Source organism: Esox lucius, chromosome 13, assembly GCF_011004845.1.
Source record: "Esox lucius isolate fEsoLuc1 chromosome 13, fEsoLuc1.pri, whole genome shotgun sequence".
NCBI lineage: Eukaryota > Metazoa > Chordata > Actinopteri > Esociformes > Esocidae > Esox > Esox lucius.
Window position 1 is genome coordinate 10,532,584 of NC_047581.1, and position 144,179 is coordinate 10,676,762.

Genomic DNA, 144,179 nt, shown 5'->3' on the forward strand with positions numbered 1-144,179 from the left:
CATGGCACCCATCAACTTCATAGTTAGAGTTAAAGAAGAGTATATAAGCAAAAATATAGCTAGACTGAAAATAGTAATAAAATAAAGCAACAATATACATAACACTGTAAACTAGCAGCAATCTGGATAGTATTATTGATATAGCAGCAATCTGGGTACTATTATCGATATAGCAGCAATCTGGGTGGTATTGTTCAACATTCAGATATGGCAAGTATGTCAGTAATATACATAACTATTAGCAATTGGTAGATTTATCGAATATTATACATACATATGAGTGTTATAAGCTTATGGATGGTGGCATAGCACACTACAAATATATAGTGAGAATTAAGAAGAAAAAAAATTACAGCGAAAAATATATCAAGAGGATAAAGCAATAACATACATAACACTGTACATAGCAGCAGTTCAAAAAGAGTACTGTAAACTAGCAGCAATATTGGTAATCATATTGAATATTGTAGCAAACTGCTGTGTTTGCTGGATGTACCTCATTAAAGTAGATGTTTCTCTGAGTTGTGGGTTTGTGGAATAGCCGACTATTTACAAAATGTTGTTTTGTTCGGTTGTGGTTCAAAACCAAGTTCTGTTTATTCATTGTGTCAAAGTAGAATTCCAAAAGCTTTTGGCGGGTCACAGCTCAGAAACGCTGGTGAGCTTCGCATGCGGAACAGTCAAACAAATCTCCTCCCCACTTGAGCTGTGGTTTACAGGCCCTAATAGTCTGAAAGCAAGCAACCCTCACATACCATCAGTTATCTGATGATTGATCACAAATCTAAAAAAGGATGGACAGGTTAAGATGTCGATCTACCGGGCACCTATCTTCCTTTAGCTTTAGCCAGAGACAAAAAGGAAACCGTTTGGAAGTATTGAGATGCAACCCTTGGCCCAGGCAAGGGTACAGAATGCTACTCCGGTTCTCCGTGGTTATTTTCCTCTGAGGTCAGCATTGGCACGCTGAAATGAATTTATATCTGTCTTACAGGGGGTGTGGGGAATGTTCCAGTTTCCACCACCAGGGACAGGCCTATCCCAGCTTCTCAAGGCCAGGGGAAGCTGTAAGCTGTATTGCACACCAGTTGCCAACTTGGTCCACAGCGTTTTTAGGGTGGGGGTTGCTCACAACCCATGTAGAAAAAACAGATGTGTGTGTGTGTGTGTGAAATGAAAGCATGTTTTTATACACAATCAAAACTGAAATATTTACCGTCGATACGGCGCAGATGTTTTTCCTGATGCAGAACGTTAACTTCAGCCTCAGAAGCCTCAGGATAACCAAAGGGAAACGCACCAGAGTCTCACTGAGGAACTATGCGTTGATACGTCGCCGTGTGGCAGTGGAACCTTTGCTCTAACCTCCCTATTCTCCTCAGGTTTGTGCGGACAGGAAACCGAGGGCCTTGTACCACTGTTTTTGCATTCATGTCCTTGTGGACATGAGCAGCCTATCTGTGTGTTCTATTCGATTTTGGTACCTCCTTGACTGTCAGCTGTTACAGGGTAATGTATCTAAGTCAATCCAGCGCCAGTGTACTTATCCAGTCCCCTAGGCAACAAAGTGGAGAATCGTCTCCCTGGCCATCTCTTTTCTGCGACCCCCGCCTTACAATATCCCTGAATTGTAAAAATCACCCGCACGGAAATACAGATTTAGAATGCAGTCCTAATTGGTGCAATTTGTGCACATTACGTCAGGTGCGAACGGTGGAGGGAGTTCGCAGCACGGTAGCGTGGACTGGATGGTAACGTCAGAATGGCGGAAGTGGAGCAAAACCGAGGACTTTGCTTTGACACAACGACCCTGTTCACCCAGCAGGCTGCGAACAGGATGCATCTCTATAAACACACACAAGCATCTGGCCGTTTTGTGGGATGGATTTTGTTGTTGTTTTTTGAAATGCATAAAAAATACATAAAAGCATTGTGTTTGCACCCCCCCAGATAATAGTAAGAATGGCAGTTAATCCTTCAATAATGTGAAAAAAAAAAGAAAAACTCTGTGGGAGGCTCACCAATCCAAACTCTGTGTGTGTGTGCGCGTGTGTGTGCATGCATGCGTATGCACGTGTGTGTGCATACTCCTGTGTGTGAGTTCCCGTCTAGCGTGGGAACCCCCCATATGAGCAGGTATGCAGGGAATAACAATGACAAATCCTTTGTTATTACTCCCTGGCTCTCTGCTGGGGCCCAGTAGGGGCAGGGACGTCTGCTCGGCCTCTACCCATGGAGAGGCAACCAGAGATGGGCTTGGGCTTCGCAGGGAAGGGGGTTAGGGAGTGGTGGTTGGAGGTTGGGTAGAATCCGCATCTGGGGTTAAATTTGACTGAGTTCATGGACAGATAAATTAGTTGGACTGCTTTACTGAATTTATTTTGTAGTAAACCTTTATCCAAGTAGTCTTACTGAGATACAATCTCTTTTTTATTAAGAGAGAATTGGTCCAAACAGCATCTGCAAAACCTTTCAATGTACTGTACAATACAAAACTAATTTACAGACACACACTGATTACAAGTACGTACAGAACATCAAAAATAATCAAAAAATACAACAAATGATGTACCACCACATTAACTCCTAATGACAATCACACTACTCAGTAAACCCATCAAGTTTTACTCCTCAAAAATGACATTTCCTTGTATTCTTAAATTTGAAATGGTCAGGCGAGATTTCAAAGACCTTGTAGCTGAGTAAATAAAACACATTTTGTCATGAACATGATCTGTTTGGATTTTTTTGAACTGTTAAAAGCCACTGGCAGTGAGATAGTCACCCTACCTGGTGTTTATTCAATAACTGTATAAACGAACAACAGATAAGCCACAGTTTTGCCAAAATGGCAGATCAGAGTATTAGCCTACTTTGAGCCAATAAAGACCAGCCAACAAGTGGCAGTTTGAGCCAGCTGGAGAATTTACAAAACACAGTCCCTGGGCAGGTTAAGGTTGAGGAGGACAAGGCAACAAGCTATGACAAGAAAAACTCACCTAGCACACACAAGCAGTAGCATGTGAAGCAATGAGGCAAAATTGTAGCCAAATAACAAACTGCACTAATTTCCAGCTACGGATATCAGGGAAAGTGACTAAACACAGCTGGAGATGGTGTTCACCCTAATGCTTGTCCTTTAGCCATGTGTTTAGGGCACTGTCTGTGTACTTGGGTTCATTTCTGGCCTAAATAAAAACAAAAGCCATATTTTACCAGGCATGTTAAGTGAGAACACATTCTAATTTACAGGCATAACCTGGGAGCAATTAAGATGAACTTCCTTGCTCACAGACTGGACAACAGTTTTTCACCATGCTGACTCAAGGGTTGAATTTGTCAACCTTCCAGTTTCCAGTCTAAAACACTACGGCTAAATGCTAGGCTCTTGACATTCAAGATGTTTGAAGTGATCAGGATGGCCCAGGGATTGGTGGCATGGGACGGCTCAGCGTTCATGTTCTAGGGGGTGTGGTTACAGGGCAACGACTGAGCCTTACAGCTGCTGGCATCAGTGCTGTGTGTGTATGCGCGTGTGCCAGTTCCCTGCCTTATGCCTGCATTTCCACGGGTGGGAAAAGTCGATAGAACACCCAGTTAATTATTCATGCCATAGTCAGCTGTTACACGTACAGAAAGAGGTTCTTAGTTTGCCCGTCCAGGAAAATAATCCTTCAGTAACTAGACATTTCAATGTATTCTAGGGATGTAACTAATGGACATTTAGAGGTTGATATATATTCAGCAGGAAAAGTAGAAGTGACCTTTTATTTCAAGCTTTTTAATTTCCCCACCCATCCCATCTGACCCTACTGAACTGAGGAACAACCAGGAAACAACTAAACCAATTACATCCATATCGTTCACAAGTTTATAACTTTCATTTTACCCCATTTTTCTCTCCCTCCAATTTTCTTTATGTCCAATTCACAATTAAGGCCATGCATAATCTCAACAATTTTATCATTCCCCTTCTTATCAAACTGCTTTCTTACCCAGGAAGTGTTGTCGGCACTGGAGTTGAGTGCATTCCCCAGCCAACAATCAGCATACAGGCACGCAGCCTAATTGTCACATTAGTTTTAACACAGAGAAACTCTCTCATTTTAAATGCCTTTTTTCAAAAGAATGTGTCAAACATAAATGTCCCTATACTAAAGTGAATTGGCCTTCCTCAACTCTTCTAAGAGACAAATACATTTTTATGTCTTCATTTCTAAAGCCATTGTGAGACAGCTTTCGTTTGCCCTGTATACCTGGATTGTAGAGCAGACAAATGTCAACAATCACCTACAATCTCCTGACCAGTTTGGCGGACTGTGCCTAAGGCACATATACAGCCAAGTAAAAAAGCTTTCCAGTTCTCTGGCTCTCCCACTTGGAACCAGATGTGAAAGGGCATGAAATTGCAGGAGCTTGTCTCTCTGAATCAGAATCACTAAAATCGTTAAGCATGTCACATATACTCACTTGCTGGAATGGTGCTGCTAGTGGTAGAGAACAGAGTACACCAAACCTACACAATGCTGCCAAACTGTTGTACACAATAGGTGGTGAGTCTGCATGATGCAGTATAGTGTTAACAGTTTACAGTCACTAGGTGGCTTGATGTGGTGGCGAGGGTAGTATTTGTCTTTGTGGGACAGATGGCTCTGGGCTACAGTGTGGCCCAGAGTTCCTGATTGACCTATACTTCCCTCCTGCCCTCTGTCTGCAAGATAAAAAATTGCTTTGGAACAGTCGATGACCACAGTGGAAGAGGTGAGCAATGATCTTGGCTGCATGCTTTCTTGCCCTGGACTCATTCAGGACCTTAAGGGAGCAGCCAATGACAATTTGTGTCTACCATTAATACTTTTATAGCCAAAGATAAAAGTATACTGCGTACTTTCCGAAAGGATGAAGGTTTTAAAAACAACATACCCACTGGACGTCAATGTTTCAACCGCTACCCACACAGAAAACTCATGCAAAACATATGTACATATATGTAGAGGATTTCTCAACATGTTTTTACATATGTGCCCTGAATATGTTTATGAAATATACAACTTGCACTTCTCACAATATCATAATACAATGCATGTCATATATTTTAACGTTGAATATTATGTGTTAAAATAATGAAATGAATACGCAGTGTATTAAGCATTTCTCATCAACACATCATGGAATTAACCTTCAAGACATTATTTTCCAGAGAATCTCCTTGTTATGGTGAGTTTAACTTATTATCGTTGGCAAAATTGGGAGCAACCAACATTACCACCAATCTAGGCCATATTGCATTACATTAATTATTGTGAAAAAGACAATTATTATCTTTTACAAACGAGTCGATTTGTAAATTGTACAGTATGTATTTACCACATTTTCTATTAATTACATTGGCAATGCAAGTAAAGAAACAACTGGTTAGAGTCAGTCCTCTTAATTTAATAAGGACCTTTATTCACAGAATCATACAACTGCCATTGTGTCAAAATATACTGATACATGTTTAGTAAATATGCCAAAGTTTTGACTTCAGTCACTGTAAAACAGCATATAGCACCTTTTTCTGTTTCAATATAATGAACCACTTTGTACCCCAAGTTTACATTTCAAAAGAGACTCATTCTGAAAACAATATGCATACATTTTAACACAGTATCAAGAATTCTATTCCTTTATGTAAAAGTACTTCAAAAAAACAACTAGATAACATAAACACATGACAGGAAACAATACAAAAATGGAAATATATCACAAATGCTAAATGCATATTACCAACTATATTTTTGTCATTTATGTATTTCAGACATATTTGACAACGACCAAAATAAAATATGTAAATATATGTATTAAATATATGGCCATACATTAATAATACTATAGGCACATTAAAAATATATGTTTTCGAAAGATATGTCAATATATAATACTATATAAAAAATGTACACAGTCATGCTTTGAACTCAGACAAAAGGAGGAGCCTTATAATTTAATTTAAACACATCTCAAACAAAAAGCATTTTATAAGATTGTTTCTACAAAACATTGTTATTGACATCCCTACAATCAATATTTCGTGATGCCTCACAGGGAGTGGATAACAGCCCTACATAGTGAGGGAAAGTTTGTGTTTTATTGGTGGATGTGGATTTTTTCACTTCATCCTCTCTGTTTAAAAAAGTCGCAAAAACCTTCCCCTTGAAATTACGACCACAGTAAGCATTCTGTAGGCATACCTCATGAAAAGTTTGCCAGATTGTATTACCAGTTTATTGAAATTCACAGCAGAACTCCCAACAACTACGTAAAAAAAAAAAAGCCTTTCCAACCAAATCTATAAATCAATCCACCCAAGACAATTTTTGAACTCACACTTCATTAAAAACAGTCCAATTGAGTGGGAAACCTCCCCATTTGGCAAAACTGCCTGATGAAACAGACGTCAACATGCTACTGCTAACAGAACAGCTTCTGACAGCCCGCCTGCACACACTGTGATCCTCTGCTTTAGTTCTTGACCCAAATATTCAGCAATCAAAACTGAAAGAGTGCGTAGTTCCGAAAGGGTGAAGGATTTAAAAACAACACACCAAGTAGACAACAAGAAGGATGACATTTGGATGGGCTAAATCTTTGTGCTAGTAGGAGTCAAAATCCTGAAAAACTGGCTCTGTGCGTTCATACACCTTTACAAGTTTTCGATCCACTTCAAAAGGGCCTGTGTTTTGAGAAGGATTATGCACAAAGATTGTGTAAATATCTATATGACAAGTTGACATCAGTATTGGATAAATGTAAGTAAATACATTCTTTATAGTTAATTGAAGCAAATATGTTGACAAACCTCACCTTGTTCTTGCAAGATTAATCTGGTTATCAGAGCGCTTTGCCAGGGTAGGCCTAAAAGAAACTGACCTTATTTGAAGGCATTTGAAAATTCCTTATGGAATAAATAAATGGTGAAATGCGTAAGGTTTTAAACAGATTATGACCCGTCAACTATTTCAGTCATTTGTTATGGTGCTTACTGTACATCCAAATATGGAGTAGCCTTCACACTGAGACATCTCACAGAGCTTAGAGTATAGTTATTTAGGATTTAGTCAGCCAGCTAGCAAGAATTCACTTTACCATATAATTATACTGAACTTGATAAATGTCAAAAGTTAATACATTACTGTCATAGGGACACAGGCCAATGTTTTTCATATACTTAGTTTGGTCACTATTTACAGTGGTGCAACAACCAATGATTTCAACAAAACAAATACATTATAACAAGCTCTAACAAGATGGATCACTTTTTTGGGTGAGTCAGGGAGGAAGGTTCAGTAGCACAACGTTCTCAAATGTTGCAGATAGAAATTCCAAGAAGAGAGACGTGATTCCTGTTCAGCTTTTATGTGAAGTATGCTTGTACTACCTACCATATTTTTACCTACATTTTCATAAAAAACACAATATACTCAATGCAGATCAGATTCTTCTATTATAGATAATTATTCTAAAATAAGCTAGAAGAGGAGCTTTACCCCTCAAAAAACCCAGCCCTATACCCAGATCACATTCAATGTATACTTACACGGATACATGTAGATGTGTGCTGGTATTAAACGTGCACACAAACCAGACTTGCACATTTTCAGGTGCAGAAAGTTTCAGGAAATGTGTAGGTTACTCATTATAGGCTGTCACACACACACACACTCTTCCCCTGTGTGGAAAACAAACAACACCCAGGTGTGTCTGTGCACACTATATATCAGAGAGGTATATACATCCACAAGCATTGTTCATTACATACATTTAGGATTCAGAAGATGTGTATGTAAGCTACATTCTAACACACACTTCAGAAACATTATTTGCTGTATACCTGTTCATCTTGCAATATTATTCTGTTTCTAGAGCTTTTCCAACAAAAGAATAAAACGTAAAGGTTATTTATGACGGAGATATTTGTGCACACAGCATAGCATGATATACAACTGTACCATATCTAATGAATCAGAGAGTTCTATGTTGCTTTGAGAAAATAAAAAGAGACAGTGCTCTGTACTTTTTATTTCCTTAGTAGAGGGACAGAGGGCTTGGAGAATGTGATGTCCTTACAGTTCTCTTTGCAGTTTCTGAACTTCTCAAAGAGGTACCACTGGTTGTTGAGGTCCGGTCCTGGTTGATACTGTTCAGAAGGATTTGTGACTAAGTCCATGGTCTTTCCTAGATAGCACATAGTGATTCTCGGGTGTGTTCTTGTACTCCTTGTGACTCGAATCTGGGTGTCAGGAAGCTGTGCCAGTAATAGGAAGATTCTCACGAGACTCCCAGCCAACAACTTGAAGGATGTCGACCCTTCTGAAAGTGCTTTCTTTCAGTTTTCTTGCTTAGGTAACGGAGTTCATGCCCATCCATGTTATTTTCCGATCAATCATGTTTTATTATTATTAATAGAATTAGATTAACCTATTAATTACAAGTAGTAATCTAGAACTTCAAGGAACACACACACTATAGGCAAACACCCATAAAACACACACATTCTCATAGACACACAATGTTACAACCCCTTTACCCCTAGGGGCACAACAAGGCTATTATCCATCACACACACACACTCCTTTGCTGAAACATCTTGACTGGAGTTAGATTCCTGTTTTGAATCTGCCTTAATTACACATACCCTTCACTCACTGACCCTGGCATTCCAAACAATACAATAGTTAGTTAAATAACAACACACACCATGGACTAACACATGCATCAGAAACAGAGTTAGGGTTAGTTAAATAACAACACACACCATGGACTAACACATGCATCAGAATCATAGTTAGGGTTAGTTAAATAACAACACACACCATGGACTAACACATGCATCAGAAACAGAGTTAGGGTTAGTTAAATAACAACACACACCATGGACTAACACATGCATCAGAAACAGAGTTAGGGTTAGTTAAATAACAACACACACCATGGACTAACACATGCATCAGAAACAGAGTTAGGGTTAGTTAAATAACAACACACACCATGGACTAACACATGCATCAGAAACAGAGTTAGGGTTAGTTAAATAACAACACACACCATGGACTAACACATCCATCAGAAACAGAGTTAGGGTTAGTTAAATGACAACACACACCATGGACTAACACATGCATCAGAAACAGAGTTAGGGTTAGTTAAATAACAACACACACCATGGACTAACACATCCATCAGAAACAGAGTTAGGGTTAGTTAAATGACAACACACACTACGGACTAACACATCCATCAGAAACAGAGTTAGGGTTAGTTAAATGGCAACACACACCATGGACTAACACATCCATCAGAAACAGAGTTAGGGTTAGTTAAATAACAACACACACCATGGACTAACACATCCATCAGAAACAGAGTTAGGGTTAGTTAAATAACAACACACACCATGGACTAACACATCCATCAGAAACAGAGTTAGGGTTAGTTAAATAACAACACACACCATGGACTAACACATCCATCAGAAACAGAGTTAGGGTTAGTTAAATAACAACACACACCATGGACTAACACATCCATCAGAAACAGAGTTAGGGTTAGTTAAATGGCAACACTTACCTCTCATGTCTTTTGACTCATGGACTTCAGAGCCAGCAGCAGAGAGGTCCATTACACATTTTGCAGGGACACCTGTACTCCCGAATGGAGGAAATGTTGACTGATATGCTTGTTTCCTATTGCTTTTAGTATAGCACTGACTCCATGTTACGGTCTTCTTAACATTTTCGATGAGTGAATTATTTGTGTTGTCCGCTTGGATCTTTTTGTCAACTGCTGGTGATAACCTGATAATGTATAAGCTGTTTCTAAGAAACACCAACAACTATTCACCTTTAAGTTTGCCGTTTAAACGTCAGTTTTTCAGTATTTTTTACAAACAATTATTTTTTACAAAGTCATTATCCTCTTATGTGTGGTTGTGAAAAGTGACAATAAAATGATTCAAATTGTTGACCAGAGCCCCCACCCCAATAATAATTGACAATTTCCTAATTATTTGTATGGGAAATTACATTTTCAAGTTCAATATTTGCTGAAATGTTAGTTCAAATTAAGTGAAATTATAATTTATATGTATACAATACCCAATATAATAATACTTTATATGTATACAATACCCAATATAATAATACTTTATATGTATACAATACCCAATATAATGATAAATATAGCTGCACGCAGCGATTAAGGGGGCCAAGCAGGGCACTCACTGCATGCTCTCACTAGAGAAATGTTTTGCTATTTAAAAATGCCCAATGCCGCTAGTAGGCAGGATGTCAATCGAAGAAGAGGAAATCAAAACAAAACAAAAAGACCTTGAAACCAGAAAAGGAACCAGGCAATCCTAGTTCAGGCGATTAGGAGGGATGATTATTGTTGTCGCTGGCAGGTTTCAATCCCTAGTTTTCTATGTGGCAAACTGTCTTTAATCATTATGTTATTTAAACAGTAGAATGCAACTTTCACCTCAGCCATTAAAATGTTTGCTGAAATAACGTGGACAACAGAACATTTATTAACGGAACTAAAATGTAGTCTTGTACAAAGATTGCTGTAGATGGCTAGCTAATAGCTAAGTGGATATACATTTCTGAAATACAAAATTTGGAACATCTCAGAGGGGAATCAAACCAGGGTCAGGATATTGAAGAACAGGGAGGACAAAACTGCACCACAGTGGCTACTGGTGGTCCATACAGCTCTCTATCCTCTCCAAATGTAAATTTTACCCCAGCCATAAAAATGTTGCTTGGATAAAGTGGGCATTTGTTAAAGGAACTAAAGTTTACTGATGTACAAAGATTAATATAGATGGCTAGCTAATAGCTATACAGCCTAATTATAACGAAATCAATTACTCCAATCATTGCATGGCTGGTTCCTTTCTTTGGAAAACAATAACAGTATAACAGGGTCACGTAATACAATTATTCTCTCAAATACACTCACCTAAAGGATTATTATGAACACCAGACTAATACTGTGTTTGACCCCCTTTCGCCTTCAGAACTGCCTTAATTCTATGTGGCATTGATTCAACAAGGTGCTGAAAGCATTCTTTAGAAATGTTGGCCCATATTGATAGGATAGCATCTTGCAGTTGATGGAGATTTGTGGGATGCACATCCAGGGCACGAAGCTCCCGTTCCACCACATCCCAAACATGCTCTATTGGGTTGAGATCTGGTGACTGTGGGGACTCAGACTCATCAGACCAGGCAATATTCTTCCAGTCTTCAACTGTCCAATTTTGGTGAGCTCGTGCAAATTGTAGCCTCTTTATCCTATTTGTAGTGGAGATGAGTGGTACCCGGTGGGGTCTTCTGCTGTTGTAGCCCATCGGCCTCAATGTTGTGCGTGTTGTGGCTTCACAAATGCTTTGCTGCATACCTCGGTTGTAACGAGTGGTTATTTCAGTCAAAGTTGCTCTTCTATCAGCTTGAATCAGTCGGCCCATTCTCCTATGACCTCTAGCATCAACAAGGCTGATAGAAGAGCTGCCGCATACTGGATGTCTTTCCCTTTTCACACCATTTTATGTAAACCCTAGAAAGGGTTGTGCGTGAAAATCCCAGTAACTGAGCAGATTGTGAAATACTCAGAACGGCCCGTCTGGCACCAACAACCATGCCACGCTCAAAATTGCTTAAATCACCTTTCTTTCCCATTCTGACATTCAGTTTGGAGTTCAGGAGATTGTCTTGACCAAGACCACACCCCTAAATGCATTGAAGCAACTGCCATGTGATTGGTTGATTAGATAATTGCATTAATGAGAAATTGAACAGGTGTTCCTAATAATCCTTTAGGTGAGTGTATATGAAAATCATGGTATTACAGATATGTATTGTTGTGTGAAGGCTGAAAAGCACCTAGTGGATAAACATTCATGAGTTACAGAATTTGGGAATTGAACTGGGGTCACAATATTGAAGGACCGGGATGTTCCCACTACACCACATGTCCTGTAAGCTGTCCGAATAGTCTAAATGGGTTGCGATCTATAATAACCCAAACACAGACACATATTTTGAAAATCCACCATAAACATTTACAATATAACCGTAAAAAGCTTTGTTTTAGGGATACTATAACACAGCTACTGAAGGTTGCAGCCAGCAAAGTTTTTGTCTATTCTTAACAAATCCTAATATTTAATTGGTTTTGTGTGCAGCGAGGCTGGAACAGAGGTCGGCTGCATGGCAGTCTGTGTCTCTAACCCCTACGCTATTTAACAAGGGATAGTCCAGGACTCCCTCACTTACTCAGGAAGAGACATTCGCTCTTCTTGGCCAGCTTCGCTTATGCGGAATTGAGTATAGAGTATTGAGTGGAGAATGTGTGTATGTGTTATGTGTAGAGATATGGGACATTGTGCTTGTGGGGGAGGAGTCCGGTTTCTTGGATGAAAATAGGAATGTCTGTATGCTGAGTGACAGGAGAATGTGTGTGTCATTTTATGTGGAGATATAAGAGAGTGTGTAAAGAGAGACAGGAGAAAGTGTATTTGGAGGGAGGGAGTAGAGGGTTAGGGTAGGAATGTGTGTGTGGAGCAAAGAATGTGTCTTGGTGAGGAGTGGGGGGAGGAGAGTGTGTATTGTGTGTGAAGAGAAAATATAATGTGTGTGTGATAGTGTGTGTTGCTTATATTAGCCATCTTATGTTAGTAACCCTGCGTTAGCCACACAGTTGAGTGACAGCTAATATCCTCTTCCTCTAACATCACATGCACACGCGGTAGCCAAAATGATATGTCACCCTGGTTGAATTCCTAATACCATTGACTTTGAAAGGGAAAGGGTTTAGCTTGTTAAGCTGAAGAATGTTTCGCTCAGTTACCTCATTTAGTGATTAACATCTCCAGAAAGTTATGTCTCTGACATATTTGGCAGATTTTGTTGAATTTCTTAAAATCATTGAGGTTTGTAGCACCACCATGAAAGCTAAATGTTCATACCTATCAGGGTATATTCCTGGCCTTGGTGTTTATCTGTAAAGCAAGTAGCATCTTTCTTGGATAATCCTTTTAGGATTTATAACCTTATATAAGATTTGCCGCAGTAATTCAGACAAAATGTGCCCCAACTAAGTATTGAGTGCTGTACATGCTCATACTTTTCATGTTCATACTTTTCAGTTGGCCAACATTTCTAAAAATTATTTTTTTGTATTGGTCTTAAGTAATATTGTAATTTTCAGAGATCCTGAATTTGGGATTTTCATTAGTTGTCAGTTATAATCATCACAATTAAAAGAAATAAACATTTGAAATATATCAGTCTGTGTGTAATGAATGAATGTAATATACAAGTTTCACTTTGAATGGAATTACTGAAATAAATAAACTTTTTGATGATATTCAAATTTTATGACCAGCACCTGTATAGTCATTGACACGCCCACATCAATTTCAGTCGCTGATTTCAGCAATATTGTTTGAGATATAAACTTTCCTTATATAACTTGAATAGATAATGTTTCAAAGGTCCATCACACCTAATAGCATGCAAATCTGTTCAGCAGTCTCAGAGGAGATGTCGTTTATGAGTTTTTCACAGATGTCAAAATGGAGGCCATATTGTTTGAGATATCAACTTTTCTTATATAACTTTTAAAGACAATGGTCCAGTGGTCCTTCAAACCAATTGTCATCCAAATCCATTTAGCTGTTTTGGAGGAAATATCGTTTAAGTGTGTTTTTATATACAGCAAAATCGTGAGAAACATTTGTGGTGTTTATAGCACCCCCAAGCAGTATTTTTGTATGGGAGTTTTCCTGTCCATTCTTGACAGACACATTTACGAGTATGTTTCTTTTCGTGGTTGGTTGATGTTCCATTTGGATTAATGGATATCTAAAGTCATAGACCTGCCCAGCTCAATTTTATTCGCTGATTTTGGCCATATTGTTTGAGTTAAACTTATATAACATTTAAAGATAATGGTTCAAAGGTCCTTCACCTCAAGCGGCATGCAAATCCGTTCAGCAGTCTCGGAGGAGATGTCGTTAACGTGTTTTTCACCAAATTCAAAATGAAGGAAAGTTCATGAGATCTGAGCTTCACTTTTTCAATTTTCGACTATGCTACAGCGCCACCATGAGGAGTATGTCTACAATCAGGCAAAGTTTGGAGCGTTTTGAACCAGAGGGGACCGAGCTATGGACCTCTGAAAATGACCCTGGAGAAGAATAATAATAAATATAGCTGCAAGCAGCGAATAAGGGGTCCAAGTAATGACAAAAGGAAGCCCTTTGGAATGTACATGTTACTGTAACTAAGCAATTGTCTTTACATTTCCAACTTCAATTAAAGCTGCAAGCAGCATTTAGTGGGTTTCAGCATTTAGTTAGCATGAAAATTATGCAATATGGTATGTAGGGTAAAAGACAAACTGCACACGTGTACAAACATTGACCCAATGTTGGATGTTTTTTCCTGTCCAATGGTGATCCCATATAGTTTTTTTTACATACTGGTCTGATTTATTCAACACTTGAAGATCTTCATACATAGATACCAAATGTCAAACTACATCAAGATTGGTTATTTGCTGCCATATGAGTATTGTTTTAGTGTTTTTCAAAATAACTTAGATGGCTGAAAATCCATGATGGTGATTTTTTGGGTCTCAGTGGTAAACATTTTCATAGTGAGGAGAACACCTATGGACTGATTTCCAAGATTAGGTCAAAAGGAATGGGTGTGGTGACCCTTTAAAATGTCCAACTTCACAGGCTTGTGCCACCATGAGGCATTTTTGATTAGCATGTCTACTGCACCAGAAGTTGCGTTTCTTGATGCTTTACTATATTCATTTGGGGACCTTTACACCATTTTAACTCACAGGAACTTGCAAAAAGAACAATTGTTTGCCAGAAGAATAATTAGTGAACTGGAACAAACATAATAGGATTTTGGCATACTGTTGAAACCCTAATGACACACATTGTCAATTGAATTTGATTGTGGAATAGCTTAGATTATTACAAAAAACATTCTCAGCATCAGTGTATTAAAAGGAGATAGTTGATGAATGTCACTCACAGAACATCTTGTATAGTGAAAAGCTAGTGAATTTTTCTAAGCTACCCAATGAAAATGGAAATTATTATTGGAAAGTCTAAGTAAAAAAAAATAATGAACTAGCCAGGCTAGATAATAAATCAGAAGTTACTTCTGTACATTAATAACAATCACACCATTACTAGAATTGAGTAGTTATGTCAAATCATTTTTTTTGCTAGATAAAATTGTGATAAAATAGCTTCCGCATCTATCTATGACTGACCGGAAGTGACATAACGCGAGGGAGTCTAGTCAAGTTCATGCTCAAATTACAGTGGGCGTGGATGAAGAAACCGAGCTCTCCAACTTCGGCGAGCATGCCTATGATGGCCCACAGGCCTATAAATATGAGCCTCCTAGGCGAGATAGAGGTCAGGGGGAGATTAGGGGGGAGAAACAATGGGTAGAGGAGAGAAGTAGAGTTGTGGTGTCAACAAAACCAGTGGCAAATAGGGCAAGTGACTTGGTGAGTTACTGTGTAGCACGGTGGCTAACGCTGGATCGTCTAGGCTAGTACATTGGTGTTATACAATAAATCTGCTTCAGCAAACATACTTTCGACCTTGTTTTATGTTAAACATACATGTAGATGTGGGTGTTGGGTTAGCTGCCTGCCAACAGCTCATAGCTATAACTTTGTGCAAACTGCATTGATGTCAAGGCAGACAATTGCGAAAACCTGTTATAAAGCTCAGTCTCTCCCTCTCTCTCTGTATACTGAAGCCCTGATGCTAGGAACTTGCAGTCAGCGCATTTTTAATCCAGATGAGGGAATGGTTTCAGACGCAATATTAGCTACTCCTGTCATCAAAGCAACAGCTACCAAATGTTTGCTAATGCAATAGCCAAGCTAACATGTAGCTAGGTTACTAGTTAGATGGTGGATTGTCCAATACATACACACTCAAATCACTTCTTTATTCTGAAATTATTAGACTAAAACATTATGAAATCAGCCAAATTAAGAGTTAAAAGAATTAAAAGTAACACTTACTCTGCTAAGAGCTCTTTTTCAGTGCATGGAATTTCTGCAAGTGCTAGCACTTGGTCCTCCAGTCCTGCCCGTGCCAGGTTCAGGTGAAAGCTTTGATGGTGGTGGACTTGATTCCTTCGAGTGCACCGAGGGAACAGCATCGGTAATCAGCCTCACATGGTCCTTACTCCGAAATCTCCAGGTCTATAACTCTCCGGAGTGAAATGAGTGCCACAAACGACCAAGTGTGTGGTGACAGACGCGGCAGTGAAGTCTGCTCTCTTCACCTGCACAAAACGCACCCAAAAACGAAAGACCTTGCTTTTCCTAGAAGGAAAATGATGTACACGATTTCCAGACAGGCTGGAATTTGTGCAACCAGCACAAACACAATAATTTACCATTATGACTTGACTTCTCTAAAACTTTCTCTATATCTCGCTCTCTCTCACCACTGTAGAGTGAGAAGCAGAGCGGGAGCAAAACCTATTGTTTGCCTCTGCCTACGTCATATGACGCGTTGTAAGCAGGAAAGGCGTATTTCAGAGCCTAGCTTAAAATGGGCACTCTTTCATCAAAATTTCTGCTTTAGGGTTTGTGTAACATAGCAATTTCTACTTATGTGTTTTTAAATGACCTCTTCAGACAACATTAATTATTAATTCAGTTATGAATTCAACCGGCACATTGCTCTTTAACAGTTTCCACTTCCAGTGTACAGGCTACTTTAGGTCACTTTTGACAGGAAATGTTGCAACAATTAGGCCTATTATATCTATAAACGTTTCCAAAATATACAACAACAATTTACCAAATAGGCTAATATCCCCATTATTTGAAAGTTATTTCATTTTTTATTCCATTACAATACCTAGCTTCATTTGAAACGTACCCACAATTCCAACAGGCCTACTTACGATTTCTTCTTCTGTGGGGTTTAACGACAGTTGGCATTCACTACTTACAATTTGAAGACACAGTGTTGTGTAATCTTGGAAAGCTCATAATCTTCCAAAATACTACCACCTTGTAAACGGGTGCAGGTGTGACCTAACGAAAAATGTAAACTGTCGATGGGATTGGACGTGACAAGGTCATTGATTATTAATTGACAGGAAGTCACATGGCATAAAACCTTACCTGCTGCAAAATGTAAGGCTTACCAAGGGAAATTTGTTAGAAAAAACATATATCTATGTGTACAATAATATAGATTTGAGTAACATTTAACAAGAAACTAACCGCACTGGACACACATACTCTAGAATAATATTATTTTTTAAACACAAAAAAAATAATGCTTTAGTGAAACATATTACCTGGTATACCCTAAAATATTATACAATTTTTTTTTTTACAAGAAATGTGACGAATATTAAAATAAAGGTCTTCTTTACAAGGGGAAAATAAAATGATAAAATTGACTTATTTTGAATAATAATTTCAATAGGGTTAGAATTTACACAAGCATTTATCAAACATAGCCTAGATGGTTTGCACTGGAATCTAGCTTATGGCAGCAGCAATTTCAACTGCCAAGACCAACTTACTGTTCAAGGAGATTTACAAACACTTAACATTTGCTCTTCCTAAAATAAGGAAAAATAATAGTCCAATATAAACACAAAAATAACACAAAAAATAGGACTGAATGCTGCAATTTTCCCAACAACCCACCCATTCCCTATTGACTCACAGGCACTGCCATGGCTCCTCCCATAGCTTCAAAAATAGCCCTCCGTAACTGCTAATAGAACCACCAACTCCAACTCAACATTCACACACCCATTACACCAGCTCATCCTTCAAAATAAGAGTTCCTTTAAAATAATAGTCCATAATAGTTAAAGAGAATAACACAAAACTTTGGGGACTGAATGCTGCCATATTTTTTGAGATATACATTTTTCATATAGAACATTTAAATATCATGGTCCAAAGATCCTTCACAAGCAAACAGCATGCCAATCTGTTCAATGATATCAGAGTAGATGGTGTTTAGGTGATTTTACTTCATTCATTTATTGCGGTCAAATTGTTTGAGATATAAAAATTCCGAATAATTCAATTGAAGATACTGGTCCCAGGGTCCTTCTCAGTAAACGGCGGGCAAAACCATTCAGCGGTCTCCGAAGAGTGTGTATTTTACAGTTCTTAAAATACACACCCAAATACACAACCAAATAGACCCCTTAAGGTCTATTTGGTTGATACTGCACAGGTCCATCCATGGACCTGATGTTTAGTGCTATGTTAAAGGGCGTAAGTCTCGGATATTCCTGACGGGAAATATAGCCTGACAAAGTGCCACACCCATGTAAAAGTAATTAGCCTATTACGCGCACATTGTTTGAGATATCAAAAGTAAAAAAAGAGAATTGAAGATACTGGTCCCAGGGTCCATCCCAGCGAACGGCGTGCAAATCTGTTCAGCGGTTTCTGAGGAGATGTCGTTAACAAGTTTTTCACAAAAGATAAAATGGAGGCCATATTGTTTGCGATATCAACTTTTCTTATATAACTTTTAAAGACAATGGTCTAGTGGTCCTTTACACCGATTATCAACCAACTCTGTTCAGCGGTTTCGGAAGAAATGTTGTTTTAAGTGTATTTTTATTAACGGCAAAATCGTGAGAAACATCTGTGATGTTTATAGCGCCCCCAAGAAGTATTTCTGTATGAGACTTCTTCTGTCCATTCCTGACAGACACATTTACGAGTATATTTCATTTCATAGCTGTTTGATGTTCCATTTGGGATTAATGGACTTCTAAAGTCATGTTTGAGATAGCAACTTTTCTTATATATCTTTTAAAGATAATGGTTCAAAGGTCCTTCACACCAAACGGCATGCAAATCCGTTCAGCGGTCTCGGAAGAGATGTCGTTAACGAGTTTTTCACCAAATTCAAAATGGAGGAAAATCCAAGGGGCGAATTTGAAAGACCCCAGAGACTTATTTGGTCAGCATGAGAAGGGGCATGTATGGAACTTGGCTGCATGACTCTATGACATTTGGTTCATGAGATATGCATGCTCAAACCTTCAACATTTGACTAAGTGCTACAGCGCCACCATGGGGTGTATAGGTATAGTAATGACCGAGGCCCTTCTGGCCTCGCGTGGCAACAGGTATGAAAAGTTTCATGCAAATTGACCCACATATTGTCGAGTTACAGGCCTCTGAAAATGGGCCCGGAAAAAAGAATACTAATAATAATAAAACCAACAAAAAAAACATAGGGTTGCCGTACCTACGGTACTTGGTCCCCTAATAACAATAAAACGTCCAAACATAAGTGGGTTCCAGCAACTTCGTTGCCTGGCCCCCTAATTTATATGTTTATTATACCCAATAAAATAATAATTTATATGCACTGGGTATTGGTGCAATGCCCCAGCTAGGATGCTTTTGCCACATAACTGCAAAAGACATTTTGATCTTTTCAGTATGAAGCTAAAGCCAAAGCTGTCCTTGACTAAATTCTATGTTTCTACTTTACTCTTTGGGTAAATTTGTAATTTGTATGTAATGTATAAAATATAATGGACAAATATGAATAGTCTTTTCCCAAGGGTAAAATGACCCTTGGATTAGTTTAGATGGTTTTATCCAGTATGATCAGGTTTTCTCAATGTTAGTCGCGAATACATACATACTGATAGGTCAATAATGTTTGGCTTCATTCATATTAAAAGGCACAATTTATCAAAACCCAAAATGGTCAAAACACAACATTTGAATTTAGTAACTCACGCACAAACACAAAAAAACGCACTTAAACACACACTTCCCGAAGGCTCTTATCTAAGCCTCTGGAGTAACGTGTCTTTTTCAACAGAAAAACTAAATGAATGGCTCTTACCTTGGGAGAAAGCATGTTTAAATATGTTGTTTGTTGTTATGTGACTATCTCACACAGTTTTGCCTTAATGGGACCAAATTATTTTTTAATATGTAGATTGTATCCATTTCATTCTATGTGTAATAGGAGGATTATGTCAGCCATGCCATTCAATTGAATAATAAAAATGACATTTATTCATGTCATCATAGCAAAGCAGGGGGAATAGCAATATAAATGAAATTATATTTTCTTTTGACAATATATATTTTCTTTCGACTGATTCTGAATGTTCCTTCCTGTGCTCACTCCCCACCATTAGAGTTAAGTCCCTGCTTTTTGTTAAGTTTCTGATTTGTATTCTGCCATAACAGCCCACATTAAAATACAAGCAGCCTCTTATAAACAACATTTGCATGATGCATTCATTGATTAGGGCGTGCATCCGTTTTAATTGCCTTGTTTTGCCCCTTACAGGGTCTCTCGCTCTGCTCTCCCAAAATGCACCCGTTCTCTCATGTTTCCTGTGCATCCATTCGTGACTTCCGCGTGGGATTTGATGCATTCGACTAGGTAAGGAGTCATGAGCTGTTAAAGCTGCTTTTTGTAAATGCTGGATGAGAGCCAGCGTCAGGCCCAGTGAGGTGCTGGTGAATTGGTGTAGATGTGTGCGCTCAGATACTCTCTGTCCTGGTTTAGTCGTCCATTTGACCAGACCTGGCTGCTCGTAGGGTTCACCTCATTCTGATTTACGTCATTTCATACGCTAAACTTTTGGTTGTGCTTCGATTATTCTCATTCGCGCACATGTACGCATGCGCACACACCGACGCTCACACTTCACACATACGTAAACACGCGCGCACACTTCCGTTCTTCCCAGTGACACCATCTGCATGTGTAAAGTGGGAGTGTCAGTTTGAAGTGATTTGTGTCTATGTGAAGTCTGATCCTGTGTGTGTGTGTGTGTGTGTGTGTGTGTGTGTGTGTGTGTGTGTGTGTGTGTGTGTGTGTGTGTGTGTGTGTGTGTGTGTCGGTCTGTGCGCGCGCGCATTTATTTGTGTGTAAAGGCCGCGGGTCGTTCATCCTCTGCCATCCTAATTCAATACCGAGCAGGTTGCTGACAGCGGTGGTGAATGGCTATTCTCTCGATGTGAACCCGTACTAAATGTGTTATGGGGACCAAGGCAGGGGCTATAGCAAAGGCCACTCTCCTACTGAGTAAAGAACAGGAGGAGCAGTCCTGTTAGCGCTAAATAAACTGAATTAAAGATGTCCTTTCTGGCACATACAATGTCAACAGGAAGAGTCAGCAGCAGAAGACATCTCATTTGTTGTCGGTATTTACCATGAAGCCCTCAGTTCAAATCTATTTGTATTATTCTCAGCCAACCAGCCATCATGCAATGCCCTTAAACTTGGAGCAATTGTAATTATTTAGCTCAAGGAAATGCATAGGACAGACTGACAGCATACAGGGGTCCTAATAATTACAGGCTAAAGACTGGGATCCGTTCAACCTTGCAATGATGAATGATGCAATGCTGAAACTCCCCTACACCTGTTTACACATGGACAGGGACTGCACAGAGATACTGTATATATTAAGGTGAATAGAAACATGTATGTGATGCTGGGTTCATGTTCTCTGGTGTCCGAGTCCTTATTAGATATACGTACCCATAAAAGCACACAGACAAGGCTATATACGTCAATAGTCCACAGCCACTCTGAGTGTAGGAAGAATATTTATCAACAGGACAGCTTATTGCTATAGCAAGGTAGATAGATATTTTTAATTGGCCTCATTTTCCTTCGACTGACCGCAGTAACAGAGATTGATGAACACTGTGTGACATTTTCAAAGCGTTGTCGATTTATTTTATTTACAGTAATCCTCAGGTCTGATCGGGTCCGGACACGGTTAGGATAAGTGGGAACGGAGATTCAAGTGTTGAAGTACACTCACCTAAAGGATTATTAGGAACACCATACTAATATTGTGTTTGACCCCCTTTCGCCTACAGAACTGCCTTAATTCTACGTGGCATTGATTCAACAAGGTGCTGAAAGCATTCTTTAGAAATGTTGGCCCATATTGATAGGATAGCATCTTGCAGTTGATGGAGATTTGTGGGATGCACATCCAGGGCACGAAGCTCCCATTCCATCATATCCCAAAGATGCTCTATTGGGTTGAGATCTGGTGACTGTGGGGGCCATTTCAGTACAGTGAACTCATTGTCATGTTCAAGAAACCAATTTGAAATGATTCAAGCTTTATGACATGGTGCATTATCCTGCTGGAAGTAGCCATCAGAGGATGGGTACATGGTGGTCATAAAGGGATGGACATGGTCAGAAGCAATGCTCAGGTAGGCCGTGGCATTTAAACGATGCCCAATTGGCACTAAGGGGCCTAAAGTGTGCCAAGAAAACATCCCCCACACCATTACACCACCACCACCAGCCTGCACAGTGGTAAGAAGGCATGATGGATCCATGTTCTCATTCTGTTTACGCCAAATTCTGACTCTACCATCTGAATGTCTCAACAGAAATCAAGACTCATCAGACCAGGCAACATTCTTCCAGTCTTCAACTGTCCAATTTTGTTGAGCTCGTGCAAATTGTAGCCTCTTTTTCCTATTTGTAGTGGAGATGAGTGGTACACGGTGGGGTCTTCTGCTGTTGTAGCCCATCCGCCTCAAGGTTGTGCGTGTTGTGGCTTCACAAATGCTTTGCTGCATACCTTGGTTGTAACAAGTGGTTATTTCAGTCAAAGTTTTTCTTCTATCAGCTTGAATCAGTCTGCCCATTCTCCTCTGACCTCGAGCATCAACAAGGCATTTTCGCCCACAGGACTGCCGCATACTGGATGTTTTACCCTTTTCACACCATTCTTTGTAAACCCTAGAAATGGTTGTGCATGAAAATCCCAGTAACTGAGCAGATTGTGAAATACTCAGACCGGCCCGTCTGGCACCAACAACCATGCCACGCTCAAAATTGCTTAAATCACCTTTCTTTCCCATTCTGACATTCAGTTTGGAGTTCAGGAGATAGTCTTGACCAGGACCACACCCCTAAATGCATTGAATTAGTGATTACTTGATTAGATAATTGCATTAATGAGAAATTGAACAGGTGTTCCTAATAATCCTTTAGGTGAGTGTAGGTAAATGTGAGGTAATTGATGGTTGACCTAGAACGAAACGGGGTTGATAAGAAAATAATATAATTTTTTCTCCATTCAGTCCCTGTGCATTATTGAGCTGTGTGTCCAAAGACTTTCCTTTCAATGCCACCACATTAGCCTTTCCAGCAGCGGGGCCAACAACAGTAATTTGGCTCTGTTGTACGGTTGGGTAACACAATGCGGTTTTGTGCAGTTGTGTTAATTAACAACATCAAATGTTGGCCAAATTTTCTATGTAAAACTGCTGCAGGAACTAATGGACAAAAGCTATGGGGGAATTGCCTAGGTCCAGACCTGCTCTTCAGCTAAACAGCCCTTATGGTCTGAGGCCATGTAGGTCAACTATATTGTTCTCATGTCACATTCAATTTACATTCATGTTGCTTTTTCTTCTTTTCTTCATGTGATCCTTCAGATGCGAAGTGAAAAGGAACAAAGCAACAAAAGAATGTGTTATTTTAACTTTCTTATGTGAATTGAATAGAGTGGCTCTTCTGGTCAATGCTCTGAATTATTCCAACAATGCTTTTGCCAAATACAATAATTGCAAAGAGGGTCATTCCAAACACACTATGTCCCAGAAGAATAAACATATTGCTTCAGTTTAAACAAACCAATCGATGTATTGTGGATTACACAGCAATACCAGGGTATTGCTGGAAAAATCTGGTAACTTTCCCCAAATTCTCTGATTTTTAATTTCCTGCTTATTTACTCCTGATTCTAGTAGGAATTATGCAACTATGTATATATATACAGTGTAGATGATGTTCTTTGTCAAATAACAAATAAAATAACATACTCAAAGCAAATATCACATGGAGCCGAAATCTCTAGATTAGAACACAATAACAGATGCCTCGGAAGTCCTTCCCCTTTAACTTTCATCCCATTTGATCTACGGTTTGTTTACCTCAGATCCATCCCAGACGGTTTTTATGCACGGTGCAGAGAGAAGAGCCAGGGAAGCCATAACTTCTGAGACCTATAAATGAGGATGGGACCAGGGAGTATAAATATGGGACCCAGCCACGCTCAGTACAGACAGGGCAATCCCATTTATCCTCCTGCAGCACAATTTATATCAACGGAACCTTCTGGAGGTGAGAAATGGCTTGCGGCCAAAAAAATGAGCTGCTGCCCTCGGCTGCTGAGCACTTAGTGTATTACGGGAACTTGTTACAAGCCACAGCTGTCCAGACCGCTGTATGCATGCAAAATGCAGCAGGGCAGATTTCACACACACCCAACCGAAGGCCTAAATTGTTAAACGAATGAGAGAACGTAAATGCGTGCATGTGGTGACATATGATAATTCAATTTCATGTGGATATTTGGAAGAGGGAGAATGAGAGGGCTGCAGTATGATTTGCTGTTCTTTCGTTAATGTCGACTGTTGTGCCTGCTGTGTTTTGTACGGTACAGAGGGTAAAGCAGCATGTAGGCTTAATTGAGGCATACGCCATACTGCTGTGCTTATGTGGACGGTTGGGAACTATGAGCTCTTCAAGGAGGCCTGTGTGCAAACAACTGACACATTTGTTTCCCCTCACGCGTGGAGGCAGGGCATGAACACATGGGTCTGCATGACCAGGGGCCACCTACTTGGTGGTTCTAGTGGTCAGAGGTGATGTTTCGTCGACAGCTAAAATTCAGGGACCACAAACGTCCTGTGTAAACCGCTTTGGGCTTGAGGCAAAAAGGTTCTATCTGCCGCTCCATCCCATAATGCTGGGAGATAGTATATCAGTGTATTGGTAGGTGATGTACACAGGCATTAAAAGGGAAGACATTTCAAAAAAAGACACCAAACCATTTAAACATATGATCCAAATTCTTATGTCATATATTATAGGTTGGTGTCAATTTGGTGTCAATTTTTTAAATACATTTGATTTTTGTACTTGAATATACTGTACATTCCAGGGTTTTTGGCCACTGGTTGTCGAAATAGTGCTCTCGAGCAAAAACAGGTCCCCAAAAATGTAATATATCACGTGTTGATATGTGGCCCATGTTATCCTAACTTTCAATCTTGGAATTTTACAGCTAAGTGAGGTGTTTTAGTGATTCTGTTTAGATTATTTTGAGTCCATTGAACCTTATTCTGTGCTGATAGAACTGAATTGCAGAATCCATAGTGATATTTCAGAACTTTACAAATCTGAGATTGCAGCCTCTTTAAAACAGATTTACAAATGACTCAGGATATTCAGACTTCTACTGTGTAGAATCCTGCCTCTAACATTTACAAGACTGATTTTTAACAATAACACGACTCCTCCTTACGGAAAACAAGACCGGAATTGTATTAGTTAGTCCAGGATGGTTTAAGGTGGGGGATAGATAGTACTGTGAGTGTCTAAAGCACGTAAAAGGAGACTACAGTTCAATGCAAACTGATGAACAGACCAGAGACTAATTTGTAATGGGGAATATCTCAGGCAATCTGAACAATTATGTAGATGTTTTTTTTTTACACATTACCTAACTTAACTTAAAATTAAGTGCTGATGTATTTTGATCATTTTTGCTTGTATTTATGTATTTAGTAGAATAAAAAAAATCTTATTTGACCCATTTCAATGAGAACCTTATTGGTTAGAATTCTCCACAAAATAAAAGTTCTAACGTCCAGAAATATTTGATGCTCAATATCTCAGATCTATGCTTTGTGCAAATAACGTAATTAATATCTCCATTAGCCTACATTACGTATTAATTCATTGGTAGGTATTTAAAAGCACTTGAAATTGCTGTTATTACTCAAACTCTCAGCATAAAACTGCCTCAAAAACTCGGGAGAGGTTTAAAAATACTATTCTTGTGTTACAAAACACTTGTTGTGCAATATATAAGAAGATATTCTTCAAGAATCAATGGTTATATAGGCAAAAGTACAATGCTATTGTTCAGTTAAATCGCTCTTTAATTAGGCCTATCATTGTAGCTTTTAATTGCAAATAGTCTCATCAGACGGACGCAAATCGAGGCGTTGCAAGAAAATGTTCTTTCCATTCTTCAGCAGCAGCTGGAATTTAAGGAGTTCGGTCATACAATCACAGTGTGAATCTCGCCTTCGATTTCGAGGAGTATTATGGTGAATATTTGCCAGACGGGGGCGCCTATACACTCAGTCTGTTGAGAGACTGTTATGAGTCCCGAGCAGTAAAAGGGGCACTCAATGTACCTCTTCGAATCCTTCTGTCGCACTTAATCCAAGACGAAATCATCTAAAAATAGATTTAGTTTGCTCAAATAGAGACATGAATCAAAATAATCTCTCTTATTTGAGGTAACTGTTAATTTAAGCATTGAGATTTTCTTGGATTTTGAATAATTTACATCGTACGTAGGCCACTTCGTGGAGTTAAAAGGCGGACCACTAGTGTCTGTCCTGTTTCTGTCAATGGACAAGTCCTAGGAGTCGACACTACTCGCGCATTTCTCCAGCTGACAACTTTGTGTTAGGTGAGTGTATTAATAGAGTAAAACTATGCATGCAACTGTGTGCCTATTCTTAAAATATAATTAATCTGTGATGTTTAATCAATGCTTGTAGCGGGGTTGCATCTCGCAGACCGGGACTGGCAAAAACTTTTGATTAGTTGCTATTTACCCAATCCCCAACCACCGTTGTTGCTATATTTTTTTTGATGTGCAATTATATTCCGTTTGTTTTATTGATTAAGGGACTTTATTTATTTTTGCTTAATACATTTAAAAGTGAGTTTATTATTTTATATAATCTGGATCGGAAGAGATAATGTGGCGCGTGGGTTGCGAGTTTGAATTAGCTTTGTTTCTTTGGTCGTTTTTTGTTTTTTTTGCGTGGCAGATGTGTACAGATGGAAGTTCTAGATGCGTTTTCGGTTTCTATAACACATTCAGTAGTTTTAAGGAGGACGTCACGCACCTGGAATTGCCCAAGTCAATACTAAAAAACATCCCTAAAACCATTCGCGAATACTGCATGACAACGTTTGTTCTCTAATGATCTCAGAGGACTCCCTGAGGGAACAAAAATATCTGTAGATATATTACCTCTCCAGTACAAGGTGCTATTCTTTTCTGATTTAACATTGAATGTCTGATGTTTCCAGGGTACAAATGTAACGTATTTTATATGGTTTGTCTGTGTTAAAGGGTTTACGTGTTGAAAATGGTTTACCTATTTAACGAGGTCTTCAACTCTCTCCTAAGGGACCACCAGTCATTCCATGTATTTATTTTATTCCAGAGCTAGCACACATGATTAGACTTGTCAGCTAATGATCGAGCCCTTGATCTGTGAATCAGGTGTGCCTCTTCAGAGCTACAACACAATTGTGTTGGTCCCTGGAGAGGGAATTAAAGACCTAGGTGTTTACATATAATACCGTGTTGGTTAAGTTTTCAAATCTAGTGCATTTTTCACATAGATTCGACAACCCAATATGTTGAATAGTCAATGAAACAGCATTGATTCAAACAGTTTGTCTCCTATCTTTTTTTTATGAGGGACATTGTGTGACCCGGCAGGACCTGCAGAGTGATTATGAGCAAGTGTTTACTTACCTCAATTATTCTATTTATTCTCCATCTTCTCACAGAACACTTCTTTTCACTACAGCATAACCTTTAGCCCCATTGTCCTATAGTACAACCTACTAGGCTGTACTCTTCCTTTGTTAGAAGAACAATGATATTATTTACTAAATGTCATAATTGGGGAGTGTGGCTATTTTAAAAGTGAAATAGTCATTAAAATCAATGTCATTAGAAGCCCATGTTGAAACCATCTAAACAAGAGAACATCATGCCTGTATGGGAACGACCCATGATCAGTTGAGCTGCATCAGGGAAGAAAAGGGGAAGGGGGGGGGGGGGTTATCTCTTGCTGAATCTGTCCAGAATAAGCCCAATGCATTTTAGTTGGCTTAAGGGGTCCAAAGCTTGTCGGGATGACTTTCATGGTTAGGCCGGAGACATGATAATCTCATTATTTTACAGGTCTTTGACTGCACCATCGGGGTGCAGCAGAGAGGAGAAAAGGACAAATTTGTGCTTTACTTTGAGAACCGTACAGCTTCCGACCCACAATATAATTGGTTTAAAATGCAAACCGACCCACGTGTTCAAGAAATAGATTAACCACTGGGAATTCAACCTGTTTAACATCTACCTCAGGACAATTGTTTATTGTTTTGATTGTCTTTTCCTCAGTGGTTGTTCGGTTAGTAGTGTTGTAGTTAGCATAGCGTTTAGCATTGGGAAAAGTGAAAGATGACTACTTTGGATCATAGAGCTAACAAGGTAAAAAGATCCAACCTTGGGATATGTAAATTGTCCAGATTAATTGTTAGTAATGGATAATGTGCATCTATACACGTTTGTGTGTGTAATTATGACAAAAGAAGTACTTGCCTGAGTGTAGTGATGGTTTTGTTAGTATGGTTGTATTATCATATTCTCAACAATGCTGAAAAAGACTTGTGTTGACTGTTAACTCCCATTACAGGAAAATCTAGACATTACACAAAGGGAGCCAATAAATTGCTGTATCGTTTTGCAAAATGGCAGTCTCCTTGATTGCTCCTATGCAGAAGTGTGTCCGTGTCCTGGACGTTTGTAATGCGATGTATGATTTCTTAGAATTTCTTGGCGAAGCTGTGTGGGCAGTATTGTCCCTTAATTCTTGATCTACAGTATAGTCTGGGCAATTCATGAAGTAGCTTATTTTGCATTAATAACTTAAAATATTATTGAATCAAAAAATAAACTAAACAACATAGTAGCCTTATCACATAAGCATGTGGGAAGCTTAAAATACTAACAATAATGGCTAGGTTTCTATTAACAACAAAAAGATGTCTTTGAAGATAAATACATTTTGTGTTTGAGATGTGCTGTTCGTAGTTAGAGCTAACCAAAACCAATACAGATATTAATGCTTTAAACAAAATTGTTAAGTTAATCCTTTTGTTTGTAGGCTTCGTTTTGTAGCAATGATTTCAACTTTGGCAAAATGCGTCAGTAAAAAAAGGATTGCTCCTTGTGAAACCTTTGATGTTAATACATGCAGCATTTCAATTTCTAACCGTGTTAATCAGGAAATGGCAAGTTCACTTTCTCATCACTGCCTAAAAATGCATCTCAAGTGCAAGTGTGCTGTTCACATCAGCATGTAGGATGTCTAGTTTAGCCTACTACTGTGGATTTAATGAAAACAGATGCTTAATTTTGAGAGCCAACATGAGATGCAGTATATATTCAAAAGTAGAATTAATGATAACATTGCCAAAGTTACAGATTTATACTAGTCCCAGTCCCACTGCAATGTAACTTTAGACTGCCTTTTTTCATTTCCAAGTGCTAACCAGTGACATTTGTGTGGACAGCTCTATCCGGGGAAAAGGACGGCAAATATGTGAACTGTCGTTAGAAAATGGTTTGTGTGTCTGTTCACCTCAAACAAAGAACATGACCCAAGTCAATAATTCTCATGGGTTAGTAAAAAAAGGCTTGAGGTATAACCTTGAACCTTCACAAGAATGGACTGAGGGGTAGTGGCATATAGACTGGTGCATTCTACCAGCATGCAATATGCCTCCACACGTGAGCGTACTGGGGGGCGTTCTTTAGTTGAGACGGCTTTCGTGACTCTGTTCACCCAAACAGCTAATTGTTTTCTCAATAAGGTTTACCTGAATCCTGAAGAAAATGTAAATCGCTTCATGTAATGTCCCAACTTTGACCATTATGTCAGATTGTGAAATGCTTGTTTAAATAGGCTGCAGTTTTACCATGTCTAATAATTACAAAGGGTCATTGAGGTCACCTCTATGAGGTGAGGGAAGAAAATGTCATTTATCTTCCTGAAATTATTTGGCTTTTGTAGCCAAATGTTGTTTTGCCTTATGTAGTCTATGAAAAGACGCCTGGACAGTGGATGCTGGGGCTAGTTAAGTTGAGGCATGTCCCTCAGTTAGGGCCCACAACCCTCTTGGCTTATCATCCGGTACATGGCTATATAAACTCAAACGTCATGTAAATCATTACTTTTCTTCCTCTCCATATCAACAGCTCCAGATAAAATTACAGTGAAGAGGAGAACCTCTGTTTTCACTCAGCCAAATGCATGGCTTAGACCTGTGCCTTCAACAGCAAGAACTTGCCAACTTACCAGACAGGGAAAGTTTATATTCCAAGGACTCAAATAGGAAACATAGCTTTTAGGCAAAGCCTACCTACCCGAGGACATCATTTGGGGTGAAGAGCTATATTACACTGCCTCAGTGGAGATGAAATGATGACTGATACTAGTCCACTTAACCAGATAACCTTCTTCAAGGAAAGAAGGAGATGACAACCTTATACAAGCCAAGAGCCAAAAGTTAACTAAACCCCCAAAACAGACCACCAGAGGAGGAAAGCAACAGAGAAATGACAAGTAAACACACAGAGTTATCTCTCCTATCAGTAAGCAACGAGTACCAGGGCTCAACTCTGATCCAGAAGACACGTTTCTTTCCACGCAGCCAAGCCAAGGATCAAATACTTCACCCACAGACTGAGTACAAGTCTCCTAGTATTTTGATGTATCCAGGTTTGTCTTTTATAATTTCCTGTTGTAAATATTGATTCATTGTTAAATGTTGATTGTGTGCAGAAATCTTGTGTCTTATTGTTCTGCCCAAGAGCCCCAATCGATTCTCAAAAGTATTTCCTTGAGATGAATCAATAATCGCCATTGTTCTAATTTCTGTCTTATATGAATTACTAAATCTATTCAGAATTCAGATTTTACTAACAGGGCAAAAGACCTGTGCCCTGTTAGTAAGTTCAGTAGTAATTGTACACACTACTTAATAGGGTTTCACGGGACCTTTGACCAAATATGATGGTGCGGTACAGATCAAGGTATAGATACTAAATAGGTGAACTGTTGGAATCATGGAAATAGAAGACTTCTACTGACTGTGAGAGTCGGATCGTATGACCCAGCAGCAGCACCCGACTGGCGCGAGAGTATGGGGAGCACCTGGGGGATCTGCTCTCATCTGCTCTCTCCCTGTCCTTCATAAAACAGGTGCAGGCGAACAGCGAAGGGAGAGAGAACTCACACAGAATGGAAACTAAAACGCTGCACAAGGCAGCAGCTACTAGCAATGATTTCCATGGCGCCGAACAATCCTGTTTTTGCTTAATGTTGGGTTAGAATAACATTCCCTGTTTGTGCATTAGTAAAGCCCCCTGGTATTACTTTACTCACTTCAGTTTATAATGCAAGTGCCCTCCTGTCTGTTACAATAGAAAACAGCATTAGAAGTGCTTTGTTTAGCTATTTTTCCCCGCTTGGACATAAGATCCGCTTGGACATGCTTTTTTCGGTTCATTGGATTAATGTACGTTTTTGCTTTTGCCTGGTGTTTATTTGAAAAGAACATTCAACAGTCAAAAGAAAAAAATAAACTGTCAATATAAACAACACCTGAGGACCCTTTCTGCCTGTAACTTGTTTTATTCCACCGTCCCCCAACATTTTACAGTTCCGGCAAGCCGGTCCAGTTACTTGACAAGCAGAGTGGAAAGCGGCATCATTCTTGTTTGAAATAATTGCTTTACTTTATTTGACCTAACAGAACCACCCGTAGGATAATAGGGAATTTAACAGCGAGGAAGTGGAAGGGGACAGAGCTTGGTGTGGAAGCAGGAAGCAGCAGCAAGTAAATAGAATAAACTACATAAACAGACTTTACTCCTGGCTGAAAAGGGTTTCAAAATATTCCATGCACTTAGGAAATGAATATTGCACATGTCAATAGAGAATTTGATTTGCATCTTTATATTTTAAAGTAAATAAAGAGGAAAGATGAGGAGAGTGTTGAATTAGCAGTTGGCCAGATTCCAGCTCGTGCTGCTGCAGTGTATGTGATTCAATGTCAGTTAGACCAACCATTTGCACCCTTTTTCCGTTTTGGGCCTATACCACACGTGTGTTTTCCTCATGTTTTGCCTCAACCCTGTGTGTGACTGGGGGTAGTCCTGCATGTGTGTAATTCACGTGTGTTTTCCTCATGTTTTGCCTCAACCCTATGTGTGACTGGGGGTAGTCCTGCATGTGTGTAATTCACGTGTGTTTTCCTCATGTTTTGCCTCAACCCTGTGTGTGACTGCCGACTAAAGTTCTGAAAATGTGTCATGGCCAGTATGGACTTGTTTTACTATTGGCTGAGAGATTCCGTGAATGCTGATCAGTATTTTTGTTTAGCCTTTTTTCATCAGAACAAGACTACAACATAGGACACATTTTGGAAAAGAGACAAAATATGCACAGGTTTGCTCTCTTTTTTTTTTTTTACCCCAATCCATCTGTTTTAAATTAGCCATTTGGAGAGATGAGAAAAGCGCTTCCATTATCTCTCCGTTGTTGTTGGATGGAAGTGTAGCGCGTGGTGATCACTACTCTGAATCCGGTACAGTTCAAGAAGAGGTGGTCTGAATAGAATATGGTGGAGGCTTTACAGTCATCATTACTTGTTTCTTTTCCCCCTAACTAGATACTTAATGTACATTCTCAGGCCCACTTCATCAACTTGGCTGAGTGCTCTCTCTCCTCTCTCTCTCTCCTCTCTCTCTCTACCTCTCTCTCTCCTATCTCTCTTTCTCCCTCACTCCCTTTCTCTCTCTACCTCTCTCTCTCTCTCTCTCTCCACCTTTCTCTCTCCCTCTCTCTCAATTCAGTTCAGTTCAATTCAAATGGCTTTATACAGACTGTGTCACTACATACATTGCCAAAGCAACCAAAAATATATATTAAAAGCAAAACAAACAAAAAAAAACAGTGAACAACATCAGAGTAACATATGAATAGTGGAAAGGTCACAGATACAGGTATTCATTCATAATCCTGAATCACTATTGAGCGGATTGTCACTGTGGGTTTGGCAGGAAGCTACATATTTTGCAGATAAAATGGCACAACTGGGTTTTTCTCCTAGAATAGCTTTTCTTTTGTTTAGAGTTTTTTGTGGTGTTTTTCAAATAAGTTATATACTTTTCTTTTTGTTTTGTAATAATTTGATTGGACCAGATTGTCTGAGTGCTGTTCTGATGTTTTATTGGGTTGGTATTGGTTTGTGATCTTCAAGATCAGCTGGCCGAGGGGGCTGTTCTCTGTGGTTTCCTCTTGGCATTGGAGGGCTTTGTAGTGGTAGGAGTGGGGGTTCTCTCTCTCTCCACTCTTCCTGTATTGGACAGGAGTACAGGCGTGACAGGCTGATGTTCAGCGTCTAGCTAAAAACAGAGTTTTATAGAAGAGTACAGAAGCTTTTAATGAGACCAGTTCCATCAGCTCTAGTTGTTGTGTTCATCCGCCCACGTTGGCCATTACATCTACCTTCTACAAATCCAGTTCTCTAAAAACCCTTAAATGCGCAATATCTTTTTTTATATATATATATATATACACACGCGCGCGCACACAATGGGCCTGTCACTCCCAGTGTGTGTGGGAACAGCGGTCAGGATTGAGATGAGAGCTTCTCTCAGCATTATGTTCCATTAACACCAGCCTGATTTCTGTCAGTCTGAATGGTCCCCAGGATATAGATGGCTGGACGAAGGCTTTTTATTCACATTATAACACTTCAAACATGCATTGGTTGGATCTCTAACCCAACAACTCTTACAGAGGGTATAGGGAGGGAGAGTATATAGGGAGGTGTAGCAGTTTGAATGTTGTAGGTATGTAAAAACAGTGGCTCATTAAAGTATTCCCTCCCTCTGGAGTTTTCCACATTTCATTACATTTTGAATGTTTATATCCAAATGGATTTAATCAGGAGTTTTTGTCCACTGATCCACTCAATACGATTAATGTCAAAGTGAAAAATGTAATCTAGAGATTATTTTAAATTAACTACAAAGATAAAACTGAATGTTTGATTGCATAGGTATTCACCCTGTTTAGTCAGTATTTGGTAGAGACTCCGTAAGCTGAAGGATCTGGAGAAGGTCTGTATGGAGGAGTGGGCTAAAATCCCTGCTGCAGTGTGTGCAAATCTGGTCAAGAACTACAGGAAACTTATGATCTCTGTAATTGCAAACAAAGGTTTCTGTACCAAATATTAAGTTCTGCTTTTCTGATGTATCAAAAACTTAGGTCATGCAATAAAATGCAAATTAATTACTTAAAAATCATACAATGTGATTTCCTGGATTTTTGTTTTAGATTCCTTCACTCACAGTTGAAGAGTACCTATGATAAAAATGACAGACTCCTACATGCTGTGTAAATGGGAAAACCTGCAAAATCAGCAGTGTATCAAATACTTGTTCACCCCACTGTATTTGGATACGTTTTATACAGTAGAATTTCTGCCCATTCTTTGCTAAATATCTCAAGCTGTAAAGATGGATGGGGACATTTGTTGAACATACATTTTCAGCTTTCTCCTCATATTCTGTAATGGATTGAGGTCCAGGCTTTGACTGGACCACTACAGAACATTGAACCTTTTGGTTTTTATGTCACTCCAGTGTGGTTTTAGCTGTATGTTCGGGGTCATTGTCCTGCTGGGAGATAAATCGTCGACCCCGGTCCTGGTCTCTTGAAAGTTTAGTTCAAGGATTTCTCTGCACTTTACTACATCCATCTTGCCCTCGATCTTCACAAGCTTTTCCGTGCTTCACACAAAGAAGCATTCACACAGCATGATGCTGCCACCACAATGCTTCATGGTGTTCTCATGATTGTGTACAGTGTTAGGCTTGCTCAAAACATAGCTCTTAGTGTTGAGCCAAAAAAGCGTTATTTTATCTCATCAGACCATAGAATCTTCTTCATCTTGGTCTTATAAATTCTTCTTGGCAAACTATAGCTGAGGTTTGATGAGAGTTGTCTTCTTGCCACTCTCCCATAAAGACCAATTTTGTGAAGCACTCAGGCTGTTGTTGCAACTTGCACAATTATTCCAAGCTCAGCAGTAAAATAATGGTAAAAGACTCCTTTAGATTTGCCTAGTGGCCTGCGCTCCCAGATACCCAGGGCTTATTTACAATAAGAGAGAGAGAATATGACGTTCCATAGCGTTTGAACTTTTCTCTATACACTGGCGTGTTCGAGATGTACCATGCAGTATTGTATCCGTCAATTGTGGAAAAATCTAGTGAAATGTGTGGCACAGAAACTGACGCAATTGTCTTCACACTTGCAAACCTGCATTGGGGGTTTATGGAGAATGTGGTGCACGCTTCCTTGGAAGGTGGCATCTCAAGCTATCGATTTCTGAAAATCCCTTGTATAGTGAAGGTAGTGATTATTTTATTTTATACAGTTTTATAAATGTAATTACTTTTTTTTCATCAGTGGCAAAAAAAACCTAATTAAATGCATTTTCAACACAACAAAATGAAGAGACGTCCAAGGGGGTAAATACTTTTGATAGCCACTGTGTATTTGAATCGATTCTGACCCCATATCTTTCTCCACCTTTTGTTTTTATAGACTGAATTTTGTTATTCAGTCTATAATTCAGTGTAATTCAGTCTTGTACAAACCCGATTTCAAAAAAGTTGGGACATTGTACAGTTGTGAATAAAAACAGAATGCAATGATGTGGAAGTTTCAAATTTCAAAATTTTATTCAGAATACAACATAGATGACATGTCAAATGTTTAAACTGAGAAAATGTTTCACTTTAAGGGAAAAATAAGTTGATAAGTTGGCATCAACACATCTCAAAAAAGTTGGGACAAGGCCATGTTTACCACTGTGTGGCATCCCCTCTTCTTTTTATAACAGACTGACAACGTCTGGATAGGAGCATATGTTGTTCTAGAACTTGAATATAACTGTCAGCATTGATGGTGCCTTTCCAGATGTGTAGGCTGCCCATGCCACACGCACTCATGCAACCCCGTACCATCAGAGATGCAGGCTTCTGAACTGAGCGCTGATAACAACTTGGGTTGTCCTTGTCCTCTTTAGTCTGGATGACATGGTGTCCCAGTTTCCCAAAATGAACTTTTGATTCGTCTGACCACAGAACACTTTTCCACTTTGCCACAGTCCATTTTAAATTATCCTTGGCCCAGAGAAAACGCCTGCGCTTCTGGATCCTGTTTAGGTACGGCTTGTTTTTTTACCTATAGAGTTTTAGCCGGCAACGGCGAATGGCACGGTGGATTGTGTTCACCGACAATGTTTTCTGGAAGTATTCCAGAGCCCATGTTGTGATTGCCATTACAGTATCATTCCTGTATGTGATGCAGTGCCGTCTGAGGGCCCGAAGATCACGGGCATCCAGTATGGTTTTCCGGCCTTGACCCTTACGCACAGAGATTGTTCCATATTCTCTGAATCTTTGGATGATATTATGCACATGATGATAACTTCAAACTCTTTGCAGTTTTTCTCTGAGAAACTCCTTTCTGATATTGCTCCACTATTTCTCGCCGCAGCATTGGGGAAATTGGTGATCCTCTGCCCATCTTGACTTCTGAGAGACACTGCCACTCTGAGAGGCTCTTTTTATACCCAATCATGTTGCCAATTGACATAATAAGTTGCAAATTGGTCCTCCAGCTGTTCCTTATCTGTAAATGTAACTTTTCCGGCCTCTTATTGCTACCTGTCCCAACTTTTTTGGAATGTGTAACTCTCATGAAATCCAAAATGAGCCAATATTTGCTATGACATTACAAAATGTCTCACTTTCAACATTCAATATGTTATCTATATTCTATTGTGAATTAAATATAAGTATGAGATTTGTAAATTATTCCATTCCTTTTTTACTCACAATTTGTACAGTGTCCCAACTTTTTTGGAATCGGGTTTGTAATTTTGTAAAGTGCCATCAATCTACACACAGATCCCCATAAGTAAATATAGGTTTTCAGGAATTTCTGACAATTCTTTTGAAAATACAAAACTGAAATCTCTCCAAATGGAGCTCAGATGAATCGTGTGTCCTTTCTTCATCCTGGAGATAATCTCCTAATAAAATCTATTGGTGAGAGAGCAGTTCACCAAGGCTCCCAATCCAGTCTGACAGAACTTGATAAGCTTTAAAAGGAAGAATGGGAGAAACTGCCCAAATCTAAGCTGCAAAAGCTGGTAGGGGCATATGCCAAGAACACCCAAAGCTGGTAGGGGCATATGCCAAGAACACTCTAAACTGGTAGGGGCACATGCCAAGAACACTCTAAACTGGTAGGGGCACATGCCAAGAACACTCAAAGCTGCTTCTCAAGTATACATGACAACAATGTCTATATCGCAACAATATATGAAGAAAGTGAAAAGGGTCTGTATGCTTTCTGAAGGTACAAAGAAGCAGCAATACAACGTTATGTGGGTGTTACTTAAAATGTAGAGCAATCAAGTCATATTTTATAGAATTGTATTTCCCACTGCTATACCTGGCCCTGTCTTCCTCCAGTGCAAATGGTTCGGCCTAGCCAGACTTCAGTATTATTTTAAAGTTTGTATTCATTTTTTCAGTTAGCTGCGGCCTTGACCAGGATTTCTAGATTGTACACATTGTTAAGATATAGTGAGAAGTCATAGCGATGTGTTTCAGATGCCTGTTAGAATGTGAAGGGGGAATTTCTGTACTGCCAATACTTTCCCAGCAGGTATCCATTTACAGATGTGCAGGGATCCACTATGAAATATTTTACTCTCCATGTCTCTCTCTCACATGGGTTGTGAAAAAACAAAAATGAACACACAAGCACACCCGCATTCTATTGGAATCTCTCCGAAGCACTCGCGCATACTCCAAAAAACAAACAAAAGACGTCCATTTATTTCTATGCAGACACGGACAGCCATTGCAGATGTGTGTACTAATCTCCTTCCAGAGACTCGTCCAGGCGCAGAGTGCTGACGGGGAGTTTTCCACTCTTCTTATGAAATAAGATCAGGAGACATAAGCGCCATCTAAATAACAGGCCTGCATGCCTTCTCACACACACACACACACACACACACACACACACACACACACACAAGGCGTGTCCTACTGGCATAAAAGGGGGACTGGCATATAACCCAAGTCCTACCCTCTGAATTTAGTGTAAAAATACAGCCCTTACAACAGGACCCCATGTAATTTAACTGTCTCTGGCTTTAAGATTCCTGACAATTTGGTTTGCACTTCATGCACGCACACACGCACACCAATGATTCTTCTTAACTGGCACATTTGCAAGACATAAAGGCTTATGTCTTAGGCGGTGTTGTGTTCCCAATAATTTGTGTTTATTTTACCGCAACAAAAAAAACGTAAAACCTATTTGCGAATTGTGCAACATTAGGGGCACTAGTGGACCTTGGACTTGGCATATCTATGTCTAACTGCTTCTAAATTTACTGTCCTAGGATTGTAGCCACATGAAAATCCAAAATAGTCTACCTGTGTAACGTGTAGCTTCAGAGGTTATTTATTTATGTTCCATGTTTTCTGTCTCTGAATACGGTGTATGATAACTTAAACATTATGAAATGGAAGAATGTCAATTAATTCACATTCTAAATCCTTAATGTTTAAATCACATCAGGAAACAACTTTTGAGGTCTGGGAAAAATAAAATAAATGTAGTTTTTTGTTTGTCTAGTTACCCTTTAATTTAGGTGCTTTTGTAATGCAAATTAGATTTTCAAAACAAATGGCCATTTTGTTTAAATAAAAAATTATTAAATTAGGTTATAAGGTTAGGACATTTTACTTGTTTCAACTTAGCCAAGCCAAATGATCCCTGTAGATATTGCAAGAAATATATCGATTCTTTCATTGTCTAGCAGAAATGGCATTATCCTAGTTGTTTTAGCAACCCCATTATATCTGTGGTTGCATCTTCAGTTCTCCTCTCTTTCTGAATTTCTGACCAATAATTCTATGAAACAATCACAAAACCGCTCATGCATTACAACTGTTTTGCTTGAAAATTACATTTAGATGTTTTTGCAAGTATGCCTCCCCAAATGAACATCTTGCTTCTAAAATGTTTATAATTTTTTTAAGCTAAACATGATAATTTCTTATCCATTCACTGCACTGTATTTATGAGTTACATATGGAGAATACCTCCAGTACACTTCCAGTGTACTCCAGTACACTCCAGTACACTTCTTTCATCCACATCTTTGTGAATTAGGAGGAGACGCATAGACCACAGGAAAGTAACACTGCATAAACATTACCGTGCGTAGTAAAGGGATAGACATTGGTTGTCATTGGTAAGGAGTCTAGACAGGGTATAACATTTTGGGCACAAATCCCATCCTATTCACTGTTATTAACATGTGTCCTGTTTATCCTGTTTACATTAGTGACTTTGACTTATACACTTAGACAAAAAAAATATGAACTCTAATATCTACTACTATAACTTGACTATGATTTGTTCTACAAATGCCAAAACGCTACTATTCATTTGAATTACAACCCTTTGTATTGTAAATCCAGTTAAGTCAATATGATTAATGTGGATAAACGATTAGATGATGAGGGCCAGATAGTGGTTGACCTGGGTGTTGCAGGTTGTTATTTCCAGAAAGCAGGATCACCCTTAATAGACACTGAAAATCAGCAAGAAATCTCTGGTGGACAACAGCGACCTGACAAAAAATGCTGTCAGCGACCCAACAGCATCAAAAAAGAATTTCAAGTAAATAACAAATACTTCAAAAAAAAGAATTGCTGCAATTACATCAGATGTCCTTAAAACAAACTTTTTAACTGACTTCAGTAGGAGATTCTCTATCCGAGGGGACAGCACTGAGCTTGCCTGCAATATCACCCCCTGGTGTAGCTCAAAATGACCTGGTATCGTTGTGAGTCAGAACAGTCTTCCCACACTTTAAATACGACATTAACTGTTCTTTGGAATTATTGGTGTGACATCAGCTATGGATTTATCCATTCAATTATACAGTCTCTAATTCCACACTTGAGCTTTTGGTGACATTGAGCGCTACTGAGTCATGTTTTTATATGAGGTCGCTGTGGTCAATGTGTTTGTAGATTCCTCTTGACAGGCACAGTGTTTCCACGTGTTTTGATTTGGGTACTAAACTGGTAATATAAGATACAGGTCTGGTGTATGGCTACAGGTGGTGGAGGAGCAAACAAACAAGCCTGAGGTTTAAAAAGTTAGAAACTACTGGTCTGTTAATAACAGTGTAACACACTTGTAGGTACATGTCCTTGCCATTCTCCCCCTCTCACTTTATACCCCCACCTTCTCAATCTTGTTCACTCGTTCATCTCTTTGCCCTATGCCACTTTCCTTCTCTCAATCTCTTCATAATTTTCTATCCCTGTCCGAACCACTCCCCCTGCCTGTCACTGCCAATCGAAAGAGAGGGAGGTTATGTGAGCCAATAAGATGGTAGGGAGGCTCTGCTATGCTTATCCCTGGCGTATCTGGGTGAACAATAACATCTTGTTGTGGTGCTGTGGCCCCTTAGTAGCCCCCACAACCCCCCTAATCACCTTCCCAATCGCTTCCCCCACTCTCCCTAAACCCTTCTCTGTCACCCCGGGAAGCTGATGTTGGGGGTCAGGGGGAGGTGAAGCGGGGGTGAGGGGAGACTGGTGGAAACGGGAGGTCTGAGGAAAAGAGAGAGGGAGAGGGATGGGGTAAGGTAGAGTAGGGAGAGCACTAGAGAAAGTGACCCTTTTAGACCCATTTAGAGAATGAGGATTTGTTTTGTTGTAGGATGTTGAGGAGAACCTTCTTCTGGCCTCTTAAAAGCATGCATACATGCAGGCGTGTCCAAATGCACATACAATAACAACATATTAACATTGATTCCCTTCAAAGTCCCTTTTAACTCTAAAACCCTAGTCTTAACGATAAACTTTACCCTAAGTTCTAAACCAAAAGAAATTGCATTTTGGGACATGGTGGCTACAGTAGCACACACACACAGCGCAAACCAAAATACATTGCAATACACAACATAGGAGGGATGAGCTAGATCCATGTCAGACTTTCAACAATGCTTTGCGCACACACATTTTGTGTTCTGTGTAGTGCATTTTTCAGAGCGTCTGCATGCATTGGCTGAATGAGAGGGGTTGAGTGAAACGCACTGAAATGAGAGGGAGAGTGAGAAGGAGTGAGGGTTGGCTGGAGGTTTGTCTGTTAGGTGTCAGCTGATGAATCCAGTCACCCTCAAGTAAGAACAGAAACCCAAAAATGTCAGATTATTCGAATACCCCCTGATTTGTGATGTTCTGACTGATGTATTTAACTGTGGGATTTTGTGTGAATCTCCCAACATATGACCCAGAGGAACATGTCGACTTAAGCAACAGACAAGGGTTAGCTGATCCATGACTGCAATGGTAGCCTGGAGTTGAAGCACTGGGTAGCAAACTGAATTCATAAAAATGAGAGGCAAGTTAGACTTCAACACTTGTCCGTAGCTAGACCTGCCATGGAAATATTTTGAAGCACCACAGGCACATTGGAGGACTAGCAAGGGCTTGTTACCTGGCTGTAGGCGACGCTCCTCAAGTGTTGAACCAAGCTCTGCTTCTGTCTGGGCCATCCCATGCCTGAACACCGTTGACGAACCAGGGATTCTGGTCATACCAGCTCTCGAAGGGAAACATTTTAGTTGTATCTTTTTCTTTCCTGTCACAAGCTATGCCTTGAGGGTCTTGGTCTCAGAATAACGGGTGGTCCATGTGCTAAATGGGTTCACAACTGGATCCTGCAGAACCATAGCCCCTAGAATGTCTTGGGCAGGAGAGAGGCGTCTGGTTATAGAAATAAACGTACAAAGGTTGTAAAAGTATGCGCTCACTAAGGCACTGTCTGTTAAATGACTATAATGTGAATGTGAAATGAATGACCAAGTGCATGACAACGTATTTCGCTGCTCGCTCCTGGAAGAAGAGATTGTAGACAACACCCTGACTGTGGGACCCAATTACAGTGGTAAATAGGAAAGGAGGAGCACATAGGACCAACCAAGTTATTCAAAGAAAGAGGGAAGGCCAAATTCTTGTACTGAAGTATCTTTCCATGGCTTAGTATATAAAAATGTAACCCTTTTAAACTTTTGCCCTCACAACTCATGTGAAATAAGTCTCAAAGCGTTTGGACCTATCGATCTGCTCTCAGTGTGGCTGAGTTAATTGCTGCCTATGCTGCACTTCAGGCCCTTGACTTTTTGGCACTGATGGCAAAATTGATTATCCAAGAAAACAGTAACCCTCTTGAGGATCTCTTTGTCTACACATTTTCCCATATTCCGAGAACATGTGGCTTCAGTTCATGAAAAACAGGTCTTATTTCTGGGGGATTTTCTCTCTTCCCCCTTGGTCACCTGTCTGTGTCCTCTTTTGACTTTTTAAGCTAATTTCCTGACGTTGGCTCACCACTTGCTGTGCAACTTGATGTCAATCTCCCTTGGATTCGTTTCTATCTACTCCTTTCCTCTTTTGACTTCAGCCTTTCCCAGTCCCCTCCCTCTCACAAGGGAAGCAAATCTCTTGACTTCATCTAGATGCTGTGTGTCAATTGAACTCCATTCCTTGTCTCTAATCACCATTTTGTCTCCTTTTTTTTTCTTTCTCCTCCAACTCTCCCTGAATACCCAGATCATTGCTGACAAAGTCTTTGTTTGCTCTAACTCTCTCCCATTTGCAAAATTCTTCTCAAAATTCTTCTCCCTTTTGACTTCTAAAAATTATTTAGTCAGCCACCAAATGTGCAAGTTCTCCCACTTAAAAAGATGAGAGGCCTGTAATTTTCATCATAGGTACACTTCAACTATGACAGACAAAATGAGGATAAAAAAAATCAGAAAATCACATTGTAGGATTTTTTATGAATTTATTGGTAAATCCCTCTGTAAAATAAGTATTTGGTCACCTACAAACAAGCAAGATTTATGGCTCTCACAGACCAGTAACTTCTTCTTTAAGAGGCTCCTCTGTCCTCCACTCGTTACCTGTATTAATGGCACCTGTTTGAACTTGTTATCAGTATAAAAGACAACTGTCCACAACCTCAAACAGTAACACTCCAAACTCCACTATGGCCAAGACCAAAGAGCTGTCAAAGGACACCAGAAACAAAATTGTAGACCTGCACCAGGCTGGGAAGACTGAATCTGCAATAGGTTAGCAGCTTGGTGTGAAGAAATCAACTGTGGGAGCAATTATAAAAAAATGGAAGACATACTAATAATCTCCCTCGATCCGGGGCTTCACGCAAGATTTCACCCCGTGGGGTCAAAATTATCACAAGAAGAGCTGGGACCAAAGTAACAAAGGCTACCATCAGTAACACACTACGCTGCCAGGGACTCAAATCCTGCAGTGCCAGACGTGTCCCCCTGCTTAAGCTAGTACATGTCCAGGCCCTTTTGAGGTTTGCTAGAGAGCATTTGGATGGTCCAGAAGAGGATTGGGAGAATGTCATACGGTCAGACTCAACTTGTTGTGTTTGGAGGAGAAAGAATGTTGAGTTGCATCCAAAGAACACCATACCTACTGTGAAGCATGGTGGTGGAAACATCATGCTTTGGGGCTGTTTTTCTGCAAAGGGACCAGGACGACTGATCTGTGTAAAGGAAAGAATGAATGGGGCCATGTATTGTGAGATTTTCAGTGAAAACCTCCTTCCATCAGCAAGGGCATTGAAGATTAAACGTGGCTGGGTCTTTCAGCATGACAATGATCCCAAACACACCGCCCGGGCAACGAAGGAGTGGCTTCGTAAGAAGCATTTCAAGGTCCTGGAGTGGCCTAGCCAGTCACCAGATCTCAACCCCATAGAAAATCTTTGGAGGGAGTTGAAAGTCTGTGTTGCCCAGCGACAGCCCCAAAACATCACTGCTCTAGAGGAGATCTGCATGGAGGAATGGGCCAAAATACCAGCAACAGTGTGTGAAAACCTTGTGAAGACTTACAGAAAACGTTTGACCTCTGTCATTGCCAACAAAGGGTATATAACAAAGTTTAGAGATGAACTTTTGTTATTGACCAAATACTTAATTTCCACCATAATTTACCAATAAATTCATTAAAAATCCTACAATGTGATTTTCTGGATTTTTTTTCCTCATTTTGTCTCTCATGGTTGAAGTGTACCTATGATGAAAATTACAGGCCTCTCTCATCTTTTTAAGTGGGGGAACTTTAAGTACTTTTTTGCCCCACTGTACCTATCATCCTTGTTACCGTTTTCGATTCACTGATAAAGGCACTTTTTATCATGCCATATTCCAAGCTACTTCCTCTAACCCCCAGGAAACTCGTTTCCGCCAGCTCCACACTCCTCTACCCCCGATTGTACGGTCTCTTCATCTGTGCTGTCTCTTCATCTGTGCTGTCTCTTCATCTGTGCTGTCTCTTCATCTGTGCTGTCTCTTCATCTGTGCTGTCTCTATATCTTTTCCGATCCGCAAAGGCAGATGGTCACTTAATATGGAGTATGGCAGTGGACTGTTTCTAGATATTAACAAATCCAAATTCCACACAAGTAACTTGTCAGTTTGCCCAATTTTCCTTGTTCACTTTCACATAGGAATGTGAAACACACCACCACAGAATACCTATAGCTAGAAATTGCTTTTACTTTTAGAACTTTATGAGCTGGATTTGCTGTCTGTTGCATTTTTTTTAGGAACATTACCTGTACATTTGGTAATATTGTTAGCTTATTGGTATCAGTATTGTAAGTAGAACTGCCTGGTTAGCTTGCCTTGTTGTGACCTAACAACATTAGCTTGAGCCTTGCAGCATTGGCAAACTAAGTCACAGTAATTAGTGGTGACAGTACGTAACAAGGTATGTGAGTAAACAAATGTATTTGTACCTAAGCAACAGTGAAATTGTGTGGCTAGTTTGCCTCGTAGCGAGCTAGCCAAGTAAGTTTGAGTGTGGCATTTTCAGGCCTAAACGAGTCCAGAGATGTGGTGAAGCTATATAGCAAATAAAGGTGACTGAAAAGTAGAAAAGTCCAATTCTATATAATTAACATTGTTACTAAAACAACAGCATCTGATGCCCTATGTTTGGCAACGCTATTCTTCCGGGACGTTTCCAAACCATTAAGTAGGTTTAACGGGGAAAAGCCTGATAAGGACAGCCAGATATATTGTCTTTAATGAGGAGACATTTTAATTGTCAGAAAGTAGAAGAAGGGTTTTCTCAAGGGAGATACACTTGATCCGCTGCTCTACCGTTCTGCTACATACAGTTGGGATTGCTTTTATGAGGTCAGTTTTAGGATTACAGACATTTTGGTACTCAATTTCTGCTCCTAACCCGGAAGACATTAGAACCAAGGCAAAATATCCAAAACATTCTCCACTCAGGCTCACTAGCTAGATGAAAGCCCCAATCAATAAATGGAACATTTCCTTTCAGGTTTCAGTTAAGGTAGTGCTGTTGTGTAATTCTTGCTTTTGGGCTTCAACAACAAAGTATGATGCTTTTTGGTTGATTAGAGCATGGGGTAAATAAAGTTACATTTTAATATAGCTAAGTTGTACGTTATGACATCCTTGCTTCATTATTGTAAATCACATTGTGGAATATTTGCTGAAAAATATAATACTAAAGCTCTCCTAAAACATTCTGTAGGTTATGTTTATAAATCTGTCATGAATCAACAGTTTTTTGTTGGTGGGTTATGAGACAAGACGTCTCGGGGGCTTTTTTTCTCTGGAGAGGCTGTTGGACAGCTGAATTCAGAGTGTTTGTGTCCGTAAATCCGATGTCAGCATGCTATCTTGAAGAGTTTAGCTTCTTTCAATGACAGTTCTCCTGCCCCACACTGGGCAATAACTCTCAGTCCTCTGCTTTGCAATGCACATCACTGCCCTCCTTGACTATGTTCCAACCATTTGTGTTTGTATCAAAAATGCCCAGTTTGTGACATCTCAAGTGAGCTGTTGCGCTAAACTTGATGCACATGCCCATTCTCTCAGCCCTATCCCTTAGACCAAGCTGTTTGGTCTTTTATGGAGAAAAGAGGGAGACATTAAACAGCAACATTATTGGAAAGCATAAAAATATTTCAGCTAAATTTTGAATCGAGCCACTCGAATGGAGATTTTTGAGAAAGGAAAAAGGATAGAAGAATGGGAGAAAGAGAGACAGAATAGGGAAAGACCGAGAATGGATGGTTTGATTTTGTTTACAGTTTTGCTCTAGTGGTTTGGTTTCCCAGATTAAATAGAATTCTGTTTGGAAATGAGGTGACGGAAGAGAGAGAATGATCTACAGTACATAGAGGGTGAGACCGAGAGAGTGGGGATATATGGTAGGGGAGGGGTGTAATTGATTTCAGACTGAACCATATTCTAAGGCCAAAGAAGAATCCCTCTTGTCAGACTCTTTATTTTAGAATCCCTGACATTTATATGTTGGCCTGCTGGCCTGTAAAACACACACACACACACACACAGAGACTTATACTACGACAGGTATATGCTTTGCTTTATAGGAAATTGTGTTTCGACAGATATAATTGAGCCCGTATGCTGCTCTTTGGAAATAACCTGTGAAATATCATGCAAGTGCACGGTTTGACACTTCATGTCACATATCCAAGACATTAAAACAGTACATCAAATTGATATCTCATGCAATCAGATCTGCACTACAGTATCTATATCAGTTGATCTCCAATCGGTTGGAATTTCTAGTCCTTGCTGCTTCGACTGGACTGCCTCGACTGGAATTGTTTGTCACGAGTCGTTTTGTCATGAAATAAAGAACTCTTGGCCAGGTCATTTTTGAACCGGATAATACTGACACAAATACCATCTTGCATAGCTCGAGTCACATAGTTGGTGGGTAAATAGTGAGTCCCAGAGATATATAGCGGAGAACGATGGACAGACACAGAGAGGTTGGCCTATTTATAGACACTGGACTGGACACATAATCTTTCACCCTAACTTGGTGACCTGTTACTGTGTTTCTTTGTCACCAACAGTGCTATTTTAGTCTTAGGAGGTCTGCACGGGATTACCGGAAACTTATTGAGGTTACCTTCAGAATGTGCTGCGGTCATACTGAATGTACTTATTGTCTCTAAGGATATGCCTTTTGTGCTCCGCTCAATTGTCCCCTTCAAGTATGGATCAGCCTGTATCCCTGTGTTGGGGTTCCACTCAGACGCCACTGGTTCAATTTGAGTAGAGCTGGAATGTTCCGTGCTTCCCCAGTGACCCAGCATATTACGAAATTACAATGATTGGCACTACTGACGGCAGCCAGTGACTGCTCTAGCCTTTTGGGGGCCCTAAGCAAAATTTTATTTGGGGCCCGCTCTTCCCTAGCAATCGGGGCCCTAAGTGGCCGTTAATGCCTTGAACCGGTCCTGGTGGCGGCTGTAGTAATCAGCTTAAATTCATCAGGCGCATGCAGTATCGACCTAATGGGTGCGCTGCGTAACTCGTGGGGGATGAGATGTTTGCTGTAGCTCTGCGATGGAGTGAGATTGAAACATGAAATGTATTGTTTTGATGTTTGCGTAGGCGTGCCACGACGTATCAAAATATCCCAGTCAGACTGAGAGCAGAACAATCCTTACCATGATGAAAGTGTAATGTCCCAATAATTTACCCCAGTATCACCTTTGACCAGTTTCAGTTACCTGGCTGACAGCCATGTAGCCTGGCATATAGCCTGGCATATAGTCTGGCATTAAGGCTGACGGGCTTAAAGCTTGGGAACATATATCTTGTGCACGATAGTGTGAAGAGTCTTCGGTGCGGTTAGGTTGTTAATTATGCGCTGTCCGGGGTTAGGTTTCACATCGGCCAGCTGAAAATAAACTGCAGTTACAGTTTGTCCTACCAGGGCAGAGAAGTGGGGGATGTGGAAAGCGAGATAGAGATGGGTAGGGACAGCATGAAAGTGTGTGCAGGGTAGAGCTATTGGCTCAGTTTTTCCCACTGAGATGACATTGGGTCACATCGCTCATGCACTCTCTCCCTCTCCCCCCCTCCAGCAAAGGGAAGCCCCCGTCATGGCCTGTTCATCCTTCCTCCTCCTCCTCTTCCCGTCCCTGGGTTGGCTGTCGGCTGTGAGATCAGCCTCACTGATGGATCCTGGCTTCATGATGTCATCAGGTATGCTTTATGACATCATCAGGCTTCCTTCACTCTCCTGTTGGTCTCAGGTCACTGTTACTGCTTTAGAGCGCGAGGTGATACTCATGCTGTATTTCACTTCATGAAGCCGACTTCATCTCACGTGGACGTAGGTCTGTTTTTTCTCAGTCAGACATACTGCTCTTTTTGGCTTTAAAATGTGCACACGTAAATCAATGCATTTTCTTGTTTGATTCAATATTCATGGTATGGGGCATTGACATTTGGTGTCAAATGTTACATCAGACATCAGTTGGAGTGTACTGCATTTGCACAAATGGGAAAAGTGGGTGGTTAAGCAAACAGCAGTCTTTCCCTTTCCAGAGGGTCAAACAGCTCCAGATCGATATTGAAGGTGAAGGTACATACAGTGTATTGGACTAGGCTTTGACAAAGTCCATGGATAGATGGATGGAAAGAGAGACCGAGAAACACAGGGAGGAACAGACAGACATGCAGGGCTACATGGGGGAGCATGGGAAGACATTCATTCAATATCTGTTCAATAACATGTGATGCATGTTAAACAGGACAACAGGAAAGTTAGAGAGCTTAGTTTGGATACGTAGTCAGATGCATATTTTCTGACTGACCCTTGTCTCCCACACATAAACTAATGCAACATAAACATCTGGGATTAAAACACAACAGACTGACCCAAGTCCCAGTGCACAATACTATAGCAGCATGAAACTTGGGCCTGGGACATGGTGGGTCAGGAGACAGACAGCTGGTGGAGAGAATGCCAAGAGTGTCAAAAGCTGTCATCAAGGCAAAAGGTGGCTACTTTTAATAATCTAAAATATATACTTATTTTTATTTGTTCAACACTTAGAAGGAGTAGGTGTGTCTAAACCTTTGACTGGTACTTTACATGTAGATTCAGTAACTACTGTAAAATAATAAATAATGATATGTAAAAACATGGTATACTAAATATGACTACGAAGAGGAGAACCAGAGCCGCAACTGTTCTGGTATAATTAATCTGGTGCTGCAATCTAAGGGACCGCATTGTTTGTGAAACTGTGCTCCCAGTCTCGGAGTTCAGAACACAGAGTTACAGAGAGGCATGACCCAGAGTGGAGCCATGTCCTTGCAATTCACTGGCTGCTACTCAAGTGGACTGGAATTGGGTTAAAGTGAGCAGCTCTGACCTGGCCTCTGGTGTGGAAATGTGTTTCCTTACACAATGTTTGGTCAGTCCGTATTGAGTGATCCAGAATATTTGGTCACTTTCCATGAGTCTGTCCTCCAATATCCTAGATTGTTCGGTGTTCTGGTCGGGAGCGCTCTGGTACGACGTCTCTCTCTGTGACGCTGTCTGCTTGTGGATTGGCTGCTCTCTACGGAGGGAGGCTTTCAACTTTCGTTGCTTCCTTTTTCCTCATCTCTCCTTCTCCTTCCGTCCTCCTCCCCCTCTACCCGGAGTGTCGATGGATTGTGAGAGCATAAACCTGGAGCGCTCCCATATGGATTCAGCTGTAAAGGTTAGGGGTCTCTGCTGACCTGTTGATGACTATTAAACGGGTGTAGCATTTTTTTTTTTAAAGGAGAGGAAAGCACTATCAACGCCTCTCAAACGGTAGTTAATCTGGATAACCTGACCCTAGGCAACAGTGAAACCAGAGCCTAGTCAATGACCATCTGTTTTGGCACAGAGAGAAACATCACTTCCTACACAATTATCTTAAGTAGGACAAAAAAGTAGCTAGCGTGATAAAGATCATGGAGTGTTTTATTTGAATGAGAGCATTGGACAATTGGACAGTTTGCGTCAGCTACCTTTGGTAAATCAATAGCAGAGGTTTAGCCTTCGAAATACAACATTCTGACATGTTTGACTACCTTTTGATCTGTTAAGAGTGGTGTTTATAGAAAGGATGCACCAATTAACACATTTCTAACTTGAGGATGTTGCCAGAAGAGTCCATAATTAAAACCTGACCCTAGTTTTTGTCCAGTCATGGCAAGAATTATCACAATCACAATTAATATATGCTCACGCTTAAGAATATACTCACACTTAATATATACTCACGCTTAAGAATATACTCAAACTTAATTCAAATAGTACAGTTCTTGAAAAACTGTAAATATGTTGGTATCCACATCTGTATTTCTTTGGTTTGTAGTTAAATAACACCAATAAATCTAAATGATGTACTAACTTATTCCCCAAAGAAATCCTAAAATGGCACAGACATTTTGTTGGCACCATCTAGGAGTTAGAAGTAATTAAAAAAGTAATTTCATTGTCACGTATCTTTAAAAGGTTAAGAAAATCATATAAAAAAAGACTTTGAAGACTTTCTCTTCAGAACTTGATGGAATTCTTATGGAATACGATATGGAAATCACTCATTCAAACAATTTGAATAGATAAGAGGACACATTCTCCTGGTTTCTCACTGTGTGCTGCAATCATAATGGAGAAAAAAAGAAACAGAATGGTCTGAGGTAGTCAGACACAAGGTTATAACCAAACAAGGACAATTGCAATGCTACAGGTCAAGATGTTCCTGTTTTCTAATCTATAAGTATGTTATGTTATCCAGAGGTTTAAGGCCCATGTCACTGTAGCCAATCTCCCTAGCTACCATGAGGTTGGCCACACTGGATGTGGTCACAAGAGAACTTAATGGAAGATCACAGTGAAGAATGGTGATAAAACACCTTGATTAACTGACAATGCTGACGTTTACTGAGCTGATCTGTCCCTAACTCAATGATATGGGGCTTGTATAGTAGGAGACCCGTGAGGTCCCCACTGTTGATAGACATGTCAGACTGCAATTTGTCAAAACACACTTGAGCATAACCATCAAATTATACATTTTGGAAAAGAACAAAATGTTTATTCACAGAAAACATTATTTATCATTCAAAGAAAAGTACACCTTCTCCATAGTTAAATGTTGAGGAGGTTCAGGGTTGTTTTGGAGCTGCTTTACTGCCTCTGGGGTGTCTTGAACTTGTGCATGGCATCATGAAATCTGGAGAATAGCAAGATGTAAGATGTAAGTAAGCAGGCTCTGTGTCAAAGGTCATGGGTCTTCCAGCGGGACAGTGACTCCAAATACACGTCCAAAAGCACCCAGGAACGGTTGATACAGAACGCCAGACTGTTCTGAAATGATCTGCAATGAGTCCAGGTGTAAATACTATTATATTGAAAACCTGTGGATGCAAAAGAGCCATTGAACATGACAGTGGAAGCAGTACTGTACATAGTGTGAGTAAAAATTCCTCCCAGTCAATGTAGGAGACTGTTTCGAGAAACAGGTTCATGACGTTTTTCAGCCCAAAGGGGCCACAAGGAAAACTTAAAACATGAAACCGAGCGCAAATGTAGGCGTTTGACAGGTGAGGGGTGAGATAGGCGTTGGTGTCTGCAGTCTGCCACAGGGGGAGTGTCAGTAAAAATAGCTAAACCCCATGCTAGTCCTGTGCTTCCTCTCTCCACCTTTTGTACCCTGCCCCATTACCGTTGACGGGAGGCAGGTGTGGAAGGCTGGGGCGGGTCGGTCTCTAATGTGCTGGAAAGCAGACATGCCCGCCTCTCATGCCCACCTCTCGTGCCTGCACCAGGCACACTCTGTCCAAGGTCCTGAACCTCAGTAGATGGCACGTCCTAGATCTGGGCTGGCGAGGCCAGGCCAGGATTGCGAAGCCACCATTGATTCCAAATTCCCCTAAAACAGTCTTGGGTTTCTAATTTGTTTGCTACAATTGGTAACACAGCCATGCTTGCTCTTTTTATCTGGCCCAATCTGCCTTTTTCTAGCCCTGAGGCATCACCTTGATGACAGTGATTTAGTGACTATATTACTTGATATTTGGCGCCATCTAGGCAATACCTGAAATAGTGAACTACGTTCAAGAATACATGGTGGCTCAGCCTTTCCTTGCAACACCCTAAAGCAGAGGTCTCAAAACGGTTACACGGAGGGCCGAGTGTCTGCAGGTTTTTGCTCTCACCTTGTACTTAATTGACTAATTAGGTCACCAATTGGTTCGTTTCTACCCCCACCTGGTTGTTTAGGTCTGAACTGGGAACCAATTTAAAGGAAAACCCAAAAATCTGCAGACTCATGGCCCTCCGTGGAAAGTGATCCATTAACGCTACTGTAAAAGTAATGTGATGAAGTCCCTAGTATCTCAGTATGCAATCAGAGCACTAGGCATAGTAGATATCTGAAAAGCTTAATTTTAACAATAAACCTTTTAACCACTTAAATGTTATCACAAGTTTTAACAAAATTTATAACAATGTCCCGGCATTGATGGATACACATGCTGAATATGGTCTTTTTGAACTATTTTCACCATAAGAATTAAAAGATTTAAGCTGATACTTCAATTTTGTCACCACAGGGAGCATTCTGTGGTACGGAGTACTTTGGAACTGCAGGTATCATAAATAATTTGGTTACAGTGACTGTTTTAATCACTCTTTATCTTACTTAGGCTGGTAGCAGGCTGCCAACAGTTTTATCGCAATCAATTTGTGTTTCTTCCAGTTTACAGGAACTTCTGATTAGTATCTTCAGTAGATTACAACTGGCCATTAAACATAGGTTAATATGGTTTTAGGATTCAAAAATTAGGATTCATTCCATACATAGTGCACTACTTTTGATCCAAGCCCTATGTAGAATTGGGCACCATTTGGGATGCAGACACCAAGTGTATTTGTTTGATTGGTTGCCCAAACAAGGCCATGTTACAGCCAGCTGGCTCAGTGCTCCGCATCAACCGTGAAACATCTGTACACAGAGAACAGCTGCTGATAGTGAAAGCAAACAACCTTTTCATCAGCCTCTCTCTGCCTCCGTCCTAACTCTGTGCCTCAATCCTAGCTCTCTTCCTCAGTCCTAGCTCGCAGCCTCCGTTATAGCTCTCAGGAGTTCTCAATCTGTTCTTGGTTGTTTAGTCTTCTCTACCCGTTAAATGTATTCACCAGACGTGTCTTTTAGCTGCAAGATCTTTTTGGGTTTTCCTGGAAATCAAGGGTTTTCTCCTGTAAAACGTATTGTTACTAGTTAGCAGACTGCATAATAAGCAGATAGGACGCTTTTGGAGATGTTTCCTTGTGTTTTAAGGCCCGACCAGGGTAATTAGAGAGAGAGCGAGAGAGAGTGTCTATTTGTGTGCGGATGCGTGTTTGTGTTTGTGTGTGTGTATTCATGTGAATGTCTGGGCTATGTCTATTGATCCTGCTGTTTTAGAGCTCTTGCACTTTAGCCATGGAGTCTATAACAGACTTCACAGGGTATGGGAAGTCTTAGTGTACACACACACACACACACACACACACACACACACACGATACTGTATACTGGACTGTAAACACACTACCATTTCAGAGCCCTCAGAGTAAGCCCTCCAAAGACCATCACTGGGGTATGTTTACAGTTTCCAATTCCAGGAGAGGCAGACCCTGAAGATACAGACAATATGTTATGGGGAGCAACAACAATTAAAACATGGAAGAATTGAAAGCCTTCTGGGATGTAATGGTGGGTAGCTGAACATGCTGTTGAACTAGCATAATGAAATGTTGGGAAAAAACTGCTAGTCAATAACACACGTTCAATCTGCAATGTCAGGTTGGCACAACATGAAGGCACATAGGAATCTAGTACGTTGTCGATCGTTTATCAGGCCTGTATGAAAGCAAACATAAACATTCAGTGCTATTTATTCCAGATAATCTGCAAGTCCGCCAGACTGGACAGAATGTTGTGAAAAGTGTCTTGTCTCAAGATTACAAAGTAAAGTAACCTATAATGTTTAGAGCCACCCTATACTGTCATTCTGAGAGTCCGACTGAGAATATCAACAGTGCAATCCAATGCCAAAGCTGTATGTTGTGTCTGTGCATGAGCGTGCGTGCGCGTGTGTGTGTGTGCGTGCACATGCGTGTGTGTACGTTTGTATAAACACGCGCCTGTAAGTGAGAGCACGGTGCGTTTTGTGTGTTTGTGTGAATGTCTGGGAGGTGTACCTATTGACCCCGCTGTTTGGAGCTCTTGCTCTCTAGCCCGTGCGGACTGTAACAGGCAATGGCCACACAGGGTCTGAGGAATCTTAGTGTACACACACATACAAGATGCTGTATACTGGACTGTAAACACACCATTTCAGAGCCCTCAGTGGAAACCCTTCAAAGACCATCACTGGGGTATGTTTACAGTTTGTAGCAAGGCTGGGCTAATTCCAGGAGAGGCAGACCCTGAAGATGCAGACAATATGTTATGGGGAGCAACAACCATTAAAACATGGAAGAATTTAGAGACGTCTTCTGGGATGTATGGTGGCATTAGAACTGGCAGTTGAACCAGCCCCACAACAAATACAGGACCATCCAGACTTATTTACTCCCTTGGAAAAAGGCCATGAATAATTTTCTAATAATAAATAAACTTGATCATACAAATTTCACAGAACCAGTGTATTTCTAACGTTATGTAATGCTTTGAGGAGCATGTATCCATTGCCCAGATAAATACATTTTAATGATTGTAAAGGTTGGTTTTACCCACAACAAAAATGTAACAGGAATGTTGAAATGGAGACCTAAGGTAAGAATTAAGCTTTTCCCCAAACGGGCACAATCCAAAACTAAACAATTAGTGACAGTGTAGGTAGAGATGTGAAACAATAGTAAATAGTAACATAAAACAAACCCTGGCGAATAACCAGTGGTTGTTTCCCAACCTTTCTGTGACTCAACAACGGGGGAGAGAGGAGATCCTAAGGCTATTGCTAAGGCAATGCATTTCAAAACCATTCGTTTTCTGGTGAGGGTCATTTCGTCCTCTCTCCATAGCAGGTTGTTTGACCATCCAGCCATAGAACAGAAAGGGATTAAGGACAACAGGTGAATGGAATTATCTTTCCCCTACTCACCCCTCAGTCCCCAGGATGCCGTTCCCTCTCACAATTTTCTCAGTTGATGGGGAAGCACCGCTTGTTGCTTAGTGACCATAGACATACAGTATAATCCAGGGGTATTGAACCTTGAACCCCATAATCAGAGACATTTTCAAACTCGGGACGCAATTAGTGATGTGATCAGAAAAACAGCAGGCTCTGCCCCTCGTAGTGTAAGAATCGAATAACCCTGATATCATCCATGGAAGGGTTGGTCTTAAGGAGACATCATGGCTCCCTACAGCCCACTGCCTCTGACGATAAGCACTGTGGATGCTGGTCAATTCCTGGATGAAAGACCAGATGCTGTTGTATTTCTATTGTCGGTTTTGGCTGTCAGGTTTTTCTTTCCCACATTTCTAAATGTAATTACAGGGAAAACCTTGGGAAAGCAAAAGCCTACTGCTGAATAGAGAAGCCTAATCTGTTTCCAGAATAGTTTTTTCCCCTTCTCAACAAATACAACAAGTAGTGTGCATGTTTTACCTGCGGTCCTCAACTAAAGTAACCCAGTTTTAGATTTACGGTGAGATATAGATTTAAGGTCTGGTTTAGATTTAAGGTCTGGTTTAGATTTAAGGTCTGGTTTAGATTTAAGGTTAGGACAATATTTGGTGGTGTTACGTCAATTTGTTTGTGCTAAGCTTTTTTATTTTTAAATGGAAATCAGTTATTCTTGAGAAGTATAGTGATACCATCGTCCATGTGTGTCTTTGGCTTGGGAGGGGTAACTGAAACCCAACCAAGTCATCTATATTTACTCTCAGCCAATCCTAATCTGACATGACTAACAGCTGATGCTGTGGTTGTGAGGGTATTACAGGAGATTAGCATCATTAGCCTGAGGTAATAAACGACTGGATCCTGGCTAATCTGGTTGAGACTGAGAGTCGACCTCAGGCAGAGAACGGCTATCACACTTCAAAGGAGAATAGGTCGGGATAATGTTCTTAAGGCTCCATTTAATCAAACCTGCATAGAGGTTTTAACTGAGCATCATTTTCCCATGGACAGTGTATTCACTAAAAGGTTTGGGTACTATAAACCCTATTACTATTGACTGAATTCTTGTTTGCCTGAATGTTGTTTTTTTGTGAACAGATTGTGGACATAGAGGTGCATGTTGTAAAGACTGTCAGATTTTCTACCTTAGATGAAGCACTATCTTGTTTTATAGTGGTTGGATCAAGTTGTCTTTTTAGATCAGTCTGTGTGTTTTAACAGGGGTTTAACAGACGTCTGGGTAACTAGAGAGAACCCCCCACCAACATAGTATAACCTGGTCCCCTGAAAGAAAATGCTTTATCCGCCATTGCATTTGAAACTGTAAGCAACACCTTTTCCTGCCACTAATTTAGTGAAAAGCTGTGGGATAGGGCTGGGAAAATTTAGCCACTGTCAAACTCATAGAAGGAGCAATGGACGCAAGGACTATCCATTACATAATAATGTTAGTTTGAATGATGCTTTGTGTTTTTACTGTTTTTACATTTACTTCTATAAGCTTATTTTGTTTTCATATGGGAGACCTCATGCTCATGAGGCATGTTAAATTGTTCCAGAATCAGTATGTGCATATCATTTATTTATTATAAAAAAAGGATGTTGCGGATCAGGATTGGCCCTTTATGAGTGGGTGCTAACTAATGTATCGAATTCCAATATGTCCAATGTCCTGAACCAAGCCATATGAATTAGTGTGTGCAGTTATTTTTAACACCTGTTTACATTCCCTTGAACATATCTGGTGTTTAGATGGTCTGGTTTTCTCTCTGTCTCTCTTTTCATAAGCATGTCAGTTTCTCTGTCTCTCTTCTCATATCTGTCTGTCTTTCTTCTCATATCTGTCTGTCTCTTCTCATATCTGTCTGTCTTTCTTCTCATATCTGTCTGTCTCTTCTCATATCTGTCTGTCTTTCTTCTCATATCTGTCTGTCTCTCTTATATCTATGTCTCTCTTATTATATCTGTCTGTCTCATATGTCATATCTGTCTGTCTCTCATATCTGTCTATCTTTTCATATCTCTCTGTTTCTTCTCAAATCTGTCATTCATTCTCCTCATATCTGTCTCTCTCTCTTCTCATATCTCTCTGTCTCTCTTATCATATCTCTCTGTCTCTCTTATCATATCTCTCTGTCTCTCTTCTCATATATGTCTGTCTCTCTTCTCTTATCTGTCTGTCTCTCTTCTCATATATGTCTGTCTCTCTTATCATATCATGTCTATCTTTCTGCTCATATCTGTCTCTGCATCGCCCAGAAGAACACGGTGTCCATTCCACCCTCAGCCTGTCCTCCTTAAGGCATTTACCTTTTACTGACCTTTGACCTTTAGCTTGATGATATGCAGTGCATAGTCAAATGTCACTATAGCTTCCTCTATTTACCCATACATTTTCTATACACTAACCCTTCCTCATCCTCAGCTTTTTGTGAAAACCAGTATATAAAGAGTTCAGCAAACACTGCTTCAGATATAGCACTTTAATTGTCTGCTACTCCATTTGATTGTAGGGTCAGAGTTTTTCAGATCAGATTTCCGCTCTACCAAGGCTCTTCACTAGGGCAGTTCTTATTTTGTGAAAGTCTGATTTCACAATGGTGAACTTATATTCCTACTTATGGACAAACAATTCAGAAAACATTTTAAGATTATATGACATTTAGGGATTGCTACTACATGAGAGAATTTAAGCCTATGGGCCTATGGGACTTACTGTTAAATAGCATAGTGGTTGACTACCCATTGTTGAATAACTTGAGCCAAAGTAGACATTAGGATTTTTCCAGGATAGGTTAAAACTTTGCTGGCTACAAGCTTCAGTAGCTACATTATAGAAAGCCTAAAGTAAAACTGTTAACAGTTTTATTGCGATGGATGAACTGCACCGACAAGGACCGTTTCAGAGTCCACAATGATCCACCATGTGGGGAGCAGAGGGGAAACATTTAAACACATACAAACGATACAAATTGGGACCTGGTGTGAAAGATTGGAGACATGTGACAGTCTGGGATGTGTTCGTGTGATATGGGAACTTGAGAATATATGGCACGGTGGCGCTGCTGCTCACCGCACCATGACAAGTGGACATTGGTCACTTTAACGTATTGTGAATAGTTAGACTGCCCATGTGGGCAGTCAGGTAATCTCAAAGTCTAATTTCCCAACAACAAATGTCTGAACATATTATCAAATTTGTTTTGCGTGGTGACAAACTGTGTTTGTTCAGTAATAACCTGTTCTTTAATTGGCTGTTAAGTCAATAATGGATATGGGTAATGTACAAAAAGCTGCATTTAAAAACAACCCAGTCAGAAGAGACCTTTCCCCGTCATCAGACATTACTGTGGTAGTTATCAGCCATTATCATTTTTTTTTGCCCTTTATATGCACTGACTAAATTACTTATGTAATTTTTGGTGGGGTTAATTAACTGCGTCCGTAGGAAATTTTACACGGGCAGTCCAGTGTCCTTCCTCTTACAGTGGACTAGTGCTTGAGAGAAGCCAGTTTGTCTGGGAGTGGGTGGCATTGATTTAGCACCGTTTTTCCAGTAGAGGAAACATATCCCAATCCACATCAACAGGGATGCAGTAGAGGGAGCGAGGGAGAGCAGTTTCTTTTAGTTCCTTTATCTTCACTTAGCTTCATGTAATGGAACATCCACACCAGCATTCTTGTCAAGAAGGGTTCAACAGCGACTTTTAATACATTTGTCAATCCTTCCAGTGGATGATGAAGACAGCCCAGCGCATCACGGTGGCCAGGACACAAACCATCCCACTGTTAGTCTACCAATTCTGTCAACAAGTCATGTTCCATATGGCATTGGATTTGACATCTATCAGAAACCGAGCCTGAAGCATAATCAAGGAGCCCTCATTCATCTCACCTGCGTGGACTGAATGGACCCTTAAGGTCTCATTCTATATGAGGATTCTGTCTGAAAGCTGTCAGATTTCAGGTAACAGGACCGGTTCTCAACACCTTTACTAATTCTGCTGTTCATCATGGAGTCACTGAAATACCCAACCATACCAACACACAGACAAGCATGCATGAGCGCACACACACACACACACTTTAAAAGTGCTTAAAAAATACTTTAAAATTGTTTATTTGTATTGGTACTGCGTTCTGTGGTTATTCAAATTAATGATTATTATAATTTATGAATAGCTACGGGTATTATTCTGTAAATATTTTGCGTGGTCGAGCAGGAACCTGCGAGTAAGAATTTTGTTGTGTGCTTTGCTATGTGTGTCCTGTGTGCGTGTGATCAATAATAAATCTAAAACAACCTTAAGACACATATAATCAGTGTTATAGAAACAGTTTTATAACCCTCTCTCCATCTCCCATCAGCGTAATATAATAAAACTCCTTTGTCCTTTAGTTACAGAGAACATCGGAAATGTTTCTTCTGTTTTACCCTTGAAGAAAGCACGCCCACGTGAACAGCCACTACAGGCTCAGGCTTGAGCCGCAGTAAAGGGCCACAGAACAGACAAAATGTGATGGGGTTAAAATGCTCAGGAGCCTGATGGTAGGTGAACGACTAGATGGGAATCTGTCAGCCCATTACCAGATGAAATGAAACCGGATGCGTTTCGGCCACAGGTCCAACTCCTTACAGTCAAGGGTATTCCTTGGATTTAATGGCTCATACCCAAGCAATCACACGTATGGTGTCCTTGCTGCCGTGAAAAAGCATCAGGTTGCATTGAATTCTGTTTGTGCCAAGTGACAGCCAGGCTAAAAGATAATTTATTGCCTGCCTTTCCCCGCCTGGGAGGCAAGTAAGAAACCACTGCTTTCGCTTACTTGTGGGTTGAGAGAGAGTGTGTGTGTGTAGGTGTGTGTAGGTGTGTGTAGGTGTGTGTAGGTGTGTGTAGGTGTGTGTAGGTGTGTGTAGGTGTGTGTGTGTGTGTGTGTGCACGTGTAGAAATCCAAATCCTTTGTTACGTAATGTCAGGTTGTCAGGTTCTGAATGAATGTAACTTAATTGGCACTGAAATCATTCATTCCCAGCGATTTGGACACTTAGGCGGAAATAGCAACATGGCTGGTAAAAGGCTGTGCGTTTCAATGGACAGGATGTCCAATACAGCAGGGATATTACAGTGGTACGTGGCACTTAATAGCAAAAAACAAACCTAGATTCAGAGCTACAAATTCTGGCATAGCAACAGGTACAGTTGATCTAATGACAGGAAACATTTAAGGCAAAGCGCAGACCATAGCTCGTTTATTCGAATGTCCTTTTGAAAAGAACAGCAGAAAATGTCACCAACACACCATGTCCTGATTGGCCTGTCGGTTTAATGACAGTGGAAGGTTTACATTATTGTTAATGTCCTCTATATGCATGTATAAATTTGACACACAAGAAAAGGTCACTGAATGGAACACTGCCGTTTCTTCAGGTGACACATGGTTGATGACACGTTAGAAAGGTCATTGCTTTTAGGTTAGATGATGTTTGAATCCCCTGATAATTGAACACCGTGGATGTGAGTCTTGCCAGGTCCGAGTCGGGATCCAGTGAAATTGAAACCGATTGGTCGTTATCTGGGCGTAATGTCAACATGATTATGACATTGACCCAACACATTCTGGGATGATATTATGTTATTGGTACACTTGCTCACTGACCTAGACAGCACACACACACGCACATAAACTTGTATCTTTCCACCTGCATCCTTTTCTGCGCTGTTAACCCGGCTTTAGCTAACACTCTTATATTGCCAAATGAGTTGGAAAAGGTGCTGATTCTAAACGTCAGCTCCACGTCTCCCAGGCTCTTCAGGGCAATTGGCTAACAATTCAGCAATATAACCACTGAGGAATCCCTAACGCACTGATGCTCTTTTCACATTGCTAGTCACCATGCCACTCGCTACAGAAAGTCATAGGCCCTATTAGTATTTTTGTAATTATTTTTTTAAATGTTCATTTGTGAGGGATTGTTTTAAGCCTAATGACCAAAACTGAGATGCGGGCAGTGAGTCGGGCTCTGTTTCCTAGCTACGCTGTGTGGAAGGGATAAGTGCCGGAAGACAGACAGACCGACCGTGTGGTTCAGCCAGGCAGATAGAAGACTGAGTGTATACAAGCAGTACGCGCAACACGTTTGAGTTTCCTTTGCTTTAGGAGCAAACTGGTTCTGGAAAAGCAAGGCCATTCTCCTGCTGAAAGGATCTTATCATCGGATGAATGAATGAACTCTTTGCAGTTCTTCTTATTTTTCTCCTTTTGTGTCTCCCAGAAAGCCTTTTTCTCAGAGATAATTTTTTCATAATGTCAGATATAAAAAGTAAATTTCAAACTTCATAAGATGGTCTGTCAGATGAAAACTAGCGGAGAGCTAGGTTAATTTAGACATTTGCTTTAAGCAAATAAATAAGGAAATGTAGTTTTCTTTCTAATAAAAATATCAACATACTCCGAATTCATGCAGCATAGTTACAACAAAATACAGTAAATATTCTTGTCTCTCCACAAGTTATGTGGTAAATTAAGCTTCTTAATGGTAAGTGGGTGATAGTACAGATAGGTTGAAAATGTAATTCATGAAATTGGGGTTAAGGTTAAACTGTTAAATGTAATCATGAGTGGGAGTTTTGGTTCAACTCTATTACTAAGGTTCTTCTAGAGAATCACTGAGTTTGAATGGAACTCAGGATAATCTGCCTTTCAGGAGCTCTACATCAGGCGGTCTCAGAGGAAGGGCCTAAAAATAATGAAAGACTCCATCCACCCTCTTTACTACCGCATTGCAGGCATGGCATGCGTTAGCAATGTCTAGAACTTAGAGGACCTTGTACAGCTTCTACTGACACATAAACATGCCTTTTCATTAGGAACAAAAACACATAAGCATACTTATACCTCACACACGCTCAAGTCAGTCTCTGTGTCTCTCTGTCTCTCAACAAATACACTGCTGCTGCTATCTTATCTTTTCTGCCTAGTCACCTTACCCCGACTTACATATGAACATCAAGTTCAGCTACCTTGTTGACCACCACATCTCTGTTTAAAGTCAAGCAGTTGTCATCACTTCATTTTATACTTATTCTATGTTACTTTTTTGAGTTTTTTTGTGTATCTCTCTTACTCTTTAACTATGCATTTTTGGAAAATGACTTGTAGGTATTTCCCTGTCAATACTGGTTATTTTTTTAAAGGTTCTTGAAATGTATGGAAGTTGTGTCCCTTTAATACCTATCAAGTACATTTTTGTGAATTCAAATGTAAATGTATGTTTACATTTGAGTTATTTTGCCGATGCTTTTTTCTTTCATGACTTAGTCGGGGCGTGTTGTCTTATGTTGACTAGGCGGGAGAACCGCACAATCCTGTAATAGTAGTGAAATAGTTTTCAATTAAGTAGCTTTTAGATAAGTCACTAATATAATTTTCACCAGAGATGAAGTGCAAAAAATTATTTACAAAGACTACATTGTGGGATTATTATAGATGCGGTTATTTAAATAAAAAAACATTTTTCAACTTCTTCAGGATTTAGTTTTCTGCTTGTCAAGAACATATTTCTCAGGCAAAAAGAATGTATTTAATCAGGATTTAGCTAACTGTATTATGGTGGAAAATAAGTATTTGGTCAATAACAAAAGTTCATCTCAATACTTTGTTATATACCCTTTGTTGGCAATGACAGAGGTCAAACGTTTTCTGTAAGTCTTCACAAGGTTTTCACACATTGTTGCTGGTATTTTGGCCCATTCCTCCATGCAGATCTCCTCTAGAGCAGTGATGTTTTGGGGCTGTCGCTGGGCAACACAGACTTTCAACTCCCTCCAAAGATTTTCTATGGGGTTGAGATCTGGTGACTGGCTAGGCCACTCCAGGACCTTGAAATGCTTCTTACGAAGCCACTCCTTCGTTGCCCGGGCGGTGTGTTTGGGATCATTGTCATGCTGAAAGACCCACCCACGTTTAATCTTCAATGCCCTTGCTGATGGAAGGACGTTTTCACTGAAAATCTCACGATACATGGCCCCATTCATTCTTTCCTTTACACGGATCAGTCATCCTGGTCCCTTTGCAGAAAAACAGCCCCAAAGCATGATGTTTCCACCCCCATGCTTTACAGTAGGTATGGTGTTCTTTGGATGCAACTCAGCATTCGTTCTCCTCCAAACACGACGAGTTGATTTTTTACCAAAAAGGTCTACAATTTTGTATCTGGTATCCTTTGACAGCTCTTTGGTCTTGGCCATAGTGGAGTTTGGAGTGTGACTGTTTGAGGTTGTGGACAGGTGACTTTTATACTGATAACAAGTTCAAACAGGTGCCATTAATACAGGTAACGAGTGGAGGACAGAGGAGCCTCTTAAAGAAGAAGTTACAGGCCTGTGAGAGCCAGAAATCTTGCTTGTTTGTAGGTGACCAAATACTTATTTTACAGAGGGATTTACCAATAAATTCATAAAAAATCCTACAATGTGATTTTCTGGAATTTCTGTCTCTCATAGTTGAAGTGTACATATGATGAATATTACAGGCCTCTCTCATCTTTTTAAGTGGGAGAACTTGCACAATTGGTGGCTGACTAAAAACGTTTTTGCCCCACTGTACATTAACTGTTGTCACGGCTTCGGGGGTTGAGAGGAGCAAGGAGGAACCGGAGAAGGCGTGATGGAATGATAGTTTAATATATCTATATCCCAGCGAGAGAAATCAGCATGAGCTTAACACAAAGCGATGAACAGCTCTTTACATGGCAAGAGACAATTACACACAAAGACAGGGGGAGCAGAGGGAACATATATACCGGGGGAAACAGCGATGATGAGGAACAGGTGCACAAACGAGACACAGGTGAAATGTATGATGAGACGGTGGTGTCAGAAAGCAGGTGACGTCGACCGCTGGGGCCCGCCCGCTGCAGGGGGAGGTGAACCAGCAGAGGTCGCAGTCGTCACAACTGTGTCTTTTGCATTGTTGAGTTCTGAAAAAGAAAGTTGCAGTTGTAAAATAGATCTTCACTTATGCAGAAGCTTCAGGGAGCTTCATATCTTTTTGTCTGGAGCCACAAAGACCCAGAAAAGTTTAATTTGGAGCCACTCTATTTCTTTAAAAGGTTTAATCTGGAGCCACTTTATTTATTTAAAATGTTTAATCTGGAGCCACTTTTTTTTTTTAAAGCAATTCATCAGTCAAACATCGTTTCAGGATTCTAAGGAGGGTTTGTAATTTTGTGATGAACTTAACTTTTATCTGAAAGCACTGTTTCAATTTTCTATGATTTGAAAGGGGATCTAGGCAGAGGTAGGCCATTCTTTCTTCCTGTAGGTTTTGGCCTCATTGCGTTCCAGGTCTGCACAACACTTTGATTGTGTCAGCTGGAATTTGCGGACTTGTAGTTAGGGAAAGTTGAAAACTGAGGGCAGGGAGCAAGAGATTGTCCTTGGAAGAGAGGGGTTCACTAAAATATAAGATGTAGACCCACCCTTTCTCCACATGTTGTTATATATCTTCCATTTGGACAGGTTCTAAATCATGTCCAATCAATTAAATTTTCCGCTGGTGTTCTCCAAGTTCTAGATGCATTTTGTCACGAATCCTTCCGGCGCAGGTGCTCCTCCGTTGCACCAGCTCCGGAGGTCTACGTCACCAGCCTTCTAGGCACCACTGTTCCGGCTAATCACCTTCACCCCGGACTGTCCCCATATTGTCGCCCTCACCTGTTTCCCATTCTTACTGATTTTCATGCCTATATACACTCACCTAAAGGATTATTAGGAACACCACACTAATACTGTGTTTGACCCCCTTTCGCCTTCAGAACTGCCTTAATTCTACGTGGCATTGATTCAACAAGGTGCTGAAAGCATTCTTTAGAAATGTTGGCCGATACTGATAGGATAGCATCTTGCAGTTGATGGAGATTTGTGGGATGCACATCCAGGGCACAAAGCTCCCGTTCCACCACATCCCAAAGATGCTCTATTGGGTTGAGATCTGGTGACCGTGGGGGCCATTTCAGTACAGTGAACTCATTGTCATGTTCAAGAAACCAATTTGAAATGATTCGAGCTTTGTGACATGGTGCATTATCCTGCTGGAAGTAGCCATCAGAGGATGGGTCCATGGTGGTCATAAAGGGATGGACATGGTCAGAAACAATGCTCAGGTAGGCCGTGGCATTTAAACGATGCCCAATTGGCACTAAGGGGCCTAAAGTGTGCCAAGAAAACATCCCCCACACCATTACACCACCACCACCAGCCTGCACAGTGGTAACAAGGCATGATGGATCCATGTTCTCATTCTGTTTACGCCAAATTCTGACTCTACCATCTGAATGTCTCAACAGAAATCGAGACTCATCAGACCAGGCAACATTCTTCCAGTCTTCAACTGTCCAATTTTGGTGAGCTTGTGCAAATTGTAGCCTCTTTTGCCTATTTGTAGTGGAGATGAGTGGTACCCGGTGGGGTCTTCTGCTGTTGTAGCCCATCGGCCTCAATGTTGTGCGTGTTGTGGCTTCACAAATGCTTTGCTGCATACCTCGGTTGTAACGAGTGGTTATTTCAGTCAAAGTTGCTCTTCTATCAGCTTGAATCAGTCGGCCCATTCTCCTCTGACCTCTAGCATCAACAAGGCATTTTCTGCCGCATACTGGATGTTTTTCCCTTTTCACACCATTCTTTGTAAACCCTAGAAATGGTTGTGTATGAAAATCCCAGTCTGAGCAGATTGTGAAATACTCAGACCGGCCCGTCTGGCACCAACAACCATGCCACGCTGAAATTTGCTTAAATCAGCTTTCTTTCCCATTCTGACATTCAGTTTGGAGTTCAGGAGATTGTCTTGACCAGGACCACACCCCTAAATGCATTGAAGCAACTGCCATGTGATTGGTTGATTAGATAATTGCATTAATGAGAAATTTAACAGGTGTTCCTAATAATCCTTTAGGTGAGTGTATATATTGCCCTGTTTCCCTGTGCTGTGTTGGTTATTATTTCCATGTCACCTTGCAGTGTGTATGACTATTCTATGCGTATGAGTATTGTATCGTTCCGATACAATATCGTTCCGGGTTCGTCCGCGTGTTCTGTTTTTCACCTCACTTTACTTTGGCTTTGCCCAGTCAGTTTTTTTACGTACTTTGAGTTGGGTTATAGAAAACCTTACTATATTTCCTGCGTCTGTCTCCACTCCCTACAACACTGTAACACCATCATACTTAAACTGTAATTTAAAGGAAATTAAAGAATTGAACACTGTGACACATCGCAAGGATGATCAAAGAAACAGGATGCCTATGAGCTCAATTTGGAGAGTTAGGGTAAAGGGTACATGAGATGTTTTGGCTTTGTCATTGTAGGGTTTTGTGTGTATATTGATTGCAACAAACACACATGTTTAGTGAATTCCAAATTTAATCTATAACACAACAAAATGTGGATAATGTGAAGGGTTTTGAATACTTTCTGAATCCAGTGTATATTCACATTGAACCTGAGAATGCAGATGTTTTATTTAACATCCAAAATAAACAGAAAAACATGTGATTCCATGTGTTGGAGGATATGAATGGATCTGACGTAGATATTAACACTTATCAAAGGCAAAGCTTTTACCTGCCATTATCTCCTTCCCCAATGTCAACATACACAATTGTGTTTGACCCTGTCTCATCACAACAACTCCTAACAAATTTGTGTGAGTCGGAATTGAAACAAGCTTTTTCAGAACTTCCCCTATTCTACCTGGTAAGAATGACTGACATAACATTCTCTGTTTTAACAAAGTCCTGGGAGCAATTAGGGATGAATTCTTTGCTCAGGTACAGAACAACAGATTTTTCACCTCCGGGATTTAATCTGGCAACCTTTCGGTGACTAGTCAGATGTAAGCACTAGGCTAGCCATCCCCGTGAAGCCATTCTGCCTGTTTCCACATCTTCCCACCAGGTGGTCGCGTCAAATTCTTCATGGAATAGTCTTACTTTCTGCACTGCAGTTGTGAGATTTCACATGTCACATAAACAGTAAGCTGATGTGGAGTGGTTTATGCTTGTTGAAGATGTTAGACATGTTTATGGGTATGTGTGTGTGTGTCTAGCAGAATGACACAGGACTAGAGGTAGAAATCCATCTTGTTCTGGTTGTAATTTATTGTGTCTTGCTTTCATACAACCTGGAGAGAGTCGTATTTTCAAAAGGTTTGAAACTGACAGAGACATTATGAAATATATATTTATATTTTTGGAGTGTGTCATTCCATAATTTGTTATGTAGTGCTCAAAGTCATATCTAGACTCCCTTTAATAAACCACTGCACATTTCAAGTGTTCACTAAACCCTCTTGACCCGCCTTCAGTATTCAAATTCTGCACTTCCTTTGGAAAGCCCACTGTAGCAAACACAGGCCCCTCCTCACTGTGAGCGAACGTGTGTGTGTGTGTGTGTGTGTGTGTGTGTGTGTGTGTGTGTGCACTTGTGCACTGGCGTTTGTGCCATATGCACACACGTCTCAATGTGAGTACATGTTTGCATGCACGAGTGTGTGTGTCTGTGTTCTGGGCCGTGATTTATGCTGCAGCCAGTAGGTGAGAGCAGCAGAAATCAATGGTACCTTCAGAAGCTTATTTATGGTTGCGCCAAACCCAGAGCCTCTCAATTGGATGACAAATTGTGAAAAGGTGGGGGCGGTCGGGGTAGTTGGATGTGTAGGAAAATACCACATTCCAACTTCATTTTTTTAAAGGCCACTGTTCTTACTGTAGTGATGTTCTTCTTGATTTAAATGCACCGAGCACAGATAGCCAGTGTTTGCAGTCAATGTATATAAACAGGCATTGATTTCCGGTACTCTAATGCCGTGTCCCTCCCTTATCCCCAAACCCAGCGGAAAGTGCATATTCAATTACATTCACAGTTCATCCCCATTTTACATTGGTTTCATGTGCACACCTCCCATTCCAGAGGCCTCTATATTTCTCCGGATAAAGAACTCCACAACAGAGATCAGATTCCCCAATAACCACATATTGTCTTCTCTTATACCCTGGCCAGTGTAAACCCCTCTGTCTGTTTGTCTTTCTCTGTTCATGTATTTTTCTTGCTTTGTCTCTGTTTCTCTCTTAGATCCTCCTTTGCAGGGTCCTCGTTTCACCGGGTGTAAGTCCAGGGAGCAGGTGACTTTCAGCTGTTGGTGGAGCGCCGGAAGCTTCAGAAATCTTACAGAGCTCGGAGGCCTGCAAATGTTCTACTGGAAGAAGTGAGTAGAAAAGGTGTGTGTGCGTGCGTGCGTGTGTGCGTGTCTGTGTGCTTTTCAAACCGCTGAATTATCGTTTGGAATTATTCATTGTATTGTCTCTCTGTCAGTTCAAAGTGACTCTGTCAGACTTAAGAGTGACCTCTAGAATGCATTTATTTTCCCTCTCTCCCATAGGAATGATTCGCCTAATGAATGGAGGGAGTGTCCTGACTACCCATCCTCTGTGAAGAACGAGTGTTTCTTCGATAAGAACCACACGGTTATCTGGACGACCTACTGTGTGCGGCTAACCTCTGTGAGGCAGAACATCACCTACGATGAGTTGTGCTTTGAACTACAGGACATCGGTGAGGGCGCCTTTAATGGCACTCTGTCATGGCCTCTTAATGTTAACCACCCTCTTTTCCTGAGAAACAGAGGATAAATAGTTTACAATGTATGTTTTTATCAGGACACCCATCAGCTGCTGCGCTTGCTGGAGTTCGTCACAGCAAACACAGTATAATACAGAACATTAATAGACTGGTACAGTACGAATACAAAACATGAAAACAATTCTTCTGCCCAATGGCCTGTAAGTTGTTTTGTCTGAGAGATCCTTGAGATCCTGGACTCTCAGCACATTGTTCTGTAAACAGACAGCACCAAGCATAAACCTCCACTTTGGCAGTGCACACTGTTAGTCATTTTTTCCAGAACCTTTGTCCTCAGTCAGTCACACACACAAACAATTTGACTGTTTGAACTGAAATACACATTTGCCATCAAATGTTGCACTGATTCTTAAATTCTACGTCTTCAGCGTCACTTAACATTGACTAGATGTAGCATCCATACACCGGACTAGTAGAAGAGCCACCTACACGCATCATGGAGCAAATGCATGACTTCTGTTGAATTAAATCATGTTGATAGAGGTGGTTTTATTGAAATGACACATGTAAACACACTGGGTTCCCAGTAGCTCATTTCCGGGAAGGTCCCACTGTTAGACTCTTAGGTAAATTAACCAATGCAGCCTCATGCCTCATCTTTACTCAGTTATATTGAGCCTCAAGTAATGAATGTCGATGGTGACCCAGAGGCGTCGCTGGGTTCACAATACATTCGGGTCTTAGCCCAGCCTCCCTTCCAGCCCAGGCCTGAAAGTACAGGGTTTTGAATGTATAGGAGGACAATTCCGACGTACACGCTAGTGGCCTACACTTATACAGTGTCATAATGCGCGATCGGAATTATAGATGAATAGATCACGGGCTATTTTTTATTTATTATTGTTTTTTGTCAATTTGAGATCCGGGGCTATTCATAAAAGGACCGGGGCTATAGCCCCGGACGCCCAGGGCTAACGACGCCACTGTGGTGACCGAATGGAATCGCAAGCCCCCTTCTCATTTGTAAATGGACACCACATATTACATTTTTCAAACTCTTCATCATTTCAGCTGAAGTCTGTCAACATACAAGTTATCTTTGGATGTTAGCTTGATTTGCTATAATGTTACAGAGACAAGTTGAGGAAAAGGTATCCTAAAGAAATGTGGTATGTGGAAAACAATATACATTTCTGCATATTCTGCAGTCTTCAAATTGAATTATCTGATATAATATCTCTCATCCATGAAGAATTAGCATCTAATAGTAGATATCAAACATGTCTTTGTTACTACTACATATCACAGTCCTTGATATCATTAGTTGGAATGCATTTCTGACTAGAAAAAAACAAAATTGCAACTAGTAACGATTGGAATAGCTAGTAATTCATGAATAAATGCTAGTCACTTTTAAATGCTGTTGAAAGGTTCTCTAACTAATTATTTGCATTATTTTATGATGTTATCCTGTTTTCACGCCTTAACAATGCATTTTACAATAGACCAAATCTCAAACAGTTCCCATTGAGGATGCTTTGAATAGAATGCTTGGTTAGATATCAGTCCCAAGACATCCATTCAGAACAGTATTGAGACGAAACTATCCATGAATGCCGATTTCACTGTGTCCCACACTCCTAGAGCTGAAAATATGAGCATGTCAGAATAACAATAGCCGAGGGATGAGGCCGGTTCTAGAAGAAACCATTCTAAGAAATGGATAGAAGGAAAAAAACAGGGATGGAAGGAAAGAGAAGTGGGGTCAAGCATCTGGCAAAACAGAACTATTCCAAATGATTAACGACGGGTGTTGTTGCTCATTAGGGAGGTTTGAGAAAAGCTAGCTTGTGGATTTAGGGCCAATGACATGCATGTGTTTCAGAAATGTTCTTCTCATGTGGACGATGTGACTAGCACAAGGATGTGACATTCTGGTCCTGGGAACCCCAAGGAGTGCAGGCTTTTGTTTCAGCCCTTCTTTAAAAGACACGATTACTGTCAATGTGGTCAATGTGGTCACTGTATAAATACATTGCTACACTGTCTCACTTTTTATCCTGACTGAATAAATAAAGCATAATGAGAGATATGTTTGGACATGAATTGGCATTGTCATCCGTACAGTATACTGACCCTTGCTCCTTGACCCCTGCCAGTGCACCCTGACCCCCCGGTGGGTGTGAACTGGACATTGCTGAACGTGAGTCAGTCAGGCCTGCGCTTTGACATCATGGTGAGTTGGGAACGCCCACCAACGGCCGACATACCTAACGGATGGTTGAACCTGGCTTATGAAGTCCAGTACAGGATGAGGAACAGCTCGCACTGGAAAGTGGTGAGTCAGCTTATCAGTTTTCAGCTTATTACCCAGAGTCATGGAATTCACAGATTCAAAGAAAAAGTCAATATAACAATTTTCGACAAATGTTTGGAAATTGGTAGGAAATCAATGAAATGCATTAAAAATTTCAAATGAATGCACTGCAAAAAAATATTGTTTCATCTAGTATGTTTTGCTTCAGGTCAAAAAATCCAATAATCCTTAAAATGAGGTAAAGTTTTCTTAACAAGCTAGAAAATACCGCTTGTTTTTAGAAAACAGGCCTTGAATATCGTGTGATTTGTCTTGTTCCATTGGCAGATCATTTCACTTATTTCAAGCAAATATCTCCTCAAAAATAGGTACTGTATATTGTCTTGTTTCATTGGCAAAATCTTTTGCAATGTGTAACTGATTTGCCCTGTTAAAAACCTTTTATTTGTCAGCTGTTCAGTGGAAAGTTGCCTGCATGCCTACCTGGTAGAACGATATTATGTTGATTATTTTAGTTTGTGTCATCAGCAATTACGCAAGCATTACAGTAATTCAAAGCCATTATCCAATCTTATCATGTGGTGTGTATTCACAGAATTAGGCAAAATATTTAACAGATTTTATTAGGCCTTAGGTTAATAAAATCTATTAGGCCTTAGGTTCATGGTGAACACTAAAGCAAGGCCTCCAGGGAAATCAGCCTCGATAAGATCAGCGGGGTTAGAGGACAAGGCCAGCGGAGCTCACTGACACAAACCTCTCACAGGGAACCTGTCTTCATTCTAAAATCTGTTTTCCTGACAGGTTTATTTTGCATAGATGAGTGTTTTACAGTTACATTTACCCTAAGGCATAATCGATTGCGATTGTTTTGGACGTTTCATAGCTTTAGATCTTATTTTCCGTCCTCTCCTCCCTCCCTTCTGTCTACCACCCCATTACCCCGTTCCACCTCCTTTTCTGTCTACCACCCCATTACCCCGTTCCACCTCCTTTTCTGTCTACCACCCCATTACCCCGTTCCACCTCCTTTTCTGTCTACCACCCCATTACCCCGTTCCACCTCCTTTTCTGTCTACCACCCCATTACCCCGTTCCACCTCCTTTTCTGTCTACCACCCCATTACCCCGTTCCACCTCCTTTTCTGTCTACCACCCCATTACCCCGTTCCACCTCCTTTTCTGTCTACCACCCCATTACCCCGTTCCACCTCCTTTTCTGTCTACCACCCCATTACCCCGTTCCACCTCCTTTTCTGTCTCTATTTCTCAGTTTGAGCTGGAGTTTGGCACCCAGAAGTCTATCTACGGCCTCCGAACAGGAGAAGAGTATGAAGTGCGTGTGCACTGTGCGATGAGGGCTTTCAATAACTTTGGGGACTTCAGCGATCCCATTGTTGTCCACGTGCCACTGATACCCAGTAAAGGTGAGAGTCTGATGATGATAATGTGAAATTACGATAATGCAGATTATATTTTTTATGAGGTTCATGATGTATGGAATATCGGTCTAGTTACTATTGTAAATTAGGAATTGATCTCAAGGATAACTGAATAAATTAATCATAAGATGGCCTGACTCATGAGTTAGATTTAAAAATAACACATTTTCTTTGGCATTTATTCAACTGTAACCACACAGGTCATATTAAGATATTTGAATTATAGAAAGAAAAAAACGTGATATACAATCACCAAAGGAGTGAAGGATTAATGCAGTATATGGTTTAACAGCAAATGATACGGAGATGAATCTGAATTTGTACGGAGCAATGTCCCTACAATGGACTGACTACGTTTTATCCAGGAAAACCAGCAGTGAACCTTTCCAGTCTGACACCTCCTGGCATGTTGGTGCCAACTAGAGAAATTAGGGATTTGTCTATAATTGTCCAATAACATGGTCTTCGAGTACTGTACTGTGTACACTCAGTGAAACAGTCAATTAACTGAGGCTTGCTCAGATATACCTTTGTTTGTTTACGCTTGTTTCGTTTTAATTAGCATATTTAGGGGTTCAAGCACGAAGTGCTGAAACCCTATTGATATTGTACAGATTTTTATTATTATTCTTCTGCCGTAAAACGCATCGTGCAGCCCAAACCGTAAGAGCTGGAGCTTTGAAACTTTGGCATATGGTAGTACAAAAATCGAGGAGAGGTTATCAAAATATTGGCCCATAGGTGGCGCTATAGCGACCTAAAGCGCGAAAGTGGTCATAACTCCTAGACCGTATGTCGTAGACTCAAGTGTCTTATATCCCTGTAATCCTTGGCTCAAGACGAACAAAACGTATATCTCCGATTTCATTTCCGCCATGATAGATTTTCCGCCATTTTGAATTTTGTCAAAAACCTACTTTTGCGAACTAGTCCCTGGATTTTTGCCCGATCGGAACCAAACCAGTGTAGAAATGTTCTATGGAGTCTGAAAATCAATAATTATCAAAAAAAAGTTTAAATTTCGATTCATGGTCGCTAGGGGGCGCAAAATTAAAGTTGTGGGAGGAGCCTATTTTACTAAAAAGGCTATAACTCAAGAAGTAGTTAAGTAAACTTCACCAACCTTGGTATACATGTGTTAGAAGTCAGTCTGAGGTCACAGTAAAAAAACTGCGTCGATTGGCCTCATGGTGGCGCTATAATACGAGAAATAATACGAAAAACGTATAAACACCTGACCATTTGTCCAAATTACTTGAAATTTGGTATGCAGTGTCTTTGCCCAAGCGTATCTCAAAAAACATGGCCGCCATTGGCCAATGAGATTTGAGCACCTATTAAACCAGGTTGACATACTCTGATCAGAACGAAACTTGGTGGGCATGTTTGGCACAAGGTCCTAGAGGTCTGTAAGAATTTTGAAAGAAATCGGCCACTAGTTGGCGCTAACGAGTTTTAAGGCTCTCTAATCACGTGTTGTTACAAATTTCGTCAAAAAATGCATATCACTTGATAGATCTCCTCATGCTGAAAAACTTTGCCTCAAGAACCACTACTGTCAATCAAACTGTTCATTTAATATTCGCGAATATGTTAAAAACCTACTTTCGCGAACTAGTACCTGGACTTTCGGCCTTTCGGAACCAATTCGGTCTACGATGATTCTCTGGACTCTCTAGATCAATAATTATCAATAATTATCGATTTTTTCCATTTGCCTGGCTGTAACAGGATAATTTATTCAAGTGGCAGGACAAAATACACTCAAAAGCCAATAAATCCCATAGAAAAACCCCAAACTTCACAAAAATAGATGAGCATATGTGTCATAACATAGTGAAGAAGCATGCAGAGTTTTGTGGAGATCAGACAATAGGTGCAACTATAACTGTCAAAAAGCTTTGAAAAACGTACATTTCCAATGCAACAATGCCTGTATTGGCTGTGAATGGACTTTTCCATTTATTATTTCAGTGGTTAAATGCTTGCTAAATAAAACGTAATGTCTTTTGATGTTTGGGTGCTTAAAGGCCTTAACAGCTTGAACCCCGATAAATGCTGCTTGCAGCTTTAATTTACCTTGTAATTACACAGGGAAAACTTAAATCTGATATTATTTACACTAACCAAAACACATCTGTCATGTAAGATGTGCTGTTTGGAAGATTTTTTAGAAGACCTGTTGATCCAGTGTTGAGTGAATAGGATTTCCAAAGATGCTGGTCACTTTCAGCCGTAAAGAAGCATGTGTATCTGGAAAATGTTGACAATGGTGGCCATCCCCATGGTTAAGGCATTGTACCGGTTACTGAAAGTTTACTGGTTTGAATCTGAGGCGACATGGTGATTTCTTTTTGGTATTTAACCCTAATAGTCCTGCTTCAAAATGTCAATGTGGATAATGTCTGATAAATTAGTTTTGTGTTTTATTATTATATAGAATGTGGCTCTGGTGATGATGATGATGATGATGACTCTGTTCTAGATTCCACATTCCCTTTGACTCTGGTCCTGATCTTCGGGGCTGTGGGACTGGCCATTGTCCTCATGCTTATCGTCTTCTCTCAGCAGCAAAGGTGAGGACACAAACTCTGACACAAACACACTTAACAGACACACAGCCTCATCTTCGTAGCCTTCTTATATCTCCCTTCTCATCCTAGACTGATGATGATTTTACTGCCTCCCGTTCCTGCACCTAAAATCAAAGGGATAGATCCAGAACTTCTTAAGGTAAGGCCACAAGCATACAGACATGGGCTGCTGTTCATAATGAACAGATTATTTTCCATACAGCTCCAGCACTTGTATCTCAATGAAACAATGAACAGTAAATAACTCAAGCTAATATGGTAGGGCTTGACGTGACACAGGGGGGCTAAAAGAATTGTGATATTGATTATACAGTCCCAGTCAAAGGTTTGGACAGACATATTCATTCAATGGTTTTTCTTTAGTTTTACTATTTTCTACATTGTAGAATGATAGGCAGGTGGGAATTCTGTAAATTAACTTTTAACAAGGTACTGCTGTTAATTGAAATGCATTCCAGGTGACTACCTCATGAAGCTGGTTGAGAGAATGCCAAGAGTGCACAAAGCTGTCAGCAAGGCAAAGGGTGGCTACTTAGAATAATCTAAAATAAATACACATTTATTTTGATTTGTTTATCACTTTTATGGTAACTACATGATGTCTTCACTTTTATACTACAATGTGGAAAATACAGGGAACACGTACCAAGTCATTTAAACATCAATCTGTCCATCTAGGAAGCATAAGCGATTATTAATCAATGTCACCTGTTTTGGTGCAAATGAAAGTGACAACAGGTGCACTGGAGAGGCAACAGCAAGACAACCCCCAAAAAAGGGAATGGTTTTGCAGGTAGTGGCTACAGACAATTACTCTCTCCTTATCCTTCCTGACTGATTCTTCTCTAGTTTTGCATTTTGCTAGTTTCTTTGTCACTACTGGTAGTATGAGGCGGTACCTGCAGCCCATTCAGGTTGCACAGGTACTCCAGCTCCTCCAGGATGGCACGTCCATATGTGCCTTTGCAAGAAGGTTTGCTGTGTTTCCCAGTACAGTATCAAGAGCATGGAGGAGATACCAGGAGATGAGCCGTTACATGAGGAGAGCTGGACAGGGCCATAGATGGGCATCAACCCAGCAACATGATCTCCAGCGGGCTACTGGTGTGCATGTTTCTGACCAAACTGGCAGAAACAAACTCCATGAGGGTGGCATCAGGGCCAAATGTCCTCTAGTGGGACCTGTGCTTACAGCCCAGCACAATGCAGCTTGATCGGCATTCCACCAGAATTGGCAGGTTCGCAGTTGGTGCCCACTTTCACTTCAGAAATGAGAGAAGGTTCACACTGAGCACATGTGACAGACGTGAAAGAGTCTGGAGACGCTGTGGTGAATGTTATGCTGCCTGCGACATCATCCAGCATGACCGGTTTGGCGGTGGGTCAGGGATGGTCTGGGGAGGCATATCCTTGGAGGGTTGCACAGACCTCCACATGCTAGCCAATGGTACCCTGACTGCTGTTAGGTACTGGGATGAAATCCTCAGACCCACAGTCAGATCTTACTCTAGTGCAGTGGGCCCTGGGTTCCTCCTGGTGCAGGACAATGCCCGGCCTCATGTGGCCAGAGTGTGTACGCAATTCCTGGATGACGAAGGCATTGATTCCATTGACTGACCCTCATGTTCTCCAGACCTGAATCCAATTGAGAACCTCTGGGACATTATTTATCAATGCATCCGACGCATCCGAAGTACTGTCCAGGAGTTCACTGATGGGAGGAGATGCCCCAGGACACTGTCTTCCGTGTCATCTAGAGCAGGCCCAGACGTTGTCGGGAGTCCATACAGGCATGTGGGGGTCATACACACTGAGTTTAATTGTTTCCTTTTCCGGTGTGAGTTTGAATCCAGCCCTCAATCGGTTGGTGGTGATTTTGGTTTCCGTTAACCATTGTTACGTCATTTTGTTCTCAACGAATTACACAATGTACCGTAAAGATTTGGATCTTTAATATATTTAGTTCATCGAGATCCGATGTGTGATTCAAGCGTTCCTTACTTTTTTTTTTAGCAGTGTTGTAAAACTGAAGGAATGCACTTGAGGGAGCATGTGTGTCCAAACTTTTGACTGGTAATGTAGATCTATGGGCCTGCTTTGTGAGTACAAATGGCAATGAAACGAGGTGCTTGAACCACTCAGGGTACTTGAAATGTGAGCTTAGCGTAAAGGACCTTTGTCTCAAACCGAACCTGCCTCACACACAACCTTGGTCTGTCTCTACCCCCCCACCCTACACACCCATGCCCAAACCAGAAGGGCAAGTTGGATGAGCTGAACTTCATTCTGAGGGGTGGGGGCATGGGACGTCTCCACTCCTATCCCCTTGACCTGTACCAGGACGAGCCCTGGGTGGAGTTCATCGAGCTGGACGCAGACAAGCCTGAACCTGGGGAGAAAGAGGACAACCTGAATTCGGACACAAGGAGACTGCTGGGTCTGGGACACAACAACCATCACACCAACCGTGGCTGCTCTCATGCTCTCAGGTATTGAGGAGGCTTTATTCACTGAAAATAAGTACAGGACGATCGTACTATTTAAGTCTTGACATGGCCTGGAGGTGCATAAGGCGTTGCTAAGTGTGTTTTGACTGCTGGAATGGTACCTTCTCCTTATGTTCCTCCCTCTCTCACAGCATCCCTGATGATGATTCTGGCCGGGCCAGCTGCTATGACCCTGAGCTGCCTGACCAGGAGACCCTGATGTTTATGGCTGCCCTCCTGTCTAATCAACCCGACAAAGTTGAACCCTGCTTGGGGAACTTAAGCCACTCAAGCATCCCTGCCCTAGAGGTGCTGGAGGTCACCTCTTCAGGGCACCAGGTTTCAGAGAGAGGGGAGAGGCCCCGTGTCCATGCCCAGCCAGGAGGCACCCAGAGCTGGGTTAACATGGATTTCTACGCCCAGGTCAGCGACGTAACACCCACGGGAGGGGTGGTGCTCTCGCCAGGCCAGCAGGTCAGAGCCCCGGAAAATACTTCAACGAAAGAGGAGGCTAGGAAGAAGAACCATGGAAGAAGAGAGGGAGGACAGGAGGAGAGGGAGGTGGCGGAGGGCGAGGAAGAGGAGAGCAGAAGGAACAAGCCGCCGTTTCAGCTGTCAGTGGTGGGTCCTGAGGCCGGAGGCTATACAACAGAAAGCAGCACCCCAAACCCCTTTTCACTTGGGGAAATCTACCACACCTTCCCCCCACCTCCCGTCGAAACCAAGCCCTACCAGGAGGCCTGTCCTCCCCCTAGCTATCCTCTGGGGGGCTTTCAGTCCCCCTATGTCCCTCCCAACTCCCCGCCCGTTCCATCCCTCGCCCCGGTCTCAGACTACACTGTGGTCCAGGATGTTGACTCCCAACACAGTCTTCTCCTTAACCCCCCCTCTCCACGACTGTCTCCCCCCGGGCCCCCGCAACCTCTCTCCAAGCCCTTGCCTGCCATGCCTATGGGGTACCTCACCCCAGACCTGTTGGGCAACCTCTTGCCCTGAGAGGGATAAAAACGTCTCCTCGGGGAGGTCAGAGGTCACCAGGAAGTCCGTAATCATCACAGGCAGACGGTCAAGTTTTGCCCGATCACCGCTGGAAACCAAAAATTTCACACGATGGACAGGCCTAATATTTGTGTAAAAGGGCGATGAAAACGAAGCTTGGAGAAGCAGAACATTTGGATGCTGTGTTGGGGTTTTAAAGCTGAGACGTGTAGCTTGTGGAAAGAATTGCCGTAAAATGGTCCTTTCTCGTTTTAACGTAAGACAGTTGTCAAACAAAATCTTACTGGGCTCAGTCTGACCGAGACACCCCAAAACACCCACAGTCTGAAACCTTAAAATGCAGAGATCGCTACTAAAACAGAATGCGCATACGCTTATGCACTATATGTACGCAGGCAGACATGCTCAGACAAGCGAGTTCCATTTTATACAAGCATGGATCTGTCATTTGACTGAACTGGCGCTTTATGGCACTTCCCATCTGGCCTTAATGTTTCTTAATGTGATTTATTATAGACATGTCAGACAGAAGGGAAGAAAACCATCGCATACAGCGAGGTGCAAAATAATCGGATAGTGACACCTTTGTTGTTGTTTTGGCTTTGTCCTTGCTCTGACATTTCAGATTTGAAAATGATACAGTGACCATGTGGTTAAAGTAAATAGTTTTAGCTTTAATTTGAGGGTCTTTCAAAACAAATTGTGTGAACAGTTCATAAATTGAAGCATGCTATAGCTAACACCTCTTCATAAATGTGGATGCCACAATATAACAGATAATCCTGAATTAATTGTAAATTATGATGAACATCATACCTGATTAATATATTAACAGCTTACCATTGACATGCTGTTTACAGAAGAGTATAGCATTGGGATCATAATTATCATAATAATGTTATTGTTATATTATAGTATTCATATTTTTCAACAAAGAAGGGGACTAGAAGAAGACACACAGTTAGTAAATGTTTACAGTTCAGCCCAAAATGGGAGGTTTAAAAAATCCCCAAATGCATCTTTAAGTAAATGTGTCAAAATGTCGCCAATTGCAATAAAGGGCTATAATTTCTGATGGATAAACATAATCTTAATTATTGATGTATTATTTCATATCCACTTTGCCAAAGTTCAATGCCAAAACAACAACAACAAATACTAAACTAAAAGAAATAGTGTAACATAGATGTGCAATGCTGTAGATTTTGGGTTTAAGTCTTAATTGTACTGTAGATGGAGCAAGGAACAGAATATGTGGGAGAATAACAAGCACATCAACTTTTTTACAGTCTCACAAACACACACACACACACAAACTTTAACATCATGGTAATGGCCTCGTTAATTTAAAGAACACTGAGTGGAGCTGTTTGTCAAACCTACTGCTACAAGGAGCACAGACAAACTATTTAGCCCACTCATTGTTTTTGCCTAATGGCTTATTTTAATGCTTATATGACTTTCTCTTGGAGTCTCTTGTGACAGTAAACAAGTAGTTACCAGACTGAGGTCACAGTGTTTAACACAGACAGCCATTAGACAACCTGTCTGTGACAATTCAGAAACTGATTAAAAAGAAAGAGAGCGAAGAGAAGACAACCAATAACAGCAAGCAGGGTTAGCTATATAATGAGATGTTAACAAGAATAGGCAAGTACTCAAACTAGAGGAAAGACTGCTTTTGTATGTCGTATTTTGTTACTTGCATTCATTATAATTGCGGGGACAATGACTGGAAATTTGGAGATAGACAATGTTTCCTTTTCTTTCTCGCAGTTTTTTCTAAATGTAGTTATGAGGTTCTGATGTTAATGTTCTCTCGCTTGCACTTGTTATGATGATGAAACAAGCCTATTTTGTTGTAGTGAAACATTTGTCCTCGCTCAGGGCTTTATATATGCACCCAAACTTGCAAACATGCCCAAGCATGTACGTTCGCACGCTCGCACACACCTCCTCAGAAAGGATAGAATCCTTTTTTCTGTTCAACTGACACACCACACAAACGGACACTACAGACAGCATCTGTGGTGAACGGGACATTTAACAATCAACTAAAGCACACACAAACAGGATTTGTTTGTGGAATCTATGTAATCTGCTTTAGGAATCGAAGAGACACTGTGATTACTATAGATTATGTTTCATCGTCAGAAGAAAGATCATCCTCAGAAACGGTTACTTCTGGTGGTTGTGGGCGGAGCTAGTTACTTGTTTGCTCTTGTAACCAACGTTCCTCGTGACAACAAAGGTTTTGAAGGTGGATGTGGCCCACCCAGGGCATCCATCATCAGGATAGTAGTCTGGTGTTGTTCCTCTCACAACAAGTCTGCCTATATAAACTGCATCGCACGGACCCAAAGCCTATCTGTCAAGCAGGAAATCTGGGATGATTTTGTATTGTTCATTGAACTGCTGACCTTTTCCAATTCGCATTGGCTTTTCTTACAAGTACAGCAGCCTAACAGCTTAAGCTATTTCAGACGGTGAGTGCCTGTCGATCAAACCCGGGTTTCTGAGGTAAATGCGAATGAGGCGTATGTCACGCCGGCACCACCAAGAACATTGGCTTCTGGATTAAATCTCTTCATCGCTTGGTGAAATCATTGTTTCAGACATGATATCACAACACAACCTGTTTAAATGTTCCATCCAGTGTCATGCTCATTTCCCTCTTGCCGTCTCTCTCACTCAGCTTTACTGAGAAATAATTAAGTGACCTGCGGCTGCCGTCAGTGTTGTTGAGGCCAGCACGCAAACAGATGTCTTAATGCCTCTCTGCAGTGTGCAGTGGCTATGATGATGTTTGTCTTGTTAATCAAAATCAAAAATGTCGCTGGTGGTTTCATTTTCCCAGACCCATCGTTAAGCCTTCTCCTGGGCTTATTCAGGAGGACACAGGTTCAGGTGGTCGACATGGAAATGCATCGCCTTGCATTTGGTGGACGTAGAACTGACGTTTTAATATTGTTTCGTAGAATATGAAAGTGTCAGCTCTGTGTGTTGCACTGCCGTCTGCAACGTCGTTACATTTCGCAACCAACTGAGTAAGCCAGGGGTGCCTCTGAGTGTGTTATACAGCAAAGAAAGCTATATTATTTCAATAATGAATTGTAAGGTTTAGTTTTGTGTACATTGGTATTTGTAAGTGTTTATATACTGGAATGTACAATGGGACTTGCGCATTGTTCTGTAGCATTCTAGGTTGTTTGATTAGACTCATGAACATTATGGTTGTTTAAATAGTCACAGATGATAGGAAGTGGGAGACGTGGACAACTGTATTCAAGCTTATGAAAAATGTTTACCCTTTGTGTCAGTAATTTTGCTCATGCTAGAGTTTATGCTAATTTCAATATTAGCTTCATTGTTTTTGCCGTGGAATATTTATATAAGCTAGCACTTTGTATGAATTAGGCTGTCACATCCACATTTTGTATTTCAGACTAAATCAAGTGTCTGTTTATTATCTCTCGTGAATGCGTAGTGAAATCTGTTTTTAGATTGTTTTGAATTTACCATGGAGAAACCTATCTATAAGTTTCAGTGACATTCTTTCAAATATTGCCTTGATATTTAGCACAAAGATAATAATGTGTGAGTGTTGATGAACATAAAGTCTAGGAATCCCTCCTCAAGAGTATTTATGTATCCTATGGCCATACAGTGTGGATGAGGTCAGGGGTGTCATACTCCTTTCACCCCAGAGCCCATATTTGGTCTTTGACAAAGTCTAGAGGGCCACAATGAAAAAGGATTAGTGTTTCGTGGCATCAACACCCTTTTTGGTGTTGTTAGTTGTCCTGTTGCAGTCTAGCTCGCATTTCTATGGTTATTAGCTAGTTGATAAACTATATGAATGTAATTCCATGATCATTTCTAAACGGTGACGACTGTTCAGTGTATTGTGATCTTATCATAAAAAAATAAAAGGAAATGTTTATATATTTTTTGTTGATTTTTACTCAAACCACCTGCAGGCCGGATTAATCGCCCGGGGGCCATTTTCGACAACCTTGGTATTGAGTTTCATTTCAAGACGTACAGCAACTCATCAGTATCTTTGTGTAATCATGCTGTAACTAAACTAATGTATTTTATTTTTGTACAATCCCATGTCACCTGTGTCAAAAGGTTATCTTAATGTTCTTCTGTGTCGCCATTCAAAGAGCCAGATGTGAGTGGACACTAGCTGCGTGAGCTGAACATTGCCGGCTCAGATTTAGTTTGTCTCTTTGTTTGTTTGTTTTTAGGTGGAAGTTATTTTGAGTTTTAAAATTTAGTTTGACATCATTTGATAGGATCTGGTTCGAAGGGCTTATTATTTGACAGGTTTCTCATGCTGACGTTAGGGTGTTCTATAGCATTATTTTTCGGTTTTTGTTTCATGTTCCGTATCTTTCAAAAAGATACACAATAAATGTATAATATCCTTAAAGCTAACCTATTTGTTTGGTTTTGATTTCTCACAATATACACAGTATAATATGTAAACAGCATTGGGAAAAGGTCATGCCTGGGTTGAGATTCCCAGATTTGACATGATACAGAGTAATGAATGAATGGACCATTAAAAATTCTGATGTAGAATGAAATAGAAGCATGATATTTCAGTTTCAGCCCTTCTGGCTGAGTTAGCAACGCACTGCGATGGCGAAGGCTGTTGATTTAGTAAGTGCTCTGCACACCAAGGAGTCAAAACAGAAAGTGTGTGTGTGTGTGTGTCTGTCTGTGTGTGTGTCTGTGTGCATGTGCGCGCTCTCTGTGTGTGCGTGTGCGTCTGTGTGTGTGCTCGTCTGTGTGTGTCCATGCGTCTGTGTTTCTCTCCAAGGCTAAGTGGACCAGGAAGCATCCTGGAGGCAGCCCTGTGTTGTGGAGAAAGCAGATCGGCCAATTAGACAAAGCCTGTGTACTCTGCTGCTCCGTGTGGGGCTGATTGAATCAGAGAGCCAACCACTCACAGCTCTGCGTCTCGGGACATTGCAGGTAATTACCCATAAGTCACTGTTCCCCCTGTATTGGATCTCCAGGCCAATTACACCCACCCAGCCCTCGTTTATTGCTTCTCTTGGGTTGTTGACCTTTTGGAGGAACAGTCTCAATGGTTATTCAGCTTTGTTACAGGGGTGAGTTGCTTTATGGTGCGTGAGACTGGCAGATACTTTTATTTTAAGTGGACGAGGAAGCCTTGACCCCATTACGTAAGGACCTAAGTCAGGGTGGGCAAACCTTTTGGCTTGAGGGTCACATCAGACATCGAATTCAGTGATGTGTACAATTAGTTGGCCTAAATAAATTTACAGGCCAGAATGGCAGCTATTCAATAATTTTTAGGTCCAGAATAATTTAATCATACCTTTGATTTTGTTTTAGGCTTTTAACATTAGGCTGGATTATTTCACACTTAACGTGAGCTGGATTGAATAGGCTTGTAGGCTGGTTTTGGCCCACAAGTACACTATACAGTATGTGCTGTAAGCAGGACCAAGTATTAGTCTGAGAAAAGGTATTTGTCCTTTTGATAAATGCTTTTTAACATGGGGAAAGAAAAAAATAGAACTGTCATACTGAGCACCTGAAGGACACAGAGTACCCAGTTAGAAGTCTGTTTGGATGTGTCATTGGTTGATTGTGAATTCACTTTGAACATCCTACCCATGCACAATGGATGGTGCAGAAGTAGTTTTCACCTCCTTTTGCAGAACCCCTGTGCAATGTCGTTAGGGCCAAAATGTGAGAAATTACATCAGTTTGAAAGTACACATTCTCTGGCCAGCCACCACTAATGACCTTCAATGCTCTCGACCCGCCATGAAGAGACACTGTAGTGTAACAAACTAAGGCAAGTGCTGATCCAATTGCACCGCCTTCTGCAGGAGCACATGGGCCTGTTTGTAGGGCCAACATCATTCCTGAGGAAATAGCTCTGTTATTATTTTTAAAGTCCATCCATCCATCTTCTTCCGCTTATCCGGGGCCGGGTCGCGGGGGCAGCAGTCTAAGCAGGGATGCCCAGACTTCCCTCTCCCCAGACACTTCCTCTAGCTCTTCCGGGGGGACACCGAGGCGTTCCCAGGCCAGCCGGGAGACATAGTCCCTCCAGCGTGTCCTAGGTCTTCCCCGGGGTCTCCTCCCGGTGGGACGGGACCTTCCCAGGAAGGCGTTCCGGAGGCATCCGAAAAAGATGCCCAAGCCACCTCAGCTGACCCCTCTCGATGTGGATTTTTAAAGTCTTTTTTTTTATTACCTTTTATTACCTATTATTACAGCACCAGTAAAATGCCTTCTACATGGAGAAAAATAAGAGAGGGCACTGACTGTTGTTAAATCTCCCGGTCAAGTTGGATGCAATATTATTCCCAGGAATGTATTTTGGAGACCCAGTATTCTTTGCCAAAGTATTGAAAAAACCCCATATTCTGGTAAGAGGAAACTGATCTACTGCAGGCTTCATTTCTGCACGCTGGCAACGAGCACTAGGGGCTCCACAAGGGAGAGCTATAGGACCTCTTACAGATCTCCTCTGCCATCTGCTTGTGATTGTTCTGAAGTGCAGGTGAACATTTTTCAATGTATAATAATAAGCAAATAAGGGTTTCTGGATGTGCTTTACTGTTATAATAAACAATTAACAAATGAGAAGAATAAGTCATTTGTAGTATTACCAGACTACCAGTCATAACCTTAAAATACAACTGCATCATTACACAAGTTGACTCAACGCCATCTGAGGAGGATGGTTAACAGAACGGGGCTGCGACTCCTTGTAATGCATCTAACCTTTTGTTCGAGTGTGGGGAGGAAAAGGCTAAATTGCTTGGGGAGATGTGTAAGAAGGAGGCATGTCTTGATCTTTCACTCTATTAAACTCTCCTACTTAGGAGTTGATGTAACAAGGCAAGGCTGTAACTGCAAATTGAACATCACTAAATGGGAAGGGAGAAAAATGGGGGAACAAAATGAAACATGCCACATTCTTGTAGGCAATATGCCAATTTCATCTGACTGTAAAAACACAGAATGAGCGTGAATAAACAATACAACAGAGTGCAATAGGAGTTTGTCATTCAATTTTATTCATGTTTTCTCACATTCTCCACCACCAACAATACAGGCCAATGTCAGAATGAATGTGTTCTGTACAAACCATCAGTATTCTAGGTGACAGTTGTCTTCCCCTAGAGGCCTTCATTAAGTACAGAATTATTACATCTTTCATTTTTTCTGTTTACCCACCTTCATTCCAGTTAGTTTATTTTATTAGTTGAAGTGTTCACAATTTTATAATTGTTTTGTATTCACTATTTATTTTGTTAGGTGAAAAGAGTCTTTTAGTTAATAAAAGTACATTCTACCAGTGTGAAATATTGTCAAACAAACTAACACATATTCTTACAGCTTTAAGCAATAGATGTGGACTTTTTGAAAATCCACAAAACAAACTGTTTTAAAACGAAGACATGATTCAAGGGTTTGCTAAAAATAAAATACAACTGGTTTGAAATTGTATTTGAACTTTGATTGATTTAGAGGGTCTTTTAAGGAAAAGATAAAAATCCTACCCTATCCAGTTGTCTTTCATCGAAATGAGTTTCACTAATGCTGAGTTTAACAACTCCAGTTCAGTTGTCTCTGTCCGGGCCTTGAAGCCAGTTTACTACGCATCGGCCCCTACCTCACCACTACTACTCCTACAATTCCACACCCTTCCAAAGCTCTACATGTTTTATGCTTTGAACATCAGTGGGTGGTAATATTGCGGGTTCCCCCCCTCTCCTCTTCCCAACCGGACATCAGACAGGTGCCACTAGAACCTAGTTTCTGCGCCAGCCTTCATTGTGGATAGAAGGAGCCAAATAGAGCAGGGGAAACTTCAATATAATCACCGCACACACTCCTGGGAAGGTGACGCCAACAAGCTGACAGAGAAAAACCCCTTGATGTTATACCATCCTTTTGGAGACATCTAAAATGCCATCCTTTTCCCATATGGTGACAGTCCAGAACCAGTGTGATTGTTGCTCTGTCAGCTGTGACATCACAGTCCCGGGCGTAATACTCGTCGGTAAGATGTTATAAGAGCGCTTTACCCCGGTGTTGGGCTCAGTGATGTTAAAATGAGGCCTCTAAGGTATAGAAAGCTAACTGTCGCAGAGCCGTGGCCCTGCTTACAGCTGCTCTCACCCTCAGCTCTCAACACCCGGGGATCAGGCTCACATGACTGGCCGAGGCTGCTGTCAGTCAGTTTGGGGTGAGCGTCACTGTCAGGTCTCCCTGAGGAGGCCCTTCAGTCCGTGTCACTGACAGGAAGCGGGCAGCGCCTCGTTACAGTGTCAGAGCCTGATTGGCTGGCCGCTCACACCGTCATCCAACAGGTGCCGTCAGTGTCAGCATCAGCTGGCCTTGGAGGAGGGACTTAAAACAGACCCCTCCTTCCACTGTCAGTCATGCTGCCCACTACACCTGACCCCCTCCTTGGCTCAAGGCCTCTGCATTACTTGGCCTTCATTCGTCTCCTGGCCCAGTTGCACCGCCGTCTGGCCCACGTGGTCCTGACTGACGTGCAACTGGTCCTGGACATGGCGGTGCCCCTCGCCGACATGTTTGTGGTGGCGCTGCTGCTCCGCCCCATGACCACGGCCCACCTCCCTGTCGCCATGGTCACCGTGCTTGTCGTCATGATGATGATGATGATGATGACGATGGTGTTGATGTCCATCGTGAGTTGGTTCCACTGTGGTGGTCGGCTTGTCCTCTCCCTCAGACGTGGCCTCCGCGGTTCCGTTGCACTCTGCTGGGATCTCCACGCTCTGCGGGGAAAGGAACAGGGGTGTTGGTTAATTTTTTCCCAACTAACGTAGTTATTCCCCTCATGCTAACACACCTCAAGTCTGCCCAAGCAGTTCTAACATGTCCCTCATTATTGTCCGGATAATGTTTGTTTTTTTGCAAGAAAATCATAAGTTAAACAGGCCCCCTGGCCCGAGCGTGGACTGACCCATCGGGCAATTGTCTGAAATGCCAGATGGCCATTCTGCCACTGTTACTGTGTGTACCTACCTCATGTTTGCAGTTCCCACAGATGCGTGCGCAGTAGGTCTCCTTGATAGCATTCTCTACGTAGGGAATGCTCATGATGGAGTAGGGTAGGGAGATATGGTAGGTCAGACGACCACATCTGATAGAGAAACGGAGACACTTTAATGATCATAGCAGCCTACTTTAAGAAAATGACATATGTGTATGGCACTGTATAAGATGGAGAATGTGTACGTGAAAAAGACAGGGAAACCAACAGCATGCTGAGGAGATGGTATATCTGAGCAAGTCAATAGCAGACTGAAACCGGCACTTCTGCTAAAATGATTAAAAGAGTCTTTCAAAATAACTTGCGTAACAAGAGGCCGAAATTGACCACTGTGTCAAGCTGACCTGTCATAGATGAGGAAGTCATCCTTCTGTCCAGCTAGGCTCTGCCACACGTCAACTTGTTCTGGCTCCTGTTTGTACAGAGTTATTTTCTCTGATAATTTCTGCTTCAGCAGTTTGTGCAGACGCTGGGCCTTCTCCCCCTGGTGGTTCACCACCATGTAGTGCACATTTTTCAGACCCTGGCCCTCCAACTTCAAGCGCAGCCCATCCAATCTGCTCAGAAGAACGACCACAACAGGAAGTAAAATGTGAGGATATAGAGAGGTGTTGAAAATAGAAACAGATGGTTGGAATAGCAAAATGAAAGACTGCATAGCAAAAACACATCCGCTAGGTTCATGAAAGGATCCAAAATAGAACCGAGCCCTATGGGGTCACTTACAAGGATGCCTGCACCAAGCAGAACAATCAGCTTGCCTGTAGGAGAGCCACCACTGTGACCTGGCCCATAGCCTCCTTCATAGGCTCCACCTCCCCGATGCTCCAAATAGGAGGCGGCTTACAGCGGCTTCCCTCCCCCTCGCTCTCTGTCCCACCCCCAGGGAGCAGGCAGAGAGCCAGGAGCAGGCTGAGCCCCGCCCACATCGTAGTTAATCTGCTGAGCGAGTCAGTGAGAGAGAGACAGAGCAACAGAGAGAGAGTGAGAGAGAGGGCGATAGGTAAAGTTAAAGTAAGGTTAAGGTCAGCTCAGTGTTTGAATAGTACAGTCCACAATGTTCTGTGTCCCATGATGTGCCTGAATAGTAGATAGTTGGACATGAAATAGATGGGATGATTACCCTTTTGGGTAGTGTGCCAATTTCCCTAAATTAGGATTCTGTCTTTCGAATGCACTTATGATATAAAAGCAATGGTTAACAAAATCAATGGCTTATCAGGGACCTTAAGTTAAGGGAAACAAGCATTTTATTCCAAGATAAATGTTTGTTTTATTCATTTAGACATACTATTGCGCAAGAAATGGCACAGAGCAAAAACAAATTTGACACACAGCAAGAACAAAATAGCAGTGGAGACGATAATAAAGGACAGAAAGTTCTCTGCACATTCATGTTCTAGAAACACAATTGTCAATCAACTGGAAACAATTTAATGACAGCATTTATGCCATACATAGACCACCCAATCTACAAAGAACAAAGCTTTAGAAGAAGTAACCCCTCTTAATATCAGTTTGTTTATAACTTCATAGATTATTGAGCTATTCTCTCTTATCGGTATTAAACAACAAGTTACAAAATAACTTTTGCAGTTTGCAGTGACTTACTGTCTTGTGAAAAGTCCTCCTCAGTCACTTCAGCTCTGTCTGACGTCTGGAAAAACAACCTCCCCGCTCCTCCCTTTTATAGTCCTCCTGTTGTTTCCCTTTCTCCTAGGAAGGAGGACAAAGTTCAGGGTAGGGTTTGTGAAGACATACTTCAGCAGAAAAGAAGTCACTTTGTCATCACATTTCGGATCCAAGTGTGTGAGCGTGCATCGTGTGCACACATGCATGTACTGGTGTGGATGAGGGGAGTTCACAGTTCACAGAGAGTTATCATGAAAAGTAACAGTGAACCCCTTCAGTAACTTCCCTTCCATGACAGCTTTATGTATATTTTATTTTGTTTGCATGCAGCTCAGATGATCTCTTTTGTCTCATTCCTTTGTCATTCCTTCCTTACATAGAGGAGTTGAGAAGCAGAATATTCTGACATCCTGTTTTTCTTTAAAAGGGAGTAGTGAGAAATGAGGCGAAGTGGGGGGACTAGATTGCCCAGTTTCCAGCATGTTTGCCAATACAAATTCAACGCCTGGCTGATCATCTACTATGCATAACACAGAAAGCATTTAATACAGAAGAGGTTTGATTATGGACTTGCAGCCTGTAAAGAAAATACTGTGTTGTAAAGGTGCACAAGAAATGCACAGCCAAAAACATGCCAAAAAATACTAATGTTGTTCCATGTTTTGTCTCTCCGCAGGCACAGAGGGTTCAAGTTAATGAGGAGCATAAAGTAACAGGGCACTGCATTATATGTTAGTGACCAGGATCTTATTGCTTGGATTATGGTGTTAAACAGAATAGAATAGTCACACAGAATGAAACAGTGCCCTCAAATGCATTATATTGGTATGAAAATCCCAATCGTCTATGAAGAGGTTAATAGCTGCCAACGGCTTATCACTGGTGTGACATTACAAGGGCATATGAAAAAAGTAATACATTTCGGGTAATAAAAATGAAATGGATTCAAGGAACTCTTGGGTAACAGGGCAAACGTCCTTAGCAGCAGGGGTGTTCAGGGTGGACCTTGGCCAAATGATGATCTCCAAGGGGACAATAGTTCGCTGGATGAAAGATAGGCCTACAACAAGTCAATGATATACAACTTGGTTGAAATCTTCTAACTTATGACATCAGCTCCCATCTGATAGTGGCTAACGAGGTTCATCCCCAGAAAAGCTTACAGTGCAAATGGGTTGGGTTTAAATTAAAGAACAGGATATGCAAGTTTTGGGAATGTTTGACCGTACACTGACAGTTACACTGACAGTATTCATTGTATATGATGCAAACTTGCATGTTGTGTGTCACTATTGCATGAACTCAGTCACTGTCTCTTAATGAGTAAACAATTCACTTAAAGCTTGTGTTCAGACTTTGTTTCAGCCTTGGTCACATGGAGAAAAAGGGAGATCACAGGCATGTCCCAACTTGATCTGCTGCTGATGGCACTGTACAGGGTGGAGCAGACAGACATAAATGGATATAGATAGATTCATTTGAAAATGTAAAATGCAATACAACCACAAATGTTGGGTAATCCATTTCCAATAATTGAAGATGGATTCAAAAACTAGCTTTAAACGTGTCTTAATTTTTTAACCAAAATAAACATGCTATTGCTAGGATGTGGTCTTAGCCTACGTGGCATGTCACGGCTACACATCATTACAACACAAAAGACAGGACAACATTGTCATTTGTTAAATGTAAACACTATGACATAATGACATTGTCTCATGTCAGATGGCTAAACAATTCCTCCTGCACTGACAACTTGGTGGAGTAACACCATCTGACAAGACTAGAGCTAATGAGGTAGCAGATAGGACCGGCGTGATGGAGGAGGAGCTACAGCAGATGTAGTGGTCCCATTGAGTGAGATGGAATGTAGAGGAATCATAGCAGAGGGGCTGGACCCAGAAGCATTGTGAGTATGGGAGGGAAGGGAAGGACGTTTTAGCAGTCTTCAGTGAGAGAAGTAAACTCGAAGGATGGGGTTCTGTTGATAAGGCAGAGGTTATGTTACTTATTGGAGATTGACAGGTGGATTATATTTTGTGGGTTAACGTCCACATGGGGAATATGAGGAATGTTCAGTTTGAGAATCTGAAGCATTTCCTGTTGCACGGCAGACATGCTGAAGTTAAAGGAATTGGCTGAATTGGGTGTTATGCTCTGGAATAAATTAAGAGACCACTCCTAATATTTCTCAAATCAGCATCTCTACATACTGTGGGGAGAACAAGTATTTGATACACTGCCGATTTTGCAGGTTTTCCTACTTACAAAGCATGTAGAGGTCTGTTGAGGTTTATCATATGTACACTGCAACTGTGAGAGACGGAATCTAAAAAATAATCCAGAAAATCACATTGTATGATTTTTTAATTATTAATTTGCATTTTATAAGTATTTGATCACCTACCAACCAGTAAGAATTCCGGGTCTCACAGACCTGTTAATTTTTCTTTAAGAAGCCCTCCTGTTCTCCACTCATTACCTGTATTAACTGCGCCTGTTTGAACTCGTTACCTGTATAAAAGACACCTGTCCACACACTCAATCAAACAGACTCCAACCTCTCCACAATGGCCAAGACCAGAGAGCTGTGAAAGGACATCAGGGATAAAATTGTAGACCTGCACAAGGCTGGGATGGGCTACAGGACAATAGGCAAGCAGCTTGGTGAGAAGGCAACAACTGTTGGCGCAATTATTAGAAAATGGAAGAAGTTCAAGATGACGGTCAATCTCCCTCGGTCTGGGGCTCCATGCAAGATCTCACCTCCTGGGGCATCAATGATCATGAGGAATGTGAGGGATCAGCCCAGAACTACACTGCAAGACCTGGTCAATGACCTGAAGAGAGCTGGGACCACAGTCTCAAAGAAAACCCTTAGTAACACACTACGCCATGGATTAAAATCCTGCAGCGCACGCAAGGTCCCCATGCTCAAGCCAGCGCATGTCCAGACCCATCTTAAGTTTGCCAGTGACCATCTGGATGATCCAGAGGAGGAATGGGAGAAGGTCATGTGGTCTGATGAGACAAAAATAGAGCTTTTTGGTCTAAACTCCACTCGTGTTTGGAGAAAGAAGGATGAGTACAACCCCAAGAACACCATCCCAACCGTGAAGCATGGAGGTGGAAACATCATTCTTTGAGGATGCTTTTCTGCAAAGGGGACAGGATGACTGCACCGTATTGAGGGGAGGATGGATGGGGCCATGTATCGCAAGATCTTGGCCAACAACCTCCTTCCCTCAGTACGAGCATTGAAGATGGGTCGTGTCTGGGTCTTCCAGCATGACAACGACCCGAAACACACAGCCAGGGCAACTAAGGAAGGTCTGTATGGAGGAGTGGGCCAAAATCCCTGCTGCAGTGTGTGCAAACCTGGTGAAGTACTACAGGAAACATACAATCTCTGTAATTGCAAACAAAGGTTTCTGTACCAAATATTAAGTTCTGCTTTTCTGATGTATCAAATACTTAGGTCATGCAATAAAATGCAAATTAATTACAAAAAAATCATACAATGTGATTTTCTGGATTTTTGTTTTAGATTCCGTCACTCACAGTTGAAGAGTACCTATGATAAAAAAATTACAGACTTCTACATGCTTTGTAAGTGGGAAAACCTGCAAACCTATCAAATACTTGTTCTCCCTACTGTATGTGCCAGCCATTCCATTCCAGTGTCTGTTAAATTCCAACACAGGTACACCTAATTTTACCTAATGAGGTACCGATTAGGTGATTACCTAAACAAATTGAATTTAATGAGAAAAAGTATAAAAACAACTACTGTGGTCATCACTATCCTCTTGCAATAGGACCAGCTGGATGGAAAAACAGTGCAAGTATTACCTCAAAGGCACTACTTCCACTTTTTTATAACTATTAAGCATGACAAAAGTGTTGAAAAGTAAAGCTTTGAGTGAAGAAAAGAAGAGTTAAATTCTGGCTTTACTGGCAGAGGGATACAGTAAGCGTCAGATTGCTTCGATCCTGAAAATTTCAAAGACGGCGGTTCATAAGAACAAGGTTAAGCAACAGACATTGGGGACAACAAAGCTACAGACTGGCAGAGGGCGAAAACAACTGTTCACTGACCAAGATAACCGTCCACTCATTCAAATGTCACTCAAAAACCCTAGGATGACATCAAGTGACCAACAAAAAGAATGGCAAACAGCAGCTGGGGTGAAGTGCACGGAGAGGATGGGTGGAGACAGGCCCCTTGGGGAACGCTAGAAAGAAAATACGTCATCAATGAGAAGCAAAGAAGAGCCAGGCTGAAGTTTGCAAAAGACCATAAGGATTACACTGTAGAATAATTTAGTAAGGTTATCTTCTCTGACAAGTCAAATTTTCATCTTTGCCCAACACCTGGTCATCTAATGGTTAATGTCAGAGACCTGGAGAGGCCAATAAGCCACAGTGTTTCACACCGACTGTGAAATTTGGTGGAGGAGCGGTGATGATCTGGGGATGCTTCAGCAAGGCTGGAATCAGGCAGATTTGTCTTTGTGAAGGACGCATGAATCAAGCCAAGTACAGGGTTATCTTGGAAGAACACCTGCTTCCTTCTGCTCTGACAATGTTCCCTAACCCTGAGAATTGGTTTTTCCAGCAGGACAATGCTCCATGTCACACAGCCAGGTCAATCCAGGTGGATGGAGGACCAGTTGACCAGTTGTTGTTTTCTACAAATAAATACTCTAAATAACAATATTTTTTACTTGGAATTTGGGAGTAATGTTGTCAGTAGTTTATAGAATAAAACAAAACTTTTCATTTTACTCAAACACATACCTATGAATAGTAAAACCAGAGAAACTGATAATTCTGCAGCAGTCTCTAAATTTTTTCCAGAGCTGTAAATAAGGACATGCACTGCAAGACTGTAACGGACTTTCAGGAAGCTTTTAGCGCTTCTCTACACCAGCGACCTGCTCACTGTAGGGCAAAGATTTTTTTTGGAATGTGCAATTCCCTCTTTTACCTGAGGAAGGCAGCAAAGTCTAGTCTTTGCTAAACTCACAAGGGGAACGCTTATCTGTTGCCTAGAAACGCTCTTCGCGTCCTCCGGAGTTTGCAGTGGCTTCTGGGAATCTGAGGCTCCACTGAGTGACCGCCCTTTTTAGATGAACGAGAGGAGAGCAGCGCTGCAAGATTCGGGAGAGAGATATACGTAAAAACAACTTAATAAAGCTGCATAACCTAACTTGAGGTATGTTTTCAAATGCATAAGGTGAAATATTTCGGTCAAATCAGGTCTAAATTCAGAAACATCTCAGGAAAAAGTGTATTTTAATGCGCGATTTGATGACGTAATGTCGATGATCAAACTCGAAATGGCGAAAGCCTTTACGGGCCTATTTTAAATTATTAGCTAGCTAACGTTAGGTTGTTGTATAACGTTAATGGGATTATTATTCTGTTTATACAAATCAATCTAACATATAATGATTGTAAGATTAGGCACACATTGTAATGAACTTGTATTTTTTATTTGATTTTGCGGCCCAGAAGTATTGCCAGAGCACAGGCCTTCCGCTGTAGCTAAACTAGTAAGCTAGCTACCGTTAGCATTTACTGCTATTTTCCATTGGTCAACTTGAAGCAATTTTCACTGCCGTCAAACACACGATAGGCGGATTTCGACGCCTTTCATTTGCATTTGACCTGTTCTATTGGATAATACAGGCATTTTCCCGCCTTGACAGACCTGGGATTTTTCATGATCCAAAATCCAATAATTCTCATTGTGCATAATGTAGTCCGTTCGTAAAGGGGGTAGTCTACTACATTTAACAGTGGTAATGGACTACATTAAGGGCTCCAAAAATCGGTTGCAGTCACTGCCGTTTTTTAAACTGGTCAGTTGAGAACTAATTATCTGTGCATTAAAGATGAGAGGATAGCACAACATAATCAGGACTGCACAAAAATATGAATACAACTAAAACTTGCATGCAAAGGAAAGAAACAAAGCATGCTAAATACTGGACGGCAGAGTAACCAAGTGGTTAAAGTTTCTGACCAGATATCCCGAGAGGACTACATGAAATATTGGGTGGCAAGGTGAAAAATATTTTCCCTGAGCAAGTTGACCCTAATTCCTCCCAGGACTTTGTCGAAAGTTCAGATAGTACAGATACATTTGATGAATTCAGAAGGTGCATTGATCAAAAAGGTTTTTGGATAATTTGTTTCAGAAATCTTTTTTACTTTAGTGTTCACTGAACATTTCCACTTCCGTCCTCCTGTCAGCAAATCCTGGTGAATTACTAGTGGGGACTGATACCAGCATTTTCTATATAAAAGAATAAATCATGTATTTATAAATCTAGTCATATGGCTTTCAAACACTAATTTGTATGCATAATGACTGTATTTTAAATTTGTTGTTCATGCAGCTACTGGCTGGACATGCATCCAACTCGTTTTTACAACTGAAACCTTTTCCCCACCTGATTATGAATGTGCAATTAACACTGACATGGTGGTATTTGACTATTGACAAATTATATTTATTTAGAATGCAAAATGCCCATTGATTATATTGTATTGATTAACAGTACTGTGTCTTTGGCCGTGACTGCGTGTCGCCATGTTTTCCTAAATGTTACCGTAGACTCTGGAATTATCTAGCTAGTCAGTTACTAGTAATGTGTTTACATCAGTGCAGGGTGCCATCTTTGTGCTGATTTTTCTCCTTGTGTCCAGGTGAGGGGCTGAGCGATGGCAGACGAGGCCGAGGCGGGTGAGTTCCCTGCCCATTACAAAGTCATGCTGGACAAACTGAATGAACAGAGACAGTTGGACCAATTCACAGACATCACTCTCATAGTGGACGGTAAGCTAGTCCTCAACGATTGCTTGTTCCATTGCTTAAGTGCAAAATATGGTTGATGATCAAACTTGTGCTTTTTTTATTTCAACATTGGATTCTGCAATTGAAAATTGTGCCTTTGCCTCAGACCTGCGTGAATCCATCCACATGTATAAAATGTTCTATTTAATATTTTCTATCCTGTACCATTCATGGGTTTGTGTTTCCTGTCTTTCTGGTCTTCAGGGCATCAGTTCAGGGCACATAAGGCAGTGTTGGCAGCATGCAGTCAGTTCTTTCACAAGTTCTTCCAGGACTTCACCCAGGAGCCACTTGTGGAGATTGAAGGTATGCAGTGAGGAGCTGCTGACACATCGTTGTGTCACTCAGATATACAGAGCCCCTGGGGATACCGTAAGTATGGTGGCCTCATGCACCTGCCAAAACATCCGTTGTTTGTGTTCCTCCAGGAGTGAGTAACTCGGCGTTCCGCCAGCTGATGGAGTTCACGTACACTGCTAAACTTGCCGTCAGTGGCCAAGAGGAAGTGGACGACGTGTGGAAGGCTGCAGAATATCTCCAGATGCAAGAGGCCATCAAGGCCCTCAACAACAGGTCATCAATCAAGTCACATGTGATTTATGGAGCCTGCATTTTACACCCGCAGTTAACCACAGAAGGGGATACAGATACAGAATCACAGTGGTTATTCAAAACCTTCCCTCCAGAATTTCACAATGTTTTATTGTGATTCTTCTAGTATAATGCCATCCATTTTGCACTCATTGAAAAAAAATATTATTCAAGTATGACACCATAAAAAGCTGTGTGTGCTCAGTTCTAGGATGATAATGCATTAAGCATAATGCAAAGCAATGACAAACCTTTTTTACCTACTTTTGTTTTACCAGGAAAATTTGCTATTCACAGCAATCACAGTAATTTGGGTAAACTGTCCTGATTAGAGACAGAAATGTAAATCATTTTTTCTCACCTCAGGGATTCAAACCAGCAACCTTTTGTTTACTGACCCAAAATTCTTGCACTTTTTTGTTTATTTTGATGAAAATACAGATGTTTGTTTTGCACCTTATTTATTTGTATATTTTCAATTTCGTATAATAACCTGCCCCTGCATTGTGAAAAAAGGTGGTGAAAACTATGCATGAACGTAGAACATCTTGAATCAGGTCTGCAACTGACAAATGCATCTCAACTTTGCATTTCCTAAAAAAACAAAAAAATCCATGTACATAACTTATAGATACTGTTGTTTTGTCCGGCATCTTGGTAACCTTCTGCCAGAGTGCTCAGCCCCGGTATCTATTGAAGGTTAATCCCAAAAGACATCTAAATGTACTAACCCACTCACTGGGACTCATAGTGTGGCTGGTAGGCACTCAGTTCACCTCTTGGTACCTTGGTCAAGCCTGGAATGGCCATGTAGCTGGGCAATCTTTTAGCCTAAAATGTAGGAACTAGAAGGGAACCAGGCTCGTAGGATTGGCCTCTTCTGGCTTTGGATGTTGGAGGTTATATAGGTTAATGGATGAATAGCAGGGTCCGATAATAGCCAAAGTAGTGTCATTAGAATGTCTAGACCCTCTTACTCTCTATATGTCATTCTACAGTACAGTCCCTCACTCCCAATACAGGCCAGTGTTTTTGGGATTGCCTTGAGTCTGATAGTCATCATTTTTGTTTGTGTTTAACTGTATTTACTGTCTACTTTAACGTACAGCACCTTTTAATGAACAGAACCCACTCTCTCACTCTATAGGTTATGTAACGGGACGCCGTTCAGTCAGGGCCTGACACTGATTGAGGGAAAGGGCAAGAAGCGGAAGCTAGCGGAGACATTTAACGTCATCACTGAAAGTCTTCCATCAGTGGTGGGAGATCAGGTTAGACATCGCCAATGACGCCAATACCACAGCCCCTTCTGACCCGCTTGAAGGGCTGAACTCTCCCCGATCCTCTTCCTCTGTGCTTGCCTCCCTGCTATGTTTTGCTGTCCTGACCTCAGTCTGTCCCTGCAGGTGGAGATCGAGTTGGAGATCGGAGAGGGTGACATCGAAGTGGAGGAGACGGGGCTGGAGGAGGTGGTGGATGCTGCTCGGAATGCCCAGGCGACCTCGGACGACTCTGCGCTGGCACTGCTCGCTGACATTACCAGCAAGTACCAGCAGGGGGGGCCGACGCTGCACATCGTGAAGAAGGATGGACTGGAGGTGAGCAAAGCACTTTGTCTGCCTATCATTTTGCAGAACAGTGGTCCACCTTGAATATTTACCAAAACGTACCGAGGTACGGTATATAGATATAAATGATACTAGATACGTTTAGATACGTTGTATATAATATCGAAGACTGTGTGTCTAGGACATTCAGGAGGTGGTGTATCAAGAAGAGACCGTGAGAACTCCAAAGGCCCTCGAGGGCCTAGAGGTGGTCGAAGTCCAGATCTCTCAGCTGGACAACATGTTCCGCTGCAACAAATGCGACCGTAGCTTCCGCCTCTACTATCACCTGAAACAGCACATGCGGGCGCATGTGGCCCGTGGCCCGCTGGACAAGCCCCACGTGTGTCGCCACTGCGGTAAGGCATACACGCGGGAGGGAGCGCTGAAGCAGCACCTGACCACGCTGCACTACGAGGCAGAGGAGCTGTCGCGAAGCCAGTCCCAGAAGAAGAAAACGCACGTCTGTGAGTACTGCGAAAAGCAGTTCGACCACTTCGGGCACTTCAAGGAGCACTTACGAAAGCACACAGGTGAGCGGTCGAATGCTGAAACTCGGCTCGAGTTTGACCCCAAGTTGACCAATAATAATACATCCAATGGATGATCTTAGTACATAAAAGGAAAAAGGGGTGGGATCAACTTAACTCTCCCAAACCTGCTGAGCTGAAAATATGTTGGAAATACAATTGGATACAAAATGTGTAAGTCGGGGTGGATGTTTTTACAAACATTGCATGCCCGGTCAATCACTCCCTAGTTCCCCTTTGAGATTGTATTCCCCATCCAGTGTAGGGGCTGGTAAACTCTTGCCAGGGGAACTGGTGCCAATCACACATTATTTTTATGGATCCTATGTTTAGGAGAGAAGCCATTTGAGTGTCCAGACTGCCACGAGCGCTTTGCCAGGAACAGCACATTGAAATGTCACATGTCTGCCTGCCAGAATGGCGCCGGGGCCAAAAAGGGACGCAAGAAACTCTACGAATGCCAGGTAGTCTTAGCTTTTTTATTACCTGACATTTTAGGAGCCAGAATTCACTGGGTTTTGTTTGTGCCGACGTCGGACGCTGGTCACATCTAATAACAAGCGCCTTTGACAAAACCATCTCCCTCTTTGCCTCGGTCCCTCCGTAGGTGTGCAGCAGTGTGTTCAACAGGTGGGAGCTATTCAAGGACCACCTGACCACCCACACGGGAGAGAAACCCAACCACTGCACCCTGTGTGACCTCTGGTTCACCCAACCCCTCGAGCTGCGCCGGCACCTCCGCGACCTGCACGACATCACCGACGACAAGCTGATGACCCAGGAGCTAGTCTTGGCCGCGTCCGCCATGACAAGGCAGGAGGAGGTGGCCGGGGAGGAGGGGGAGGAGGAAGGCGAGGGCGAGACCCTCCTCCTGGAGGATGGGATACGGGTGGAGCATGTGGACGTGGTGGCTGTGGAGGAAACGACCGTGGTGATGGAGGAGGTGGACGGGGAGGTGACAGATATGTGCGAGGAGGACGTACAGAGACTGAAGGAGGCCGGGGTGGAGATTCAGGTGGTACAGGTGTCGGTGGAGGGCCAGGCGAAGTCTGAGATTCAGGTGGAGGAGAGCGAGGTGGAGGTGGAGGAGGACTCGCACCAGACTGTGGTTGTATGAAGCAGGAGCCACTTGGCATTTCAAATCAAACCCTGGTCCCCGATAATCCAGTAGCTCTGGCCAGGAGACACAGATGGGGAATTGGCTTTTATCCAGTGCGTAACACTGCCTGCTTGCTGTCGTGGAACTGGAAGCCGCCAGGCCCCTCCTCATCCTCTGGACCGGTGTTTCCCAATTATTTTCCTGGGGGCCCCAAGGGTCGCAGGTTTTTGTTTTTTTCCCTAGCACTCACACACCTGGTTCAAATTAAAGACATGATGATAGGTTGATTATGTCAATCAAGTGTGTAAGTGGTAGGGCAACGTTTGAATCATGTGTTTGAGTGCTAGGGCAAAAACAATAACATGCACCCTTTGGGTCCCCAGGAACAGGATTGGGAAACATTGCTCTGAGTCATTTGATGCGCCTCACATTTGTTGGTAATATGTAGAGCCTGGTGTCAGCATGGCTCTTTTTTCCTCTGATACTGCAGATGACCTGTTGATTACTATTTTGTAACAGTTGAAAAAGCTTGAATACCGACCATATGACATTGTCCATAATGATCCCAAGACCTTTCTACGGTGTCTCCAGTTATTCATTGGAATGCAGTATCTGTGTCGCTGTTGTACAGCCACAGATCCAATGCTGAGATACATCTCAGCTGATGTCACACGAATCCTTCTCAAACACAGGTCAGTTGGTCCAAAAATAATTCAGAGCTTCACAAAAGAAAGACCATTCTTCTAACAGTGCCCTACCCATAACTGGATATATATATATATATATATATATATATATATATATATATATATATATATATATATATATATATATATATATATATATATATATATATATATATATATATATATATATATATATATAGAAGTAAATGAACATTCTCCTGCTTGATTTCCTCTCTACTTCCCATGCTTCCATTCTACCTCTTTCTACTTCCTCTTCTGACCCGCAGCCCAGCCATGTTCCCACAACACACTGGGGTTTATGTTTGACACTGTTATAAAATATGCTATTCAGAAAAAGGATTGAGAAAATATTTTGTTTATTTTTCTTTTACAGATGTTCATAATTGTTATTTTATTTGTACAGAGCAATAAAGAGAATTATGTAATCAATATTTAATTCTCAAAACATGTCCACTCTTTGCAATGACATTTCTTACAATGCTTTTCATTGTGCCTGACAGAGAATGTATATGCTTGTAAATATAAATGTGACTGAAAGTGGTTCTGACTGTTACTGTCTGTTTTTGACTATGATCAAGAACAGAGAGAGAGAGAGAGAGAGAGAGCAACCTACAGACAGGAGGCCAATGAAGGTCTTTGTGGCTTCTTTGTGACTGGAGCAGGGGTGTATTTCATGAAGCCACCCTTAGAATGTAAAACTGAACCCGTTTTGGTAGGCTTGTAATTTTTTCAGGTAATCTTTTGGTAGTTCTTCCCATTTGCCATAACTTGTTTGCTGATTTTTGTCCTTTTTCCATTCTAAATGGTCTCACACAGTTTCCGTTCTGAGTTGGCCGTTTTAATTGGGTGAATGTTTTATCTGCAGATTTCTGCTCTAAGTCATTCGGATTTGTCTGTAAAATAGTGTTTCATGATATTTATTTGAGCGATCTCAGAAGATATTGATTCACTTTTGGACACAAATTGTTTTTCACTTTTAATGCTTATTTGTATTTATTCTAATGTTATAGTATTGTTTTCAGTCAACTATACAATACCTGCCCATATAAATAGGTAGAAAAATAGAAGAATGGATGCCTACTCATCATGCAAATATCATCTGGTGGGAAAAGTAGCATTATCTTTTTCTTGGGATATCCTCTTGTGCTTTGAGCTTAAGTATACTCTGTTCTGGCAAATTAATCTTACCTGAGCAAAGTGTCCTGACCTGTGAGTTTGAATCTGCCATACCCTGGTCTTTGCTGAATCCAAAGGCCTTCCCCTCACCTATAAAGGACTACTACACTGCAATGGAGTCCTCCAGATCTGGTTGCACTGGGAGGTTCTCTAGTCCGTCTGCTGTACTCAGACAGGTAACACTTCCAGGATGATGTTATGGCTTTCATAATACTGGTTGTCCTTTAGCTGTCAGTGATGAGAGCCTCCATCTTCAGCCAGGCTGAGCTTTACATCAGCAATGAGCCCCTCTGAACACATTGGGTATTTGGCCGGAGCCTGCAGTACCTGGTGGAATAGGGTCAAGGGCATGTGGATACAGTATTTTAATCTGTAGATTATTGGTAATCCTCTGCTTGCTCAACCTCAGAACCAGAATGAGAGGTTTGAGAACTACTGATCTAGAACATTACAACCTGAGGCATAGGGTCTTTTTTTTTTTTTTTACAACATTGTACTTTTCAAATCTCTTCAGGCTGTGGTGGAGCATTTGTAACAGAGTGAATGGCACCAACAGTAATTGATGAGTATATTCTGAAATAATGTGAATAACAACACTGGGTGTGTGATCTTGAAGGTGAATGGTAACACCTCAGCTAAATTAAGACTGCTATGAAAAGACAGGTGGTGACATATTCAGATCTGATTTTTAAAATAAAATCTATATACGGTAACATGAATTTTCCAAAACTAAAATGTACAGTTATGAAGCACTGACACAAGTACAAGGAGGTGTAGACCATAGATGTATTGATTCCTAATCTTAATAAATTGTTCACCATAGTGTTTTTTGGATGCGCAATAATCCGCAATGTTGTTGGAATGTGTAAAGGAAGCAGAGGGGCGGAGCGTGTGGGCCCTGCAGTGAGAGTGGCCCCACCAGTATAAATAAATAATAAGGTTGTGTCTTTGAGTTGGCAGTCTCAGTTACTAAACTTGCATATCGAGCATCAATTGGAACTGCCCATTATTTTCGTTATGCTCAAACCCTACATCCCTATCAATCACTAAGCTTTTCAACCTCTAGTGGGGGGCGGTTCACACAGCTCTGACCCGTTAAAAAGATTTCACTTGATACCAGTATCTTTATTTCATGTTTTGGTTTAACATGAAACAAGCAACAACAAAAAAATCGATTGACTGGTCCAATCAGAAACTACACTTGGCACAGTGAATGTCTAATGTCTGGATAAGAACACCTGCTATAATAATCATTTAAATGTTACATAGTTGTAGATGTCTAATACATATGTCAAGTCATGTCTTCGGTTGCCATATGAAAACTATTAATCATTTCTATGTTAGAAAAGAATGATCTAGCATTTCACAGCAGACCCAGCATTTCACAACTGTAAGAATCCTTATAAAATTGACGACCTAGCCATAGATATTCCGATATCAGTACCAAAGCCGAAACAGAACGAAGTTATAGGGATGGTCTTGTGGCAATCGCGAAAATAGTTGACGCTGTGAAATCTGTCCCTCTTCTCTTTCCTTCCATTAGCTAGTAGCCAGTCAGTGTTTTGGCTAAATGCATGCAAAAGTGGTCCAACTAGAGAAAACGTCCAGTGATTTATCGTTTTCATTTCTTTCAGACAGTTCGTGTGAGCTGGTCTACAACAACATTAGGAAGCACGGTAAACTCTAATATATTCCTAGCCAACTTTCTAGAAGGATTTCGACGGATTTCTTGTAAACAAAACCTAGCTATCTAGCTAACATAACGGTAGTTCGCTAGCCACCCAGGCAGATATGCCCCATCCGCGGTCGGATCACTATCTTTGGTCGGATCTCTTTATAAGAACAAACCATTTATATAATACCTAGGTTTTTGGTTAGCTATTGTAAGAGATGACGACCAGAATAAATTCTAGAATAATGTCATACTATACCGTTTGCGCGTGAAAAGGGTAGTTAGCTAGTGTGTTCGAATGCTATTTGCTATGTAGCTACAGTCAGTAGTTGCTAGCTAGTTAGCTGGCTATTGCAATTAACTGGCTAACGTAACTATACTAAATGGATAGTAAGCTAGCTGGCTAACTTGTCAAAAGTGTCGTGGAAAAAATGCTACCTATCGAGACTTATTTAACAGGATTGTCAAATTCCAGATATGCTTGTGAATGGCAGATGTGATAATGTCTTTTTATTTACAGCCATGTCCCTTTCCTTTGAATTCCAAAAGGAAAAACGGTAGCTAATGTGTCATTCTCGTTTTTTGGATTTAACTTATGCATTGTAGTGCGATGGATCCATCATATTACTTCCCATTGCATGATTTGCTGGATTGTTTTCTTGAATCAAGTAGGTTGTGATTGTAATCTTAGTCGGCAAACGTAAAGTGCCCCATAATTTCTTGAGCAAGGTCAGTTGATAGCTTAGTGAAAAGGTCAAGGGTTACTGCAGTTGTGAGATTGTCACTTTCGTTGCTGAATGGCTTCCTCTTTAGAACTTAATTTTGTAAGTATGATTCACAAAACCTTGGCCGTATTCTTCCTGTTGGCACTCTGGGATATGGTTTCTTTGTATATATAATCTTCAGGGACCATTGAGTTCTAGGCTATTGAATGGAATTGTTTATAATCCCTGTCATACGCCCACACATGCTGCCTTATGTGAGTAGTTGGTTTGACGCTTGTTATCCTATGCTCAGTTTAAACTGCTGTATGAAGGACGTGAACAATTCCACAGCATTAATTGGTTTAAAACACTGACATTTATTTTTTTGTTTCAGCAGGTGTAAGACCATGGTGGTGAATCTCTGCCTACCACATTTCAAGACCACCATCCAGTGCGATAAGGTACAAATAATTCTACATTGCTTTAGAATTCATGATCCTTATTCGTACATACTTGCTTTCATTCTCTCAATATGGTTGACACTGGCATCCATTATTTCTCATCTCAAACCCTGTTCTTCTGTTCCTCATCTGTTGTCATGTTCTGTCCTCTGAGTTTCATGCAGAGAAGGCTAGGAGGTTTAGTGACGTGTGCTTGAATGAGAGGAGTATTAAAGTCATGAAGGTTGAGAGGACGAGTTGGAGGATGGAAGGAGGTGGAAGGAGTTGATCACAATGTTGTGTGGGAGGTTGAATCACAGCTGACCTTGCTATGTTCAACTAGAACTATGTTCCTCGTATTATAGTCTGATACTCGCTTGGCGTTCTTCACCTGGGAGTGAGTCTTCATATTTTTCACTTTCCACTCCTGCCTATTTTCCTTTTCTAACCCTCCTTTTTTTGTTTTACCTCTTTTCCTTACTCTTTCTATTTCTAACTCTTCCCCCTTTCTTCAAACCTCAAACTCTCTCTTTGCCAACCTCTTCTCATTTCCATACTACTACCTTTCCTCATTCCTCACCCCTTGTTGTCCTCCCTCCATCCTCTAGCCATGTGCCGATGGGTATGATGTCACCAACCTCCTATCAGCCGACCCAGTAGTGAGGAGGCGGGGTTTTAAGCTGGAGTACTTCCTGCGGCCACCCGTACAGGTGAGCTCAAGCTCTAAACTATTTTGAGATGAGTATCAGTCTATTTTTCCATCTCATTTAGAGGGAAGTGGTCATTTTGGGCGTGCCTGTCCGTATAATCCTCTCTCGTCTCCCCCTAGGTGACACTGCAGTTTGGCTTCCAGGTGGAGGTGTGTCGTGTGGATGTGGAACTGTGGCCCTGGGGGATGGACCGAGGACAGGCCTGCAAGCGGTTGGAGATTAGCACCAGCTCAGATCCCCCACTCCCTCTCAACCACAGCTTAGAGCAGGGCCAAACCCGGGCCCAACAGGGCCTAGAGAAGGGCCAGCAATGGGACCAAGCCAAGGGCCAGTTCAAAGGCCACCAGTGGGGCCTCCAGCCGCAACAGTGGAGCCTCCAAGGCCAGGAGAAGAGTCAGTGGAACCAGCGGGTCCAAGCTAACAGCCACGCGGACACCAGCCAGGGGGATTTCCGCCTGGTGGGACGCTGCGAACTAACGGAAGAGACCCTCGTTAGCTTCTCCCACCCCTGTTTCCGGCCGCGCCCTCCCTTCCCCTCCCTGCCCCCGGCCCCCCGAGAGGGGTGTCGACAGGAGGAGCTGTGGAGCAGGGGTCCGCTCTCACTGGGTTCCGTGAAGCAGCTCCGCGTGTCTGTGCCGTACGGCGCGGGGGCCTCTGTGATGGGTCTCAAGGCGCTGGCAGTGTGGGGGCTGCCGTCGCGCAGTTGCCCTCCCGAAGAGGTGGAGAGGGTTAGGATAGCGCATGAGACCGCTACCCTGAGGCCGGTGCCGCGGCTCAGCCATCTGGCGTCGGGGCAGCCTTCGCCCGTCATTCAACCACAGCCCCTGTCGCAGGCAACATCAACAGCTAGGTATAAGTGTTCCTTAAACCCAAACTGTTTTCCACAGGATTTATGTTGCTAATCTGTTCACGTAGTAGAAAGGGAAAACCCTTTAAAAATAATCTCGTCGTCAGTTGAACACGCGGTCCGAATCGGGATTGAGCTTGAATTTGGATTGTACCTTGTTTTCGGTTGACTAGGTGAACAGAACGTGTGTAATGTTACTCTGCTGTCTGACCCCCGTCCCTCCAGTCTCCTGCAGGTCCCTGAGGAGTTCCTGGACCCCCTGACCCAGGAGGTGATGCTGCTGCCCATGCTGCTGCCCAGCGGAGTGTCTGTGGACAGCTCCACTCTGGAGGAGTACCAGAGGAGGGAGGCTACCTGGGGCCGCGTCCCCAACGACCCCTTCACCGGTGTCCCCTTCATCCCGGAGTCACAGGCCCTCCCCAACCCCCACCTGAAGAGCCGCATTGACCGCTTCCTGCTCCAGACGGGGTTGGAGGTCCGGGAGGGCATGGTGGGGAGGCAGGTTCAGGGGGAGAGTCCATACCCCTCCAGACTCGTGCCCCCTCAGAGGACGGCGGACAGCGGGGACCCCGGTGTCGCCGCTGTTGCTGCCGCGTCTGCGGAGTCAGCCGGCCACCAGGGGGCACTTAACACTAACAGTGGCACTCACACACAGGCGGGCCTAAAGGGGGCTGAAAGTGTTAATACACGGAGCCAACCTACACAGCACCAGGGTACCGTGGCTTTTAACAACCGGGCGAAAAATGGAAATGGGAAGGACCGTTCTACAGGTAAAGTTGGTCCTAAAGAAGGGGGAGTGGCTAGAGCGAGTGCCCAGGATGAAGGGCCCGATCTAGGGACTAGGAGGAAGCGAGAGCTGGAGGTTTGGGCCAAGCTCATCCGCTCTAAGGGAAAGGGTGAGCCCGTCGCGACCAAAGCAGCCTCTGCTAGTGCTAGTCACTCCAAGGAGCTAGTTCCTGAACCGAAAAGACCAAGAACAGATACCAACGCCACCATCTCCTCAGGTGAGTGATGAACTGGAATTGCAATGCAGAAAGTGTGAGAGCGAAAGCATCATCAGTTAGAATGTGACATTAACCACTTTTATTTCTATTCCAGCCACGGTCCCCAGCAGTAGCTCCCATGAGCAGCGCCTGTCTGCCAGTCTAGATCATGAGCAGCGCCTGTCGGCCAGCCTAGACCAGGCCCTTCTGTCAGCCCTCCAGGGTCGACCCTCCTTCACCTCCTACACCTCCCAAACTCCCCAGGTCCAACACAAACACACAGAAACACCTGCTGACACCCCAACAGGTAGGACTGGCAGCCAGTGGCTCTGCTGGAACATGGCTAAGACATGTCCTTCCTTGGAGTAATCACATTCCTGTTGAATTTAATCCTTTCTTAGTTAAGCGATTAGCTTCAAGTAGGTGAAAAATGTGTCCTTTTGCTTTTATAACTTTTTATTTTTAATCAACTTCAGGGTTGAGAATATAATGGGGAGAAATATTGAGTTGACTAACAATTGGTTGAACAAGTTGAAGTAGTGGATGTTGCCTAGGTACCCGGGAGAAAAACACTAACATGGAGGCAGTCCAAGGTCAGGCTTTTTAGACTTGCATTCACCCTCCCTGCTTGCAGAGATGGTTCAACATGGTTCTTCCTTCACAGTATGCCCAAAATAGGCAAAAATGCTATTATACATGTACAAAAAGAAACCAATGCATGATATTTAAATAGAATCGTTTTTTCTTTCTTTTTTTATATATTCAAACATTGTTGCTGATTTTTATTTTATTTTTTATATATCTTGCTTTGACTGATGTGGTTGTCTATCTAATTTAGCTGTAAATTGCTCTCGATTCACAATAACCAAAAAGTAAATCTTAAAATGTATAATTACATATGCTGGAAAGACTATTCTCCTGAGCAACACCCCTGAACAAGACCACATTTCCATTAGTATTTTGTCAAATTAAAATACAGATCTCTGAAGTATGCAGTTTAAATATGTATTTGAAATACATTGAACAGAAGTGCTTCCCCTCTGTCTGCATCTTCCTTGACTCGCCATATAGACTATTTCCTATTGCTGTAAATCCCTGTAATTTGTTCATTCAGACTTTTTCAATTACTTTTCTGTTCTTTGAGTATTACTGAAATGGTCTGTGAATTCATTTAAAAGCATAGTTTGATTTACAAACATATTTGGGTGAAAATTCCTCTGGGGTTGTCTGAAGGTCCATTGTGTCATTTTATGTTAGCCACTCTCATTAGTTTGATCATGAATTTAAACTGGGTGGGCCATTCTAACGAGAGCTGCATTGCATGTGGAATGAACTCGAAAGTACTTCACCTGCTGTGTTTTACCTTAAAACCCCAGAGTGGATGTTCATCATTTTTAAAATGGTTATTTTCAATTCCCCTGATAATTCCTATGTTTAGCATATTTAGCTGGGGGCAATTAGAAGATTCATGATCTTCACATTAAGTCATCATTCCCTCATGCATTTCTGTAAAATATCCATAGCGTTTCCAAAAGCCACTTTCTGCATTGCAATTCCAGTTCATCTCCAAATTTCTAAACTGGGGTGGAAAATGGCCAACTACCAACAGTATCTGACTCTCGTTAAGTGTTTTTGTTTCTCGTGTCATCACTGAGCAACACGTGCTGTGGTTAGAGAAAATCCTGCAGCTAGGGAAAATAGTGCCTGAAAATATCAGACGCTACCTCAAATTTTCGTCAACTTAGTACTTTACAAACTTGTAGTTAAAATACTGCTTAGTTTCTGCATCCAATACAGCTTTTGTCATAAGTCACCTGGTATTAATCAAACTTTTTGTACAATGCTATAATGCTAACTACAGGCTGGGAGAGAAGTAAACAATGGCTTATTGTGAAATAAAACACAATGGACCTTTCAACACATCACCTGGTCAGAGGAATTTGGTTGAACTACCCCTGGACATACTACTGCTCAATACCTGTACTACTTTTCTTTTCTCCACCTTCTCTCTCTTACCTACCCTCTCTAGCTTTTCCAATTTCTCTCCTTCCGCCCCTTCTCTCGCCCCTTCCCTTTCTTTCTCTCCCAGGTGAGAACAGGTGTGGGTCTTGTTCCTGCTCTCTGTCCGTCTACTCGACCTCTCCGTCAGCCTACCGCTTGCCCTGTGGCCACTTCCTGTGCCGCCCCTGCCTACACAGGAAGTCCCGCCCACTTGTCACCGCGGCAATGCCCAATCACATCTTATGTCCCACATGCCATAGCCCGGCCTCTTCCAGTGACATCACGCGTGTGCATCACTGAACAGAAACATGCGTTCCGTGTGAACCACTGATTTGAAGAACCCCGCGTAACCACCACCGGACATGCGGCCACTGGCAGTAACTCCGAATGGGCTCTTCACTGCACCTGTGAGCAGCAGAATGCAGGTGGAGTTTGGAGGTAACACGGATGACATGGGGACTCTTCTCTTTTGGGCCTTGATGAACAGTTACTTAAAATCCCTCCAGCTGTCTTGTGCCGCCCCTCTATCCCACTCCCCGAAAAGTCAATAAAACTTTTACAGACAAATCTTCTTAAATGTGTTCAGTTTTGGTTTTTTCATTTGGTTTGATGATGTGGCTTTGTAGTTTCGAAAGTTTGAATGTTATTTTCGTCCGTGGGGAACACTGAGTTTACATGTCCAATAAGCAGTATCCAATGGTTGATACTGCTTGTCACTACTGCCTTTTTGCTGAAAAGTTAAATCAGGCAGGAACAGCAACCCATACAATCAGTGAAGGAAAATTGTATAATACACTAAATACTACACTGCTCAAAAAGATTGATTGAAATTTGATTAATCAATTTTTTTTATAAAGCCTTTTGACAGCAGGTGCTCTGGAGGCAACAGCAAGACAACTCGCAAAAAGGGAATTGTTTTGCAGGTGGCCATAGACAATTGCTTTCTCCTTCCAGACTGATTCTTCTCTAGTTTTGTGTTTAGCTAGTGTCCTTGTCACTACTGGTAGCATGAGGCGGTACCTGCAGCCCATTCAGGTTGCACAGGCAGTCCAGCTCCTCCAGGATCGCACATTTATACGTGCCATCGCAAAAAGGTTTGCTGTGTCTCCCAGTACAGTCTGAAGTGCATGGAGGAGATCCCAGGAGATGGCTGTTACCCGAGGAGAGCTGGACAGGGCCGTAGAAGGGCATCAACCCAGCAACAGGACCAGTATCTGCTCCTTTGTGTGAGGAGAAATGGGGGAGCACTGCCAGAACCTTACAAAATGACCTCCAGCGAGCTACTGGTGTGCATGTTTCTGACCTAACTGGCAGAAACAGACTCCATGAGGGTGGCATGAGGGCCCAACGTCCTCTAGTGGGACTTGTGGTTACAGCCAAGCACTGTGCAGCTAGATTGGCATTCACCAGAAAACACTAGAATTGGCAGCTCCGCCATTTGCGCCCCATTCACAGAAGAGAGCAGATTCACACTGAGCACACGTGACGGACATGTTATAAGTCTGGAGATGCAGTGTTGAACACTGGTCAGTGATGGTCTGGTGAGGCATATCCTTGGAGGGTCGCACAGACCTCCACGTGTTAGCCAACAGTACCCTGACTGCTGTTAAGTAACAGGATGAAATCCTCAGACCATGCGCTTGATGTGGTGAGAGAACACAAAGGAAGGGATTTGGGACAATTTCTCTACAAATAAACTCTCCAGATGCTTTAGAGTCCTTTAGAGCACTTGTGGTCTCCTGATCAGGCCATGCCACTGGCTTTCAATGGGATTTAGGTTAGGGGATCTGATGGCCATTGCAAAAGCTTGATTCTATGTTCAGTGAACCAATTTCGTGTGGATATCAGATTGTTATTCTTTAAAGTGGCAGACACGTTTTGGCCTAAGACCTCCTGGCACTTGATGGTATCCATGTTGCCATTCATCCTAATAAGGTTCTCAGGGTCTTTAGAAAAATAACAGCCCCACAAGAGCAATGACATTTATTCGTTATTTCTGGTAGATTCCACAATTCTCTCGTCTTTTCACTTGATGTAAAAGTTAGTTATCGTCGCCTTTATTGATAGTTGTTGTATAAATGTCATTCATGAATGAAAGAAAAGGTATGTTGTTTTGCCATGAAAGAAAACAATTGGTTATTATGCCATGAAATGAAATACCTTTGGCAGACTCTCTAGCAATTGCTCAATTCTTATGACTATTCCAGTAAGTTAGTAGATTCCGGTAAAACGTATTACTGGCTAATACGCTGATAAAACAGCCAGTGGCAAACGCAATACATAGCCACTATTTGTGGTGGAGGTAAACTTGGTAAGAGACCAAAGTCAGTTTAACTGTGTCTATTTCATTCACAAATGGCCAATGAACTATTAAAACAGCCAGTGGCAAAAGAGGATTTGTTCAGGATAGAGACAAAAGGCTATACTGACACCTGGCAAAAGTATAGCTCCTTGGTGTAGTGGTTAATGACACAGCCTTTCATGTGGGCGACCTGGGTTTGTATCTCGAGGTGGCAACATTTTTCTATTGCAGGCCAGCTGAACTAGGCTTGCCTGCTTTCTTGTTTATTTATTGCCCTGATCGTGGAAATTGGTATTTCAGGGGTGTAGCTATCTTTTTATAGCCATTGCCTAATTTTGTCTAATTTAAGTTTTGTGTTCTTTAGCCTTTCCCTTGTTGATGGATGACTGAAGGAGTTAAGCCTGTGTGTCACATTATATTTATACCCCAGGGAAACAGGATGTCATGGATGACCACTTAACTCCCTCAAAAAAAAAAAGTAAAATCTTAATCAGAATATACATCAATTGAATTTTGTTCATGAGACTTTATAGGGGTGCCAGTAATTGTAATACGCATGTTTATTAATAAAAAATAAATATTCTTAATTACAGGTTTATTTTCTAACAGTTTTCACTCAATTAAAGGACAGATTCATGTGATTTATAGAGTGTAAGATCAATATAATTAACAGCAATAACATTTTTATATAAAAAGTGTGCCTAACATTTAAATATTAGCGTCATAATCAACATTCCTGTAGTTTTCATCCCCACTCTTGAAAGATAGTTTTTACATGCTTTGGAGGACTAGGTTTAAAACTTCCTGTGACAAAAAGACTAAAATTGCAGTCATCCTCCAACTGAGCATCGTTTGCCTTTATTGTGTATTTCTCAAAAATCTGTCTGCTTAATTTCATCTGCTATTTACAAGTTAATGAGCAACATAATTACACTTTATTGGTGAAACACAAACCTAGGCATGTAATAAGACAATAATTTAAAACAAAACAATAAATCTGGTCATTTACATGTCTGTCTGAGATGCAAATGTCCCCATCAATTATGATAGACCTGTTTTGCTTCTTCATTTATCAATAGATGTGCGTCTCATGGGAAAAAGTATATAGTCACATTTTCCATCAAACATGCATGATGCTTTGATATCGTGTCTCTTTGGCTCCTGGATTTATATTTTCATTTAAAGTAGTATATTAAAAGGAATGTCATACATATGGTGCAAAAATATCAAAACAATTGTAATATTTTGTCGAAATAAACCCACAGTTGTTCATTGTTGTCATCCATAGCTACATACCACACATGAATAATTCATAAACATTCAACCAAATTATAGTGTGATGTTTTGAATACAGACTAGATGTTTTCTTCTTCCATGTTCAAAGGTCAGATTTTTTGCTCAGATGATTTAGATGGAGAATGTTTGATGCAGAGACAGAAACTGTGTGAACTCTGCCGATCTCTCTCTTCCCCATTTGTCTCTAACTTCATTTGTTGTGTCCTGAAAACAAATGACTTCCTCCGCCCTTCTATTGGCAGGGTCACAACGTCAAGGCCATAATATGCCGGTTACATACATAAGTCAGACGTTTAAGCAGTCCCTATTCATCCCATCCCACGCACTGATTGCTCTGTCTGTGACATATCTAGTTGTCCTCCACAATGCAATTGGTTTGAGGGACTGTACATTCACAACACAGTTTTAGATGCCACTAGCCCACATTTTAACAATCATTGGTCAATATTGCACTTTGCCATAAAGATTAATCCTGCAGTCCTCTGCTTTACAATAGTTGAACATGCTATTTATGACTGTTATCAGAAGATTTCCATTTCAGAATAGGTGTTTACATTCTATCTGAATGCTTGCAACCAATTCCAATACCTTCAGATAGTATCACCTTTTGGATAGGATGTTAATTGTGCATCCTGACTCACAAAAAATCCCATGGCACTTGTGTTGCGAGGTGTCAGGCCTAGTGTCATGGATAAATTGCCAACCTGGCCATAATCATTCTCCCTTAATCAAAAATGTATTCCTAATTGGCATACAATATTCCTGGCCCCTTCACCTCATGATGTGTGGAAAACGTTCTTGCACAAACTGGTCACCATGCTACAAAATAGAAGTGGGTGTGGTGACTTTCCAGAAAGTTATGTAAAGAGTTTTGCAAACCTCAGTTGTATAGAAAGGCAATATACACTCACCTAAAGGATTATTAGGAACACCATACTAATACTGTGTTTGACCCCCTTTCGCCTTCAGAACTGCCTTAATTCTACGTGGCATTGATTCAACAAGGTGCTGAAAGCATTTTTTTGAAATGTTGGCCCATATTTAAAGGATAGCATCTTGCAGTTGATGGAGATTTGTGGGATGCACATCCAGGGCACGAAGCTCCCGTTCCACCACATCCCAAATATGCTCTATTGGGTTGAGATCTGGTGACTGTGGGGGCCATTTCAGTACAATGAAATCATTGATTCGAGCTTTGTGACATGGTGCATTGATTCGAGCTTTGTGACATGGTGCATTATCCTGCTGGAAGTAGCCATCAGAGGATGGGTACATGGTGGTCATAAAGGGATGGACATGGTCAGAAACAATGCTCAGGTAGACCGTGGCATTTAAATGATGCCCAATTGGCAATAAGGGGCCTTAATTGCGCCAAGAAAACATCCCCCACACCATTGCACCACCACCACCAGCCTGCACAGTGGTAACAAGGCATGATGGATCCATGTTCTCATTCTGTTTACGCCAAATTCTGACTCTACCATCTGAATGTCTCAACAGAAATCAAGACTCATCAGACCAGGCAACATTCTTCCAGTCTTCAACTGTCCAATTTTAGTGAGCTCATGCAAATTGTAGCCTCTTTTTTCTATTTGTAGTGGAGATTAGTGGTACCCGGTGGGGTCTTCTGCTGTTGTAGCCCATCCGCCTCAAGGTTGTGCATGTTGTGGCTTCACAAATGCTTTGCTGCATACCTCGGTTGTAACAAGTGTTTATTTCAGTCAAAGTTGCTCTTCTATGAGCTTGAATCAGTCGGCCCATTCTCCTCTGACCTCTAGCATCAACAAGGCATTTTCGCCCACAGGACTGCCGCATACTGGATGTTTTTCCCTTTTCACACCATTCTTTGTAAACCCTAGAAATGGTTGTGCGTGAAAATCCCAGTAAATGAGCAGATTGTGAAATACTCAGACCGGCCCGTCTGGCACCAACAACAATGCCATGCTCAAAATTGCTTAAATCACCATTCTTTCCCATTCTGACATTCAGTTTGGAGTTCAGGAGATTGTCTTGACCAGGACCAAACCCCTAAATGCATTGAAGCAACTGCCATGTGATTGGTTGATTAGATAATTGCATTAATGAGAAATTGAACAGGTGTTCCTAATAATCCTTTAGGTGAGTGTATGAATCCAGTTCATTATTAGATGATAAAATCAATCTTTCCAAATGATTCTAGCCTTGAAATTTAAAAAAAGCGTGGGGGGTTGTAGGGGCAGATCAGTAGCACTACGTTCTCAACTGCAGATTGAAATTCCAAGAATAGAGAAGACATGACACCTCTTTTACTTGCTAGAGAAGCATATTTGTGCTACACACCATATTTCTAACTGAACATTCATAAAAACCTGTTCTACGTAATGCAACTGATATTTTTATTCATTTAACAAAACCTGCAAAAGAACTGACAGCATCAGATGCAAATAGAAAATGTAAAGATTTTTTAAAAGTTACATTTTCTGTAGAGATTACATCCTGGTTGCACAGGCTACCTGTACTGGACATTTTCAAAGGTTCTTAACGTTTTTCTGAATTGAGAAGCGAAATACAAAAGGCCAAATAATGAATATCCGGCAAGTGACTCATTAAATGGGATATCGTGAGAGGCAAGTGAATTGTCACTGACGTCAAACTACTTTGAATAACAAATCCCCCCATTCCATATAAGTAACGGGTAGCATCGAATATCTATCAGTCATCCGTGAAGGAAGACATAAGGAATACAGTTGCACCTTTTTCTTCTCAATCACAATGACACATTTTGCGCTTCCGCTGTGCGTCCTGGGACTCATTGCGTTCTCATCGGCTTGCTACATTCAGAACTGTCCTAGAGGCGGGAAACGCGCTCTGCAGGACCCTAGCATCCGGCAGGTAGGGTACCAGCTGAGGTTACGGACGGTGTATTTTCGGATTTTATATCCATGCTTAAAATAAGGGCTTTTTTTGTGCTGTCTACTTTTACCAGAGCTGATTACAGTCTTTCAGTTTTATTTATTAAACGTATTTATTGTTCCACAAGGTTTTGGAAGCTGTGGTGGAAACAAAACGACTACCGTAGGCGCACAAATTGCAAATCTTTGCAATGCAAATATTGTGAACATATTTGTTTTTCTATAACTTAAAAAACAAAAATCGTATTATTTTTGTTATGATTAAGTTGGTAAAATAGGGTACACTAACTAGATGTTAGATTAGTGTTTAATAACTGAATCAATTTAAACTACCCTTTTTTCCACCCAAAAAACACTCGAAAACAATGGAAATATTAAAAATAATTGTAAATGATCTCATTTTAACTAATAACAATAAAAATAATTAATTGTAAAAAAGTATGACAATAAACATGCAAAAAAAAAAAATGTAATCTGATCAATACCTCACCAAAGGTTGCAGGGTCACATGGCAATGTAATCCGATTTCCTGGTGAGGGAAAGACCTGAGGACATCCCCTAATGTCTCACGCACTACAAATTGACAGAAAACAACACACTTTTATAGTTAATGGTTTTAAAGTCTCATCATTATTGCTTACTTTTTCTAACGCAATAAGGATAGGCATAATAGTATCCCAAGGCTTTGTCTGTCAACAGCAAATAAGAGTAAATATTCAGAGAATCGTAAATATTCCGTTATATTGGATGATAGCTCCACTCTTGATTACAGAATGCTATGCACATTTAAGCATCAGTTTGGATATGAGCACTTTCTTTTGTAGGAATTCTTCTGTAAACTGCACAAATAATTGCAGAATAGAATATGTTCCTCACTAGTCTCTCCCTCTACAGTGCATGACTTGTGGGCCAGGGGAGCAGGGCCACTGCTTTGGCCCCAGTATCTGCTGTGTGGAGGGGCTGGGCTGCTGGATGGGCACCCCAGAAACAGCTCACTGCTTGGAGGAAAACTACCTGAACACCCCCTGCCAAGTAGGAGGGAGACCCTGTGGATCTGAAGCAGGACGCTGTGCTACACCAGGATTTTGCTGTGACTCAGGTAAAGTTTGTGTCCCTTTTTTCTGTCTGTCCATATGCAACATACTGGTGTACATTTTAAAAGTTGCATTACAAAACACAATATCATACAGTATGATGCTATGCGTAAATGCTCTAGTACTGGGAGATTTAAAGGATTGTTTGTTTTTATGTTGTGTTTGGTGGGGTTGTTCAGCGGTTTTGGTAATGCTGCAAAAAAAGCATGAACATGACAACATGTATAATTGCAGAATTAAGAGTTGAAACAGTTTGTCGACCACTGGAATCTGGCTGCTATGTCCTATCTCAACCAGATACATTGTGTTCTTTCACTGTTTGTTATCACAGTCCCTTTTTAAGTTCTTTCTACCCTGTTGTATCTTGTCGGTTGTGGTTTCTTTCTTAAATGTTGCAACAAGGAGGCAGGACACAGGCTCAGGAAGAACAGAGGGCTTTTACTAAATAACTAAGATATAACAAACCTAACACCAACACACAAAAACAGTACAGAACAACACTTCAAAAGGATGGCACCAAATAATGACCAAAGATAACGGTAGAAAGAACTTGAACAGGGACAGGTGGGAATGAAAGCAAGAGACAGGTATTGGTGCAACTGAGGGAGAGAGGGCGTTGGATCTCACTGGCACGGCAAGCCTGCCACTGAGTCTGTGTAGAGGGAAAAACATGTTGATTCATCCTGGATGCCATGGCTGAACAAAACAATTCTTTGGAGCCGTTCATTTTGTCTTATTTAGCAATTGCTTTTATTCAGAGCTACTTACTTAGTACATTCACCTTAAAATAACTAAATAACACGGTGTCAGTTAAAAATATAGTATACAACTAAGAAATGAATATACAGCATTGCGCCCCCTACACATTTAAATAACACACATGAAGCTACCCCTTTTGGAAATTGACTGACTTCACAGAAAGTGCATTTGTAAATGTTTTGTAACCCTTGTTATTGTCTGTCTGTTGATAGAGAGCTGTGTTGTAGACCAAGACTGTTTGGGGGAGAGTTCGTACCACTCTCCTTCTCCTGCGGATCAAAGCATCGCAGCCACAAAGAACTCACCAGGGGAACTGCTACTGCGTCTGCTGCACTTTGCCACCAGGAGGCAAAGTGAATACTAACATTCTCACTACAGGGACTTGCTTACATTCCTGTCTAACTCCAAACCCTTACTAGCCTTTGGCACTTCTAGATAGGCAAAGTGTGGATAGGTAATCAACAATATGGTCATTATTCCACGTAACCGTCTGATGCCGTTTTTCGCCGTACTGCTCTATCAAATCCTTTCAGAAACACACATAGTGGGCCAGGGGTTGATTTGGGATTGTAGGAACAAGGTTCAATCACAAACAAAAATAACTACACACTCAAAATTTGGTATGATTTATGAATTGACAAAGAAGTTGTTTTTGAGAATATCTAGATACATTAGAATACATCCTCTATGTAATTATTCAATTCAACAACGTTTAATCGATCAGTCCTAAGCTATGGAACTGTACACCACCAGAGAAATGTATAAATATAGTACCAGTAAAAAGTTTGGACACACTCATTGAAGAGAATGGGTAAATGCATCCAAATCTTTGACTGTTACTGCATGTAGGATGTAAATGTATTGCACACAAATATGTTCAACAATCAATTATAGGCTAACTAAAAACAATGTTAAAACAACTATATCAATGCAATCTGTAACAGGGGTTACTTCTACACCAACATTTACTGAGATTCCCGTATTTTCCTTTGTTGTATAATCAAAATAAATAAACAAAAAATGAACTGCCAACAAAACATCTGTACTTTTCTTGTTGTACCGTGTTTCAAGCCAGATTCACTTCCCCTAATTATACCTGTCACATAAATCACATAAATCTATCTATGAAAATATCCTGCCTCTTGTCTGGGCCTGCTGTATGCGTGTTTGTTCGTGCATGCATTTACGACAACAGCCACCAATACCTGGATATCATTTCATGAAGTGCACTGTTAAATACAGTTGGATATAAAAAGTCTACATACTCCTGTGAAAATGCCAGATTTTTACAATAACCTGGTTGCATTAGTGTGCACACCCTCTTATACAGCGGGGAGAACAAGTATTTGATACACAGCCGAATTTGCAGGTTTTCCCACTTATAAAGCATGTAGAAGTCTGTAATTTTTATCATAGGTACTCTTCAACTGAAAACCAGAAAATCACATTGTATGATTTTTAAGTAATTAATTAACATTTTATTGCATTATTTATTGCTTTTCTTATTAAGTTTACCTCCACTACGAATTGCATCTATGAACTCTATAGCTTTTGCCACTGGCCATTTTAGCAGCTTATTAGCCATTCGTGAATGACATTGATACAATAACTACTGTATCAATATAGGTGATGAAAACAGACTTTTTCATCAAGTGAGAAGACGAGAGAATCGTGTTGTCAGCAAGGTTTTTGTCTATCCTGAACAAATCCTCTTTTGCCACTGGTAGTTTTAACTGCGAATTAGCCATTGGTGAATGACATTGATACAGTATCTATCAATATAGGTGACGATAACAGACTTTTTCGTCAAGTGAAGAGACGAAGGAACTATGTAGCCAGCGAAGTGTTTGTCTATCCTAAATGCTTCCTATTATGTATCTACTGAAGTTTGTAGCCAGTGGAGCTTTTGCCTGTCCTGAAGAGTTCTAAGGCATAATGTATTTTGACTGTGATGAGAGTTGAACACAAGACCTCTTGTTCCGTAGTCTGTGTGTCTAACCACTAGGCTATTTAACAAGGGGTGGTCGGTTGGTTTCGCTCTTCTAGGCCGGCTCCGCTTATGTGGCCTGGCAAAAACTGAAGTAACAATAACATGCAAATACATAAAAGTTGGTACACTTTAGAACTGTGCATCTCTAGGTTTTGCTGGTTCAGAGATATTCAGCAAACAATGTATACCAATGGAGATCCATCACAGAAGGCCTTTATCTGGGCTGCATACCTTTAGGCCTCATGTCAAATTATCAGCCAATCAGGATTATCTAAGGTTGTGACAATATTTTGGCAAAATATAACGCAAAGAACAGTTACCTTCCATTTTAGGTAAGTTACTATTTTTGTTGTTGCTGTAAAATAGGCTAGAGCCATTCTAGAGCACAGCTGTTGTATACAATACAATAATAGTGCATACAGTATAATTATACACAGCATTTTGGACCGGGTAGGCAGGGCAGTAACATATCTGGGACCACTGGTCCTGCCTTTCTTTTTAGTAATATCTACATTTCCAGTCATGACATACAAAACAACTTAGCTCCCAAACATATTTACAACATAAACATTGGTTTATGACTCATCACCAAGAAAACCTTTCACTACTTGGATTTTAGAAAGTATTGCCTCAAGTTTGGCTATTGAATTCACTTAATCCTGATTCTAGCTGTGCCCCACATAACAAATAAACCCTCTTCATATTTCCTTTTTTCACATCGGCTGTGATTAGATTTTACTTCTGTGAAGGTAATTCTCTGGATGCACATGATCAGGCTTGCATTCCCCATTGTTTGTTAATATTAATATTTCAAGGAAATGAGGTGAGGAAAGTAGTGGTAGAATTTTGTAGGCTATCCAGTGGGTGATTTACATGTATGAGTTAATAGACTGATTGAATGTGACTGCATTGTTGACAGCCATTTCACTTTTGTCCTTTAGACCATAGAAGATGTATGGTTTTTCCTGGAAAAGGGTTTTAAAGACCGGAGAACATCCCCCAAGGGTTAGCCTCTTAATGCAGTCTCTATGATATGAAAAGAAGACATTCCACTACGAATAATAAAAGTAGAGAGATTATACAGATTTTAAAGCAGTTTCTGTCTGTCTGTCTTTTTACTTAAATGCCAGGTCTCTAACGAAATGGACAAGGGTAAAGAAGAAAGTAGCTTTAATCAGCAAAAGTGAATCTCTGAAATTCCATCCAAACCTTGAGTTACTCTGCCAGAAACTAGTGGTAACAAGAAATTACAGGGCAGAAGATTTTAGAACAGTTCCCTAGACTCTGCCCCCAATTCTAAGTGTTTGCATTATTGTGTTATAAAGTGTAGGCCCATGCCACAATTAATTATTTCTGCTTTTTTAAATCCTAGTCACAAATCGCAATATAAAGCTTTTGTGGAAAAGTGTTTGTGGTGTTTCTCATTGTCTTGTGCTTTTGATGACTTAGGGGATATGACATCATTAACCCAACTTGACATTAGAAAACTATAATTTAATTACCAAGGTAAATTCTCCCAAAATAGCAACTAAGGCCCCGAAAAATTCAGTGAAATCCTTTTTCACTGTGAAATGCTTCTGTCTGGCAGTCTGCCAAAAAAGGAAGAGAAAATGGGTTAGTGGTTTCATATTCTACAGGATATGCCCTAATACAATAATTTCCAGTGAAAATCTATGCATTTGTATACTGAACATTTCTGAATTAATCTGAATATTTTTTCTCTTGGCGATGATTTAGTGGGCACAGACAAAACCTATTCTATGACAAAATAATGAAGCTGTATGAAGTTCATTATGAATTAAGTAATTGGAAATGTTGCCATTTAAGTAACTGTTGAGGTTGTGTGAGTGTATTTATTAGATATGTTATTGGACATATGAAGAACCATTACATATAGATTTCATTCAGTCTGATACATGATCTAGAAAGAACCACTGAAAATGAGGCCTGTCAAGAATCAATACGGGATACATGAAGAATCATTCCATATAAGGTTCATATGGTTCTTTGCAAAAGGTTCTGCAAGGAACCTATTTTGGATCTAACTAGAATCGTAAAAATTAAGGAACCGATATGCAGATGAAGGAGTCAGCAAAGATTTTACTTGCACGTTCTTCAGCTCTGGAGCTTGGGAGAACCTTGACTGGGGCTGGTGGATGTCTCCTGAGTATTGTAAAATGCATCGCATTTCCCCCTACAGGGTGCAGGCCTGGAACCAAACCAGACACTTGAGCAAGGTGTGGATTGACTCTGAGTGAAGCCAGATCAGGGTTGACTGGAAGGATATTTTTTCCAGCAACTGCCTTGAGTGGTACATGTGCTGATGTGCCTTCTTGGTGATCACTGTGAGCCTACTATGGAGCCAGTCAAGCACTCCACGGTGGACTAGCGTCCATGATGAGACTGAACAGAGCTGTGTCGTCTGTGTGCTTGAGTGGCTTCGCAGACACATTGTTGGAGCTGCAGTCATTGATGTAAAATGAGAAGGGATAAACCTGTTGTCTCTGCAGGCAAACAGCAGTGGGTCGAGGGAGGTTTAAGTGATGTTTTTGAGATGGCACAGGACTAGGCGCTAAAACCTCTTCATGATGACTTGGCAAGTGCTATGGGTCTGTAGTAATTTTTTTTAAGATAACCTGATACAAAGAACCACACCTCAGGACTACCTGGCCTAATGACACCCAGCGGTCCTCATCCAAAGAAAGTGAGAGGGGGGATGGAACATATGGACGTCAATAGCAGTTTGAGATGCCCTCCCACAGAAACACGCGTTGATCCATGTGTCAAATGAGTGGGAGCATTTAGCAGGTCTGTTCAAGTGTGTTTTGATAGCCCGGCTGCTATTAAGCCACTTGACTAGTTTTCTCCAAACCAGACAACTACCAAACAAACCAAAATTGTTACTATATATATGATATTTCCTTGCCTGTAGACAACACACTTCCACCTTAAATGTCCTTAAATTCTGTATTTTAACAGTATAGTCCCTTTAATTTTGTGTGTTGATATGGTAAGCCCCAGTTATGCGTTGGCTTTTACCAGGCTACTCCACCTAGATATATGCTGTTAGTTTTTGACCTATACTATTATCCATTCTTGATTATATCTCTTACAAAGAATGCGAGGCTGTTCTAGTCTCTTATTAAATTAAATTAATGGAGCCCAGCACAGTGGCAATGAAACTTGTTTAAACCTGTCAGACAAAACCTCAAAACCAATACTTTTATTTGTGTGTGGGGGGGGGGTATAAATAGTGATGAGTTTCACTTGATCTCTCACTCTTGCTGCTACCATGGATCTTAGATTGATGGTGCTTCTTCTTTTCCTGTGTGCTCTGGCCATTACAACCACTGAAGGTAAGGACGTTAGGACCTCACTGTAAAAGACAATACATTTTACAACACCTAACTTTTGGGGTACATTCATTGAAACATTTTGCATGTAGTTAATGATAAAATTCTGGTTTTGAGAACAATTAATATTATTTATTGGCCATGAACAGAAAATGAAGACTGGAGTTATTATTCAACTTAGTAGGTAACCATCTTATATTTTCACAACATTTGGGGTTTTAACATGTGCGAGAGTAAATACGAGAGCTCTGTAGAAATGCTAATCATTTCTTGTGCAGAAGCTTTTGGAGTATCAGCCTAGTATACTCAACTCAGGCTTATTTGTGTGTTGCAGACTGCAGCTCTGATGTCACCTAGTAGAGTATACTCAGCTAATACTCCACCAGCATCAGCAGGAGCAATGCTTAGCATTTCTACTGAGCTATATCCACATTCTGTGTACAATTTTGAGTATACAGTTTTACATTTCTGTCATATGACAGACGTTATTTTCCAGGGCAAATTCAAGTCAGTGCATTTATCTCCAGACAGCCAAGTGGGAGATCATTTAGTGGTACAGTGAGGTTGCGTGTGTTTGCATGTGGGTGCAGGTTTGTGTTCTCGTGCAAATGTGTACGCATGAATGTGCTTAAATTACAGTCACAGGGTGACTTGCAGTTACTAGTATTTGTCAGTTGCAGCATGTTCCTAGTTATGACTGTTTTTGCTTTTGTTTAGTGGTTTATTTAGTGGGACGGGCAGGCTCATAATTAAGACGGTAGAATATGTTGTGGCTTGTCAAATTTGGTCATATTATTAAAGAACCTAGGCTGTTAATCCACCGTCATTCCACAGAGTCTTAGTCACATCTTAAAAACAGGCAACCTAACAAACGTGTGATTCAAGGAGCAACCTGAAGAACTACTTCAGTTACTTGTAATACCTGTAGACTACTATTTCTATTACTGCCTTTTTTACTGTGTTATAACCACACATACTACAACTACAATTACAGCTTACCTGCATAGCATCATAAGGCACATAGCATCACTATACTGTAGCTCCTTAATTAACAGATGCTGAACATTACAGGTGGCATTCCTAAATGCTGTGTGAAGATTTCTAAGGACTTTCCCCCAAACCTGCTGATGAAAGTGGAGAAAGTAGATGTACAGAAGAACAATGGTGCCTGCGAGATCAACGCGCTTGTGTGAGTTGATGACAATACTGTGGATAGAAATCCAGAGTAATGAATAAAAATATATATGGTCTGATTGTAGTATTGTAATAACTAATTTGATGTAGTTGAACAATGTACAGGACATTTTGGTGTGACATACTAATATTGGTTATTCCACTGTCTGATTTTAAAGTCAAATGTCAAATTATTTATTTTTAATGTTAAATGCACTCTATCCTTAATGTCCACAGATTGCACGTGAAAGGGAAGAAATACTGTGCCCACCCCAAGGTAAAAAGAAAGCTGAAGAAGATCCAGAGAAGAAAGGGTGGAAAAAAGAAGAAGCCTTAGAGCTCTGTGGAGGGAGGGAACAGCTAGATGTTTGGCAAATCACTTGTGGACAGACTACGACAATACTAAATGATTTTAAGTTCTGGGATAACCAAGTTTAATGTGGCGCAGCTTTTCTTTCATGTCTTTTTATAAATTTTCAACATTGGAAATAATGATGTGTTTAGAACAAAAATGTATTGCAATAATAGTCTATAAGGGGGACAACTTGGTTGGCGTAGTAAAAATAGAATACATATCTAACGACTTGTAATAATTAATGTTATGAAAAATGTGTACTTAATAAATAGTTTACATGAGTCAGATATTTTGTATATATAACAATGGCTGGGCAGAGAAATCAAAATCAATACTATATCAAAGCATTTTTGAGTGTTTTATTGTGTAATACATTGCAAGATATTGTAATGATGTCACTGCGTTGGTCACAAATATCTGCTCTAAAGAGGTTTGCAGCCTTTTGCTCCAGACCTACATTCAAATAACTGGTTCAGATATTTACGTCTTTGACGATTATTTTAGCAGATGGGGTGTTAATTAGACGCAAACACCAAATACCATCTCTCAACAACTTGGTTGGTAATCAGCAACCCACGTCTTTATAACCAGCAACAGTTCAGCATCACACACAAGCCTCCTCCTCCTATTAAAACAAACAATTTTTGCTGTACTCACCCACGAAAATGGTCATGAGATCCAGGGAGAACATAACCATTATAGGGATGCATGGGAGTGAAATGATTCCAGTAACATCATTCAAAACTTCCTGCATAACAGTTTCTTGCCGGAGCACAATTATTACTTGCTAGGGACCTGGAATTGCAGTTTTTAAAATGTTATCTTGCATTGAATAATACTGTACTGTACACTATTCTATAAATGTCATAAAAGATGTCTATTAAATAAATAGTTTACATGAGTCAAATATCTTGCAGAGACATTTTGAAGACCGCATATCTGAATTATTCAAAAGAGATACAGTGGATATAACAAGTCTTCTAAAATGCAGCTTTTGTTTATTTAAAGGAAAGCCCAATAATGCTGGAAAAGTTTTCACCTTTAATGAGATTTTGTAAATAACAACATTTAAGTGAAAAATAAATGGATAATTCATCTGAAAAGTTTTCATTTCCAGCAGCTACTGATGCCTACTGATGCCTTTAAGCACAAATAACTTTTCAAAAGGTGTGGCTTTTAGATGTCATCAATGGGGCCGGTTGAACTGTTAATTTTTTAGCAATTTATGCAAAAAACTGATGGAAACCTGGCAACCTACACGTTTCGCACCTTGACCTTTTTCTTCAGGTTTCGATACATTTTCTGTTCTGGGTCTGGGCAAATTACTTAGTAGACACCAATTAGAGGCAGCATTTTTATGATTTCATCATGTGGAAATCTCACTAAGTATTTTACAGTATTTTTAAACTACAAAATACAAAAAACTAAAGTATTTTGATGCAAAATATGAAGCCATTTTCATCAAATCTATCAAACACAAATGACAAAATCCTATTTACATTTGAAATCTTTTTTTCTAATAATCTGTTCAGAAAATCAGGTAAGGTGAGGTAAGGTTATGCTCTACGAATGTTGTAGGGCATGAGCCTGCAGGTGTTGGTCACTGCCTTGATGTTAGCAGGGAATGACAGGGTATTGTCTAAGGTCACAACAAGGTTCTTTGCACACCAAGAGGCAGACACTGTGCAGTTGTCAACCCTGATGGACATATCCTGGAGTGGATAGGTATTCCGGTGAAGAGCAGTTCAGTCTCCTCGAGGGTAACCTTGAGGTGGTGAGACAACATCCAAGCAGGGATGTAAACCAGTAGATATGCATGTTGTCACCTTGGTGTCGGAAGAAGGAAAACATTGTCATCTGCATAGCAGTGATAGTTAAGACCGGAGCCAAGGTACCTGGTGTATAAAAAGAGGAGGAGAAGGCCTAGAACCTAGCTTTGGGGAACACCAGCAGTAAGAAGCTGCGTGGTAGACACCGATCCTCTCTTGTATTTCCCAAGTCTTTCTCCAGGAAATATCCGCACCAAAGGAAAACAGCTGGCAGACACAAAATTGGGTGGAATACAACAATGGAATAATCAGATTTGTACAGCCCCGTTTCCAAAATAAATTGACATTGCGTAAAATGCAAATAGAAACAGAATGCAATGATGTGCAAATCATTTTATCCCTATATTTTATTGAAAATAGTACAAAGACCTTTTTAACAGTACAAAGATGTATTGTTTTTGGAAAAATGCATGCCATTCTGAATTTCATGCCAGCAACACTTTTAAGGAAACTTGGGACAGGGGCATGTTTACCACTGTGTTACATCACCCATTCTTTCAACAATACTCTGTATGCATTTTGGAACTGAGGAGACCAATTGCTGTAGTTTTGAAAATGAAGTGTTTTCCCATTCAGTAGGATTTCAGCTGCTCAGCAGTTCAGGGTCTCTTTTGTTGTATTTTTAGTTTCATAATGTGCCAAATGTTTTCAGTGGTGGACAGGCAGTGAGGAGATCCTTGAAGTACTTCCTTCTCAGCCTGCCCGGGAAAGTCTATGCCAGGGTTCTGGAGAGGAGAATACGGCCGATAGTAGAACCTCGGATTCAGGAGGAACAGTGTGGTTTTCGTCCGGGCCGTGGAACACTGGACCAGCTCTATACTCTCTACGGGGTGTTGGAGGGTTCATGGGAGTTTGCCCAACCAATCCACATGTGTTTTGTGGATTTGGAGAAGGCATTCGACTGTGTCCCTCGCGGCATCCTGTGGAGAGTGCTTCGGGAATATGGGGTCCTGGGTCCTTTGCTAAGGGCTGTCAGGTCCCTATACAACCGAAGCAGGAGCTTGGTCCGCATTGCCGGCAGTAAGTCAGACTTGTTCCCAGTGCATGTTGGACTCTGGCAGGGCTGCCCTTTGTCACCGGTTCTGTTTGTAATTTTTATGGACAGAATTTCTAGGCGCAGCCAGGGGCCGGAGGGTGTCAGGTTTGGGGACCACACGATTTCGTCTCTGCTCTTTGCAGATGATGTTGTCGTGTTGGCCCCTTCTAACCAGGACCTTCAGCATGCATTGGGACGGTTTGCAGCCGAGTGTGAAGCGGTGGGGATGAAAATCAGTACCTCCAAATCCGAGGCCATGGTCCTCAGTCGGAAAAGGGTGGCTTGCCCACTTCAGGTTGGTGGAGAGTGCCTGCCTCAAGTGGAGGAGTTTAAGTATCTAGGGGTCTTGTTCACGAGTGAGGGAAGGATGGAACGGGAGATTGACAGACGGATCGGTGCAGCTTCTGCAGTAATGCAGTCGATGTATCGGTCTGTCGTGGTGAAGAAAGAGCTGAGCCGCAAGGCGAAGCTCTCGATTTACCAGTCAATCTACGTTCCTACTCTCACCTATGGTCATGAGCTTTGGGTCATGACCGAAAGGACAAGATCCCGGATACAGGCGGCCAAAATGAGTTTTCTCCGCAGGGTGGCTGGGCGATCCCTTAGAGATAGGGTGAGAAGCTCGGTCACCCGGGAGGAGCTCAGAGTAGAGCCACTGCTCCTCCACATCGAGAGGGGTCAGCTGAGGTGGCTTGGGCATCTTTTTCGGATGCCTCCGGAACGCCTTCCTGGGAAGGTGTTCCGGTCCCGTCCCACCGGGAGGAGACCCCGGGGAAGACCTAGGACACGCTGGAGGGACTATGTCTCCCGGCTGGCCTGGGAACGCCTCGGTGTCCCCCCGGAAGAGCTAGAGGAAGTGTCTGGGGAGAGGGAAGTCTGGGCATCCCTGCTTAGACTGCTGCCCCCGCGACCCGGCCCCGGATAAGCGGAAGAAGATGGATGGATGGACAGGCAGTGAGTAATTGTCAGGGCCTTATAAAACCTAGGGGAGGTTTTCAAAAAAGTTGAAAAGGAAGGTTTTGAGTGAGGAACAGAAGCGTTCAATTTGCAGTGGTCTCTTAATTTTAACCCTTCTGTTCCTCACTCATAACCTTCCTTTTTGACTTTTTTGGAAAGGAAAGAAAAAGGTGCAGTGGTCTCTTAACTTTTTCCGGAGCTTTATTTTTTTATATTATAATTTGCAATTTTGTTTTCATTGATTTAATCTTTTCTTGTCTTAATTGTAATGATCTTCCTATTTTTCCTATTATCTTCCAAAAAAAAATTGTGTTATCGTGGTGGACATCATCTAGCTGTGCTCAATGTTCACGTCCTCTAGAGGGCGTAAGAATACATCACAAATTCAGAGCAAATAGCCGTATCTAGTTTTTGTTCTGTACACTGCTTCCAGCATTTTTTTCTCTCTTCCTCCTCTGACTCTTTTAACAAAATGATCTACCAGGGACTGAACCCTGGCAATGTGTTGGCATCCTATGTCTCCTCTTTACAATACCTTTAAGACAGTTGATTGTTAATCCTGCTGTAGGGCCTCCAGCAAAGGTTGTGGTAGCTTCAAGATGAACACCCATAAAAGTGATCTGTCCTACAATGAGAGAAAGAATTATTTGATCCCCTGCTGATTTTGTACATTTGCCCACTGACAAAGAAATGATCAGTCAATAAGTTTAATGGTAGGTTTATTTGAACAGTGAGAGACTGAAAAAATCCAGAATAATTTTATAAATTGATTTGCATTTTAATGAGTGAAATAAGTATTTAATTCCCTCTCAATCAGAAAAATGTCTGACTCCCAGGTGTCTTTTATACAGGTAACGAGCTGAGATTAGGAGCACACTCTTAAAGGGATTGTTCCTAATCTCAGCTTGTTACCTGTATAAAAGACACCTGTCCACAGAAGCAATCAATCAGATTCCAAACTCTCCACCATGGCCAATACCAAAGAGCTGTCCAAGTATGTCTGGGACAAGATTGGAGACCTACACAAGGCTGGAATGGGCTACAAGACCATCGCCAAGCAGCTTGGTGAGAAGGTGACAACAGTTGGTGTGCGATTATTCGCAAATGGAAGAAACACAAAAGCACTGTCAATCTCCCTCGGTCTGGCGCTCCATGCGGAGTTGCAATGATCATGAGAACGGTGAGGAATCAGCCCAGAACTTCACAGGAGGATATTTTCAATGATCTCAAGGCAGCTGGGACCATAGTCATCAAGAAAACAATTGGTACCACACTAGACCATGAAGGACTGAAATCCTGCAGCGCCCGCAAGGTCTGCCTGCTCAAGAAAGCACATGTACAGACCTGTCTGCAGTTTGCCAGTGAACATCTGAATGATTCAGAGGAGAACTGGGTGAAAGTGTTTGGCATCAACTCAACTCGCCGTGTTGGGAGGAGGAGGAATGCTGCCTATGACCCCAAGAATACCATTCCCACCGGCAAACTTGGAGGTGGAAACATTATGCTTTGGGCATGTTGTTTTGCTAAAGGGGACAGGACAACTTCACTGCATCAAAGGGATGATGGATGGGGCCATGTAGTCAAATCTTGGGTAAGAACCTCCTTCCCTCAGCCAGGGCATTGAAAATGGGTCGTGGATGGGTATTCCAGCATGACAATGACCCAAAACACACGGCCAAGGCAACAAAGGAGTGGCTCAAGAAGAAACACATTAAAATCCTGGAATGGCTGAGCCAGTCTCCAGACCTTAATCCCATAGAAAGTCTGTGGAGGGAGCTGAAGGTTCGAGTTGCCAGACATCAGCCTCGAAACCTTAATGAATTGGAGAAGATCTGCAAAGAGGAGTGGGACAAAATCCCTCCTGAGATGTGTGCAAACCTGGTGGCCAACTACAAGAAATGTCTGACCTCTGTGATTACCAACAAGGGTTTTCCCATCAAGTACTTAGTCATGTTTTGCAGAGGGGTTGAATACTTATTTAATTAATTAAAATACAAATAAATTTCCCTCATTTTTTATGTGTTTTTCTGGATTTTTGTTGTTGTTATTCTGTCACTGTTCAAATAAACCTACCATTAAAACTATAGATTGATAATTTCTTTGTCAGTGGGCAAATATACAAAATCAGCAAGGGATCAAATATTTTTTTTCCCTCTCCCTTTTGCTTTTGTTAATAAAACTCCCTCCAAGGCCCTGAACACACCCTCAGTGTTTATTCCCTTGTCACTCCCTGTTACGATATATTGTAAGGCATTCTACAATAACTGTATTTCATACAGTAATAAGCAGGCATAATTGTGCAACACCTGTTATGGGTTGGCTACTCTCCCCTGCCCTGAGTGGGCTGTCTTTTCTTTTATGTCGTGTCTGTGTTGTCTGTTCGGAGCACTGGAGGCATTCCCAGAGGATAGTACATCAAGGAGCATGGCCGCATCAACCCTGCTCAGCCGTTTCTTCACAGCTGCAGCCACTCTCCATGATTCAACACAGCAGTACTTAAACCCGGGCTGATCACCTCTTCAGTGCCAGTTCGATAACTACAAACCCATGTGGTAACTAGGATCTAGCGCCTGTTGTTTTGTTTCGTCCTTGCATTCTAGTGTTTGACCTTACCTTGTGTTTCCTTCCAAGATTCCATCCTGACCCGCTGCCTCCTCCGCTTACCTGCATGCTCCAGCTCTACCGTCAGCTCCCACCTCCTCGCTGGGAATCATCCCGTGTGCAGCCTTGTACTCACCACCGCCTGTCCCCCTCGGATCCCTCAGTCGCCTCGCCTTCATCTCGGACAAGCCTCAACCTCCATTACACCTCCGAGTACTTCCTCTCGGTTCATTAAACTCTCTTACTAACCGCTAACCGCTGTGTGTCATCTCTGCATTCTGGGTCAGAACAGCCCCATAACAACACCACCCCATTGAATTGTTTAGGAGTCATTAGAAAAAGGCTTCTGTCGGGTTGATGTACGAATTCTGCAATTGCCCTGCATGAACATCTTTTTAAATCCCTATTACAGCTATGTGTGTGAACTCCGGTAGCCTAATTATCAGTTTCTTTAGCAAACATTCCACTCCATGGTATGTCTTAAACCAATCAGCAACTTTGTCATAAATCTGGCTGTAACTTGAATGCAGAGCCAAAGGCCAGTTTATTTGGCAATGACAAGGAATGGCAAATAATAGAATGTTACCTAAAGAGACAGGCTACAATTTATCTATTATCAAAGCTGTGATCCCAAAAAATAGCTGCTCTTAAATCAGATTATAGTGTGATTAAAGGGAAAGTTTGCCCAAACAACAATACAACAAATTGGTTTCCTAACCCTGTAATCAGGTTTTAAGGTTTAACAGGAATCCTTGCTTTGGCTTAGTTTCCCAGCATTGCTGTCAGATGCTAGTATTTTAGCATTTCTGACACAAATCCTATCCATGTCCAGAAGCCTTAATTAGCCTTATTCGTGCATCATATTCATATTGTCCAAAAGTATCTGATATTTAGGCCCTTATAGATTATTTGAATATTATGTGAGAATAATGCTTACATCACACAATCATGGTACTGATATTATAATTATATACATGTCATATGAAAAGAATACCTAAGGGGCTTTGTTGAGCTTAACAATATAATCCAAACACTTTGATGATTTGGATATAAATCATGAAAAAATGCTAACATTAGCCTCTGGATTAGGGGAGATTTGTGGCAGAAATGCTCAAATGTAAAAGCCTAAATCTACAATTTAAAGTATAATATTCAGAATACAGAAAGAACCGTCCATTATTTTTAAGTAATTGGCATTCGACTAAACCTTGAACAAAACAGGTGCAATTACAAGTTGGAACAGGCAGACATCTCCAGCACCTCAAGGGTAATAGTTTCGCAAGCTTTCTTTGAACACCTATATAACCTAAGCTCAAATGTTTTCATATAGACCTGAATCACAAAATCCCATATGTTCTTTCAATATAACTCAAAATGTGAAACAGGAAGGATAAAGTGTAATGAGTGTGACTAGAGAGTGTCACCCGGGAGGAGCTCAGAGTAGAGCCGCTGCTCCTCCACATCGAGAGGGGTCAGCTGAGGTGGCTTGGGCATCTGTTTCAGATGCCTCCCGAATGCCTTCCTGGGAAGGTGTTCTGGTCCCGTCCCGCCGGGAGGAGACCCCGGGGAAGACCTAGGACACGCTGGAGGGACTATGTCTCCCGGCTGGCCTGGGAACGCCTCGGTGTCCCCCCGGAAGAGCTAGAGGAAGTGTCTGGGGAGAGGGAAGTCTGGGCATCCCTGCTTAGACTGCTGCCCCCGCGACCCGGCCCCGGATAAGCGGAAGATGATAGATGGATGGATGGATGGATGGAGTGTTACTAGAGTAATGAAATCAGTAAACCCATGCTGAAAAGGACACCCCACAACTCAGGTGATGCTGACCAATTAGAATCACTGATGGGGCTTCCCTACCCCAATCATCTAGTAACACTGTTTTACACAAATTAGTTTTAATTCAACACTCAAATAGTTTAACATCTGAATCAAAATTAGACAGAAAATGTGTGTTAAGTAACGGTATCCAATTTTATCATAACTTTTGGGATATTACTATTCTTGCAGCTAACACAAATTTTGCACCTCTCAAGTACATTTAATTTACAATATGACCACACTATTTTAGAGTTATTGTGGGGCTATTTGATTTTATTTATTTGGAAACAAGACAAAAATAAATAAACTAGCAGCAGTTTGTAGAGTTATTGAATATTATAGATATATATGAGTGCAATAAGCTTATGAATGGTGGCATAGCACAATACAACTACATAGTGAGGATTAAGAAGAAATATTTACACTCACCAGTCACCATACGTAAATGGAACAAAAAACAAATGGTACAGTAGATCTGTCAGGAACCAATGGTTCATTTGAGATAACAAGCATTAGCTCCAGCGCCTTGGACAAATCCTAAATTCACAGGTGTTGAAGTCTTTTGAATATTGGATTCAAGATAAGCTGGTTCGAAATGATCACAAAACCTAAAAGCATTGCATCTGTCCCTTAATCTTAAAATTAAATAGATATAGTATTGAATAAAGGTTGTGTAGCTGTTGCTAAAGCAAGGCACTTACAGTACAGTGCCAGGGTTGTGCATTTAATTCCAATGTGGGACCAGTACGGAAAAAAGTATTAAAATGTTTGTTGCAACTACTGTAAGTATCTCTGACAACAGCCTCATACAAGTGGAGATAGGGTTATTTTACAATATAAAAGTTCTAATATGGGTTTAATAAACACCGTTAGCCAAGATAGTTATTTGACAATAGCACCATGCTGGTGAAAGTCTCCCAATATGAGCATGCTCTATGCAGAATATTGCTTTTGTAATACTATGAAAACAGCTGCAATGGGCGAGAGCTTGAAGCACTGAGTATCATTGCTATCTGGCACCACCTGGTGGCTGAGGGGATAGTAAAAGTAGAGATGCTGGACAAAATAACAGAAACAACATATTAACATCAAGGACCTAATAAGGAGTAGGGCATCATTTACCTTCAGAACAGCTCCAATCCTTCTTGGGATGTTGTCATACAAGAACTGTGTGTAGTGGGATACTGCACCATTCTAAATGAAGAAAAAGCCTCCAGTTGTTCGAGAGATGAAGGAGGTGGAAAACGACTTAACGTCCCATAAAGGTTCAATGATGTTCAGGTCTGGTGATTGGGGAGGTCATGGAAGGTGTTTCCCGTCATCCTGATGTTCATAAAATCACTCTTGAATTTGTTTATCGGGCATTATTGTCCTGTAATATTGAAATATCATGAGGGAACAGTGTTTACACCATAGGGTGCACCCGGTCCTCTGAAATGGCTTAAAATTCCTTGGCCATTATACGACCATGCAGAGCAATCATCAGACCCAGTGACTCCCATGAGATGGCCGCTGACATTGTGGGCTGAAGATATACTTTGGCTTTCTGCAGTTGTAAACCCATCCAGATTTTGGAAATTGGGTGAAATATGACTCATCAGGCCATATTTCAGGGGTCCAGGTTTTGCGTTCCTTTACAAAGTTATGCGTCTTTGTGCATTGGCCTTGGATAAAAGCGGTTTCCGAATGGCAGCCCTGCTATGAACTGCACTGTTGTCAGAACTCATGATGTACAGTTTTGGTTAAGACTGGGTCACAGAGGTGCTGATTAAATTCTGTGGTCATTTTTGAGGTATTGAACAACTATAATGTCTACCGCTGTCAGTCAGCTTCAGCATGCAATCACGGTTCCTCTTTGCGGATCCAATTTGTCCATTTGTGGCATGTGCTGTAATGATTTTTCAGACTGTTCCCCTTGACAAATTGAATCTTTTTTGCAGGATTAGTTGTTCATGTATTCATTCCATGTTTTTATGTTAGTGACTTGGCAATCGCTTTAGATAAGCAACACATTGTATAAAATTTTTTTGAATGAAAAATGTATTTACTCTTCCTGCACACTACTGCTTAAGGGGGGGGGGGGGGGTAAGACTGTTTACAAAGTTCATGCTGCTACAAATCAGAGGAGAGTAATCAAGGAAAACATTAACAGAATCAGAGAAATCAAAAGGAATAAAAAATCTAAATCCTGCCACTTCTGCCAACACCTCAGTCACAAACTTAAATGTGTATAAGATTTATAAAGTAAATAAGGACAGAGATTTCAAATGGGAAAGCACATTGGTTCCCTTAATTGTATGGTTGGGTATCGTTTCAATTAAATCGATTACGATTCCGATTATCGAATACGGTTCTTATCGACACTTGGTTCCGATTCCAATATTCTTCGGAAAGAAAGAACCCAAAAGAAAATATACATTTATTCTTTGCACATTTAGGCCTTAATAAGTACTGTCAACTCTGTATAATCAACTGTCAACTGTGACAGGAATGTTTATTTTCCCCTTCATTAAAAAAAAATATTACTTAAGGAATGATCATCAAAAACAATTACAAACCAAAACTATTTAAATAATAGAAAATCTAACAAAACAGTTATGAAAGCAGCATCAATGTCTGCAACACAAAGACAACTATTTTTGGAAGAAAAAGACAGCTGGTGACTTTCATCCTCTTTCTCCTTGTTCATCTTACCATTCATAGCTAAACTAAAAGGATTTTCTGTACTGGGGCAGGGTCTCTGTGGATTAACCGGAGGTGGACTGATACTCTCCGAACTCGTATATTTGAAAAATATATATTGGAATAATTAGTAGTACACATCATTCGTCTACATTCAGTATAAAAGGCAAATGTCAGCCCACTATGTTATTTTACCTGGGCGCGAGACGCTGCTAATGTTAGCTGTATCTGGGGCGCTATTGTGGCTGGTACACCGCAACACATCGAACACGGAGCATTATTTTAGGTTCACACCGTGTTTAAGTAAATGCTTCATTGTATTTGACGTGCTGCCTCCCTTGCACGAAATGTCTTTGCTGCATGTTTAGGTATTTGCAGGGTTTTTTGTGAAGCTAAGCCACACTTTCGACAACTTGCTGCGTTTCGACTCAGCCATGGTACGGTCCAGGATTTAAAACAGAAGTGTCTCTTCTCACATGCTTTTTGACGTCCTGAATAACAAAATACGTTAGGTCCACGTAGGAAGTGCAACTTTTATTGACTGTAAAATGGTTGATGTAGTTTACTCGGGAGCGAGCGCGTCGGGACTGAAATATGCTTAAGTGAGGACCCGAAGTTAGGATTCGAAATGTAGGTGTCTTATCGAATCCACGGTTCTTTGAAATTTGCAGTCGGCTCCAGCTTGGAACTGGTTCTCGATACCCAACCCTGCTTAATTGACTGGTTAAAAACGTTCATCTTCTATGAGGTATAAGTATGCTCTGTCTTCCTGTCTTTTGCAGTTGTTAGGAATTCTTGCATAGTGTGTGTTCCAATACAACATTTGTTGATGCTCTTAGCATACTACAGAACCCCATAAGCAGTCCTTCCAGCCTAGTGCCCTTTTGGTTTCCAGTTTCCATCCGGAAAAGACTGCAGCAATCACCAAGCCTTTGAAGACAGACAGGACGGGCAGAAAAACCTACCTTCAAGTAATGATTAGTATTGTTTCAACTAAGTTATTCCAAACAACATACATGTAATGAAGATGGGTGACTGACAGGCATTAAAAACCACCAGTTATCAATAGATTGTAGGCCAAATACTGATTCCTTGTATACAAATTGTATACAAGAGCTTCTGTTGACCTTTTGCCCTCATTCACAGCTTGGTGAGGAAGAGAGCAGTCAGATGGTCAGATAATCTTGACATAATTTCCCAAAATCCTTAAGGCAGAGGGACTCAAATCTTACCCTATTAGGTTTGAAGCCTGCTGGTTCTGTTCTTCCTCATCATTAATTGCACTCACCTGGTATCCCAGGTTTAAAGCAACCCTCAGCTTAGAGGGCTGCAATGAAAAAACAAAGTGAAACTGGCTGCAATGTCCTGAGTTTGAGGGGCCTTAAGGTAAGGAAAGTCACTGATTCAGCATAAGCAGAAGTGGTTGTATTGGTAAAGAACACAGGATCTACACTACAGTGTGGCCAACCTAGCATGCCATCACACCAAAGCTGTGTTTAAAGTACATTTTAGTTTTTTTAAGAAAAACATTTTCATCGTTTTGTATTTATGTCACTGAAATCTCGAAACAATGAGCAGGTACTTTAAAGGCAGTAGAATCACTAACCATGTACCTCAGTTAGCCATGGAATTCCACGTTTCAAAGTGAGTGGTTTTGATGACATATGCTAAAATGTTCATCAAGATGTGTGTCAATAAGTCTTGTTCCATTAAAGTTGCCTGTCCCTGGAGCATCTTTTGCCTAAAAAACTTTTACGTTTTTGTCAAATTATCATAATTTGTTTGGGGGAAGGAAGTTAAGCAGCTGCAGATCGTATCAGATCAAAAATAAATAAAAGCAAGGATTAAGCAAATAAATTAGAATAACCTAGTCTATGCATTTGAGCCTCAACAATATATGGTATGACTTTCAACACAAATAATGTGGTCTAAACAATGAATGCAAACAAACAGTGACTTAAGAAAAAATTATTTCAAAATACAAACTTATTTTAGCAACTATTAATCACAAATAGAGGATAAACTATGAATTGTTTAGCATTCATTCATCTTCTTCCGCTTATCCGGGGCCGGGTCGCGGGGGCAGCAGTCTAAGCAGAGATGCCCAGACTTCCCTCTCTCTAGACACTTCCTCTAGCTCTTCCGGGGGACACCGAGGCGTTCCCAGGCCAGCCGGGAGACATAGTCCCTCCAGCGTGTCCTAGGTCTTCCCCGGGGTCTCCTCCCGGTGGGACGGGCCTGGAACAACTTCCCGGGAAGGCGTCCAGGAGGCATCCGGAACAGATGCCCAAGCCACCTCAGCTGACCCCTCTCGATGTGGAGGAGCAGCGGCTCTACTCTGAGCACCTCCCGGGTGACCGAGCTTCTCACCCTATCTCTAAGGGATCGCCCAGCCACCCTGCAGAGAAAGCTCATTTCGGCCGCCTTAATCCGGGATCTTGTCCTTTCGGTCATGACCCAAAGCTCATGACCATAGGTGAGAGTAGGAACGTAGATTGACTGGTAAATCGAGAGCTTCACCTTGCGGCTCAGCTCTTTCTTCACCACGACAGACCGACACATCGACCGCATTACTGCAGAAGCTGCACTGATCCGTCTGTCAATCTCCCGTTCCATCCTTCCCTCACTTGTGAACAAGACCCCTAGATACTTAAACTCCTCCACTTGAGGCAAGAACTCTCCACCAACCTGAAGTGGGCAAGCCACCCTTTTCCGACTGGAGGAACTGCTTTTCATCCCAACCGCTTCACACTCGGCTGCAAACCGTTCCAGTGCATGCTGAAGGTCCTGGCTTGAAGGGGCCAACACGACAACATCATCCGCAAAGAGCAGAAACGAAATCGTGTGGTCCCCAAACCTGACACCCTCCAGCCCCTGGCTGCGCCTAGAAATTCTGTCCATAAAAATTATGAATAGAACCGGTGACAAAGGGCAGCCCTGCTGGAGTCTAACATGCACTGGGAACATATCTGACTTACTGCCGGCAATGCGAACCAAGCTCCTGCTTCGGTCGTACAGGGACCTGACAGCCCTTAGCAAAGGACCCAGGACCCCATACTTCCGAAGCACCCTCCACAGGATGCTGCGAGGGACACAGTCGAATGCCTTCTCCAAATCCACAAAACACATGTGGATTGGTTGGGCAAACTCCCATGAACCCTCCATCACCCTGTAGAGGCTATAGAGCTGGTCCAGTGTTCCACGGCCCGGACGAAAACCACACTGTTCCTCCTGAATCCGAGGTTCTACTATCGGCCGTATTCTCCTCTCCAGTACCCTGGCATAGACTTTCCTGGGGAGGCTGAGAAGTGTGATCCCCCTGTAGTTGGAACACACCCTCTGGTCCCCCTTCTTAAAAAGAGGGACCACCACCCCGGTCTGCCATCCCAGAGGCACTGTCCCCGACTGCCACGCGATGCTGCAGAGGCGTGTCAACCAAGACAGCCCCACTACATCCAGAGACTTGAGGTACTCAGGGCGGATCTCATCCACCCCCGGTGCCTTGCCACCAAGGAGTTTCTTGACTACCTCAGTGACTTCCGCCCGGGTGATGGACGAGTCCACCTCTGAGCCCTCATCCTCTGCTTCCTGAATGGAAGACGTGACGGCGGGATTGAGGAGATCCTTGAAGTACTCCTTCCGCTGCCCGACGACATCCCCAGTTGAGGTCAACAGCTGCCCACCTCCACTGTAAACAGCGTTGGTAGGGCACTGTTTCCCTCTCCTGAGGCGCCGGACGGTTTGCCAGAATCTCTTTGAGGCCAGCCGATAGTCCTTCTCCATGGCCTAACCGAACTCCTCCCAGGCCCGAGTTTTTGCCTCCACAACCACCCAGGCTGCAGTCCGCTTGGCCTGCCGGTACCCGTCAGCTGCCTCATGAGTCCCACAAGCCAACCAGGCCTGATAGGACTCCTTCTTCAGCTTGACGGCATCCCTTACTTCCGGTGTCCACCACCGGGTTTGGGGATTGCTGCCTCGACAGGCACCGGAGACCTTACGGCCCCAGCTCCGAGCGGTTGCTTCGACAATGGAGGTGGAGAACATGGTCTACTCGGACTCAATATCTCCAGCCTCCCTCGGGATCCAGTCGAAGCTCTACCGGAGGTGGGAGTTAAAGATCTCTCTGACAGGAGACTCGGCCACACGTTCCCAGCAGACCCTTACAGTACGCTTGGGTCTGCTGAGTCTGTCCAGCTTCCTCCCCCGCCATCGGATCCAACTCACCACCAGGTGGTGATCAGTTGACAGCTCCGCCCCTCTTTTTACCCGAGTGTCCAAGACATACGGCTGCAGGTCAGATGAAACGACAACAAAGGCGATCATCGACCTACGGCGTAGGGTGTCCTGGTGCCACGTGCACTGATGGACACCCTTATGCTTGAACATGGTGTTCGTTATGGACAAACTGTGACTAGCACAGAAGTCCAATAACTGCACACCGCTCAGGTTCAGATCAGGGGGCCCGTTCCTCCCAATCACGACCCTCCAGGTGTCACTGTTGTTTCCCACGTGGGCGTTGAAGTCCCCCTGTAGAACGATGGAGTCCACAGTCGGAGCACTTTCCAGCACCCCTCCAAGAGACTCCAAGAAGGTCGGGTACTCTGCACTGCCGTTTGGCCCGTAGGCACAAACAACAATGAGAGACCTATCCTGACCCGTAGGCGCAGGGAAACGACCCTCTCGTTCACCGGGGTAAACTCCAACACATGGCGGCAGAGCTGGGGGGCTATAAGCAAACCCACACCAGCCCGCCGTCTCTCACCATGGGCAACTCCAGAGTGGTGAAGAGTCCATCCTCTCTCAAGGAGTGTGGTTCTAGAGCCCAAGCCGTGCGTAGAGGTGATCCCGACTATCTCTAGTCGGAACCTCTCAACCTCACGCACAATCTCCGGCTCCTTCCCCGTCAGCGAGGTGACGTTCCACGTCCCTAGAACTAGTTTCCGTGTCCAGGGATCGGGTTGTCGAGGCCCCTGCCTACGACTGCCGCCTGATCCTCTACACACCGACCCCTTATGGTCCCTCCTGCAGGTGGTGAGCCCACGGGAAGGCGGCCCCACATCGCTCCTTCAGGCTGAGCCCGGCCGGACCCTGTGGGGAAAGGCCTGGCCACCAGGCGAGCTCATACGAGCCCCAACCCCGGGCCTGGCTCCAGGGTGGGGCCCCGGCTGCGCCATACTGGGCGGCGTCACGGTCCTCAAAATTGTTTCCATCATTAAAGGGTTTTTGAACCGCTCTTAGTCTGACTCGTCGCCCAGGACCTGTTTGCCTTGGGAGACCCTACCAGGGGCATATAGCCCCAGACAACATAGCTCCTAGGGTCACTCGGGTACTCAACCCCTCCAGCACGTTAAGGTGGCAGTTCATGGAAGAGTTTGTTTAGCATAACAGCTAAAAATATATTTATACAAATGTTGTGATTTATGAACATCAACATGTAGTTTTTATACATTGTGATATGAATAATGTGAATAACTTTTGCAAACTTCACATTATGGGATCATGAAAGTTTCAAACACATGCATTTAATATAAGCTAATGTGTGACAAAAAAGTATATTTAAATTATAGTAGGCCTTTAAAAAATATTTGAGGCATAAAATTATAGTAGGCCTTTAAAAAAGCATTTGAGTCATAAAGCTCCCAGCCAGTGACTTTATCCCCCTCTCCACATTGTGCAGTACTCTTCCCAGTGTAGTGCTTTCAATGCTGTATTTAAAATATACCATTCAGAAGGTTTATAATATTGTATCAAACTGCAGGAGTTGCCTAGACAATCCAGGTGAGATGTTTTATAACACCCATTGTACAAGATAAATATAGGGGTGCTCAAAAATTTGTGAACCCTTCAGTATGTAATATTTTTGCACAAATATGACCAAAACAGCTTTGAAAAGTCTGAAAAGTAAATCATGAGAACCCAATCAAACAAATGAGCCAAAAATATTACACTTGGTCATTTATTAATTGAGGAAAATGTATCCACTATTGCCACTCACAGATATGTAAAAGTATGTGAATCTTTGCTTCCAGTATCTGGTGTGTTCCTCGCGGATTATCACACACTGATCTTCGTTGGTCGACCACTCGTGGGGAGGGTAGCAATGCTCTTCAATTTCCTTCCTTTGTACACAATCTGACTGTGGATTGGTAGAGTCCAAACTTGAGATGGTTTTGTAACCTTTTCAAGCCTGATGAGCATCAACAACACATTTTCTGAGATCCTTAGAAATCGGTTTTGTTCCTGCAATGGCACACTTAAAAAAACACATGTTGTGAAGATCAGACTTTGATAGCTCTCTAGTGGCCCTGCAAATGAGACATAAGGCCAGGGTAACTGCATGGCTCAGAACATTGACATTCTACCCCAGAATCCATAAAAAAACTAAATTTAAGAGGTTCTGTCCTAAGTATATAATTGCATCCACCTGGGTTACTTGGCTCCACCCACCAATACATTTATGCAATGTACCTTTGAAAACACACACTTAACCCTTGTGCGCCCCTCGGCACACACACACACACGAGCGCGCACACACACGTACACACAAGTGTGCACACCAAAACTCTTCGGGCACCTTGGTAGTCACATGGCTCAAATTAAATACAATAATAAGACAAGAATTTAATCCATTGGCCTACAATGGGAAAATGGTTGAATCTGGTTGAAGAGTTTTGGACGTGTTTGTGTGCACGCGTGTGTGTGTGTGTGTGCGCACGCGTGTGTGATGGAATACAGTCAAAATTTCAAATATCACTACTTTTCTTCTAAATGAAATGCTTACATTACAGAATGCATGGTTTTGTACTCTAATGTCAGTGAGATAAAAAATAATGTTTTTAATGGAAGTCAATGGGACATTTATGTACGCGAAGGTATCCAGAGGGATTATCTGGCAGACTGTAGACATGTACGTATGCAATGTTATTTATCATAATTATTCTTTTAACCCTTATGTGCGCCCCTCAAATTTACTACCCTTTGGACACCTTCGTGGACAAAAATGTACACGTACAATAAACTGACATAAAATATTTGTTTTAAACATAAACTTAAAAAATGTGAAAGACTCCTTCACAGCCTACCTGCTTTGCAATTTAAATTAATATGTAAACTTACGCAAAATCTGATTATTGTACAAATAAAGCTTTCTGCATTGTTCAATCGATCAATAAAAAAAAAAAATAGGCTAACTGAGATAAATCACGTTTTCCGTGACTCCAAAGAAAGTTCAATTCCTTTAAATGGAATATTTCATCAACCATATTTTGTCCAAGTTCGGCATTGTCACCCGAGCTCCGTGTGCCATATTTTCTTTTTCTGCATCAATAACGTCCAAGCAGTCGAGATAAACGTCATCACGTTTTGGGCACAGCACTGTCATGACAGGGCGCAACATTTTCGTAGACTACGCCAGTTTCAAAAACGGTGTCCAGAAATTCAGGACAGCATCTTGAAGACGCCCAGATAATTGAACTATGCATTTAAAGGGACAAAGAATGGTCAGGCAAATAAAAAAATGTATGGAGACTTATTTAATACTAACAAATACTATATACATTGTTATTGCATATTATCAATTGATGTCAACTATACACATTCTGGTGTTAAAATTGTACGTTAGGTGTTATTGCGTTTAAACAGCGTCAGAACTAATTTAAGATTAAAAAGTAAGGACCATGTTAATAATGCTTGAACATTACCAGCTCATATTATTCAGCATGCATTAGCCTATGTATTTTGGCAGTGTACGTAGGCCTTATTTCTAACCTATTCAATGCAACAACAAAAAACTAAAGACTACTAAATAATCTTCCAGAATGTAGCCTAATTCTCATTTCGAATATCCGCCTTTTACGGTCGCCGCCCACTCTAAAACCTCCTTCCCTTTCCTTTCACTAAATGAACGTGACAAAGCTTTAAAGTGAAAGCGGAAAGGAGATAGTTAAAGAGTTATTTCTTCACATATCAACTTGGTCTGTTCGTGAAGTCATGTCTGCGTTAGCAAAAGTTCCCGAACCCCAACATACCGGGCTATTGAAGTTTTTATCTGCTGCGTTCTATGCTGCTAGCTCGTTTTTTATCATTGTTGTGAACAAAACGATTCTCACAAACTACAGGTAAGATCATATTATCACTCCAATGCTTTCTGTGCACAGGGGTTACTTCAGTCAGTATTTAGAACCTGTCATACGCGGTCAACACGACAATTTTGCTCAAGTTGGCAAAACGTTATCGTAGTTACCCTCATTATTTTTCTATTTTCATAATGGTTATCCAATAACATTTTCCTCTCTTTAGATTTCCCTCGTACATGTTTCTAGGAATTGGCCAGGTAACGAGCTATATCTTAAGGATTTTTCAGATCTTAAAAGCAATTGAGCCACAGGTGCTTTCCAAAGGTTAATCTTTCAATATTATTGTATCTATTTATTTTACAGATGGCCACTACAATCATCATTCTCTTTGCTGCTAAAATGAACAAAACCGTTCATTTCCAAGACTTTGACAGAAGCGTTCTTGTCAAAGTAAGCGTCTGTTGTTTTATTGTTCTGCTTTTTTGTCATAAAATGTTCTAACACGTTGAACCGCCGTGATCCACAAATGTAGCTAATGTTACAAGAACATACTATATTTCCTAGTTGCCAAAATTTCAATATAAAAATCGTCAATTCATGAATGACATTTAATCTTTGAAATCCAGATCTTCCCCCTACCTCT

At 41.5% G+C, this 144,179-nt stretch overlaps 7 protein-coding genes across 19 annotated transcripts in view; 6 read left to right on the plus strand and 1 right to left on the minus strand.

Moving 5' to 3' along the window:
- Nucleotides 1-20,411: 20,411 nt before the first annotated feature.
- ghra (growth hormone receptor a) lies at nt 20,412-83,119 on the plus strand. Of its 5 annotated transcripts, none has more exons than XM_034296555.1 (11): nt 20,412-20,506; nt 30,198-30,720; nt 48,118-48,238; nt 68,332-68,464; nt 68,639-68,811; nt 70,998-71,176; nt 72,429-72,582; nt 75,083-75,173; nt 75,261-75,330; nt 77,448-77,680; nt 77,830-83,119. In XM_034296555.1, exons 3-11 carry the CDS (start codon nt 48,136-48,138, stop codon nt 78,671-78,673), a joined length of 1,980 nt encoding a protein of 659 aa, XP_034152446.1. In that variant the 5' UTR covers nt 20,412-20,506; nt 30,198-30,720; nt 48,118-48,135; the 3' UTR covers nt 78,674-83,119. The 5 variants fall into 5 exon arrangements, with proteins under 5 accessions (XP_034152446.1, XP_034152447.1, XP_010890758.3 ...); XM_010892456.4 differs by lacking the exon at nt 20,412-20,506 and adding an exon at nt 24,165-24,235; XM_010892455.4 differs by lacking the exon at nt 20,412-20,506 and adding an exon at nt 26,266-26,603.
- Nucleotides 83,120-85,729: 2,610 nt separating this feature from the next.
- selenop (selenoprotein P) lies at nt 85,730-89,479 on the minus strand. 4 transcript variants are annotated; one of them, XM_013136653.4, is made up of 5 exons: nt 89,376-89,479; nt 88,491-88,703; nt 88,109-88,321; nt 87,737-87,854; nt 85,730-87,486 (listed from the first exon to the last, which is right to left on the minus strand). In XM_013136653.4, the coding sequence occupies exons 2-5, from the start codon at nt 88,691-88,693 to the stop codon at nt 86,845-86,847; spliced, it is 1,176 nt and encodes a 391-aa protein (XP_012992107.3). In that variant the 5' UTR covers nt 88,694-88,703; nt 89,376-89,479; the 3' UTR covers nt 85,730-86,844. The 4 variants fall into 4 exon arrangements, with proteins under 4 accessions (XP_012992107.3, XP_019908073.3, XP_012992108.3 ...); XM_020052514.3 differs by having other exon boundaries at nt 88,491-88,706; nt 89,376-89,469; XM_029124716.2 differs by having other exon boundaries at nt 86,863-87,486.
- Nucleotides 89,480-94,478: 4,999 nt separating this feature from the next.
- Nucleotides 94,479-100,398, plus strand: znf131 (zinc finger protein 131). Of its 2 annotated transcripts, none has more exons than XM_010892458.4 (9): nt 94,479-94,614; nt 96,114-96,243; nt 96,466-96,567; nt 96,690-96,834; nt 98,000-98,123; nt 98,259-98,450; nt 98,602-98,992; nt 99,323-99,453; nt 99,597-100,398. In XM_010892458.4, exons 2-9 carry the CDS (start codon nt 96,129-96,131, stop codon nt 100,104-100,106), a joined length of 1,710 nt encoding a protein of 569 aa, XP_010890760.2. In that variant the 5' UTR covers nt 94,479-94,614; nt 96,114-96,128; the 3' UTR covers nt 100,107-100,398. The 2 variants fall into 2 exon arrangements, with proteins under 2 accessions (XP_010890760.2, XP_028980547.2); XM_029124714.2 differs by lacking the exon at nt 94,479-94,614 and adding an exon at nt 95,226-95,468.
- Nucleotides 100,399-103,475: 3,077 nt separating this feature from the next.
- ubox5 (U-box domain containing 5) lies at nt 103,476-109,905 on the plus strand. Of its 3 annotated transcripts, none has more exons than XM_010892467.4 (7): nt 103,476-103,647; nt 104,745-104,808; nt 105,396-105,497; nt 105,617-106,347; nt 106,570-107,348; nt 107,443-107,634; nt 109,417-109,905. In XM_010892467.4, exons 2-7 carry the CDS (start codon nt 104,755-104,757, stop codon nt 109,626-109,628), a joined length of 2,070 nt encoding a protein of 689 aa, XP_010890769.1. In that variant the 5' UTR covers nt 103,476-103,647; nt 104,745-104,754; the 3' UTR covers nt 109,629-109,905. The 3 variants fall into 3 exon arrangements, with proteins under 3 accessions (XP_010890769.1, XP_028980546.1, XP_019908074.1); XM_029124713.2 differs by having other exon boundaries at nt 103,478-103,647; nt 104,742-104,808; nt 109,357-109,905; XM_020052515.3 differs by having other exon boundaries at nt 103,478-103,647; nt 109,357-109,905.
- Nucleotides 109,906-115,603: 5,698 nt separating this feature from the next.
- On the plus strand, nt 115,604-118,723 carry avp (arginine vasopressin). The gene is made up of 3 exons (XM_010892468.3): nt 115,604-115,797; nt 116,712-116,916; nt 117,883-118,723. The coding sequence occupies exons 1-3, from the start codon at nt 115,678-115,680 to the stop codon at nt 118,032-118,034; spliced, it is 477 nt and encodes a 158-aa protein (XP_010890770.1). The 5' UTR covers nt 115,604-115,677; the 3' UTR covers nt 118,035-118,723.
- Nucleotides 118,724-122,947: 4,224 nt separating this feature from the next.
- On the plus strand, nt 122,948-124,826 carry ccl27a (chemokine (C-C motif) ligand 27a). Its single transcript, XM_010892469.3, has 3 exons — nt 122,948-123,016; nt 124,085-124,202; nt 124,424-124,826. Exons 1-3 carry the CDS (start codon nt 122,953-122,955, stop codon nt 124,521-124,523), a joined length of 282 nt encoding a protein of 93 aa, XP_010890771.1. The 5' UTR covers nt 122,948-122,952; the 3' UTR covers nt 124,524-124,826.
- Nucleotides 124,827-136,631: 11,805 nt separating this feature from the next.
- slc35d2 (solute carrier family 35 member D2) overlaps nt 136,632-144,179 on the plus strand; it is a 10,744-nt gene continuing 3,196 nt past the window's right edge. Inside the window, exons 1-4 of one of the 3 annotated variants that reach the window (XM_010892471.3) lie at nt 136,632-136,847; nt 143,760-143,793; nt 143,900-143,986; nt 144,163-144,179. The exon at nt 144,163-144,179 is cut by the window's right edge and continues 51 nt beyond it. In XM_010892471.3, coding sequence (XP_010890773.1) covers nt 143,773-143,793; nt 143,900-143,986; nt 144,163-144,179 — 125 coding nt within the window. In that variant the 5' untranslated portion in view covers nt 136,632-136,847; nt 143,760-143,772. Of the gene's footprint in view, nt 136,848-142,909; nt 142,980-143,057; nt 143,579-143,759; nt 143,794-143,899; nt 143,987-144,162 lie in introns of those variants that run through there. The other 2 variants (XM_034296294.1, XM_010892470.4) reach the window with 2 other exon arrangements.

Bases quoted from the DNA above. Each gene is read 5' to 3' on its own strand.
- ghra (XM_034296555.1), top strand. From the start codon at position 48,136: ATGGCCTGTTCATCCTTCCTCCTCCTCCTCTTCCCGTCCCTGGGTTGG. The intron at 72,583-75,082 runs GTGAGAGTCTGA...ACTCTGTTCTAG, and splicing joins GCCACTGATACCCAGTAAAG to ATTCCACATTCCCTTTGACT. The intron at 77,681-77,829 runs GTATTGAGGAGG...CCTCTCTCACAG, and splicing joins GGCTGCTCTCATGCTCTCAG to CATCCCTGATGATGATTCTG.
- znf131 (XM_010892458.4), top strand. From the start codon at position 96,129: ATGGCAGACGAGGCCGAGGCGGGTGAGTTCCCTGCCCATTACAAAGTC. The intron at 96,244-96,465 runs GTAAGCTAGTCC...TCTGGTCTTCAG, and splicing joins CATCACTCTCATAGTGGACG to GGCATCAGTTCAGGGCACAT. The intron at 96,835-97,999 runs GTCATCAATCAA...CTCACTCTATAG, and splicing joins ATCAAGGCCCTCAACAACAG to GTTATGTAACGGGACGCCGT.
- ubox5 (XM_029124713.2), top strand. From the start codon at position 104,755: ATGGTGGTGAATCTCTGCCTACCACATTTCAAGACCACCATCCAGTGC. The intron at 105,498-105,616 runs GTGAGCTCAAGC...GTCTCCCCCTAG, and splicing joins TCCTGCGGCCACCCGTACAG to GTGACACTGCAGTTTGGCTT. The intron at 107,349-107,442 runs GTGAGTGATGAA...TTTCTATTCCAG, and splicing joins CAACGCCACCATCTCCTCAG to CCACGGTCCCCAGCAGTAGC.
- avp (XM_010892468.3), top strand. From the start codon at position 115,678: ATGACACATTTTGCGCTTCCGCTGTGCGTCCTGGGACTCATTGCGTTC. The intron at 115,798-116,711 runs GTAGGGTACCAG...CTCCCTCTACAG, and splicing joins AGGACCCTAGCATCCGGCAG to TGCATGACTTGTGGGCCAGG. The intron at 116,917-117,882 runs GTAAAGTTTGTG...GTCTGTTGATAG, and splicing joins AGGATTTTGCTGTGACTCAG to AGAGCTGTGTTGTAGACCAA.
- ccl27a (XM_010892469.3), top strand. From the start codon at position 122,953: ATGGATCTTAGATTGATGGTGCTTCTTCTTTTCCTGTGTGCTCTGGCC. The intron at 123,017-124,084 runs GTAAGGACGTTA...TGAACATTACAG, and splicing joins GGCCATTACAACCACTGAAG to GTGGCATTCCTAAATGCTGT. The intron at 124,203-124,423 runs GTGAGTTGATGA...TAATGTCCACAG, and splicing joins TGCGAGATCAACGCGCTTGT to ATTGCACGTGAAAGGGAAGA.